Raw genomic sequence first — 144,179 nt, forward strand, 5'->3', positions numbered from 1 at the left:
AAATAAAACCCGCTATTGTCCTTGAAGGGAACACTGCAAGGCTGCTGGTTCTGTTCTTTCAAGCAGACTGATAGTTTTTTGTCCTATTGTGTCAGTTCATGGTTGCTGAATGTATTCTAAAACATCTCAATTACCTTCTATTTTACAGACATTTTTATTAGATCTATAATCTCATGCCTCATATCCTCAGAGTGTCCTCGGTGTTCTGCCATTGCTAAACAATTATCAGGAGGATGTATTTTCTCCCTGATGGATTCTAAGCTTTTCTTCCAGAGGCTAGATTTTATTGCAGATTTTATGTCAGGACAGCAGAGGCTCATTGTTTCTTCTTAATTGTTCCCACTAGAAGTCAAAAACATAAATACAGAAAGAAAAGCTGGAGTGATAATCCAGGCAAGAAAGAGAGCAGGTTTTGATGTCCAATATTCTCATAAAAATTCATTTCATGTTCCCGCTGACCTCCTTCTTGTTGATTCATGGCAGATAAACAGAACATCTCTCTCTTTTTTCCTCTGTTATGATGCATCAGAGAGGCCAGGCTCATCTCTTATACAGCCTCTTTACTGCAGAGTTACAGGCTACGGGACGGGAGATAGTTTTGCAAGCTTTCATATTTTGGCTGCTTTTTCTGCCCATGCCTATTACATTGTCCTCTTCATATACTGAAAGACGTCACCCACCATAGGTGGTCTTAACCACTCAAAAGATCACAGATGAAAAATCATGTTAATGCCGTCCCCAGAATATGATACTTCAGATCTGTCTGTTGTGCTCTGCATTTTCCGCAGCAAAAGAACACAGGAATATATTCCCAGCTTTCAGATAAAGGTCTCAGATTCATTAATTATCTTGCTAATTAATATTAAGTCTAACCTTCCATTTCAGCCTTCACTTTCTATTCTTCTTAAGACTGTACTTGAAAATGGGGATCCTGAAAATATGGCAGGAAAAAATTTTCTTTCCTCCAGTCATCTCAGTAGCAGTGTCACAGATATATGAGACTTCTTAGAACCATTGCACAATATTTCATTCACATAGTGGGCATTTTCAAATAGATATTTTAAGGAATACATGTATTAATGAATTAAATGGACAGCATGTGAAGGAATTGGGCTAGATTTCTCAGTTTCAGTGTTTGGGAGATGTCCTACCACCTGGCTGCTACGAAGTAGCCAACTTGCCAAGACTACAGACTGCTGACACACTTTGGGATCAACGGAGAAGATGGAGAACCTGGAAGACAACAACAGTTTGAGAAATTAAATGGCAAGACTATCACAACAGACTTTCTTAACATAATTCCAGTGGGTCCTTAGTCAAGCACGTAAGAGAGTAGTGTTAGGTTTTTTACTAAAAGGTTAATCACTACAATGTTTGGGCTTTTTTTATTTTGGTGAAAAAATGATGGGTTTCTGTCTGCAAAAGTCCCACAGTTTGAGGCTATTGCTACCAAGTTTATTTCATTTATTGATTCTGTCATTCTGAATGCCTTCTTCCCCATGCATTTGACACGCACTTGAAATACCACTACGAAAGAAATGCACACGAATTCAAGCCAGCACCCTTTTGCACAAATATATTATCTTCAGAAGCTCCTAGGTTATTTTGGAGCCAAGGCAATTTTTAAAAATGCCACTCAGGAATGAGAGGGTGGAGCGATATCCCTCCGGGGGAACGCCACGGGCAGTTGGGCTCACTCCCATCCTCTCCCATCCCAACGCGGTGCCCGTTGAGCCGATGTCTGCACGGTGCAAAGCCGTTAACGGGCAGGATGCAGAGTCTTTCCCACCAGCCATAGAAAGAGGCTTTTAGCTACTTTAGCTACTTTTAGGGTGCATGGGAAAAGTTGGGCCAGCTCCTCCGTTAACCACCTTTTTCCCCAGTAAAACACTGAGAGGCTTCATTCTTGCCAGGTAACAAATTTGAGAAGGAGATAAATAGTCACGGTCAATAGTAAAATATTTCATGATTCAAATTCACGGGGGGTTTTTGCCGGGGCTCTCTGTGCTCTGCTCCATCCTGCAGAGCACCTCCTGTGCCTTCTCGCCACAGTAACAGACAGAGAGGCTTTTAGGTGGTTCTGTTGGGTTTTGTTCTCCCTTTATTTTCTTTTAATATTGTGCGAGGGGCAGAACCAACCTTGTGATAACTGATAATTGTCTGCAGAAGGTGCAGATTATCATTTAGACTGCGTGTCTCTATTTTTTGCTGTGCTTCAGTAGACTACCTTGGGCAGGAACGGTAGGGCGATACTTGCCATACAATGGTGAGGGAAAAGGAACCATGAAGCGAGAAGAGAGGATTTAATAGATCTATTCAGTAAATGAGGAGCCCACGGGCACCACCAGCCGTCACCGTCCCTGCCCACCCTCCCGGGGCTCGGCTCACCCTGCCCACCCCACGGCAGCCCCCCAGGGCCGTCAGCCCCTGCCCCAGCGATGCTGCGGCAGGTCCGGGCTCCAGCTCCTCACAGCCCTGCCCTGTCCATCCTGGTCCCAACCCCAGGGTGGTCCATGATGCCGGGGACAGGCTATCCCGGTGCCCCCCGGCTGCCCCCCTGCTCTGGTCCCCCCGGGTGCCCAGGCAGCAGCAGCTTTGCTCCTTCACTGGGAGCTGTGGGAGCTGTGGGGCACGGTGCTCGGAAGGACTTCTGGGTTAAAAACTGAGAACGCCAGACGTGGGCTGTTAGGAAAAATGGAGATGTTCATAAGAAACTAAGCATATGGCTACTAGGTCTGTATTACATTTCATTTCACCTTCATGGAATTACCCCCTCTCCCTCGGAGACTGACAGGGACTGGGTTAGTGTTACACAGGGGAGCTCACATCTACGCAACAGCCAGAATATTCTCAGTTGCAATATGCCGACCTGCAACTTCACAGATGAAATTGATTATTTTTGCTGTCAGCCCCCTCCCGCTCTATTAAAATTCAATTTTGTGGTGCAACATTCCCTACGGACATGTTTTGTCATTCGTTTCCTAGACATGCTGGAAGCATGCGTGTGCTTCTAGCAAATGCTGAAACCTAAGAGAAATAGCTTATAAATTAGCAGCAGCAGGTTATAGTATAATAAACTGCTTACTTTTTTGTTACCATATACTGTGTGACCATTTGTAACAGCTTCAGAGCCTGGCTATATACTTGTCTATTAAATACCATTCTGTGTGCCAAACCTTTTAGTTCCACTGTATTAAAGTGCAAGTGAGCCTTTTTTCTTTTTTTTTTAGGACTGCTAAAAGCATCAGCAGTAAATGAAGCCCAAGGTGACCAAGGTCCTGATCCTGCAAGTTCCCAAGGGTTGCCACTTCCCATTACCTTCAAGACGTGCAGTTAGAGCGCTCTGAAATCTCTCAAGTGGTGGCACTTTTGAGAACAGGGGCTGAAAGAGTCTTAAACTTTGCAGCAATTCAAGGGAAGTCTGCCTCATCATGCTGTAGGAATCATCAACGCTATTTTGAATGTGTTAACCTCAGCATATGAAGGGAGATAACAGTCAGTGCATTGAAAATGTCTTAGCATCTAGAGACGGGGTTTTTTTCAGAACAGAATCACGAAGGAGGGTTAAATCATCCACCTGCTTCTGGAATTCTCTACATCGCCCGTGTTTTGTGATGTTTCTGATCAGGCTTGGTTTTTTGATTTTCACCTGCAAGCTCAGAAGGGCAGACTTGGAATAGCGCATCTGTAGATTTCCATCCTCTCCTAACCCAGATCTTTGCACAGCAGATTAGAGCTGCATAACAGGGCTGTCAGCTTTAATGTGACAGCTCAGTTCTCCTGCATTTATTCTAAAAACTGTGCCACTGGTTCATTTCCTACAGCTCCCAGACTTGATTATACTAGCTATACACCTTCTATATATTTCAATGTCGTTAGTGATTCCCAAGCACACCATCTAAACACACAACTTTCTGAACCCCAGTTGTCTTTCTTAAAAGGATTAAAATTTCATCACGCAGCATAACGTTTAACATCTTGTACTGAATATTAGTGATGCATGTTTGAGTTTGCAGTTCAGACTGGCCATTTTCACCCAAGCCTCCTGACTGTTTGCTATATTTTACTTACTTTATTATTTTAAAGCCTAATTGTGGGGATTATTTCTTCATTTAGTAGCTTCAGTGTTCTGGCAGTCATTACATGAATCTAATAAAGGAAATCCAAGCCAAAAACCATGTCAGCTGTATCAGTGGGTCAGTAAAAGAGATTGCTGCTTCCAATGTATCCTTGCTTAGTCAAGGGCAGATAACCGTTGGTGCTACCACTCTTTCCTCTTGAAGCACAGCCTAGTTTATATCAGAACCTATGGATAGAGTACTTGCCTGTGTGCAACCATTATCAATTCATCATAAATTCAGCAAAAACCTAAATAAGATGGTAATTCATGCAACGTTTTCCGCCACAATTTTGAAGCTTATCATGGGTGGTGTTGGCTTATTTTGCCTGTCCTTAATTCCAATAATACAATAAAACTAAAAGACCTGCATGGCATGCTTTAAGTACTTCAAACAGTCAAATAATTATTTTCTACCAAAAAAAAACCCACCATAGAGAAAAAAAAATCTCCCATGAAAAGCAAGAGGCCAGCCCCAAAGTGGTCAGGCAGTTGGACTGGATGATCGTTGTAGGTCCCTTCCAACTCTTCTCTTCTCTTCTCTTCTCTTCTCTTCTCTTCTCTTCTCTTCTCTTCTCTTCTCTTCTCTTCTCTTCTCTTCTCTTCTCTTTTCTCTTCTCAATATCAGAAGCTTTCTGGTTTAATATTTTATTTTCTTTCTTACTACTTTTGAGAAAAGTTTCCTTGTTTTATATTTTGTTCCTGTGCTATTCCTATTTTTCTCCTCTTACATGAATGCAAACAACCTTTCATGCTCGGTGAACGAGCAGGTCCATCTCTGGCAATATGCTGCCCCTGACAATGGTCTCTAAATGTCCACTATCATGACCATAGTAACTACAGTTCCTGAAGAGGGTTATAATACAAAAGTATACTATGATCATGCTATTTATAAGAGTGTCTTATTATTGTATGTTTGGACATCACCTTAATTACTGAAAATTATTTGAATTCAGCTAGCAAATTTTTGTTTATAATGGGGAAGGGTGTTAGTCTATCATGCTCCTCTGAGCTTGATATAGAACTGAGCAGGGAAAATATTTACATCATTTGATATAAAGTATGAAAAAAAATTCATTTATTGGCTTTCATCCAAAGATGGTAACTTAAACTCCTAACTGTGATTTTTTCCCCTTATTTTATCATTCAACCCGCTTCAACTTCAATTCTGAGGAGGCATTATTTCCATAAAAGGACACCACAGTTGAATATTTATTGCTTCATTCTCATCAATATCTTTTTAAAGTAGTGGAATGACTATTAATTTTATTTTATTGGTTTTCATTTTGGCAGTGAGTTTCTAACTCAGCAGCTGCCTATGTTTCAAAAATCCATTTTTGGACATGTTCTGCACCTTCTCCAAAGGCAGCTGGAATAATCAGCCCAACGGATGCAAAGAGAGGTCTGGGAGAACAAATGGACAATGAAAACAAAAATAGGAAAAAAAAAAAGTTCATAAAGTGTAATCCAGTCTTCAGTTTCAAGTCTGTTCATCTTCCCTTACAAATATGGAGCATAATCCAATATCAGCTGGGGTACAGGGCTGCACCACAGTAGTCCCAGGTTTCCCCAAAAAATGAGCACAGGCGGACGTGTTAGCAGAACAAACTGGTACATATGGCATGTTCCTGGATGTGCTAATGAAAGAGCTATAGGGGAAAACTCAAAGGGGTCTAACAGACTCAGATAAGTTAAAGAATGTTTTAGCAGACCCATTAGATATATTCAGTCTAAGTAGTGAGAACACGAAGTAATAGCAACTTTGACTCTAATGAACAAAGAAAGAAGAGATGGTGCTTTGACATTAAAGATAGCAGCAAAGCCATCCCTGAGTATGATATGGTATCAAGAGCAGATATTCAGAACACGATGAGTGGGAAATAGATATGCATCATCTTAAAGGGACAAAAGTGGGCATAAAAAGTCAAGTTAGATAAATCCATTCATTTTCTGTACCTTCAACTCTACGAATCAATGCAGATATTTGTCAGCATGTGGAATTGCATCAGGAAAGGTAATCACCTAGGGAAATAATATCATAGAATCATAGAATGGGTTGGGTTGGGAGGACCTTAAAGACCATCTAGTTCCCACTCCCCTGCCACGGGCAGGGACACCTTCCACTAGACCGGGTTGCTCCAAGCCCCATCCAACCTGGCCTTGAACACTGCCAGGGATGGGGCAGCCACAGCTTCTCTGGGCAACCTGTGCCAGTGTCTCACCACCCTCACAGGGAAGAACTTCTTGCTCACATCTAAGCTACACTCCCTGTTAAAGAGTCCCTCCCCATCTTTCCTGTAGCCCCCCTTTAGGTACTGGCAGGCTGCTCTAAGGTCTCCCCAGAGTCTTCTCTTCTCCAGGCTGAACAACCCCAACGCTCTCAGCTTGTCTTCATAGGAGAGGTGCTCAGACTCCTGATCATCTTCATGACCCTCCTCTGGACTCGCTCCAACAGGTTCATGTCTTTTCTTTGTTGGGGGCTCCAGAGCTTTTGAAATCCCAATATTAATTAAGCCATTTAGGATTCCACAAGTACAACTTTTTTTTTTTTTTTTTTTTTTTTTAATACATGTTTAGCATCTTGCAGTTTGTCACTGTTTTCTATATATGTTTATTTCATCAGCATTATATTTTAATAACTTTATGGGAAAAGCTCCCTGCACTTAATTTAATGTAAAGATTTGGGGTCCAATTGCCCTGTGGAAAACTACCTGTAGAAAAGGCTCCCTTTGAATTAAATGGGTGACATCTTTCACCACTGCAAGGGCATTTCCAGCTTCCAATGGCCAAATGGAGAGTTTGTTCACCCTAGGAAAGTGAGGGTGAAATAGCACAAATATATTATTTTTCTGATGCTTCCTATCAAACATCATTATTGGGCCTCTTTTAAGACTTGCAGCCTCCTGAAGTGTTTCCATGGGAGCAATAGGCTGTGTAGGGAAAGAGCAGAATTCCTTGGGCAGATTCATCCTGTTCCATACTAATAGTCCTGCAAAACACCTATCATCTGTAGACCAGTAGACAATATTATGGATTACCATCCCATCAAAAGAAGCTTGCCCCCCCGCAATTTACTCAGGAGGAGTGGGGAAGAAGGTGGTTTTCCCTTTTAGTACCCCTGTCCATGCTGCGTACACTCCAAATTACAGCGGTTGAGGGAGCACCTAGACATCAGATAATAGTTCAGCTGGGATTTCTCCACCATTTTTTGACCTGTTCTAGGAGGATCGCTGACACTGTATGGTATCTAAAGCTGCCTGGTATGATATACAGCAGTATTTGAGAAATAGTAAGGGATGGTCTAAATAGACACTGTGTCTGACATTCCTCTTTTCACAACAATGTAAATCAAGATGACCACCACTGAAATTCAGAAACATATCACCATAAAACTGGTGTAAGAGCACTGTCAGGCTCTCTGACACGATCCATGGAAGCAAACTGCCTAATGTAGCTACTGTGGCTATTCCTCTTCACCGGCTGTGCAAGAAGAGGAGCTTGACCATGCTCAGTAGTGAGGGCACTCACGGCACCCACTTCTCTCTGGTACCACCAGCGCTGACTGACGTGCGGTGGCACATTACACCGTCACACAGTCAAGTTGCTCCTGTCCCCAGCCACCCCGGCTGACAGATGCTGCCACCTCCGAGTAAGGACACCCGATCCCCTCATGAATCTTCTCATGAACCTCCAACTCCGAGTAAGGACACCCGATCCCCTCGTGAATCCTCTCATGAACCTCCAACTCCGAGTAAGGACACCCGATCCCCTCGTGAATCCTCTCATGAACCTCCAACTCCGAGTAAGGACACCCGATCCCCTCGTGAATCCTCTCATGAACCTCCAACTCCGAGTAAGGACACCCGATCCCCTCGTGAATCCTCTCATGAACCTCCAACTCCGAGTAAGGACACCCGATCCCCTCGTGAATCCTCTCATGAACCTCCAACTCCGAGTAAGGACACCCGATCCCCTCGTGAATCCTCTCCTGAACCTCCATGGCTTCCAGCCCAGGAGGCTGAAGACTCACATTACGTTAGAAGAGTGGTTCTGGATCTGACCCACAGTTCTGATGAGATCCGATGGCTCTCAAGAGCACGAGGCCAATGGTTGGGAGCAAACCCAGGTTTAGTCCCTTGGGTTTTATTCATATCCACAAAACTGTCAGAGCCCTGAAATATTATCACAGAAGCAGTGACTGCAGCTACAGGAGGCCAAATTCACTATCTTTGTTTTCTGGTATCAATCCTGCATATTTAATATTCTCCCAATGCGCTTGCTTTGAGAGCATTTTCAGCTGGATTATATTTTTAAAGACAAATTCCATGGAGCTGTTTGGGCAGAATGACACAAAATAAACTACCCTCATTTTCCCACCAACTGTAGCTTTCACTGAGGATAAATGACTTGGATTGTCCTTATAAAAAATAGTTCTAGTTTGACTTTAGGTATCATCCCCTGCCCAGTGTAGGGGAGGAGCTGTTTGTCATCAGTTTAAAGATTTTCCTCTGAGTTGTTATACTGTGCATGTTGGGGCATCACAGCCTATCTTAACCATAAGAAGGTATGAAAGGAAACCCAGTAATGGTGTCATGATCCTGTCTCAGCTACAGTCATATACAAAAGAGACACCTCTCTTCAAAAAGAAAAATGGTCATACCAGCATAGTTTTTTTCTCCACAGTTTTGTTCACATTGGATGGAAAAAGGTCATTTGTTATTGAAAGTGGCTCACTAGTTTCACCTGTATTCTCCCTCTGGTTGTTTCCTGTTATGCTGAGACAAGACCTAATGAATAAGGTCCTAAAAATGCTGAGGGCATACAGCATGGGATTGAATTAAATTTCATTTCATTAATTTCATTAAAATGAAATTACTGAAGCAAGTTTCACTGTTGCTGCTAGGCTCGCCCTCCGACAGCCAAACCAGAAATGAGAGACATTGATGGAAGTGCAGTATGAGGTGGGCTGTCGTAGCTTAGGGAGTGAGCTTCGACCAGGCAGATGTTAGGACAGCGAAAAGATGCTGGCCCTCACAGAGAAGAAACACCTACACAGCCTGTAAAGAAGTGTATGTTTCTGAGCCCAGCACATTCTTAAACACTCAGGAATATGGTAAAGCTGCAGTCCTTTGCCCTGCAGAGCCGTGTTATGGAAATGCTGCCAAGAACCAGAAGCAGGAACAGACTGGAGGGGAGGCCACCTGGGGGGGGGGCTGTACCCACAGGATTTCAGTCACCCGAACTGGTCCAAACTGTGTGAGAACCGGGTGCTCTCCATCTAGGAGTGAGTGCAGAGAGGAAGCATAGACTTGGATAAACCCAAGCAGAATATATGTTTGTTTTCGTATACACATCTAGATGGATGGATGTCATTTCCAATACAGAAAATGCAAGGCTCAAACAGTAATGCGATTCGAAAATGCAGTGTAGATAGCGAATAATAAAGATAATTACTCATTCTGATCATAGCCCATCTGCAGACTTATTCAGAACAGGAACATGACACGGCTTCCCCAGATATTTTAGCCCCTGACAGTGAAGCTGTTTTTTTGAGTGACTGTGCAAGGGAAAATTTCAGAGAGGCCTCAGTATGGTGGCAAATCCATCTCATGATGTATTAATTAGAATAGGATGTATGAAAAGTATGCATGAAAAGTGAAAGACAAACACAGGTCCTTTAAAGATATTCACCCTTGTAGGCTTGGGTAGGGTATTTTTTACTTAGCACCTATTTTTGAACTGAGACATTCCAGTATTTTCACCTTAAGTTTTGGCCTACCATGAGTGCAAATACTTAGTTTTAATTACAGTATTTTAATATTTTACCTTTGCAACCTTTTCATTGCAAAGGTAAACATTTTTTCTTTAATTGCATTTTTAGTTAAGTGATGACACCATAATACAAAACTACTACTAAGACATGTATGTTAAATGTTTTTTATTTCACTGTCACATTTCACAGTTTGGTGGAAGACAGAAGCTAAAATAGCTGCACAGTCATCCCTAGTACTGAACTGTGTGTATGGATGTGTATTCTATAAATATGCCTTGTCTCTGCCAAAGGTGGTTTTTTTCATTAAAAAAGGTAAAATTCATGCTGCAGAATAAGGAATCATAAGACTTCGTGCTACTTACTTCCTTCCCAGTTAAGCTGTATTTTAGCTCACTTGCAAATTAAAAGGTGTTTAGACCTTGTGTCCATTTTCAGTGATTAATGTAAAGCAAAACAAAGGGAAGAAAATCTGTTCATCTGTGGTGTTGGTGAATTGTGTTTTCCTTAAGTCAGACTAGAATCTAAAATCACTTTCCAGTGCACGCCATGTTTAGCCAATATTACAAACCTGTCCCTATTGCGTGCCTGGTAAGTAGCACTGGATAAAACCTCTTTGGTCAATATGGAAAACACTTCACACATCAGCTATTGACCATTCAGTGCAACCATGCAGAAGAGCATTTTCTGCCATTGATCAACGATAATTCCTGGCATTTACGAGGCATCTTTAATCTGAAAGCCTTAAATTGCTCTGCAACGATAATAAATTCTCAGAGTACCCCTCTGAATTAGATGACATCGTGTTTGATTTACAAACGAGCAAAGTAAAACGTAGAGGAGTAAGATAACTGTTCAAGGTCAGATAGTGAATTTTTGGCAGAGTCCAGAAAAACATCTAACCTTGCAGCCTTTTAGATCTGTGGAAAACAGGTGCAAACTTTGCTACTGAAGCAGATTGTTAGGTTTGTATCTGCTGTTCAATACTCTGCACAGATGTTAACCTGCCTGTAATGACAATGTAGGAAGATAGGAAGATAGTGAAGAACCATGTTTCCAAGCCATCGTATTACAGATTAGAGGAGGACAGGGAATGCTTGACGTGTGGAAGATTTTTTTAACTTCTGAATCACCACTAGCTTTTGAAGGAAGAGCTCTAATTCAGAGACATCTTAGCTCATTTCTGTATTCTAGTTCTGCTGTTACTTGGTGGTAAAAGGGACACTTCGTTCTGAAGAAGGATATAATAGGCGGCACATGAACTATGTACACACACGGGGCCTCAAGTTTAATGGCAAAAATTCTCTGTACGGATGTCTCTGAGAACAGAACTGGTTTCAAAATGTGTAGACCTGTGAAGAACGGGGTATAAATACCCCAACAGATGTCAGGGTATGCATTTACAATCCAGTTCAGAGCCAGGGGACAAAGCATAGATTCTTTAGACTTGGAAGGAAAAATAATCTGCATAGTAAAAATACTATAAAGATTTTTGGTTATTTTATCTCCCATACTTTTATTATAGATACAAGTGAAGAACTGTCGTGACTGATAGGATTTCTATTTCTGGGGTTTGCAGGGGGTTGAAAACCCTCTTCTTCAGGCAAATCAGATTGCAAATTACATCTAAGCCCTGGTACATTTAATAATATACAGAGTTAAAAAAAGATCCTCTCCTGTATACTCTGTGTCTTGTTCTGCTCTTTTAGCACTTCAGTACCTCATGGTTTCAGGTCTGTGCTTTTAGACCTGTTTCACACCCCCGATTTGTAAACTCTATGTCATTCTTTTTCTTGACAATTTAAAAATCAAATATATTTATACAGCAAAAAGATATTTATGGTTTAACATTTTAATACTGCCGTAGTCAGATTTTATTAGTGCTTCTCTGTTACATTTTGTGTGAGATAGGAGAGAGTAATGAAGAGAATATCATTCTGGGGTTTTAGGCTTATGAGCTTAATGTATTATGCTACAACAAAATGTATTACCTAAAGGTCCCTTTCTCACAAAGGCAAATGAGAGCACCATAGATACAACAACATAAAGCAGCAGTCAAGCCAGTGATAACATTCTGTAATTGCACAAACATTTTTTTATAAAAATGTAATTTATAAAAAAAAAGTTTGAAATAAAGAGCTTTAGGACTCCTAATCTTGGCTGTATGCGTATTACACAGCTTGTAAGAACAGAAATGACAAACCAAACGGAACCAAACCTATTATCCCGCACGATGCAACGTGACCCCCGAAACCCGCAGCAGGCCGCTTGGCCATCTGGACAGCGTGTGTGACGGGATGCAAGGAGTCACCGGTTCAGCTGGGTACGAGCGGTTGGAAGGAATCCCTTCCAGACGCCCTCACAACTGTTAGGGGGTTTCAAACACCCTCGCAGCTGAGAGCAAAAACCTTGTACAGACGCTCTTGGTTTCTTCCCATGCTTTTTAAGTAGGCATGAAGGTAACTTCCAGAGAAAACTGGACAGACATTACGTCGCCTAGAAGCAAATCAACATTAAACGTACGGGGGAGCTCTCCTTTTACTCTCATTCCAAATTATCATGAACTTTATTAAGCCGAAACCTCAATTGTACTAAACACTCCTCTCAGGAGCGCTGGTACCTCCAAAAAGCGACATGCTCCTCCAGCCACCTAACCTGCAGGCAAAATAACGTGCGTTCCCCTCGGGGGGCGCCTGCCCGCCTCGGAGCGGCCCTCCGGGCCCCGAGAAGCCGGCGGCTCCCTCAGGAAGGGGCCGGGGCCGTGTGGGGCCGGGCTACCCGGCTGAGGCGGGCACAGGCCGGCTGTGGGAAGCCGGGGTGGGGGGTGGGGGGCAAACGGGCCGGCAATCGGGGCGCTCTCCCCCGGAGATGAGGCAAAAGAACCCCTCGCCGGGCCAGCTGCGGCCCCGCTGCTTTCAAACCCGCCGGCGGACCCGTCAGAGCCCGTTATACCGCAGCTCCCCGGCATCGCTCCTACCGAAGCCCGCCGGGCACCGGGCGGGACCCGAGCGGGCTCCGACGCCCTGAGGCGCTGAGGGGGCGGCCGGAGGGCGGAGGAGCCTGGCCCCGCCCCTCAGCCGCCTCGCCCCGCCCACCTCCCCTCAGCCGCTCCGCCGTTGCGCGGGGGGGGGGACGGGGACGGACGACGCCAGGGCGGGGTGCGCGCGCCAGAGCGGGGCGTGAGGGGAGAGGGAGAAGGGGGAAGGAAAGGGAGGGGGGGGGGGCGGTGGCGGCGGCGGCGGCGGCGGCGGGCGCGCGCGCGCATTACCCGGCATGCAGCGGGCGGCGGGCTCGCAACCAAGATGGCGGCGCCTCTGGAGGAGTACGAGAAAGAAGCGGGTTGCGTCCCTATCTTGCACCCGGAGGTGAGGGTTAACTCGCCGGGCGGCGGCGGTGGTGGTGGGGCGCGGTCAAGACGGTGCCCAGCCGGGGGAGGGCGGGGTGGTGCGTGTGTGTGTGTGTGTGAGCGGGCGGGGTGCGCGGAGGGCGGGAGGTGCGCCGCCGCCCCCCCGCTGCCGGCCTGGGTGTGCGCGGCGGCGGTGAGGAGGAGGAGGAGGAGGAGGAGGGCAGGGGCCTCCGGCGGCCTTCCCGTGTCCTTCTTCCCGGTGGTGGTGGTGGTCCCGCCCGGCACCGGATCGGGGGCTGAGGCAGGCGGGGGGGCGGCTGCGGCCCGGCAGCCCCGGGGGGTGGAAGCGGTTCGGGAGGAGGAGGAGGAAGAATAAATGTTTTCCTCTTGCGTTTTGCTGGTGCTGGCCCGCAGGTCGGGCCTGGTCCGATCCAGCCCGGCGCTGCCTGGGTGGCCTGGGGTTTTATTTTGGAAGGGAAAAGGTCCGTGTGTCCCGCGGGGTGGGCCGGGCGGTGGGAGGAGTGTTTACAGGTAACACGTAGAGGTCGACTGGTGTCGTGTTTTTACTTTTCTGGTGTGCCACCCGCCTCCGTCAACAGCATGCGTGCGTTCTCGAGGACTAGTATGATTGTTTTGAAATGTATTTTAAAAACAGTTTAGAAAACCTTTTACATGCGGACTTGTCACCTGATACATGAAGGGTTGTGAGAACTGATTTTGCAGCCTACGAAAAAGACTAGTGCGTATGCCAGGCTCCAGTTTTTGCTAAACAGATGGCACTCTTTTTCCTTAAACAACATCTTAAAGACACTTTTAGTTTTCTTGGTGACTGAAGAGGCTTTATAGGCCTCTATATGAGATTGTGTATGCTACCCACTCTTCTCCACCTCTCCAAACTGTGCTCACTTATGACTTTAAAATAGACCTGTCTTTTCTGAAGGTTAAGTAGTGAAGCAATGCACCCCAAACAAGTGTCTTGATTTTTTTGTTTTGTTTTTGTTTTTCTGAGTGATGTGCAAAGACTGATGCTACATGTTAATTCAGACTAACTGGAGAAGTACCCTCATTTGCAGCGTCTGATGTTTTTTCAGAAGTGACGGAAGTTTTCCGTAACGATCCAGACTGTTGGATGTTGATGTTCTTTGAAAGAAAATGTTCTTAACTTGTGGAAACTTTAGATGGGCAGTCTAAAACTATAAAGTGGAATAAAAAGCATCTACATACTGTTAGAAAACCATTGCATTTTAAAGATTGAAAATTAGTATTTGTTAAATCAACTTTGAGTAATTACTATATAGCGAACAAAAATGTCTTAATTTAAATTGGTGATTTTCACTAGTTAAGCAATCTGGTGGAATTTTATACTGGTCCTTTGGTGTATGAAGTTGAACATGTGTACAAAAGGAAGGAAGTTAATTTGTGTGCTGTAACACCAACCTGAATCTTTTCATATGCAATAAATATCACTTGTCTAACTAGTCTTGAGGGTATTTTATTTGATTTTTCTGAAAATGCTGAGTATCTGACTATGTCTTATTCACAGGGTAGTATTTACATGGATTTCAGTGGGTGTTCCCTTAGTCCATAAAATCCCTTTGTGCAGACAAGCTTTAAGAGAGAAGGATGTTTTTAATGTTGGTGGTGAGACTGGCAGTTTAAAAGAGTATTTCTCGAGAGTCTGTTGAAAGCTTGAGGATTCCGTACTGTAGCAGAGCTGTATTGTCACAGACCTGCCCACTGAACAATGTAGTGCATCTGTGTACAGTAATTTTTGAAGGTCAGGGAGCTTAATACTTGGTGATTTCCACTTTTTAAGAAAATAGCACCATGTCCTTATGTAAATAGTGATGTTGGAGCATATAGTCAGTTCTTACATTTGTATACCTATGAAACTGATGCTTTTTATAGGACTGTCAAAATCTTTCCCAGTTTCTTATGTTTCATGCTACTGTTATCTATCATGCATCTTTTTTAGATATTTTTTTATGCGCCTTTTTTAAAAAAAATAAGACTTTTGCTTCTTGCCGGGTTTTGGGTTTTGGGTTTTTTTTTGACTAATTTGGATTACTTCTAAAGTTTTTTGAGGGGCTTTTTGTTAGGGGAGTGTTTGTTTTTATATGGGCTCTATGGCTTTGCATTTTGCCATGAGATATTATGAACACAGTATTAAAGTTGTAGGAAAGATGGTCTTGGGAATAGCAAAAAATTGGTTAAATACTGGAGTGCTGGAAGATCTATTCATTTGTGAAAGGCTCAAAGTGATTCGAGTAATTTTGATAAGAAGAGGTAGAAACACTGCTGAAAATGTGAATGCTCTAGGAAATTGATGATGGGACTGCTTTTGGTGGGTTTTGTGTGGTATCTTGCTGACTGAGTTCATGGACCTCCCTCCCTCCCATGTGAAAGCAAGCCAAACATGTAATAGATTCTTGTTTCAAAGGATATTTATTCTTCTTAACACAAATTCAGTTTAGTGTAACAGTGTAGATCCCACAGTTTTCTACTAGGATTGTTCTAAGATCACTAGTGGAACAGCAAAGCATATAAATATCATTTTAGTGGTGAAGTTCATCAAATAACATCAATTGCTCATGTAATACTCATAGAATTATCTTATAGTATATGATAAATGGATGAAGAACTGCTGGCTAATTGATATACCTTGGGAATAGCTGCTAGAGAGAATTATTCCTGAATGTCATTGTTCCTGAAAGTCTTAAGAGGCGTTAATCTACTAGACTTGAGACTTTTTTCATGAATGATTTGGAAGTAGTAACAAAATTGTCATTAATAAAACGTGCAGATGAACAAGATGGATAGGTACTCAGCAGGGAGGACAGAACAACTGTACAAAACCATCCAGAATTCATGTGAAATTATGCTAGTAAAACAAAGTGCACCTCAGTGCAGCCATATTCGAAGTAATGCATTGATGATAAGGAACATAGGCATGGGATTGTATCCTGAAATTTATTGACTGGTAGGATATGAATATGAACAAGCAGTTCAGCAGAAGCTCCCAATGTAATGGTTTGATAAAAAAAGTAATGTATTCCTTGATTTATTTATTTTTTTTTTAAAGGTGGCTTACTGATTAGGAACAAGGAGATGATTTTTGGCTGAGGATGTGGTAATACTAACGATGAAATTTTGTCTTTAAAAGTCATTGTTAAACAATGAAGACTGGAAAAGAGTTAAGAATTATTTTAATAATGCCTTACAGTGAAAAGCTGGAAAAAACGCTGTTCACATTACCAGAAATAGTGAAAAGCGCCTTTTTTCCCCCATGTAAATACTTTCTTACTGAGATGCGGTGCTTCAGTTATGATTCAGTTCATACTTAACAAGATACAGTGGCTGGAAAGTGAAGCTGAATGAGATCAAATTGAAAGGCACAAGTGGTAAACGGTGAGGGTGAGTAATCATTGTAACAAAGAAAGGAGGGCAATGGTGGATTATCCAGCTCTTGATGTCTTCAGCTTGAGTTTGGATGTCTTTCTAGAGAGCAAATGCAAGCTTTTGAATTCTGCAAATGGATAACTGGGTGGCGTTTCACACTGGTGAATACAGAGGAGAGTAGACTGTGTTGGGGTGACTCTGATTCTGTGAGTGATATACCACCTCTTTCATATACATGAATTTTTCAGCAGTGTCGTGGTTTAACTCCAGCCAGCAACTAAGTACCACGCAGCCGCTCACTCACTTCCCCCATCCAGTGGGATGGGGGAGGAACTCGGGGGAAAAAAGGTAAAACTTCTGGGTTGAGATAAGAACGATTTAATAGAGCAGAAAAGAAGAAATTATAATGATAATGATAACACTAATAAAATGACAACAGTAGTAATAAAAGGATTGGAAGGTACAAATGATGCACAGGGCAATAGCTCACCACCCGCCGACCGACACCCCGCCAGTCCCTGAGCAGCGATTCCCTGCGCCCCCCCCCCCCTTCCCAGTTCCTAAACTAGATGGGACGTCACATGGTATGGAATACACCGTTGGCCAGTTTGGGTCAGGTGCCTTGGTTGTGTCCTGTGCCAACTTCTTGTGCCCTGGCTGGGCATGAGAAGCTGAAAAATCCTTGACTATAGTCTAAACACTACTGAGCAACAACTGAAAACATCAGTGTTATCAACATTCTTCGCATGCTGAACTCAAAACATAGCACTGTACCAGCTACTAGGAAGACAGTTAACTCTATCCCAGCTGAAACCAGGACAAGCAGGATTGTGAAGTGCATGGATGACCAAAGAAAGGGAGTTCTGTGGGTGCAGATCTCAGAGTGGACGTGGCGTTGGCTGCCCTACAGTGTGTGGTGTGGTAGCTCCATTATAAGAGATGCAGAGCACCCTAGGATGGCACAGTAACACTGGGCTGAGTAGTCCCTGCTTGTTTGTTTCCTTCTTGCAACCTTCAGGTTTCTGGTGACAGTTACAATGGCAAGCTCTGCTGCTATTTGTACAGTGTAACCCTAAGTGTGGGAATGCTACTCATACTGTTTGTATTTGTTATCCTCTGACTAAATGATTTTAATAGGCCTTCTGGCTTTAAATTCCTTGGATCTTCTAAACAAGAACAACTTCCTGGCTCTTCTGTGGTAGGTGATGATAGGCTTGGATATTTATTCTGAAATCCACGAACGGAAGGGGAGGGAAGCTTTAGGAAATGGATTTTGTTTGTATTGCTTCTTTTTGTTTGGAAAATATTCTTGGTGTGTGGCCTAATATGGCCTGAACTGCCGAAGGTATTTCAGCTTTTCAGGGCTGCATCTCTTCCTAAATTGTAAGAACCATTACTGGGGAGGAAGATCTGTTTCATTACCGCTATGTGTGTGTTCACCAGTGTCATTAGGTGTTTGAGAGAGATGGAAGTTATTGGTTATTGCAGATCTCTTTTGGTATTAGAAAAGTCTCGGCTGTGAAAGATGGGGTGTCTTTATTTTTGGCTTACTCTGAAGTCAGAGAAAAATCTTTCTGCAAAGTTGGAAGAAAATTTTAAAGAGTTACATGCTCTGGCAAGAATTATCCCAGCTGGAAGCCTTCGTTTTTATCTTTGTTCCTTTCCCTGTGGTTCAATTTGTAACTACCTGGGAAGTTAGAAGCACGATATCTCCTTGTATTCCTTGGTGACGGTATGAAGAAAATAGGTAAACTTATCGTAGATAGCTTTGACTCTAATTTCTTCTGTTTAAAATATCAGTGAAAGGCCTAATTTTACAGCCTGACTGTGGGATTCTGTTGATATTGTTGGGGTTGTAGTGGCATGCAGATTGTTCTTAATTGTCCTGTAAAGGTATGGGACTTACTCTGTAGTTTAGTTGGGATCACTCCAGGGGCTAAGCTTATATTTGTGAGCTCATTCAAAGATCAGTTATTGTTTACTGTATTACTTAAAAAGGAGGACAGAACCATGAAGTCTCAGACAAATTAGCGTGCTCGATATTGAAGGTTTGAGTCTTGCTTCATGTATCATGGTTAGCTTCATAGTTTGAAGCCAGAGGGGACTGCAGATCTAATCCAACGTTCTAATGCAGGCGTTGAGGGTTTTTTAATGAACTAGTTCTTTTTATAGCCAGGATACTATTTGTAAAAAAGAAAATAAAGTCCTACAGTAACAGATAATGTTGTATAGCTGGGAAAGTTGCCCCCAAGTTTAATTAGTCTGTTTAAGACTTAAACCTGTTTCTAGTCTGAATTTAATTTGTTTCTGCTCGTTACATCTTGAGAGAGACCTATCCACATACCCATCTGTCTGTATTTATTTGATATGCTGATGATTATCAGATCCCTACACTGGTGTTATGGTCTGCAGTCCCACTGACCCTTTTGAGTCTCTCATTAAGACGTATTCTTTCAGTGTTTTCATGCCATTGCTCTGAGTGCAATAGCTGTTGTAGTAGTGAGCGTGAGAGCAGAGCACTATTGTAGTAGTCACACCAGGGCCAGTTGGGGTAGTAAAGCAACTTCTACATTCCTACTCGGCGTTCCCTATTGTACTGGTTTTGTTGTGAACTGTATCTCACTGGAAGCTTGTGTCCAGATGTCTACCCACCTCCAAGTCTTTTCAATGCTTTCTGGATAGTTTCCAGGATGGGTCTTCAATTTAGATATGACTTTGCTTTTGCTGGGATTTAAAAAACCTTATTCTGGCCTGTCTCAACCTTCCCAAGTAATATAAGCTACACTGTATCAGAAATGGAGTATTATTTATCCCTCTTTCTCTTCCCACTATATAACTTACCTCTAACTGTTGTTTACTCCTAGGTTGCAGACTACCATGGAACAGGGTGGGGTCAAAATACAAGCTCTGTAGGATGCTTAGTGTCCTCCCTCAGTAGTATTTTCATATTAACACTCCCCCGAGGTTTTAAAAATGTGAACTACTGAAAAGAGCAAGAGCCTTTTTTTGGCTAGCCTAGTCCTTAATTAGGACAGTATGTGTAATAGTCATAAAATGAATCATAAGAGTAAAGCTTGTTCATCTCTAGTTTTTAATGTGTGCAAGACAGACCACATTAACTTCCTTTATATTCTAATTTCTTAATCAAAATATCAGACAATACTAAATCATCAAACACTTTGGACATTAACTGTGTTTGACCATTACTTCTTTATCGACTTGAAGTGCTGGGTTTATTTTTCTGTGAAGCCATGGTACTTAGCAGTACTAGTCTTCGCTTTTTTGTTAATTCTATATCAAGCCTAGAAAAGCCAGCAATAACTTAAAATGGTAAACAGTATTTACATCTTTTGGTCTATATGGTTGACCTAAACAACCTGTACTTTAAAGAAGTTTAATGATACTTGTTGTTTTATTAGAAAGCATTTTATCATGGCAACAGGATATGATTCAAATTTTCTGGCTTTTTCCTTCCCTGTTTTTGTTCTGTGCTTACTGAACATCTTCAGATTTTGTGGGTTTGTTTTTATTGACAGTTCTATCATTCTTACTTTGTAATCTTGACAACTTTTGTCTATTTCTTGTGTTGTTAGGATGCTGCTTGCCCTTCTATGGATAGGGATGTCTTGTATTGTTTTGCTTGCCTTTCAATCTTCCATATTTTTCTGATTTGTCACGCTCATTGTCAATGCTTCTCTTGCCATTTTTACAAGATTATTTTTTTTTACAGTTGTTCTCACTTCCCTTGTAAACTATACGGTTTTTCACCACTGACCTTTTCTCAGTGGTAACTTTGTGGCTTCTCGAGCATCTAGTAAAACACTTAAAAATAGATTTCAACTATTTACAGTTTTTCTTCTACATATTTTCTTCTGATTTGGACAGTAACTGATTTTTAACTTTCTGGAACAGGCCCTCTTAAAGCATCAGTGATAAATGTCTGATTTGACCTAAATTTGTGTTGACTCTGTTTGCCTTTACTTGTTAAGCACAGACTTTATTTCTCTCAGATTTCACAGAACTTTAGTCTTTGAACACCATTTGTTTCACTGTGTTTACTTGTTTGCTCAGGAAAGTAATGGGACATTATAAATGTGGAAGAGGGTTACATTTTAACTTTGCAGAATCCAGTTCATGGAATTAGAGGAAAATGTTTGTTTGCTGTTTGCTTGAAAAGTTGGTAATATTGTCATTGATACTGACATGTTTAGAGTAATTGGTATTTCGGCATGCATACTGTTCTCTGCTGCTTTTCAAAGACAATAGGAGAAAAAGATTTGTCTTTCGTAGCATCCCTGAAGTTGAGAGAAACACTGGGGTCTGTTACAAATGAGACTGTAGAGCAAAGTTGAAAGCTTTTTCTGAAGTCAGAGGGAGTCTGTCTGAATTGAACCCTCAGGCCTGTCATGCCTAGTACATGGTGTAACATTAGACTACAATTTGTCTTGTGCAATTTTGAAATCTAGTAGTTTCTTCCTACGCTTGTAGGATGCCCTGAGGTCCTTAGAAGTGTTTCCTTGCTTGTCTCTGTGAGGGGGGAGCTACCAAAAATGGAGGGTAGTGGGAATGCTGTGGTCAGAGCTTGGAAGGCTGCTCAAGACCAGGGGTAGATGAAGAGGACTCAATAGTGAGGGAGCACAGTAGCAAGAGAAGGGAGGACATCAAAGTGTGCTTTGTATTTATATTTGCACTTGTATTGCTGGCTTTGAAGGATGTGGTTTTGCAACTGAGTTTAAGTGTGTTTTAAGCTTAAGTTTAAGCTCGTTCTGGTGGAACCCAGACACAGCCCCTTACCCTCCCAGGGGTTAGCTCTTGCAATTGAGTGGCAAGTAGGTGAATTGGGATACTTCTTTCTGAGTCTGTGACCTGATCTAACTGAAACTATTACTGCTCTGTTGTGAGAACTGGTAATAGGTAGTGGTGAATGTGAAGCCAGGACTTTTAGTGCAACCATGCCTTCTGATGGCAGGGCAATTTTAGCTTGAGGAAGTCGATTGTGAAACCTACCTTTAAACACTTCCAGCTGCATGCATCTGCCAGTGATGCTTGGTCCCAGGATGAGCCAGTTCAGGGAAGTAAATCAGTAGAAAATTCGTCCCCCACAAAAAAAATTGTGAATATTGTGAATAACTTTATGCCAGTTCACTAAACCTACTCATTGTAGGATAAAGTGCACTATAGTACTGACAGAAGGTAGAGAGTGAGCTGGTGTGACCACTTTGGAAGGTTAGGAGTTGGACAGAGTGTGACTCTTCTTAACTGTCAGACCACAGATTTACTAAGCTGTCTCTCATATGCTACAGAAAATTGACTTTTGGCATGACTAGAAGCACGTTTCATGCATTTCCTCATTGTGATAGATGAACCAGCCTGTGTTTATCATAAGTGGGTATGGGTTTGCTTAGTTGACTATTGATTTGAAGCTCCATTTGCTGGTTCAAGGTTGTGGTGGGAATGGTGAATTGAACTTTTCTACAAGGACTGAGTGCAACTTGTACTAACTTTTCTTTCAGTATGTGCCAGGGAGACAAGAGGGTCCATAGCTAGACTGACTGCTCATTCTGCCATGTGCACTTGCCAGTGCTCCAATTCTTGATTTAATTTTTTCACTGTTCCTCAGAGACGAGTTAGCTATAAACTCACTAAACAGCATAATTTACGTTTGAGTGTGGCTTTGGCAAATACTTGCTGAATAAAGCAGAACCTTCAGTATGCTTTTTTTTAATATGTGATGTTACCAGGCTTAAAAATTGAATGAAAAATCTAGATCTTTGAAAAAGAATTTTCAGACTATCCTTTTCTGGGAATTTTAAAAAAAGAGTTGTTTTTTATCCTCCATGTAGTTGAAGATCAGGATTGAGCTAGATACATACTTTGGTGTATTTTTGAAGTTTAGCACTTTAAAAGAGTGAAATGCAGAATTGGTTTTAAGTTACTCTCATGATGACTGACTACTAATGCTAGTTCTCAGGGATTTATTTTTTTTTTTATGTTGGGAGGTCTGGAAGCTCATATACTCAGAGACCTAGACCAGTTTAAATCACTTGGGGGGGAAAAATAGTTTTATTTCTGTTGAAATCTAAGATTTTGGCTGAGAACACAATGCAACACACCTTGAAAAGAAAGCCAAAAAAGATGTATGTATACGTTAATGTAAGTTGCTCACTAAACCAAAACTTTAAAGTAAGCTCTAAACCATAGTATTTTAAGCTTTTAAATTTTTTAACCTTTACAAATGCTAGTAAACTCAGCTGTTTTAAATAGCACTTGCTAGCGATGCTATGTGTGCAAATACAAGGCTTTCTAAAAAGCTGCCTTGTGAAGCTATTACTTCCTAAAGCATAACACTGTTCAATTTAGGAGCATCTGTAAGTAAATGACTAGAAAGCAGTCAATTGGTTATGGACACTTGCTTTGTAGAAACAAAACTTGCTCCTTACCAGCTGTGCCTTAAATCACATGATCTTTGACCTCTGCATAGAGTGGTTGGATTAAACGCTCTAGTTGAGCATCTCTAACTTGTTGTTACGTAAAAAATCAGATCTACATTGGAGAGTATACGGGATTATTCTCTCTGTGTGATGGCTGACTTGCTTGTGGGTGGAACTCTGTATCAGCAAAAGGACTACTTTATTGTGTTTGAGATGAGGCTTTTCTCAATCTATTTCACTGCATTGTCAACTTAAACTGTAACTTCCTTTAAAAAAACGCAATAGAGTATTAGGTACGTTTTTTTTCTCATTGTGTGTGCATTCTATCATTAGCTTCTTCAAGGGTTTTCATAAATGCATCTTTTCTATTGGTGTGTCAAGAAACTGCAAATAGGCCAAAAATTTAGGAGGGAAACCAAACAAACTTCAGAGGATGCTGTCAAATATGAAAAGTAATGGAAACTAGTGACAGGATTGGCATTGAGTGGAAGGGTTTTTTTGTCATGTCATACTCATTTTGTGTAATTTAATGCCATAGTAGGGGTCAGGGAGAATCCTGGCATAAATTGTAAGGGTCTAAGTAAGGCGAGGCTGATAGTATATATTTGCAAGCCAAGCACTGAACTGGTTTTTTTGATATATAATATGACCAGTTAAGATTGGGGGGGCTGGAAGTGGGTGTTGCGCATGGGTTTTTTTGTGAAGAATGTAATCTGGTTTCGGTGGAAGTTTTCTAGCATTTGTTAGTTAAACTGAAGGTGTATATCCATCATCCTGGTTCAGACAATCTAACAGCTTGTAGGCTGCTGAAGGCTCTGGCTCCTCAAACTGATGAACCTATCCAGCCCTGCAGAATTCTTTTTTTTTTTTTTTTTTTTTTTTTACTGTCTGGGACTTCATGTGAATATGAGAAGGATCAGACTGCTCCTACTTAATGACAGTCAACAGTCAGATTAGCTGTTACTTGTTTCACCCTAAATTTTGCTGCTGTTTCTAGAGAAGAAAAAAGCTGTTGCTCTTATGACTTTTGTAAAGAATTAAATGCGATTCTTTCTGGAGTGAAGACATGATCACTTTAGCCTCTGTTTCTGTGACTTTTTGTGTTGCAGAATTAGGTGATGGAGCAGGGACAGGGAAGTTATAAACTTTAAAAGAGGAACTTGCATTAAAAATGTTAAATACTGCTGGTATTTATTTTAGGAATGCTATAAGTTGGTTTGCTTGTACTTATTTTGTGAACTTTTTTCTATTAATGCTAGTGCATGAGTGGCTAGTTTTTATGTGTATATAAACTAATGTGGGTGTTTCTAATATGCAAACTACTATAAATAAATCTGTCTGTATAGATTCTTGCACTTTTAAAAAAGTAGGAGGAAAACTGGGAAAGCTTACTAAAAAGCACCATATTCTAACAAATGAAGAAGAGAGAAATTGAACACAAATACAGGGGAAGGAATTCTTTAATATTAACCTCCAATAGTCCCTGTTAAATATAGCACACATACGTGAGGATTATTTTATTGTTTAGCTTCCCTTAAATAGTTGCAGTCACTTGCAATTTTATCAGGATTCTTTCAACTGCAGCCAGATATGGAAATAGTATAGTCATCAATAAAAGAAGAGTATTGTGACTTCTTCTGTTTTCGTTAAGAAACAAAGGCAATAGTATGCAATGTTTTATGGAAGGTAATGCTTTTATTTCTACATTTTTATTTTAGAACTTGTTAGTATTTTCTCATTAAGTGTCAATTATCTTGGTTATCATTCAGAATTTGAGTGTCTGACTTTCATCGTGGTATTGTTTCCTTGCAGCAATATTGCATAACGTTAAAGGAAAAGCAGTCCTAGCCATCTGTTAATGCCTACCAGAGCCATGTGTAGCAGCTGTAAGCAGCAGTATTTTCCTCCCTTCCTTATGTCCAAGCAGGCATATTGACCTACTCATATCCTCCTGCTATATATAATTGCAAATTATGAAATTGCTATCTCGGAAGAATTCAGTCTTGGTCATCTTACTCTTTCATGCATAACTTCTTAATTTTTTTCCATTAATACTGTTCTCAGAATTCTTAAGCTTATTTCATTTTGGCTTTTTTTATTGGAAAAGATTAAAAGATTTGAGTACTGAGGGGAAATGAGCATAACTTGTGCATTTGGTTATGAGAACTGTTTGGGAATGCTGGTATTGTTAGTGCTCAATCTTAGGAGCTGTGCTTGCTTTTTTTCCCCTCTTCTCTGTACTTCTTCCTTTTTCCTTTGGAGTTATTTTTCATATTTTGCTTTATCTTCCATTTCCCTGTCTCATTGGTCCTGTTTTCCAGAGGAGGTTCCCTTTTCTACTGTGTTGTTTCTTTTTTCCAAAACACCTTTTTTTAGCCTTATTTTCACACTTGTGAGTTTTTTCCTATGCTGCATTACTTACGCATCTGTGCAAGCAATCTGCATGTTTTGTGACTAATGAGTAATGACGAACTAGTCACAGATGCATATGAGTGATTAGGGCACTGTCAAAGGGTAGTCACTGAAGTGGGAAGCTCATCTAGAAAGAGTTACTACCCCTGGCAGTAATTGGGGAACCAAATTTGATTTATAAAAAAAAGTAAAATCCATCTCTCTTGCAACCTTTTAAGCCAACCAACTCCATCGGTTTCTAGAAGTAGCATAATTTTCTTCATTCTGTCAGCCTAACTTCCTTGAATATTTAAAAGCTGGAGTGTGTTGTTCCATGATTACTTAGTCAAATTAACAATTGGCAGCTGCCAAAATGTTCCTGCTACCTTCTCTTTACCTGCTTTCCATCTACCAGTGGCTCTGGAGCCTGTCTTTTCACAGCAGAAATGGATTCAACTTGCTGTCCTAGTAAAAGAATCAGGTTTTTCTGTTTCTTGTTTAATTTCTGCGCCCCCCCCCCCCCCCCCCCCCCCCCCCGTTGCTGAATTCAGTGGGCTTACTGTGACCACAGCTCTGAGTACTAAAGCTAGCTTGAGTTAGAGAGCAGGAGCATGGAGCCAAGAGCAGTGGGGGAGAGTGGGCAGGGAAATGACCTTTCTCTTTTAGCAATGGTAAACTGCTAATTTGGCTCAAGTCATGCTTGGAAATGGCTCCTTGAAATGCGATGAGGTAGAAATTTAGTGTTTGCAACCTGCTTATTGTAAATCAGTGAAATCAGTCCTCTGCTCTACTACCTTCTATTTAGTTTTCCTGACTTTCAGCTGGGGAGGAACCATTGTCAGTAGAGATCAAAATATCAAAAAATAAATGTGTTAGGATTTCAGTTACTTTTTCGTCTTTGAATTAGCTATTAGTGATTGTCAACAGTGGATCATCATTGTAAAATTAAATTTTCCTGGAATAAATATTTTCATCATAAAAGGAAAAATATTTTTAACACTTAGGAATGCTGCTGAAGCCATTTGTGAATGTGGTACATGTTCTAGGCTCAAAAAGTTATGTTGTTACTTTATTGTCAATCTGTTGTATGTTTTAAAAAATCATAGTAGTTTCAAGAATTTTAACTATTTTCCTAGAGTTTGTGTGAGGGTATATGAATTTAGGGGAGATGGATTCTTTCCTATTTTAGGTGAGACCTTAGAAGCCAAATCGTGACACCTGGTAATACACGAAGTTCTGTGAAAGGCATGATGTAAACATGATAAATCATTATTTTTCACTTTTTTTATGCTTATTCCTGTTCCCTTAATAGTGGTGGGCAAGTAATCTCGATCACTATAGGATTTTTAAGCAGAGCTTTCTCTTCTGTCCAACAGGTTGGAGGAAGTAATCTGTATTTTGTGTGTTTTAATCTTCTGTTAAACTCCAAAAATAGATGCTGCCTGAACATTGTACGTGGGATTTCTTTCTAGCTTAGCTGCTGATGCAGAATGACTGCCATCGGGCAAACCACCCCTGATGTAACACCAGTGTAGTTGGTCCTCAGGGGGCTGAGCAGGATGTGTGATCCCAGGGTGCAGGCAGCTTTGTTCAGGTAGTGTGTGCTGCTGACTTAGAGCCAGGTCTGTACGTAGTATGGCAGCGTTTGATGGTTGTGGCTGCATTGAAACCATTATATTTGGTAGCAATGCTTATAGAGAGAGATTGTGTTTAATATCCACAGCTTTGTAAATAGCAGTCTTTTAAATTGCTATGCTAAACATTTAAAAATATAAAACTTGCCAAAGAAGGTGGTGGAAAGGTTAAGAGTTTGCTAGTTCTTAAGCTTTGGCATGGTTTTGTTTAAAGCCACGTCTTTTACATAGCTTATAATGGGTGAGTATGTGCAAGCATGCATCGGCTCATGAAGAGTTTTGGTGTCTATACAAGTTTTATTAAGTGACTGGCTTAAAATCCTTGCATATTTAGGCTTGTTTTTTTCGCTTTTAAAGGTTGGGTTGTCTTACTACTGAGTCCTTGTTGCAAACTTAATAGTTTAAATATACTGTTGCAGTCCTTGAGACAGAAGAATTACTTACCATAATGGTATTTGAATATCTTGTCTACTTTCAGGTTATGCTTGCAACAATGTAGTGTAGTCAAGTGAAAAAATCACCGTACTCTGTTTTTCTGATTTTTACTTTCCAAGTAACTAGAGACACATGACAGAACTTGAGCACTGGCTGGATAGATATAAAAAAGAATTTGTTTAGTCTTTTCTCATTTGAGCAACAGATGCTTCAGAAAACATTTATTTGTCTGTACTGCAGTATTAGAAATTATGGTTTTTAATTAAAGATTTTTTTTTTCCTTTAAAAGGGACATAATTTGAACTTGGTGAGTTTTAAGAATGGGCTTTTGGGTTTCAGTGCTGTGCATTGAATAACTAAGAAGAGCTTTGCCAGTCAGTTTTAAGTGACTGTATTGACAGGACCAAATACGTGTCAGGTGTGAGGTTGTACTAGTTTGGCTGAAGTAATTTGAAATCCGATAACTTATATTTTTTTCCATTGGTGTATATCTAGCCTCTGTAAAAGGAGAGGTAGTTAGCAGTTGAGTTGTGTTGACTAGATATGGTATATCACAAGCCAGGACATCTGTGAAGGTTAATTGTGTTGAATACAACAATTTTAGTTTCCTGCAAAGTTGATGTTTAATTGAACAAGTAGGCTTTGTAAGCAGAGACATAAATAACCAAACTGTTCTCTGAAATGCGTAGGGCTGATGGGGACTGCAAAATCAAAAGCTGAAGGTTCAAAGAAGGTGTTTGTTAGCTGTGTTCAGTAGACTCTGAGATAACATCTTGAGCAGATATGTTTTGGATTCACTTGTAGGTCTTATAATGGTCTCTTACTTCAGGCTATCAGCTATTTTCTGTTTACTGGTAAGTTGCCCAGCTAGAATGGTGTAGACCCATACATGTATAGATTCTCTTACTGTTAGTCTTTCATTATTTCTTTCTAAATCATTCTTTCTACCATAGCTAGGAGAAATTACTTTTCTGCATTTATAGGGCTGTGCCCTAGCCCTGTACAGGATTTTCAGAACTCTGAAAAAAATTCTTTAGGGTTGAAGAGGCTCTTTTCTGTTCCTAGCTGCTGCGTTGCCTCTCTTAAATTTTGCCTTGTCAGCCAAGCATAGTGTGTAACAGCATTGTTTGCGGTGACTTGGTCCAAATTGCCTATGACCAGCTGAAACAAGTATTACTGTGACTCACAAAATCCAGGTTCTCTTTTATCTTGATTCCTGGCAGCTTGTTGACTTAGGAACCCAAAAGTTACTCTGCAGATCAGTCATAAGCCAGGCACTTACAATGCCAGGTAAGAGTTATGGCATCAATAGTAGCCAGCATGCTACTATGAGCCAACAGGCAACTGTCAAGTTGCATAGATAATGCTAAGTGATAAATTTTGACTCTAAGCTTGGGAATCTCTGTCTAGGCTGCAGAGAACTAACTGTATTGGGTGGGGTTTCAGATTTGATGTGCTTTCCTGGCATTTGTCTTAAATTATTTACTTCCAAAATGGGTGGTATTTGCATCTTCTTTTCAGGCAAATGCAAAGTCATCCTTTTCTCACAGTTCACACTGTGGTTAGAAGACTCTGTTTTATGATGATGGAGGCTGTGATGTTCATATACCTTTCAGGATTTTAGGGCTTGTTTCAGCTGTTCTTAAATGTAAAATATAAACTCAGCTCTCTTAGTAAATTAGGAAACATAGGGTTCACTTTAAGTTTATATTTGTTGTGAGTCTTTATATTAAACAAATGGATTGTAACTGCTAATGTAGGTACTGGGGGAAAAGAGAGAACTGTTTCTTGTTAACTCATTTTGTGTCAGGCAGTCATACTTGCCATCACCTCAAATCTAACTTCTTAATCGCTTTGGCTATTTTTGCATTAATATAACAATTTGAAAGTGTCATCATAAAAAGAGTAGTTCAGAGACACTATCAGTACAAAAGGAGATTCAAAATTATATATTTTTTAAAAGTTAAGGGTCCCGTTATTACCTTCAAGTCCTTAGTAAAAGTAGTAGATAAGCTGTAAGAGGAGCTAAGGAATATAATCTCTCACTTTTTTGAATTTACATGGTTAATAGTTAATGCTTAAGATTTTGCTGTATTCCCATAAACCTTTTTATGAAAGCATTAGTGTCATAAGGCTGAGGTTTCATGGTCACTTTAGGCTGACATAAATTTACACTGCTTGTAAATGGGCAGCTCTCTTGACTGGCCAGTGTGAGCTCAAGGGAACAGAAGCCTGGTTTGTGTGCTTGAAGTGGTCGGGAAAATGCAGCTTAAGAGAAATAGTATTCCCTGGTAAAGTAACATCTGCCTGAAAAATAACCCAGGTTTCTCAGTTTGCTTTTAATAATTGTTAGATAATAAGAGAAACTTCTTCTAGCAGCTGTGGAAGGCACCTCATCAAGCTGCTCTATCCAGGACAGTGAATTTCTTTTGTTCTGGCCTCTGCCTACTTATCCTTTAGTTTTTCAGGGTCTGAACATTATGATTTGATATGTAAAATCCTGCTGCAATTGTGTGGTGTAATAATAGGTAAACAGGGATGGTATAAATCCTGCTTTTTTTCTAATATGATGGAAAAGAGAAAATCATGTGGGACGAAATAATGAATTTAGCTTTCTCTTGTATTTTTACTTTATTTGAAATTGTAATGTTCTGTGGTATCTTTTTCTGCATCTTTATTCTAGATAACAGTCTGGCTTATCTAGTAGCTGGGGAGAGAAAAGGTTTGGTTAAGCTGTTGCCACCTTCAAGTACGAAGTGAAGCTGTGTTTCTGGATAGTAAGAGAATTGGTTGTAACATGTGATTTGGATGACAGCAGATGCCCTGTTACGCTTTTAGGTTGTCTCTCCTGTAGAGGTGGCAAGAGAGCAATTTTCCTGCTGGGCTGGCAATCCTTAATGGGTTAATCTAGTTAGTTTTTCAGGCTTAGAAAGAAAAATTGAATGCCACAAAATAACATTGTGGTCAAGAAAAGATGTACTCTGATCATTTGGGTACTGTGTGAAATTAAAAAAATTCTTTTTCTGAAGAACAGTCTATGCAAAAGAACAAATCTATTTTGAAAATGAAGACTTTTACTGCACTGGTTTTCAGTGTTACTATGTTCTGGTTTTAAAGCTATAAACACCTGACTTTTAAGAAAGATATTTTTTTTAATGTACAAAATATCATAAGTGTTCTAACTATATAAATGACTATATTAATTTAGTACTACAACATGTATTTAATGCAGTAGAATTTCTCCTAATTTGATTTTTTTTTCCTGTCTGAAATAGGTACATTGTATGTACCAAATACAAACATGCTCAACTGAAGTTACTTGGTTTTGAAATTAACACAGAGTTTTGGGATTTGCAACTAGACTACCTTCTTGATAGTTTACTCCGAGGTTATAACTGGTATAAGCTTTTAGACTTACGCTTAAGTGGCACTTCAATATGTTGAAATCTGGAAATAGATATTTAAAACGTGGTTTTCAGACTTAAGTTGTCTTTATCTCTTTTAGAGAGATAAAAATGCACGTAATAATTTTAGGGTAGAAACACATTTAAAATAACTTTAATGAGAAAAATTTGTAATGACTGATTTGATTACTAGCATCCAGTTATTGGGGAAGACATTGTGTTTATACAGCTGAGATGAGTAAGCCCCAGATTAAGAGAGTCAAAGGGCAGTTTACTTACCTGCCTGCAAGCTCAGTATTTAAACTCCCATTGCAGTCCACAGAGAGCTTGTTAATGTTGTTGCAGGAAGCTAGAAAACACTTTGGCTGACTAGCCACAACTGGACACAGTAAGAAGTTACTTCTCACTGTGACCAACAGCTCCTTTTGCAGAAATTATTGCACAGCTGAGAGAACATGAGAAATGGGGAGAGCTGCTCATCTCGGCAATAGGAAGTCTCCCTGGCCCTAACATGTCTCTTAGTCACTTGAGCTAGCAGGGCAACATGTGCCTCTTGGGAGAGAAGGTGGTGGGGTTAGGTGTAATCCTTGTTGTATTATCATGGTTGTCTTGACTCAGGATGTCTTTATTAAAAAAAATAAAAATATCTAGTATATTAACGACAAGGTTGATCACTCATTTTAATAACTGAGTGGAAGTTAGAATCTTAATTAAACACCTTTCATAAGGTGTTTAAAAGTGTTTCCAGGTACGGATTAAAGAAACAAAATTTCTGCTCATGAAACTTTGTTGGGGAAAACTGAGTAAAAGTGAAAAACACATTTTAATAAAATCAATTGAAATGCGTTTTTAGAATTGTTAGAGAGCTTCTTCTGTGTTTCACTGTTGCAGTTCTCACTTTTTTATGCGGCTGTGCTGAATTGCATGGTTGATTCACAGAGGCAATCAGCTACAGTACTTGTAACAAATTGAAAATTGTCTGGAAGTTGTATAAAATACATTGTTCAATTTCAGCTTGCTGACCTGACTTTCACATGCATGCAGTTTGTAAAGAAAAATGGTATGTTGCTGAGCTAGTGATCTGTCAATACAGTGTTTTAATATAAATTCCACCAAGGAAAGCATTAAGGGTTGAAGTGTTGCCCTTCATCAAAAGAATTAAGTTTGTAGGGAGCTGTATCTGGTGAAGAGCATGTCGTGGTCATGCCATTTGTTTCTGAGACCCATTGGTTAAACATAGATAGATCACCTATGAAGATGGGACTGGAGTTGAAGAATCAATAAAGTGTCAGTAGGTTCTAATAATTGGTATTAATCATTCCCAATTATTTTTTTTCTAGAAGGTATTTGACTATGCTATTTGAAGTATAACATTTATTTGTAGTAGCAGAGTGAGACTTTGTCAGTTCATGGCCGATAGCTTTTTTTAGCTATGCCATGTTGCATTTATAAAAAAAAAAAAAAAAACCAACAAAAAAATGCCGTAACTTTTTGTTAATATTCTATAAAAATACCCCAGTGTAGGATTTGGCAGAACTCTGTTATTTTAAGTGGTGGTTTTTTGGAAGGTGTTTGGAATCTATACCAGGGAATACAGTGGTCTGCTTTGCAAAATGTAGAAATGGGGCCAGTCAGCTAACCACCCTCAGATTTAGGTAGCTTTATAGTATATTGAACTGAGTACTGTTTTTAGTTTTGCTTATATAATTTTTTTTTCTGAGAAACTTTAGTAATGCTGATTCTGGTGTTCTAATAGCAAGTTTGTCTTTTTTTAGGAAATAAAGCCTCAAAGCCATTACAACCATGGATACAGTGAATCTCTTGGACGGAAAAGCCACATTGATGATTACAGCACTTGGGACATTGTGAAAGCCACACAGTAAGTTTATTTTTGAGTGTTAGATTTTTCTGTGTCTGTATTAGTTAAAAACCAGTAAAATAGTTTTTTTATTTGCATAAAGGAGGTGAACTGTATTTGTAAGTACAGCAGTGGAAGATTTCAGAAGTGAACTCTACAAAATTACTGTTAAGACAAATTTTTGACCATTGTATGAAAATGTGGGAGGAATTATGCTAAGTTGTAAATATAGGTGGTTGCTGGACAGATTGCTGGAAGAGAAGGTACAGTTTTCTTCCAGCTGGTACTGATGTTTATTTTCTGTAGGTGATGATTAAGAGGTAAGTGGGCAACACTGATAAGCAAACATGAGGGTTTCCTTCGTTTGTTGACATAATTTATAGGTTAGAAGGAATGTGTCTCTGTAACTTCCTTCATTGTCTCTGATTCTGCAGTTTCAGTGCTGCTATGAAATGGAGTTTATTGCTGAGAAAGGACTGTAGGAGTAAACTGTGCAAACTTAATAATTGCATTCTTAATGCAGATGAATTACATAAATTTGTCTTCCACACAGTCCTATGGCACATACTAACTCACAAGACTTTCTGAAGAATTGTCATGAAATTCCTTTTATCTTGCTATTTTTTACCATTCAGAAACCATGACCACTGGCACTTTTCTTCAGTGAGCTGAGATGATAGTTTTGTAAGATGGTTTTTTTTCTTGTATTGTTAATTTGAATGCTTAAGCTATTATGTATCTTGCTGAGCTATTGCCATTTTTTTCCTAAAAGGCATTTCCTCCAGCTGAAAGCAGCTTTGCGGCTCTGCATGTGACACAGGCCCCATTTAGGTTTAGGAAGTATGTACTTCCCTTCACTTCTTGTTTTAGGTTCTCAGGAGTTTAACTTCCTGAAATAGATGTTGACTGACTCTGCAATTGTTGCCCTAAGTACTTTAATAGTAATACTAAAACCTATAATCCTCATATTAGGGCATTTTTAGAAATGAAAATATTGGCATAGCATCAAACTAGCTGCTGCTTAAAAGCACGGAAATATGACAGAAGTGGTTTTACAAGTTATCTGCTTCCATTCTTAGACGCTTATTGCATGTTTGAAACCCTAAAACACATTTGTTCCTGTTAGCCCTCAAATTTAGGCTGATCTGTGCTTTCAACTGAGTTGTTATAATTCCCTTCTGGTCTCCTCAAATAAGAATCGACAAGGCTGTGAGTTATCTGTCGTGTTACTTCGCAGTCATGGTGAGAGGTGACTTACAGAGAGGATGGAATCTCACCAGAGAGGACTGCAGTTTTGTATCATAGCCCTAATGGTTAATATCACAGGCAGGGGGGACTTTCAGTGTGGGTATATGATCAAGTTGTGGTATCCAGGTAGCACCTCCCTGACTAGAGGGAGAACTCGCCTTTATTTTAAGTATTTACTAGGATTTGAAGGCCATGTTATATAAAACAGCTGTCTTAATTTTCAGAGATTTTTCCCTTTAAGGCAGAAAATAAACCACCAAATATCATAAGGCTTGCAATAAAATAAATAATGCTGCTAATATATTAATTTGGTGTTGTTAAAAATATATACAGTTCCTATTAAAAGGATGTAGTTATTCACTTTTGTAGAAACATAGCCTTTTATATATAAGAAAAATAGGTGATCTTATCCTCTACCGCTTGTCCTCAAAAACCAGTAATCATTTAGATTAAAATATCTGCTGACTTTGGTTACTTTTTAGTTCAGTGCTAATGTAAGATGCCACAAAAAGTTCTGTGAAAAAGGGCTACTCTGTCTCCTAGCATTCCCCTCCCCAAGCAGTTCAGTAAGTTCAAGCAAAACATTACAAAACAGAATAAGAATTATTTTCAGTTTCTTAGTTTTTGAGTGGTTTTTTCCAAGACCAGACATGTAGCATTCAGCATGTCATTGGCAGCACAGGTTTTTTTCAGAACACTTCAAAACTTACCCAAGAGAATATAACAGGTTTTTGTGTGATAAAGTCAAATGGTAGCTGGGTGCTTACCATTAGTTAAATGAAATTCTCTTGGTCTTGAGAAAGGTCTGATAGCTATCATAATAATGAGGTTGTGTATCTTCCTCTGTTTAAAAAAAAAAAAGTCAAACTGATCTGTCATCCAAAATGGTTTGGCATTTTGTGTAAGACCACTTAAATTGCAGGCTTCTTGACAAGTAGAAGGTGCGTTTTGCGGTAGCATAGAACTGTTTGCTATTAAATTTGTGATACTGCAAGCAGGAATCGGTTAGTCAAATCATGTAAGTAGCTAGTCAGTCATTTAATTTTTTTCATAATGATTGTTATTCTTACAGTACTTGATGTGCTGCATTATTAAAGTTTCTCCTGTGAAAGTAACTAGTTATATTATTGTTGCAACATACATGAAAATGGGGAACATAATTCCTTAAACTTTGAAGATGATGATGAAAAATGGGGTGAAGAGGTTTCAAACTCATCTACATTTCATATATGCTGTTTGACTGTAGAATTCTATTTTAAGATGTTGAGTTTATTGGCACATGATTACAGAGAAATAAAACAATGTCAGTAAAATAATGCATTTGCTTTTATGTTTTTCAGCAAGGGAAAATAAGAGCTTGCAAGCTCCACACATTTTTCCAGAAGTATTTGTTTGTTGTTTCATGTCTTGTTGAACTGTTTGTGTGCTTTATCATCTTAGTCTGTAGTTTGGACACTTATTAAATTAAGATGTTCATACACTATGAGCTACAAATCTAATAACCTCTTGCAATCAAGTTAAGACTTTGTATAGAAAAGAGCAGTTCAGCTGATGTTCTCATTGCAAAGGGTTTATCAGTATTTGTATTTTTTCCCTGTTATGTTCCTGATAAATTCTCCCACAGACATGGGGGCCTAGTCATGCTTTATACCAAAAATAGTCTCTCTCTGTGTTTATTTTGCAGAAACTTGTGCTGGACTGAAAATGATAGTGTTTGGGTTTAATATCTATTGTTATAAAGAACACTTTTCACTGGCTTTTTTATAAACATATCCAAGGGCATCTAGGTAGTGTTAAAAGTCGTAGTGTCTTAGCCCTTCATCTTGCAGGTGTTAAAATATATATGTAATCTCTTGGCATCTTGTATTCAGTTATAGCAAAATTGTTTCGTTCATAAAAGGTTTCCACTATGTTTCTGAAAGCAGAAGCAGGCTGCTCATATATTGGAAAATCTGTTGTCAAAGCCGTAGTAAAAAAATCATCTATTCTTGCCTTTGCTATTGCAATGGAAGAACATTGCATACTATAGAAGTACTTCACTTGTAACTGCATAGAAAGTCTTTGAATTCATCTGCCTCTATAGAATCAGAGGGTAGGCTGTGAACTGTTTTTGTTCCTATGTGATATCATTCAGTGCTCTCACTGGAGCTGCAAAGGAATGGAGTCTTGGAAAAAAAGTTGTGATTTAAAAGTGAAATTTAATGGAGATACGTTGGGTATGTTTATTTCTATCTCTTCTGGCACCAGTAGCCCTGTGTCATCCAAGGCTGGAGTTATAACTTTGAATATGATGTCTTGGGAAGGGTACTGTGTTAACATAATAACTTCAAGTTGCTGGCTTTGTTTTGGTTTAAATCTTTTAAGCCATGAAACTAAGGAAGGCAGCTACTGTTCACAGGTAGAGAGGTAGGAGGACAAAATCTGAGACATTAATCCTTGTGTCGTGTTTTTCAGTTCTGCGGAGAGTGAATAGGCACCTTCTGCTTGTAGTGAACTTCAGCAAATTCCAGCTATGCTGAAAGTATCTTAAATAACCATTATGAACATGGGTATTAAATATTAATGATCTTAACAAGTGCTTTTGTGACATCTAGAAGATTGATTCCTTGTGCTCAAATGTTACAATTTCATTATCGCAAGATTAACTTTTCTGTTAGTTTTTATTCACTGAGATAATTCAAAATGAAGTCATGTGTGTTGTGAAATAGTGAAGCACGAAATATGAAATATGCTGAGTCCTGCTCTGGAAAAAATTGTTGGATACATTTGAGAATATGCTTTTTTCCTCGCTATTTCTCATCTTTCATAGGGTGACTGATAAGAAAAAAAATAGGATACATATGGAATAATTCAAATTGGTGAGGGTTGGTCAAAGTGACAATTACTCCTGGCTTATTTGCAGGAGACGATGGGCAGACGGTGACACAGGTACACATTCTTTATGCCTGGTTGTTTGTGCCCATGGAGTTTGATTATATTGCTGAAAGTGAAATGTATCTGAAATTCACATGGAAGGGTGGGATTTTTTTAACCACACTAGCAATATAGCCACAACTGTCTAGACAATTTGAGGCTTTGGAACATATGCAAGAGCTGGATTTCTCTTGTCTCTCAACATCACTGTTAACAATTCATTAAGCAGCTCTTGAGTTATCCCTTCACTCTTGAAAACAAAACTAGCTCTTCAACAGAAAAAAACATGAGAACGTATGTATGAAAGGCTTTGTTACTATTTAACCACTATCATTCATGGGAATGAGTCTTCAAAAGATCAAAAAGATTGTTTTTTGACTAATTGCATTTCCAGCTTTCCAGCAGCTTTGATTGGAGTTACAATGATGGCAAGATGAGGGAGTGAGCTCCTGGCTTACCTACTGTTTGTTGGCATGGCGATGTGCTCACTGAAGAGAGTTTCCTTCCTAGTATTGTGGCCAAATTTTGTGTTAATCATGCAGCAAAGCTGGCAGTGTCTATTTCCAAGAGTCGATGTGCTTGCAGACAAAAGATTAAAAAATGGACTACATATTTAAAATGCAAAAGGCTTCTAGGATACTCTTCTCAAAAGTATTAAATTCAGAATATCTTTAAACTGCAATGACAAAATGTTACATGTTAGTTACCAAAATGCCTTAGAGACTGATAGTGAAATGAGCTTGCACAATGGTCTTTTTGCCCTGCAATAACCAGTCCCATTTCTTTCAGAACAAGGCAAGCTCAATAGTATGCTTTAATTGTACTCCATATTGATGTTTACAGCATCACCCTCTAGAATTGACCCAGATGCTGAAAATTTGTTAGGTTAATACCTCAGTCTCTTCTGAGGATTTGAATCTTTTCTCCATTCCTCTTTCCTGAAGGGCATAGAGCCCTTTATAACAATATTATAAGTACATTTATGCTGAGTGTCTGAAATAGGTGGCTTCCTCATTTTGTAATCGAGCTGTGTCATGGACCTTTGGAGAAGGCAAGGTGAAGTCAGCTGCAGCAAATTGATGCCTGTAGGTAGTATGTGAGACAAGAATGCTGCATTTCTAGGACAGAGCTCAAGAAACCATGACTGCATCAGATTCAGTGCTATATTTAATAGTAGAGAGCCTGCTGTTTTCCAGGAAGAGGAGCAAATTGTTGTAAATTTGTAACCTTTTTTGCCAGGCAGATTTTGTCTGTCTAGATCCTTAGGTCCTCTTGTGACAATTTAATAAATTGAAGTGTTATTAAATTATACCTTGTGTGTTACATCTTTTTTAATCAGTTATGATTGAGTTTAAGATACCAAAATAAGTTGCTAGGAACAGACAAACTCATGGTGACTTAAATTGCTATATACCTCATTCTCAGTGTAGTTTTTGGAATGTGTTTTGTTTTCCTGGGAAGGCTCTTCTGATGTATTGCAGAATTTCACGATTCGTTTTGTGGTGAAGTGGTAGGAAGTACCTGTGACTTGCAGTTTGCCCTCCAGTGGAGAGGAGGGGAAGTCTATGATGGGAAGCCTTGAGGAGGAATCCATTCCTACTACTCCTTGTTTATCTGAACCTATACAGTAGTCTTTGCCCAGGGCCTCACAGTAGTGTATGGGCAGATTCTGGAGGGTGGTATTTGTAGACATCAGTGGAGTGTAATTAGAGCATCCCATCAGGGCTTCTGCAGGGGTATTGGCGACAGCATTCTGCCTCAACAGGCTGCAGAATTGATCCACATGCTGCTTGCCACAGCTCTCCTTCATTTTCATATCTCTTGAGCAAAGTTCTTCAGAAAGCAGTGTCACATTTTCTGTAAGACTAGAGATTTGCTTTAAATAAAAAAAAACCCCAAACATCAAAACCTCGAAGAACAAACACCCCCCTGCCACACCCTTCCAAAGACTGTGACAGTGCTGCTTGGTTATACCTATCTTGGTAGCATAGTCTAACAAAAACTTGGCTAGGTATCAGAATTTACTTTCAAGGAGGTTCATTCTGTGTCGTGTATTTAACTGATAGGGCACTCATCTAAATCATTTGTACAGTTTACCATAGGTGACCAATAGTAATGTTGTGGTTTAACCCTGGTAGGCAGCTGAGCCCCATGCAGCTGCTCGCTTGCTCCCTTCCAGTGTGATGGGAAAATGAATCAGAAGGGTAAAAGCGAGAACTCATGGGTTGAGATAAAGATAGTTTAATAGGGAAAGCAAAAGCTGCCGCAAACACAAGCAAGGCAAAACAAGGAATTCATTCACTGCTTCCCATCAGCAGGCAGGTGTTCAGCCATCTCCAGGGCAGCAAGACACCATCGTGTGTAATGCTGACTTGGAAAGACAAATGCCATAATGCCAAATTTCCTCCTCCATCCCCCAGCTTTTATTGCTGAGCACAGTGTTATGTGAAATGGGATATCTCTTTTGATCAGTTGGGGTCAGCTGTCCCAGTTGAGTCTGCTCTCATCTTCTTCCCCACTCCCAGCCTACTTCCTGGTGGGGCAGCATGAGAAACAGAAAAGACCTTGATGCTGTGGAAGCACTGCTCAGCAGTAGCTAAAATATTGGTGTGTTATCAAAAGTGTTTTGCTCACAAATCCAAAACGTAGCCTCATAGGAGCTACTATTGAGAAAATTAACTTGATCCAGCCAAAACCGGTACATGTAAGGAAAATCCTAATCCACTGCACAAAAGGTTTACGTGATTGCCTCTTACACTTCATAGAAGTTAGTGTTCTTGTGTTCTTTGTATCATTCTAATAATTTAGAATATTTTATTAATATAATTCCTGCTTGTTGTGTAGTACTGCTTATTTAAGCAGGATGAGAGTCAGCTAAACTCCGCCATAGGCAGTACAGTTTTTTTAGCTGGTGATAGTTATACCTAATAGCGGGGCTTTAGGTGAATTTCTTGCATTATGGCTTCAGTTAGTTGTCTAAATGAAGGCAGCAGGTTTGTCTATGGTAGGAAGGGTTGTCATAACAGTTGACTGGAGTAGAACAGCTTGTCAACAAAAGGGTGTTTTGTGATTCTATATGAATCACGTCCCAGGTTATCTCCAGATGTTGTAATGTGCTAGCGTGATGTACTGCAGTAAGATTAGAATTTGCTGCCTTGCTTTCAGCAGTCTTTCTTTCCCCCATCTCTTCTACTGTCTCTTCTCACTCCTTGTTCTTGGCTGACCTGCCTTTAGTAGTTGTAACCTGTTTCAGTGGCCCTTTCAGCTGGGACGGTGGAAAATCAGGAATGGTATGTGTTTAGCCATTTGAGCGAGCGCTCGTCAGGCCACACTGCTGATCTAGACTGGGACTTGGAGATAGTGTGCCTCAAGATTGGCCAGACTCAGAATCTTTATCAGTTTTCCTGGCAGATATGTGTGTCTGAATATGTCTCTCGTCTAGCTGGTTGCATATTTTTAAGTCTTCATAAACCAAACTGCTTTTCTCCCCTGCTGCCCCCAGCTGATTAAAAACAAAGCTTTGTCATCGAGATTGTTCATGACTGCTGCTTTTTTACTCAGTCTGAGGGACCAAATTCTACAGGCTTGTTGCAAATTGGTATGTATTGCATGCAATAGTCTTTGTTTTGATCTTTTGTGAAGATTATAGATATGACAGCAATTTCTAGCATTTTTCATAATTTCTAGCGCAACTTCCCCAGGAAATTGACAACAACATAATGTAAGTAGGCTTTTGTGTCTAGTACATCTTTTTTAATAGTGTCCAACTAATTTATGTGCTTCAAACCTGTGGTAGGCTGGGAGAGCATTCCTGAGGTTTGTTGACTGGAATCATTTGAGGCTTCACTATGGGAGCGCTGTCCAGATTGAAGAACCATTGAAGTATATGAAAAAAAAAAGTAAGAATGGTAACTACCCCAGAAAAAAAGGTCTCTGCATCAGTTACGTAAGCTGATCAAGTGGAGCAAAAGCGCCTTAAGTTGTCTAAGGCTGTCTCTTCTGCAGAAAGTAGAACAGAGAAGCAGCATAAGAAAAACTTACTTAGAGTCCAACTTTGAGAGACTGTTAAAATTCTGCTCTAGCAGAAGTTGGATGTCAGAAGGCATTGATCTTGACTTCAAGGTGTGCCCGCATATCAGTCTCCTCTTGAGACTTGGGAAATCCCTATGGGTTGTACACATATTGAGATGTAATCTTTACTTGCCTTTCTGCATTGCTTTTATTGCCACTAAAAATAGGTGGTAAACCAGTGTAAGTATCAAGACAAATACTGTTTAATGGTGGAGTTAGTCCTACATTAGATGCCTAAGTGATGTTTATGCTTCCTGATTTGTTTCAACTTTCAAAATATATGTAGGTTTTTTTTTTTTCAAATGAAGATAGCTCACATTTAAGAGTCATCTTTAATGAAAGAATTAATTTCATATTGAAGATACTGTCAAATCAGTTGGCTAAGCTCTTTTGGTTGTCAAGAGACGGAAAGGAAGGAGAACAGAGGTGTGAGAAACAAATGTAGTGGAGTTCCTGGGAAGAGTTTTATTTATACTTGGTATACTACTGATTGATATTTTGCCTTGCTCTGCTGTATGGTTTGCTGTGGAGATAAGTTTTCCATAAAATCTTGAATTGATTAGCATGACTTCTGCCAGTGGAAACTTGTTGCAAGAGATCTGTAGTCATACAGAAACAGAAAGTAAAGTTTCTTCTTAATTCCTCTTCCATTTAAACTTTTGTATTGTGACTGTAAGTCTGGTGTTTGCCAAATGCATTTTTATCTGAGGTAACAGCTTTGAAAAAATTTTGTTGTCTTCTTCAAGGTATGGAATATATGAACGATGTAGAGAGTTGGTGGAAGCAGGTTATGATGTACGACAACCAGACAAAGAAAACGTAACACTTCTCCACTGGGCTGCAATCAACAACAGGATAGATCTGGTGAAGTATGTATTGCATACACTTTGTTAAACATAAACTAATCATGTCCTTAAAAATGTTGATTTTTTTTTTTTTTTTAAGGTGTTAAATAATCTTAAGTCTCTTAAAATCTCAGTTTTTGGTCTTGAAATTTGGGGGGGGGGGGGAAGTTAGAAGACATAATTTGCATTTTGGCAGCAATGTTTTGGTGACAGTTAACAGAAATAAAACCTGCTATATGTCCAGAAGTCAAGCTCAGACTCTCCTCAGATGAGATAAACCTGTGGAACAGCCATTCAGCCGTGTATGCAGTTTCTTTATAGTATGGTATACTTGTTGAAATACCAAATTTCTTTTTTGAGGGGGGGAAGTTTGATGCTAGATGGTAGTGAATGTTTTTGAATAAGCAAGATTAATATGATGCAAGGGGCAATTCCTACTTCATTCAGCATTTCAAGGAGTTCTAACTTAAATAACTTCTTTGTATTTTAAAAACACAGCTGTTACAAAAGGTAACACTGCAGCACGTCTCCTTGCAAGTAATAAAAAAATCTTTAATAATGGGAGCTGTGGGGTTTTTTGCTTTTCAGTTTATAAAATCTGGAGCATAATACTTGGGACTAGGTTTTAAAACCTATTATAATCTTTCAGCACACGGATAGCTTAAATCCTGAAGGGATAATTCTTAGTACTTGCTGTTCTCAAACACGAGTGTGTAGAGAACATGTTTTTTTTTTTCTCTACCAGTAACAAAACAATGAATTAAGTACATGCAATTAAATCTAAATACACAAAATATTATTGAATCAGCAGGTTTCTAGAACATTTGACATAAACTGCACGTCTTCAATCAGTCCACTTTTCAAAACTGTTCTTTCTAATGTGTGTACTTACACACAAAAACAAATGCAAAACATCTTTATTTGAGCACCTTCCCCCCATGTATGTCCATCACCAGCACCTTTCTTGGACCAGATTTTGAGTTTCTTGAAGATCTCAGGTTCATGTTTCTCATCCTGTATTTAAAGGTCTTTGAGTTCTGATGCAATTCTCTTAAAAGAAGGTTAAATAGATAAAGATAGGTATATAGATAAAGATTTAGATCTTATGAGAAGGACTTTGGGGTCCTGGTGGACAGGAAGCTGACTGTGAAGCAGCAATGCAGCCTTGTGGCAAAAGGGTCAATGGTATACTGGGCCTCATTAAGAAAAGTATTGCCAGCATGTTGATGGAGGTGATCCTTCCTCTCTACTCAACTGTTGCAGCTGGACATCTGTGTGAAGTTCTGGGTTCCCCTTTGCAAGAAAGATATGAACTTACTGGGGAGAGTCCAGTACAGCATCGCAAAGATGATTAAGGGACTGGCACATCTGACATGAGGCGGGGAGAGCTTGGACTACTTAGCCTACAGAAGAGAAGGCTTATCTTGTCAATTTATACAAGATCCTCCTTGAGGATCTTATCAATGTATTTAAGTACCTGAGATACCTGGTAATAGATAATACCTGGAATCTTATCAATGTATGTAAATACCTGATGGGATTGAGTAAAGGAGACAGAGCCAGACTTTTCTCGGTAGTGCAGAGGGCACAAATTAAAACACATGAAATTCCATCTGAACATCAGGAAACACTTATTTTACTGTGTGGGTGACTGACAACTGGCACAGGTTGCTCAGAGAGGTTATGAACTCTCCACCCGTGAAGATATTCAAAAACCCACTGGACATGATCCTAGGCAACATGATCTAGATGCTTTGATCGGAGATGGTTAGACTAGATACATCTCCAAAAGTCCCTTCCAAACTAAACTATTCTGTGAAGTAACTCAGTGTTTCTGAAAAAAAATTTTATTATATGCAATAGATAGTACAACAGGTTTTATGTCTTTGTTGTGGGTAGAAGTTTCTCATGGAAATCATAATTGTGCATTTGGTATCTTCCTTTCATTATAAGGTAGGTAACCAATGTGCTTTCTGGCACACTGAAAGAGAGCCTCTTGCAAAAGTGATGCAGGACCCTGGTTTACCTAAATAATGTTTTTTGTGAGAGTACATTTTAGACTCTATTGTTTTCTTTCTTTTCATTCCATTTTCCCTCTGGGTTGCGCTGAGTCTTTATGGCTAGCATCTTACAGCTTGCTGTGAAACAGCTGAAATGCATAAAATTTTTCAGATAGCTGTTTTTCTTTAAGAAAAGTACAGCATCTAAAAGCAGTTGTTATATTTTGAGCTCACTTTTTATCCATCTTGAATGCATAATGAATTATGTGCAATGAATTGTTCATGTTTTGAGCTGTTGGAAGACATATTTGTATTTCAGATATTCCATCTCATTTGGTATGTCTTTATAAGGTCTGCAAATGAGTGGCATTGAGACAACTATCATTGTTTAAAAACATCAGTATGTCATGAGGCATTTGAAAACATAGGCCTATATTGTGGATGTTTCTTTATTAACTTATGTATAGTTCCTGTATTAGCTTCTCAGTGCAGTGAATCTACCTCTGTAATACTTGATTATGACTTAATGCTTTAGTTCACTAGCATTTTATATATTCTACAGCTTTTTTCTAAAAAAACCCCTAAAACAACAAAACCAAAACAAACAAAAAAGTCACTGCCCCAGGATATTTGTTTGGGGACCTTCTGCCATTCACAGAGTAAAACTGGGCCAAATTTAAATTCCCCATGAGTCCTCTTTTGAAGCTAAATTTGTGAAAGAAGTACTTTAACATGTGAGTATTTTGTGCTGTATTTTACCATTTTTTTCATCTTCCAAGTGTGTTGCTAACAATTTCCTGCTTTAGCAATTATATTGGACACAGAGGTGGTTCAAAATCAAAATGTCAGATTCAGATAGATGGAATTCTGTGCTTAAATCTCTATCTGAATTTCCAGTTAGTTCTTTATTATATATTAGGGAGATCTCTCCACCTATATTTGAGTGCTGGAAACTTTTTCTGAGAATTTTAAATCAACATAACTTCAGTTGTATCAGCCATATCTCTTTCAAGTTATTTTAGTGTGAGTCCTGACAATTCTTCCTTTTTCCTCAACAGTATGTCAAAGGTCTTGTCCCTTCTTGATGCATCTCTACCACTGTGACATACTGCATTGCATTTTTTTCCTTCTGTCTACTAGAGTGCATGTGACTACTAATGTGTTTAACTGTATTTAAAATCCATTCCTCCTGATGCAGTTCTTACACTTCAAGTTCCTTTGTCTTTAGGGGGTCTTTATTTATTTTACTTTATATCACCCAGCATATTGTGTGCTCTCTCACTCTCTCTTTTGTGAGACACTGGTTTATTCTATTTCCTTAGAATGAGATTGTTCTGTGTTTTTTCTTTCTGTTTGATGGGCATATCTTTCCCCAAGTCTCTGCTGTTCATGCCCATTCTGTGCAATGGATAATTTCATTAAATATGTTAGCTAGTAAGCTTGATGTCACAGAGTCTAAGTGTAAATGGTCTGCTCTCATGATACCAGATCTCAGTGTCATGCTTACTGGGTATTGATTATATAAGGTCTTCCCAATGAAGTAGGTTAGCAGCTCATCTGTGAAGAGTGCAGGCTTATAATTAGACTTATTTTTAGTATTTCCTCATCCTGTCTATTGTGAGACTTGAGATTCAGTGTAGATAACAGTGAAACCCATTGATATTTTATAAGGAAAATTACGGAACTGTTTATTATTTCTGTAGGATCAGGGATAAGTGTTAGACATCCACAACGTAATTCTTTTTTCATCATGACACTGATCTATTGGTCTCTCCAACTCAATTTTGTAAAAATGCAGAAATTTGCCATATCTCTACAGTTACCTACTGCCAGCATTTCCCCATTCCCTGTGTCAAACTTTCTCCAGACAAGGATTTCTCTTCTACTTTTCCTCCTTCTAGCAACAGTGACTGTGTGCACTTCGATCCCACAAGCATTGAATGCTAGCTGGGGCAGTTTTCAAATGCCTGGCAAAGACTTAGTGATCCTAATGTGGAAATGAGTGGCAGTATTTTCTTCCTAAGGCAACCTCTTATCAGATCGGCTTGCTTTGAATGGAAGTAGATTGCTCAAATAGGACTTGCACACCAGGCACCTTCTAGCATGGAAGCTTAGAGGACTCACTGAAAGTAGAATCGCCCAGTTTGTCCTTTTTCCAGGGACGTTCTTAACATGCACAAAATTCCTTCTGCAAGGTCTACCTAGGCAAGGAGATTAAGTTCTCAGTCTGGTTTTGCAGAGAAATCTGGCCATTTACTTGTACTGAAACTGAAATGCAGTGATAATTCTCAACTTAGCCTAAGAACACGCTTAAGGAAACATAAAACATTATATTTCAATGTGCCATCTGGCAGGAGATCACCGCCTTGTCTTTTCTGAGTTGTCAAACTGCAAGTTCTTCCTTCTAAATAAAATGTACTAACCAGTAAGCAGTGCTGCTGCTCAGTAGAATCTGAATATATTGTGTTTCTGCGGGGACCAGTGTTTGAACGAAGACAATCTGTTTAATGTTCACCTCCCCATGAGTGGCTGTCACTTCAGTGAGATGGATCCAAGCTTTGACTGTGAATTTCTCTGTGCTGTCTTTCATCTAGACAAGATTTCCTTGGGAACTCCTTCCCAAGGGGGACTAAATAGCTTCTCAGTGTCTTTTTCAAATTTGTTCTTTGGTAGCTGATACTTTGCTTCACAACAAAAAAATTGTTGTCGTCCCTTTACCTTATATATACCTTGTCTTTTCACCTACATGGGACCAAGACTTTCACAAAATCTCTTTGGTTTTCCCATTGAGAAATCCCAAAGCTTAACTGTGGCAGAGATGTTGCATTTCTGTTCCTTTGGTGTTGGAGACCAGTGGAGTGGACTGTCCTGCATCAGTCGGAGCAGATCTTGTTTGTCAGTTTGTATGACTTTGGAAAGTCTGCTGAAATACTTCATTGTGTCTGATGGCTCAAAGCAACTGTATAAAGGACTTTTTCCTTTAGATGTTTTTAGTGTGGACGTGTACAGCTAATGCATTTTTCAGTTTCTGTTCCTAATGGTAACTTTTGGGCTGTTTTTGAAGTTTCACTCTAAATCAACAAGCACTAAAGAAATAGAAGGCAGTTAGTTACAGTAATGTTTTTCAAATTGTTCTGTTTGTTGCCCTTCTTCTTGTGATGTCATGAAACACTTCAAGGAAATTGAGGTGCCAGAAACTCAGTGCTGAGGATTTGAAGGACAGTTTGTGTGGGTGGGAGAGCAGCATTCATATATACATGACAAGTATTTTGAAAGCAAAAAGTCTGTAGGCACAGGTACTCGAAATGTGCAAGCAGTTAGGAATCTATAGCTAGATAGTACTTTTCAAAGGTCTGTCAGTAATAATTTTTTTTATTGGCTTACACACTAGCGAATGAAGAACTAGAAGCCTTCTGGGAAGGCCTGTTTTTTAAAAAACATTAATTTCTTTATAAGGTGTGCATTTTCTTTCACAAAGGAAAAGTAATATTGCCAGTTCAGTATCCCATATAAAACAGCAAGGAAAACAGTTCACAGAAATGGTACAAATGACTATGGATATGAATTGCTGCGATTAAATAAGGGTAACTTGTTTTGTTCCTACAGGTAGCTTGTCTTTTTATAACTGTTCTTGAGGGAAAACTAATTTCTAGCCCATCATTTAGAATTTTTTTTAAAATACTCAGATGTGTTTGTCCTTTGATTAGTAACAATTGAGAAGTATGTAAAAATCTTAGTACTTGGCTAAATGCATAACTTAAGCACGAGCTCTTGGAACAGTGACTTCAGCAGGGCCATTCCAGTGATAATACATGCTGCAAGTTGAATTGTATATAATTTTGCCATTTAGCCAAAATTCTCTAAATATGGTGGTCTTCTAGCAGCATATTATTTTACCATTAATTCTGTATTCTTTTTAATGCAGGAACCCCTAAATATTTCAGAAGAATCCATTTGATTAAATACTTCTGAGGTAGCGCAGTTTGTACTAATATAGATAGCAATTATTCTGTTTTACCTTAGAACCAAACTAGGAAATAGTGGCATGTTTAAAACACAGTAGGAAGCATCCCTACTCTCCCAGCCCACACCAGAAAGGCAAAAAATTGAATGTATATGTTATGACCTCTAAAAAGGAAGGCAAGGAAAGGTTCTGGTCTTCTGGTCTGTAACTGCCTGTTTTGTATAACATCAAACATGCTTACTGTGTGTCCTTTGTAGTTAACCAAGGCAAGCAATAATGTTTACTATTTCTGTTATTCCAGATACTATATATCAAAAGGGGCTATCGTTGATCAGCTTGGAGGAGATTTAAATTCTACTCCACTTCACTGGGCAACAAGGTGGGGAAAAGTCTTCTGGAATTTTCTTTTCCTGTGTTTTTTTTGCTTAATTTGGAATCTGCTACTGACTGATTTATGAAATTGCTGTATTTTATGGCAATACTTTGTACAAGAATTAATTCAGTCATTGGTAACTGAGCACACTGTGAATGTGGTATGATTGAGCTACAGGAGCTTTCAGCATATAGTTCAGTTTCTGTCTTACCTCTTTCTGATGTAGAGGAAGATGATTGCTATGATAGGAAAAGGAGTAAAGTAGAATTAGAGTCTATAGTCACCTTGGTTTACTCTTACTTTGAAGATCTTATTTTTGTCAGTCTTCTGAAGTTCAGCAACATTTGTGCAGATGGGGCTTGGGATGATTTTGTGTGACGTTGTCCTTGCAGTGTTCTATTACATGTGTGGATTTTTTTAAAGATGCACTTAAAATCAGATTTATGCTGTGGAAGATGCTCCGAGAATGGCGAATGGCTGGGAAAATTGAAGAGAGCCTTTGAGAAGTAGCTGCTCCTTCAGACAACTGCCTAGAAATAGGCATGAATGGAACACTGTCCATATTAATGTTTTAAACTGTAGACTGCAAAAGGAGACTTAGAAAATCAGCTTTTAGAACATTTAATGGATCAAAATAGTTTGTTTACTGAAGATGAGTTGCTTGTTAGCATCCCTTAAAGATTTGTAGCTTGTATATTTCTTTTTGTTACAGATCACACTCTTAAGTTCTGTGTTAATAGCACAAAAGCTTGATTGAATTTCCTGGTGTTGATAGCTGTAATCTGTTGTTCTGTGAAGCATTGTCTGAAGCTGCTTCTGACAGATTGAGAAGGTCTTTTTGCTCCTGTCAGAAACTGCGTACTGACAGTTAGGCACCCTATCTACAAGAAGGATGTGCCTATGCTCATTGTGCCAAAAAGATGCTTAAGCTTTTAATGTAGAGTAGAGGAAGTGTAGACCTTCAGTTTTCCTTTTTTTTTTCTATTTTTATTTCAGTGCTGTTTTTAATAGTAGAAAGATAAACCATATGCCCCACAAAAAGTGAGAGTATATAGCCAGTCTGGCATCTCTTAAAATAGCAGGTTTCATGTGTGGATTGGAAGAAGTCACAGTAGACTAGATTTCTAAACTAGTAACTTGGGTTTTGTTGTTGACTGGCTTTTTGCTATACGACATGCTTAAGCGAATTGCATGGGATGAGTGCATTGGCTGCACAGAATTTGATCGTATGAATGAGTTTGCTTACTCAGTTGCAGAATCAGGTCATGACAATTGTTGTTTTCAAAGTATGAGTCAAAGTGTGGAAGCTTTGGTAGTGTGATTAACTGCTAAACATATTTGTTGTATTCAAATATTCACATTTTAATATTTTTTCTTTATATAGTTATTCAGTTTGTTTTTTGTGTTTTGTTACATTTAGACAGGGTCACTTATCCATGGTTGTACAGCTGATGAAATATGGGGCAGATCCGTCGCTAATTGATGGAGAAGGATGTAGCTGTATTCATTTGGCTGCCCAGTTTGGACATACTTCGATTGTTGCTTACCTGATAGCAAAGGGACAGGTAAATTTTAAGTAATGTCATATTTAAATATAATCTACTCCAAATAAAAATAATTCAGATTCTTCTATTGTAGATTACAGTATTGATGTGCCACCTGCTAACTTAATTTTCTCTAACGGTAGTCTGAATACTTTGGCTTTAATTCATACCTGCCTAGTGTAGTATATGGAAATTTCAGCAGTTATTCTTTTACTGTTCTTTATTTCTAATGAATTTAATCTTTAAATGTTAAGAGTGACAATGATAGCAAATATTTAGAATTCTCCACAGAATCATCAGGTTATACATGGGTAAAGAATCTAATGACAAAGAGCTGTCATAGGTAATCTTTTTTACACCTCAGTCCACAACTTTTATTTATTGCTGTTACTAATTACATACATGTGTAAATAAAAAAAACCCAAACCAACCCAAAACCTTCTTGCTAGCCTCTTGCATTACTACTGGATCTGTAAAGTGTATATATAGCATGTGTATTCATTACTGTTCTCATTGTCTCCCATCCTTCATTCTGTATGACCAAAAACATGTTCACCTTTTTGCTACTCACGCTGCATTATAATTTGTAGATTTACTCAGCCACAGATATGTGCCTGAAGCACAAATTTGACTTGCTTTGTAAACCATATAGACAAGTCAAAGCCCGCTTCTCATTTTTACAGTCTTGCTAATGCTGTTCACGCACCTGTATTCTGGTTATTCTTTCAAATAGCAAGTGGGATATGATCCAATCAATGGTCAGGTAGAATATGACTATGACATCAGTGCGTTTGGTCTGTGTAAAACAAATACTAAATTTACTGCAGAAAATGGTTTGTGTCTACACATGTAAAAAAACTGCTCCATGCAGTATTCTGTTTTTATCTGAGAACTGTTTGTTAAAGCAGTATTTAGTGTATGAAGGAGTAAGCTAGGCACAAGAAGAGGCTGATCAGATATAATTGTGATTTTGTAAAAGAGAATGATTGAAGAGAAATACCTTTTCATCAGGAACAAGTTTTGTATTTTGTTCACAAATTACGTGTAATTGTATGTGGATTTTATGTTACTAGAAAAATCTTGCAGCTGTTACGCAAGTGTGAACTTGTTTAAAGCATAGCATTAATGAAATATAAATGGCCTTTAAAATGTTCTACTATGAGTATGAAATCTCCCTGTAAATGTTTGTCTTCATGTTTATATACACAGACTTGTCCTATTTATCTGAGCATGTAATACTTCAGTCCAAAAGAAGCTGTGCGTCTTTCCATGTGTACATACATAAATGCACAAAACTTGCTTTAAAATTTAAAACTTATTGTCTTGGAAACAGCTCTGCTTATCAATAGCTTTTTAAAAGGATGATTTTTATTAAATCACCTAAATGTTACCAAGTGTGCTTTTGGCATCTGTTCTGTGCTGTAAGTTCAAATTACTTTTAACAGTAATTTTTGGAAGCACTTCAAAAAGTTCAACTTTAAAATTATGTACTGATTTGTACGTTTAAAATATAGTATGTTTAAAATACAGTAATATCAACAGCATTGTAATAACAATCCCTAAACTTATAGTTCTCTAGCCATACTACGTACAACTACAGAAGCTACATGGTTTCTCTAGAATCTATGGGAAATACATGGTTTTACTTTTTATTCTTCTTTAATGAGTATATATGAGGTCATTAATCCCTTTTTTACTTTGTACCTCCTTTGTGATGCCATGATTTTGGTTGGAAACTTGAACTGCTTTTGCTTATGTGGGCTTAGCCTATATACTACTTGCAAATTGTTTTTACCTATTGTCTTTACACAGATGAGGTTCTCTTATACCCAAAGAGTAGGCTTGTCCTTAGGTTCAGAACCTAATTGTAGTATGTGTGGTAAATGACAACTAAATGAATGTCAAAATACAGGTCAGTGTAGGCTGTTGTGCTTTGTTAGTTCCGATCCTTATGCCATTGTGGAGCTGCATGATCAGAGGAGAGCTAGCTTTCAAAACTGTGTAGAGAACTGACAGGTAGATTAAGAAGTTGCTCCTGATTGCTTCTTCTCCCTTTTTGAGACAGAGCTGGAACCTAACTTCAGTGTTGCTGCTTCGCTCTCTTCCTGGGCTGCAGCAGCCAACGGTAAAATTTCTAATCTGAGGCTCGAGTCCAGTCCTCTAGCTACTGGAGTGCAGGGTAGGGGAAGAACTCTTGGCCAGATGCCCTCTGACCTTGGTTGGAAGTGAACCCACTTTCATGCCAGCAAGTGCTACTCGGCCAAGAGGCAGCAGTGGCTGATAGCAGTTGCTTTTTATTTAGTCATGTCTCTTACTGAGTTTTGAGAGATGAATACCTGACTGTATCATAACTTGCTCGTGTTTATGTCAGTAGGTTGCCTGGGTCAAAATCAAGCCTGGGACAAGCACACGATCTAAATATAATCAGATAGCAAGTAACAGAATCTGTAGCACAGTTCAAGTTTGGGTAAGATCATTATTATAAAAAAAATGCAAGAAGAAACCCAAACCTGAAAAGAGCTTGAAGGCATTTAATAATATTCAAAATTGGTACTTGTACTACTTGACTGCTTGACGCTGTGCTTACACTACTTAAAAAAGCCAAAGACATATCAGGGCCTAGCATACACAAACATGTCGCCCCGTAATAAGATATGGATATGGTATATCGGATGGTTGAATAATGTGTTCTCATCCTGTGGCATGTGTGAGAACTTACTTCAATCACAGGTAATGAGTGACTATAAAGCTGCTAGTAGGGTAAAATCACATTGTAAGAAATATTCTGGAGCTAAAATCATAGTTTAGCTATTTCATACTCATAGTTTAACTATCACTTTCATAGTTTATCACTTATTCATTGAGTATGTTTTTTTATTTATTCTCAAGAGTTGCAATTTTATGTGTCAACTAATGTCCCCAGCTATATAAGGGCCGCCTTCTGGGCTATGGTGTAGGAGTAGTTGGCATCTAGGTGGAGAGATGCCACTGTGGTACGAGCAGCCTTGGTTGCTTTGGTGCTGCAGCCCGTGAGCAGTCCTCCTAAGCACTGCTACTGTTGGTGCTGTGGATCATATTCTCTGCTGGGCTCAGGACACTGAACCAAGTCTTTATTTCCTAGACTCAACCTGCAGCACGTTACTTACAGAATTATAAGTCTGGTTGTGTTTCTTCCTCATGATTGTCAGAACTGATTCTGCATTTGATGGACTAGAGTATTTCAGAATAGAGTTTTTGTTGTTTGAAAGAACAAGGTAGGTTCAGTTCTGTGTGTTACCTTGCTTGATGAGCTGCCTGTCAATCCACACTTGCTTCATTCTGCAAGAATCCTACAAAATTTCTGCTTCCAGTGGATAACTAGCACATGTCCTAAATTAGGAAATGTTTTCAGCCTTAAATCCTCCTTCCTGATAAATCTTTTTTACTATATGCTTTTAAATATGTCATTTCTTTAGAAACCCCTTTCCCTGGGCAGCAGTCCATGTGAAAGAGATCTTTTCCTTATGGAGAACAGAATTCTGAACAAGGGTGTGATGAGTCTTTCTATGAAGGTCTGTGTTTTGCGAAACAACCAGTAATGTTTCTAAAGAGGATCAAATTCCTGGTCCCTTTCTGTGCAATTTAATGCACTTCTAAGTGGAATCTCTTGATGCTTTTTGTGCTTTTGAAAAGGCCGTATTGTATCACAGTAGTGGTTTGCCCATTGCTTGTTAAATGTCCTGGTAAACCTAAATGCTGTACTGATCTTTAGCTGCTATTCAGAATCCTACCTTGTCAGCTATATTGCTTTCAGAAAGTACTGTTAAGTAGCAGAATAGTTGCTACAGCTCCTTTACATGCAGGAAGCTCTTTCTCCCCTCTATTTTCACCTTTCCAAAGCTTTTTGTGGAATCTTGTATTAGTGTCCTAGGATTAAGTCTGGTTATCTTTGCATATGCAAAGCTGTTCTCTTTTGGAACCAGAGTTGTTCTATTTCAGAAACAAGTGAAAAATTTGCCTGTTGTAATTCACAGAGTTCACACTCGAATACATACAGATGGTAGCAGTATGTACAATTTTTGATCCTTATGTTCACTTATTGTTGAAATCTTTGGTTCTTGCAGTACTCTTACTGTGCCTAACAGCATAGATACACACCTTCATGAGCATTATCAGATTGACCTGTCACTGAATGTCAAACAAGAAATTAATGCTAAAATGCCTGTTGGTGCACACCAGAACAGAAGAACAGTCTCCTAATACATACCTGTTGCTGAAAGTTTGCTTTTTTTGCCTCAGCCCTTTGGTAAAAAGCAGCAACAGACATAACTCCTTTGTGAAATATCCCACTCATCGTGTGGTTGTGGTAATGATCTGGCAAAATAACAAAGAATTTTTGATGAGAAGTTTGTTAGAGCATGTGTCTGCTATCCACAACTATGTCATCTTTGTTGGGTCTGTATAACAGTATGTAAGTCAATCTTAGTTGCTTTGCCTCTTGTTAAAGTTTCTTTGAAAAGGGATCTGCCTCAGCCCACGATGTAGCTTAATATGAGCAATAGCAGTAGCCTGACTAGGTAATTTATGTGCAGGGAATAGTCTGGAGCTCATGGCTGCTTTTTTTTCCTCTTTTTTTCTTTTTCCTTTAGCTGAGTGTCACTTTGTGTGCAAAGTGTACTTTTGATTTGTCAGGTGGAATCACTGAAGGAATCGTTTTACTTACGTCCAGGCAATCAAGTCCCTGCTGTCACGAAGAATTGCTTTTCTATATGAAATCTAAAGATGAAGGAGTGATTGTTCATGTTACAGTAATTTGTACAATCTTTGTACAATCTTCAAAATATGTTGTTCACACAGTGGGACCTGTGAATCAAAGTCGTGCTTCTCAAGGATGAATGAACTTGAGGTTAGGCTGCAGTTCTAATTTCCTTCACGACCTCAACAACGGGAGGTTAAAAGGAGTGTCAATGGTTGCAAAGTCCTAGTAGGCTCAAAAGGATCTAATCTACACAAGTACTGTGGGCAAACAGGCTTGGATCCTGGTGTCAATGCATGTAACTCTTTTCTGAACAAACAATACAATAAAGTTCTCTTTCCTCTCCATCAACTGTTTTTTAAATTTTGGCTTTTTTCTTCTTTTAATTAAACAACAGAGTAAAACCTCAGAAATGTCAAGTTACCTGCAGGCTAGAGATGCTTTAAAAGCAATTATTTGGAAGAACTAAATTGGATTTTCTGGAAAATTTTTGCCTGGGTCAGGCTAGCACCTCTGTGAGTGGATCCCAGGCTGCTGGGCATTTGGCAGACTACTGAAGCAGAGAAGAAAGTTCTGGGAGTGATAAAGCAACTTTTTGGGTTTCTGTCAGTAGTTTCTGTAGCAAAAAAACTATTGAAACACTTTCAACCTAATTTTCCTAGTGAGGACTGAGTGGAGTAGCATAGGTGATACTGACATAGCTCTATTGCCTCCTAAGGAAAACTGTTCAGGTCAGTTAGCTTAGAGTAATTTTGTTAGTGGTCTGTGGAACTTACCCAAATGTGCTGAGAATCTAATCTGCCTCGATGTATTTAGGGAATTACCAACTCCTGTGTTAGTGAGGCAGGGATCTATAACATGAAAAAATTCTGGAGGGATTAGATCCTTTCTGATGGATCTAAGAGAATTGTCTGGATGGTGCTGTTTTGTCATTCTGTGGCTATGTTCTGTTAAATGTAAATTTTTTTTTTATTTATTTTTAGCTATCATTTTAGCCACCACTTGATTATAAATCAGTTTTGCTTCTGGGTAGGTTGTTTTTATTAATGGCTTTTGTTTAAACTTAAAAATTTTTTGGCATCCATTAACTTGCTATCCAGATGTGTAAATACCTTTGGAACTGAGTGAACTAAGGCAGATTGCTTTGCAAGTGGAAGAATAGATGCAGCTGGCATTCAGTAGGATGTAGGATTCAGGCTATGTTATTTATATTAATTTATCAAGTATTTTATTAAACATTGGTGCATTATTTTAGTTTTCTTCTGCTTTTTAGTGCAATAGTATACCATCTCTATATATCTTTTATGTTGAAGATTAATAGTAAGATAGAAATGAATAGTCTTACAGAATGACTGTTCCCTAGTTTCCAAAATAGATTGGAATGGTTATATTTTTGCAATGGTGGTGTTAATGTTTGTTTCCATTTTTTAAATACTACTTTATTATGTACTGAAAGCTTGCCAGCTTTTTTCCAATTCAGTTGGTTAGTCTGAAAATACTGCTTCTCATTGCAAACCTTGTATCTACTAGATCTTGAGCCTGATTACTTATGTCACCAGCTTTTTTTTTCTTTTCCTTTTTTAGGATGTAGATATGATGGATCAAAATGGAATGACACCTTTAATGTGGGCAGCTTACAGAACGCATAGGTAATATCTCACTGCAGTTTTGACTTTCTGTTGATGTTAACTAAGCAGCATATAGTAGTGACTGGTTTTGATGTTTTGAAAGTTTTTTCTCATTTAACTTGTCAGTGTTCTTTACACAGTTGCCACTTTATCTTTCTTCATTTATGATTGTTGTGCGTTAACCCCAGTAAGCAGCTCAGCCCCATGCAGCCACTTGCTCACTCCTGCCCAGCAGGATGGGGAGGAGGAGAGTCAGGAGGGTAGTAAAAGTGAGAAAACTCATGGGTTGAGATAAAGACAGTTTAATAGATAAAGCAAAAGCCATGCACCCAAGCAAAGGAAAGTAAGGAATTCATTCACTGCTTCCCATCGGCAGGCAGGTGTTCAGCCATTTCCAGGACAGCAGGGCTCCATCCCCTCTAACGGTTACTTGGGAAGGCAGATGCCATAACTCCAAATGTCCTTCCTTCCTCCTCCTTTCCCCCAGCTTTTATTGCCTATCATGCCATTATCTGGTGCGGAATTTCTTTTTGGTCAGTTGGGGTCAGCCGCAGGACAGCGTGAGAAATGGAAAAGGCCTTGATGCTGTGTAAGCACTGCTCAGCTGTAGCTGGAACACAGGTGTGTTATCAACACCATTTTGGTCACAAATCCAAAACGCAGCACCATAGGAGTTACTATGAAGAAGATTAACTTGATCCCAGCCAAAATCAGTACAATGACCTCTTCAAGAGAGAGGAGGATATGCAGAAGTACTCACTAATATGAACTTCTAGTTTACAAAGTAAATCTTCCTATGGGGATGACTGGGAAAAGTTGGTGTAAAATAACACTCCTCCAAAGAGCAAATTTGTCTGAATTAGATTCCTGCTCGGAGGAGCCTATTTCCATTGATTGTTGAGAGGAACATAGACTAGCTTTAACGAATACCTACCATTACGAGCATTATCATCCTATTTTATTTTCATCTTTTGGAATATAAAGTGGAAATACAACATGTTTTGAACTTTGATTATTATCTGCCAAGTATATAATCATGTGCATGCTTTTACAAATCTGTTAATACTGTTAGGTTTTGGAAAACGTGAAAATAGAATTGTATAATAAATGTTTCATGGCATCCCAGAACAAGCTGTCTTACTGAGCTCCTTTAAAAGTCAACAGAATTGTGGTTGCTGTTTGGGGCAAAAGAAGTTGAGCCATTCATAATCATGGGCAAAAAATGTCACTTTGCTACTACATAGTGTCGCTGATCAATGGTCTTTGTAGAAATTGAACTCATTAACAGTTAAGTTGGTATGTATTTGAGTTCATCTTCTGTAGATCTAACAAGAATTTTCTTTTCTAGTGTGGATCCAACCCGATTACTACTTACATTTAATGTTTCTGTTAATCTTGGAGACAAATATCACAAAAACACAGCATTGCATTGGGCTGTGCTAGCAGGAAATACTACAGTTATTAGCCTTCTATTAGAAGCTGGAGCTAATGTTGATGCTCAAAATATAAAGGTAAACACTTGGTCTGTTTTTATTGTAAGTGGTTTGAGGCAGAAATAATAGAGCCTATGATAAATCTCAAGAATAGATTATTGTGGTGGGTATGGTGGGATCATGAAGATGAAGCAAAAGCCATGCCATTAATATTTAATATGGGAATCAGTTTTTCTTAGCAGTGGTGCATAACCACTAAATCTGCACCTTCAAAAGCACTCATGTAAATAAATTACCAACGGTTATGTGCAAATATATATGGGAGTGGGGTGTGCAATTAGACCGCCTGTGTGAAGACCTGTGCATTTGGATGCAAAATTGGAAATATGACTGGATGTCTTCTACTTAAGTTCTGGGGTGACTGTCTGTCTGTTGGAGTGAGAAGTGAGACATTTCTGTCCTCTTCCAGAGAGATGATAGATGCTCTAGTATATCTCCCAGTGGCAGTAAGGAAGTTGAAGGCCTAAAAATACCAGTAGGAATAAAATACGAAAATGGGCTCTTTTTTGCATCAGAACTTTAAGCTGCCTGATTATTCTCCCAGAACCTCTTAACAATGAAGCTAGGTTCAGCAGTAACAGAACCCCTCTCTAGCATATGTTAGGCCTGCCAAGCAGCTGTTCGAATGTTTGCCACAGCCTTGGAGTCTGTAAGAGCTTCTCCAGGAGTGGGAGGTGCACCTAGTGAATGTGGGTTTGTCCTTTGCCTCCAGACTATTCTATATATCAAATTAGGTGCACTTTACCACCCAAGATGTTTCTTCTGTGGTGTCAGAGAAGTCACTTTTAGAAAAAGAATTCTCTGCTCAAGTTCTCTGCAACTATTTGTATTTTCCATTTATATGAGTGTTACAGGTGGAGTGGTTACATTGGAAAATACAGCTGTAAATCTACATTTTATAAATATTTAATACTTAATTAAATTTATTTGACCTTTTACCATTTTTCCTACTGATTAAGATGGCCAGGGCCTATTTTGCTTGGCCACAAGTGATAGAAATATGCTAAAAAAATTAAAATATATATATATATACACTTCCATTTTCTTGAACAGCACGGAACAGCCTTTTTAAGGGTGCAGTCAAATTTTGCTAGTCGCTTTCTTGGTCCTACATCCACAACAGAATATCAGAAATACTGATGATCATGAATGAAAACTCATTAGAAAACTCACATGGCTTTTCACGTGTTTAAAACAAATCAACTAGCCTCTTGCATGTGCTGGTGTGAATATATAATAATTATTCCTGGTCTGTAAGGTCAGTCGTGTGGATGAATTATGCTTCTAGTATCGCTTCTTGTAAACGGTTGAAAAGCTTTTTTCTATGCCACCTAGTGTTAAAAATTAAAGTATTTTTGTGGAAAAAAAAATCAGTGTGTTATACCCTGCTTCCCTTGGCAGACTGATTAGTGTGATTAGAGTTTTCAAGTCATCACCTTACCTATATTTCTGAACTCTTATGAAATCCACAATAAAAGCTCATATGTTTGGCCTAATGAAAAAGTATCTGCTAGCCTGAAGCAGTTCATGGTCTCTCCTTCTTTATTGACAGACAGCAGCAGTCAGTAGAAAAAGAGGGTTTTGAACCTGCTGGATCATGATATCTTTCCAGTCATGCCAGAAGACGTGTGCTTGGTTTCATTAACCACTGCCTGCCTTCTGCAGTGGAGCCTAAGTTTCTTGTATGCCATCCCAAGTTTCTAGGATCTTCAGAGGATCAAAATCATTTTAGCAGTGGCAATTTTGCCATCCTGCCAGTGGCTTTGTAACAGATGCTGATTTGGGTGATAGTAAACATACAGGAAACATAAGAATTTGGTTGATTTTTTTTTTTTATAGGTATATAGAAACTCAGTTTTGTGCTTCTCCTTTGACTGTTCAGCAAAAAAATTTTCTTTGAGCCAAAACCTGCTGGTTAAGTGTCTGGCTCATGTTTCTTCAGAAATAACAGGAATTGTGAAAGGCTCCTTTCTTGATGCAGTCACTTCCAGATTTCTGCAGCACTATCTAGTGAGGTCCTTTTCTCAGATAGCCCATGGAATTGACCAAGAACGGTGGTAAGACAGCTCAGGTTAAAGAAATATATTGGCTGAAAGCCATTCATCTTTTTCAAATTACGAAGTGGCTGAAACATTAGGTGCGAGCTTTGACCTTGTTACCAGCTCTCGGCAGTCTGTGTTAGAAATGCGCATGCTGCTGGCTGCCTAGGTTCGGAACAAATTGGAACCAGCCATATCAGTAAGGTGCTCTTTTTACTTTGCATGACAGTTTGAGAAGTATATGAACAATAGCACTCTTATTCTAGAATAAATCTTGATACAAGCAGTGGGTTTTGTCCTGGTTTGTGTTATTTGTCCTCTTTATATTATATTGTACAAGAAAATAATGCTTTTCTTTTGGTAGTAAGATACTTTCTTTTTCCTTATTGAGAACTGGATTACAGTTGGAGTTGGAAGCTGCTTTTTAGTAGTCAAAATAAAGTGGTTTTTTTGTTTGGTGTGGTTTTTTTTTTTTTTTTTTTTTTTTTTTTTTTTTGTTAAGGAAATTACCTTGCCATACCAGTAGACAGATTGGGCAGATGAGGGATGAGGACAGGATTTCACAGAGTCATCTTATCACTGGGGGGTCAGGGGGGGAACCTTTAAATTTTATTTAAATATGAGGAGAATCTCCTTTTTTCTAGAGTGATAGAGACCTAAAAGAGCTTTTATGGTTTAAGGAAGATTTTTATTTTTTTAAATCTGTTAACAAATCATTGAATGAACTGTAGATGTAGTTTCTTGATTATGCAGTATATCTGTAGGCTTGTCTGTGGAAGTCTACATGTAAAGTTCCCTATGGTAATTACTCTTCAGATTATTCTTTCTATCTAAACACTTTGAATATATACTACTGAAGCCTTATCGCTTGCTGGCAAACTAAGTGTGTTACTAGATTAAGTTCCCTGATTATTTTTTTTTCTTTCTAAGCAAATCGGCTATCCATCACCCCTGTGAATATAAGGAAAATATTAAAATGGCCAGATGATGAGAAGCATAGTCAAAGACTTCTTTAAAGCTCCCTCAATCTTTTTATCTAGGCAGTTCCTAGGTGTCTCATGGCCCTCTAGTGGAAGGGATGCTCAGCTGGACCCCAAGACAACTTCAGGATTTACTTGGGAGATCAACTCCCAGAGGGGATTGCTTGTCCACAGGTAATCTTTACAGTCGAGATATATAAGGTGATATTAAAACAGCATCATCTCTGGAGTTTTCCAGATATTAGCAATTCAAGATGCTATTAAATTTGTGATGAAGCAGGCACCGTAGTTTGATTTCAGGCATTTCTGTTGAGGATGGAGTTAACTTAATCTGTTTCTTAAACATCTGGCTAAACAATTTTGAATCCAAGTTAAGTCAAAAGGTTATTCTTTTTTTAACTGATTTTGCTAGTTAAACTTCTCGCACAGGAGTGCAAGATCCTGTTAAGCGGCAAAAAGCTTCACTTCATAATCTGTAGTCTGTGCGATCTAGTCTCCTTTAAGAGGTTTGGAGCAAGATTTCAAAGGCAAAACTGACAGTTAAGTACTCAATTCCCATTGTCTTTCTATGGGATATAGGTAGCTAACTGTACTCTTTAATCTTTGAAATCTCTTCTGTCTATAGTAATTATTGCCCTTTCTGGGTAATTTCAGTTTCTGGTACCTGTCTCACTTTTTTTTTAGGAGGGGGCCGAGCGATGGAGGATTCAGCCATTTTTCAAGCCTCCATGAATGGTTTGTTTAGGAGGGGAGTTAACTCCAGTAGAAGAGAGGAGGAGTCAAATGCAAAACTGAAGCTGGAGGTACCTGCAATTGGTTGTCTCTTGCCTCCTCTATAATTTTAGACCCAGTCAATAACTTTCACTTAGCTCTCTTCCTAAATGTTTAGAAAGCAATAAAATCAAATCAGTTTGGCAGGCACCTTTGGCCCCTGTATCCCTCTTTCTTTTGCTTTGTCTGTCAGTCCTCTCTGAAAGTAGGGAAAGAGAAAGCATGGACCGTTGCTGGCTTAGCAGCCAAAGTATATGAAGCACAAGCTAAGCATAAAAGCTCAGAGTTTTGGAATAAGTTGGACATGAGCAATCAGTTTATTCTTTCCTGTTTTCTTCCTAGGACTTCCATAACTGAGATTAATATAAGAACATTAAGCTTGTGGAAAAAGTTCCTTATAGAAACGTTCCATGATATTAGTAACTTCGGTCTGCCAAAAAGGCAAAGGATTATCTGACAAGTCAGGCTTTAGACTGGGAGAGTTTCCATGATCCAGTGGGTCACAAGTTCTTATTCTTTGCTTGATTTCTGCTGCCTGTCAATAGCTGAGGGGGAAGCACAGTCTTTCATTTACAGACTAGTAGACTGTGTAGAACAGTGAAATGTAGATGTGTTATGCCAAAGGCAACAATTATTGCTATGTCAGGACATACATATTGTCAGGATCACACATTTAATATTCTACTACTTGTCCACGCATGTATAGTTATGAGAGAGTGAAAAAGACGAAAAGGAATGAATGATGTTTGGTGTCAAGTAAGCTGCAGAGCAAAAAGTATGCAAGAGCGTAGCTTAATCTGATCTAAAATGTATTATTTTTACCTGCCAATATTCTGTTTCAAAAGTGCTCTGAATGCATTTTATTTTTAAATTGGATGTTTCCCACTTTTATACTCTTGGCAGGGAGAATCACCACTTGATCTAGCAAAACAGAGGAAAAACGTTTGGATGATCAATCACCTACAGGAAGCAAGACAGGCAAAGGGATATGACAGTCCATCCTTTCTGAGAAAACTAAAAGCTGATAAGGTAAGTAGTAGTATAACACGTAAATCAATATTACTGCTGCTGTTGGTTTGGGGGCCTGTGTGTTTGTTTAAGGTAAGCAGTTCAGTACTGTGGTTTCCCCATGTTTCAGTTTTGGGAAAAGCCTTTTTGTTATGACAAAAGTAATTGCAAAAGAAAAAAAATAAAAATCTTTGTCCAAGGCAGGAGGAGAGAAAACCCTAAGCCTCCACACAATTACCTTTAGCTTTTGTTCTAACTAAATGTCAGGAAAGTACCAAGTGGTCTGGTATTGTTGGGGATAGCCGAGACTTTCACAAAGCTGAATCTCAAGTGTCTCAGGAAAGAAGCATTTTAGATATCCTGAACTCTGATCTCCTCTCTAATTATGCAGTGTTTTGAGTTGAATGAAAGCAGCAGTCAATCTTGGCAGTATGATGTAATATATGAATCTCTAATGTGGAGGCCTTTTTCTTCTCAGGTTATTACTTAACACTGTAGATAGGAGGAGACAAGAAATGAGGGTATAAAGGGTAACGTGTTGCTCTAGCATGAAGACCTGTCTACCTGCCTATAGTTTGAGAACTTGCATAGAGTTAATATTTTCTTATCATGCAGAGTGTTGTGCTGGATATTAAGTATTGCTATCACTGATTTCTTATAACTTCTTGATTTAAAGATACATTGCATCTTGATGATTAAAGCACTGTGCTTTAATCTTGTGGTAATATAATAATGCAGTGATTATTGACTTTAAGTGATTTGTGCATTGTGTTATGTGTACATGTGCATTGTGACTGTGCTTTGAATATCTGGAAAGGATTCAGTGTCTTAATCAGGAATTGTACCCACATAGTATAAGACAATAAAAGGTTCTGTCTTCATAGATGCTTCAGTATGACTTTGTTCCATAATTTCAGTCTTTAAAGTTCACTGAGATTGCCATGTGCTGTGTAGTAGTTTATACACTTAAATTCTTAAAAATTGTATACACTTAGATTCTTAAAAAAGAGGTACTGTTGCCTTTATTCTGGATTAACAGTAAAGTCTCTAAAAGGCAGTTCTTTTAAAAACAAATAAAATTATTGATTTGTTATAAAATTTTAGTAGGATTCTTTCTTGTCCATATATTGGAGATATGTAAAAATAGGAAACAACAAAAATTTATGAGGATTCCTCCCCCTATGCCAAGCTTCCTGAAAATTTATTTAAGTTTTTGTGACTGTCCTATTTATTGTAGAATATTATTATACAACCTGTTCCTAAAAACAGAATCACTTACTGATATTTGTTTCTATATAGGAATTCCGTCAGAAGGTGATGCTGGGAACTCCTTTCCTAGTAATTTGGCTGGTTGGGTTTATAGCAGACCTAGACATTGATTCTTGGCTCATTAAAGGGCTGATGTATGGTGGCGTTTGGGCTATGGTGCAGTTTCTTTCAAAGTAAGTGTTTTACTAGGATGCTGTCTGTTTAGTGTGTGCACAAGTGTTTTATTGGCATCTTTATTGGATAAGTAATCTTAACTTTCTTATTTTTTGCGTTGGTTTTTTGACATGCGACATTTATTTTTTGTTGGAATTTTTTTTATTACTATTTCTGGGAAAGATCTTGTGGAACTTTAGCTCTTGTAATGCTCTGTTTTCTTGCAAATAGCCATGGAATTGCCTTGGGTGAATACCACTGAGGTAATAGAAGCTAAGAGCAGAACAGAAGTTCAGTCATTCTCCAGAGGAGGGTGCTGAATGTCTGTCTACAGTAATCAGCATGAATTTTGAAGAAAACAGTCAAGGAAAAAGTTACTAGAAAAAAATAGAAAAAAATGCATGTATGAGTTTGCTTTTAAAACCAATTTTATTTAGAATTTAAATACCCAAAGGCATCTGAAGAGATTTTTAGAGATAAATGAAGTTAGAGTCAGGTTTTATAGCTTCTGTTGTTGTGGAAATGGGTGACTAAAGAAAAAGGCTGCTTTCTAATAATGTTTTTCATTTGTTACCTGATCATAAAGGATTTTAGTTGTGATTCTGATTGCTTTAATTATCTGTAAATGCATGTGCATATACACACACAGGCATGCCTCAACAGATTTTCAAGATCTGTAGACTACTTCATCTATGCTTTGCTTTTCATTGTCATGTGTGGCGTGTATAGAAGGACTTACTATTTCATACTTAGGAGCATTCTGCTTTTCTGGTATTGAATGTCATGCTTATTAGAAACAGTTGCTGCTTCTTCCTTTCCTTTTAAAGAGGAAAAGAAAATACATCTGTTCTGTAAAGCAAGTTCATAGAATCTTAGTGAACTTAGTACACCAGGAAGGGGGTGAGGGGGCATCAAGCTGTTATCTCTCCAGGATCTTCAAGATGATCTGTTTAGTCTCTTTGTCATCTCTGCGGCTGTGAAATTTGCTGACCTCCTCCTACAAATAATTTATTTGGCAATGCAGATTCTCAGCCATGCCTCCTGCATGAAGCAAGGGCAAGATTTCTTCAAGTTTCTCAAGATCTACGTTCTGTCAAGTTTTACATTTTTACCTGCCTGACATGTATTCAGGATTAACATTCTTACTTTCTCTTATCCTTTGCTTAATGTTTAGTATAAATACTTTGAAGTGTTTTTCACAAAGCCCAGGTTTGAATGAATCTTTCGCTATTATTCTAGTAGGATTTCCTTTCCCTGTTGGATTTTTAGCTAATCTGCCTAGCTGTATTTTCCTCCCTACTCCTTTCACACACACAAAAAATGCGCAAAAATCACTGAAAGATTACTGCTGAGTAACTACTGTGTGTCCAAGTGTATATTCACTTATTAGTCACCATCGTAGCTCATTTTCCTTATAGGATTTTCTCAAAAGGCCTAAGAAACTTCCATTAGAGAAGAGACAGTTACTGCAAGGGAGTAAAGGAGTGAAATGGAAACTACTCAGTGCACACGTGTTTGTCTGTGGCAGACCTGAGGGCACCACCAGGACAAAAAGCAAGATGCATCAATGTAAGGAAGTTTAGGCAGATGATGGAAGAAGTTTTATTTCAGGGAGTTTAGCAGTTCAGTGTGATCTTTGATATGTTTAGCAATTTTTTTCTTGAATATGGAGTAACCTAGACACTCACCTAGTTTGTCTCCACTATGATCAACTGTATTCAGAACAGTCTTTGAAATGCGAGAGTATAAGAAAGTGAAAATAACTCTGGTGGCTTAATTATTTTTTTTTAATTAAAGTAGCAGCATTCTATCTTAGAACTTGGCAAATCTAGTGATGTTGGAAGTAAATTAATCTGGGTTTTCTTCCGAATTTCTATTGGCAAAAGATTCAAGAATCTAAAATATTTCAAGTATGTAGGCTGATAACACCAAGGTCTCCTAAGACTTTTTTTCTTACTGAAGTAATTTTAATGTGTAATTTTCATTGCATGGGTTTCCAAAATATCTTTAGCACTGAAATCTCATAACTAAATGTAGTTTGCAACCACTGTATATGTAGGCTAGGAATCTGACAGGTTTCCAAGTGCTTTCGCAGTGTTGTTTTAGCATGAGTATTTACTCATTCTACCTTTTTTGTCCAGTTCTTGACATTCACTTCAAAAGCAAATGTATAAATTTAGTTAAATAATTTTCAGTCATGACCCGTCACCTGGACAGGTTGAAGATGGGAATTTCTCATGAACTTTGAAGGTAAAAGAGAGGAAAATGTTTATATGGTTTGTTTTGCAATATCCCATATAGTACGTATTTTAACAGGAAGTGTTTTTCAGAAGCAATAGCTCAGGATTTACATTTTATAAGTCAAAACTTATCATGTGACATTGCTCCTACTTTACAGGTCATTCTTTGATCACTCCATGCACAGTGCACTGCCTCTTGGAATATACTTGGCAACAAAATTCTGGATGTACGTGACGTGGTTCTTCTGGTTTTGGAATGATATCCTTTTTTTGTGTCCAGCAATAAGTAATCCTTTTCCATGTTAGTAGTATGAGTTAATACCTAGATATATCCTATATATAAGAGTAAGTAAATGAATTAAAATTTTAAAATGGCTATCTCTATTAAACATTGCTTCCTATATTGATGGTAATTATTTTACCACTTTAAAAATGTGCACTCTATTGCTTTGCTTCAGTATGTGAAAGATTTTCCTCAAAATTGGCTTACAGTAGTCTGCAAAACTTCCTGTGCTTTACCAGTTTAAGTGGGGGAAATGTAAGCAACTCTATAAAATATACTCTGGCTGTGAGGTGACAAAGTGTAATTGACTGCATTTTTACACGCTGCTTTTCTGCAAAGCAGTAGGTAATTTCATGGTATATACTAATTTCAATGGAATTAGCTTTATAGTTAGTTCTTCCTAAAGATTTGCAAATTCCATTTCGTACAGACTTTAGATACATTTGTTAACTGTGTTTTCAGTTTTCGAAGATGTATGTATTAACAACACTAGATTATAGAGATTCAGCATATGCCCATCTTTTTATGTTTTTTACGGTCTGCCTAGATAGGAACTTTTTGTACTCACAGGAGTAGAAAATGATTGAGTACACTGAAGAATGTCAGTTCCCCACCTTAAGGAAATATATTCAAATTTTTAAACAACTTCCTTGGGTATTGTAATTACAATAACCAAGAAACAAAAATGAGATTTAATGTTTTATTAAATAATACAGTTCTTACAGTTGTAAATACTTGAAGTGAACTTAATATTTGTGATGGATTTTGGCTTGGCTTTTCTAGAAACTGGTTTTCTTTTCCTCCTCAAAGGAATTACCATGAAATAGGATAGTAGCAGTGCAACCCTTTTATCATCTTGTTAATATGTTCTCCAACCTTAGCTAAATGAGACTCGCATTTTTGGAATGGGAACAGAGAGGAGACCCTGCTTCCATGCTGCCCTTGGTTTCTGTGCTGACTGTATTTGCAAAGGTGCTGCTGTGAATAATAGCAGTCCCATGTGACTGGAGATGATTGCTACTTCACGTTTAAAAAACTAAAAATGAAAATCTAGTAGCTGTTAAGTTAAAAAAAAAAAAAAAAGTAATTTTATTCAGTATTAGCATGACTATGTCTTGAAATAGTTATTTAGAAATGCTGGTCCTGCTACCAGTCTCTCTGGCCTGATATTCTATGTTTTTACTCAATTAAAATTACTAGTAACTGCAGAATGAGGAAAGCGAGTGCAAAATGAATATGAAAAACATTTTAAAAAGCAGTAGTTAAAAATGGAGGTATACTTTTTCAGGTTTTATGGAATGGAGTAGAACTGTCTAAATATGTCATGCCTCTAGAGTGAAGTTGCTTTCCTCTTCTTGTTAAGAAAACCTGACTTTTGGCAAATAGTAAAATACAAGTTTCTGAGGCAATTATAACTACACCATCTCACTTCTGAATCTCATCTCTCCACACCCTGTAGGGTTTCTTTAGAAACTCGCGTTTGCTAATGCTACTACATGTTTTGGGTTGCAAATGTTGAGCTACAGTGAAATGCTTTCTTGTGCTAACATAACATCAACTTGAACCAAATCTAAGAATGTGTGCGACTTTAAATCAAATCCTTGACCGTATTAAAATGGCTGCACAGACAACACAACTTGATGATGGTAGAAAGCTGTCCCTTCAGGCTGGCAAATTGTGAGATTTTTATCCTAAGCCTTGTATTTTCTTCATATTTGTACCAACGTGCCTAGATTTTTATTTGTTAGCCATTCTGATTAATGTAACTTGAGTTTGGGGTTTTTTTGGTCACGGAATAATGTTCCTTGCCCACTAGAAGTAGTCACCATAGACAATTAATTACCCTAATAAATTCTGACTTCAGAATGTCAGTAAAATACTGTACTGCTTTTGTAATTTAAGGTAGGTGCCTCAAAACCTTTGCAACAGTCTTTTTGTACACAGAAGTAGTAGTCTAAAAACTTTCGTTCCTAATTGCTTTCATTAGAGCTGACACAATTCTCTGACAAGCAGTTTTAGAGACTTAGTGCTTGAGGCCATCTTCCTTTAATTGGTGATTTTTAATTGGAAGTCTTTGTAATAAGATTCCAAATTCATTCTTCTTCTGGAAAATTGCCCTGTAGCTTTATTGGAAAAAAGAAATTGCATGCCTGCTCTATTTTTATGGCATGAGGCACAGCATTGTGGTTGGAGAAAGGATTCTTGTATTTTTACAGCTTTATATGATTACTTACAGCAGACCAAAGTACTACTTTATAGTCTGTAACGTTCAAGTGATAAAACCTATCCTGGTAGTTTTCACAAGTTCTGACCATCTTTTGCTCAGGAAAATGTTTCTAACCTTAAACAACTATCACAAATTGCCTTACTGGAACTTTGTATTACAAATAATTTAAAGGTCTTAATTGCTGCAATTATTACTTTAATATTTGGGTGTTTGGTAAGAATATTCTTTTCTTGTAGATATGTTGAAGGTGTCTGGAAGATCATCAGGTCTTCTGGGTTTAGTCCTAATGAGACAGAAAAGGGCAGTTGAAACAATGTATCATAAAGAACAAACAAAACCAAAGATTAATAGTGTGTTTTCTTGAATTTCAGGGTGGTCACATGACAAATAAGCCTATAAATGCTAAGGCTTAATGATGTGTCTTCTAAAAGACCAATCTTGAAAGTAAATTCAAACAGTTTAGATGAATCTAGTGTACTGAATTTTTGTAAATATTTCCATTCTACTGGATTTTTCTCAGCACCTTCTGAGTCTGCTATATTTGTTAAAATAGAAATCCTATTCCTGCTGGGAATGAGGAAGTTATATCCACAAATACACAGATCATGTGAGTCTGTAGTGCTATGCTTTCCTGCCACTGTTTTGCTGCTATTTTGCTGCTTCCCTTTAACTGTATTTTGCCCATAACAAAGGATAGTTATGTCTTGCTCTGTTAGTGTATTCTAATCTTCTACTTTTTGCAGAGTAGGGGGAAAAGAACCCTCAAAAATCCTACACACTAAATCACTATATTTTAATTTAGTTTTATTTTTAAAAGAAAAAAAAAGCATTTAAAAGTAGCTTTAATAACTTGAGACTAGAATTTCACGTTTCATTCTTTTTCATTAGCACTTATAGGTAGAACATTCTCCTGTGTCCTGTAAAAGTTCAGGGCACATGCACTGAGTTCATATCTCACTTGTTCACGCAGCGTTTTCAGTTCCAGCTGAACAAATAGTGTCTGTTATGTCAGAAGGTTCTTATACTGCTCTGTTTTTCTAAGATGTCAGGGTTTGCTGTAACCCAAAATGTTCGCAGGCAGGTTTTTTGGTTCTACCACTTCCATTTGGTGCAAATGGGAGTGTGCAGTTTTTGTTAATTAAACTTCTTTGGTAGAGCATACTACTTGCAATGCTGAGATGATATAAGCCAATTTATAATTTTTAAAATAATTTATCATTGACTAATATGGTATTGATTATCTTATTTCAAATATATTTCATGTATTGATGGGTTTTAGATGAAAGAAAACAAACACTTCATACTTTTTCAATTAGGGATCATTTTAAAAACTGGGCATAAGAGAATTCGTGATGATTTTTCATGCTTTCACAAAGCTGTTAAAATAGCATAGTGTTTTAAAAACTGTAACAAGCCAACTGGTACAGTTAAGCAGTTAAAACAAAAAAACCCACCTATTCATATTACCAAAATTAGCTTCAGGAAAACAGCAAAAAGCCTTGCATGCAGGAAGAAATGCAGCTGTTCTTTTCCTTGCATGCAGCCATGTTTCTAGAGGAACCAAAGACTCAAACAATCCAAACCCGAGACCCAGCTATCCAGAACTTCTAAATTAAAATTTAAAGAAAAAAAAAAATCTGGGGTGGGGGAGATGGCAGTGAATGAATTGTTTTTACAAGCTAAGGGGTTTTTTTAATGTTAGAAAGTAGAGGTAGAGAGCTTTTGCAGAGCTTCAGTTGATTAAAAATGGTTTTGTCTAATAAATGCCTAGACAAATGAGTCTTCTTCTGTAACTGCTGTTATCTGCCTGAACTCTTGGCTCCAGATGTGCAGCTGTTATGAATTGGCAGGTTCATTAGCATGTATTGATCTTTGACAGCTTACAGTGGCTGCAGATTTTTCTCTTTAGGAGCAAAGGACTTTGTTACTGGATTTGTAGTTAGTGGAAGGGAGCATCTTGATATATAATGTGCATTTTTTACTTAGTTTCAGACTCTTGTATGTTGTATTGCTGTGATAGCAGGAAGCTGCATGTGTTTGTACCCTTTTAAATAGTCTGCAGTTTGGTTTGAAAAATTAGCTTATCACATGTTTACCTCACTTATGGGTTGTGGGGTGCTTGTTGGCTTTTAATTTTCTTTTTAATGAGTTGGTCTTTTTGGTTCCAAGTGGTTTCCTGGAATAATTTTCAGCCTGTTGTACTTTTTTTAATAATTAAAGGATATTGATTAGGACTAAAAGTAGGAAGTGTTACACGGGTGTTTCTGCTTTGTCGCTCACAATGAAAACTGGGGAAACTTCATAAAAGGCAGCAAATTGGTGACAGGGCAGAAGGTGAATGCCAGCTATATCATGCATTTTGCAGCCTTTAATACGGTAACATATTTTTCCTTGCGTAGTTGTAATGGAGGATGTTAGGACAAAACGAGGCACTCTCTCTGGAGAACTGATTTCCTACTCCGTAGCTAATGCAAACCTACAAAGGTTTCTGGCCTATGGAGAGATTTGAGAGCTGTCTGTGATACAAGTTGCTAAGATCTCTTTGGAAGTAAACTTCAAAGGGGAGTTCAACATAACTTGAGATACCTCTCGTGTGGACATCCATATCTAAGTTAGTTGTTTAAGCTCTCTTTGTAGCCAGTGGAGAGATATAAGCCACTTGGAGGGCACTGCTCCTCTGACTTAATTTAAATATCTTGATACTGAACAGAGATTGGATGTGCCTTTTTCTTTTCTGCTGTGTATGAAGGCACACTGAGTGATTTAAGGTAGGTGAGATGAATCCCACAGTTGGAGTTGTTTACATAATATGCCAGAAATATCCCGGAGAAGACAATTCTAACTTCCCTTTCTCCTTAAAAGTCATGTTGGTTTTCATCCATTGTCCTCAGTTTTGCTTAAAACTTATGAGAAATGGGGTTTTGAAGATACTAATGAAAAATACTGCTGACTTAGTCTTTCTCCATTAACATCGTTACTGTTCTACTTTCTCGTGTAGTCTCCTGACATCTCCCATCCTCAGCACAGAAGTCTCTTACCTGCCACCGTTTATACCGCCAGTGTTGCACTCATCTGACACCACCATGATAAAAGGAAAGGCAAAACTTAGACTTTGTGGGGAGTCTCTTATGCTCTCTCTGTATTTTGTGAAGTAAAATGGGGGAAGGGTAAGTTCCGAAAAAGGACGGCTTCTTTATCACACAGGTTGTCCAAATTTTAGTCAGTAAAAAAACAATTCCAAAACTTTAAGGTTATAAAACCCCTTCTACTGGATAGAAAATAAATTCTTTCCCCCCTATCTTCAACAGTCTAGACATGACGTATAGTAATTAGGGATAGGTCATATGATTTTTTTTCAGTTGTACCTTTATTGTACAGATGTCTGATTAAGGTATTTTTAATGAAAAAACAGTTTTCACTGTTGTGGCAAAACCCCCAGTGATACTTTTAGTATTCTAAAGAAAATGTAATCTCTCTGTAGCTGTATAAGTAAGTTGAACCAGCTTATACTTGGCAGCAGGTAGTTTTAGAAAAAAAAAATAGGAAGAAATTAGATTGTGTAAATATTAAAGTCAGGACTCATCATCTGTAATGTATCAAATAGAACTGTGAGTGTTTAGGTTATAGTATAGCTGGTGGGTTTTTTTCCCTATTATAAACTTGCTGGAAACAGCTTGTTAGAGGAAAGATTAATTAGCCTTTAGTGAGTTAATACTAATATTCTATTGTATAAGGTACATGATTAAAAATTTTAACTTAACTTGCCAATATTTTTAAATTAGAAATTCACAGCCCATTCCTCCCCCCAACAGAAGGAAAACAAAAGTTATTTGGGATACACTTCACGTGAACAATGAGGCTTTGTTAGTATTTCAGAAGTCAAAAAGAGGCCTTACTTGTATTTATTCATATTTCAGGGTTCTTTCACATCACAAGAGCAGTGGAGAAGTTACTCTATAGAAATTGTGTGTGTTTTCATTTAATATTTGCTTGTAGCTGTACCAGGTAGTTATCAGTGGTTTATGTAATTTTTTTCTTAATACTGCTTAATGCCTTTAACAAACATTTTTTCCAATAGGATATACTTGTAGATATATAGCAGAACATACTTGAGCATCTGTTCTAATTTCAAAATCAGATTTTTTCAAAGCATTGAAAACAATGGCTTTTTATTGTTGTCTTTAAAGTGTTACATACCAGTTCACTACAGATGGCCACATAATGCTTGTTTTTAAGTCTTATATTCAGGGTTTTTGAATGTAAACACACAATATACAAAACTTATATACAGTAGAAGTTCTAATGACTACGCTTGAGTAATAAGTGTCCTTTTTGCCTGGATAATGCTGTAGAGGCTTCTGCCACCACAGCTTTGTCAAATATGGCATGTCCTTACAGTTATGACTGACAGCTGACAGGTATCTTTAGTCAGGTTGGTCAAGTCTTTTGTAGGTTTATCAGAGTAAATAATTTTCTGCTTTTTGTGGTAGTGGCTTGTCTGAAGTATTTGGTTTTTCAAATTGTTTTCAATCGGTGAAGAAATGTCAAGTGTTGTAAGACTAGGCATGTTATATGGCAAGTCATTCAACACAGGAAATATATTTTAAAACTAATGGTTGTTTTCTGTCTTTATATGGTAATTGATTTTATAAGCACTTCCAGAGAATACTAAACCCTGTGGTTTTGTAAGTATTAGATGTATTACTATGTTAAAAATAACTTTGATGTAAAATATGGGTATTGCCTTATAATAGGACCAGGTTTCAGACAGTACCTTTCTTGGAGATAAGTGTTGGGACATGATTGCCATGCACCAATGGTTGTTGCAGCACAATTCCTTCTATGGCTAGAAACAGTTCTGTCTGTGATCTAATGGGAATGTCAAGCCACTGAAGGCATAGGCAGTCAAATGTCTATCTCATAAATAGAGCTCTGAAATGTTTATTTTGAAAACAGGAAATACTTTTAAGAAGATAAATTTCATGGAATTTTATTTATTTAAAAGGGAAAATAATTACAAAAACTGAACTATCGTTATTCATTCTTTAGAAGGATAAGTGCCTTAGAAATGCATCATGGAGAACGACATTTAAAAAAGTAAATTTTCAAGTTTAAGCAATAGAAAATACTGAGTACTAAGCTGGTTCTTACAGCAGCGCTGAATTTTGTTAATTTCAGAATACAGTGACTCAAGGGCATTTTAAAAATTAAATTTATTCAAATTTTATTTCAGAATTATCAGTGGGTGTTTTCAAGAGGAAAATTTGGCTTTAAACTTCAGATTCCTTAACTTTAAACACATCTCAATTTTTTCTTTATACATCTTCCATTCCTCGCTAATAGCATTGCACTTTTCTACAATTTTGGAAAATCCTGGAAATCTGATCCAGGAATCATCAAAGCCACGGAAGAACAAAAGAAAAAGGTAAAGCCAAGAGCTATGTGAAACTTGTTCTTCAGCAGCCTTCCACCAGTTGGTCAGAGTAGTTTGCTGTTCAGTACATGAAATTTCAATAAATTGTTGTATAACAAAAGGTCTAAAATACTGAAAAGTCTTGTCTTCCAGGTTTCTTTTTTTTTCTTTGCATTTGGAATATATATTCAACTCTTGCTGGTCCAAAGTTGCATTTTGGTCTTTTTGAGTAATAAAATAAAATTGTAACTTAAATTTTCAAGATAAAAAGTTTAAAAAGCGGTTGGGTGAAAATGAAAATGTGAAGTTTCAGAGTTTTGCCTTACTGAAACAAATAAGCCATTGTGGAGAAAGTGTTACTTAATTTGATTTTATACAAACCTCCCAGACTTTTAAGCACCTCCAATTTTCCTTACTTTTACATCTAAAAGTATTAGACTGACAAACATTTTTGAGGCTAAAACAACTAAAAACCCTGGCAATCTGGGGTGTGCTTTTGTTTTGGTATAAATGTTAGAGAAAATATGGATGATCTAATGATACCTTTCTGAGATGTTATGACACTTTTATTAGCACTTCTGTTTTCTATTAAGTGCATTGTTCTTAGCAGCCAAACTGAGCATTGAATATGCCAAAATTATACAAGCAGCAGAAGCATTTTGTTTGTTTCCTTTTGGGTAAGTTTCCTAGAAGCTCACATCCTTGAGCTTCTACTTCACAGTCATTTGTGGAAACACCTTTGTGGATGGATCGACATCAGACCACTTGGAATTATGGCCGTGGGTAGGAATGGACATGTAATAGCCTTTGAAAGGATGGTTGCAATAGCTTAAACGATTTTTGTATTATCCGATAGGTTATAACTGAATTGTTAGTCAATGCGCAGATTTACTCTGCAAATTCCCTTTCTATTATTGCAAATTTGCCAAAGTAAATTCCAGACTAAATTCTCTTCCTTCAACTGGACTAAATTAAATAGAATCGTCAGCAACTGCACTTTGTTTTGGATTCAGCAAATTGCACAAATATGCAATTTATTTGATCTGCTTGCTTAAGTAGCTAAGCGTGGTTACAAAAGCCTGGCTGAACTGGATAGGAATTGTAAAATGCAACGTCTTCAGGCAGATGCATATGGCTGTGAATGTTTTGGACTTCTTACATTGCAGCTACCCAAATTGTGAAATGATCTCTTATGAGGGGTATAAACCACCTTAGGGTGTGTGTCTTACCTTCATGCAATGTAGTGCTTTCTCACATTTTCATAATTTGTCTCCAGACGTTTAATGTTGAGTTAACCTTTAGCTTTGGAATAAGCAACCAAAAAAATTCTTTTAATTCCAGAAGACCAAGTTAAGTATGTTTGGAATTGCATAGTAAGCAACAATTTCAGATGTTTATCCTTCTGATATGTCATGTCCTTTCTTCTCTGTTACAAAATAACCCAAGTCACTCTTAAAATAAGTAAATAAAAAATAAATAAAATTTTCGAATAGTTCGAAACCATAGAAAATAGACCCAAGGTTTACAAAGCACAGCAATGTGGCTCTAACTTGAGTACTCCTGGGTCTCTATGTTATAAGCTCTGATGAGTTGTATTTAAGTGATTTATCTGCTGCTGTTCAATTCTGTTCTCCTGAGCTTTGGGATCTTGCCTGTGGACAATACTGAACTCCAGTGTTGAGCATCACACCATGCACATTCCTTGGTGCATCCTTTCGTTAGTCTGTAGCGTAGTGTGTACTCCCACTGAAATCAGAGGGACTATGTATGAAATTGTCCAAAAGGCATTGTATGAAATTGTTTAAGTTAACAAAAGCCGCACCAGCAGCATTGAAATCACGGTAGATACATCTAATTGGGTTTTTTGCTTTTTGTTCATCTGGTTTATTTACAAAAGTTACTCTTGTGAGGGAGGCCCTTTAATTTTCAGTCCTGTAGTGGGAAATGTTAGAGCAGTGAGGGATGGCAGAGGGTGATGAGAAAGGGATGTTGAGTACTGAAGTTGGCAAGCTGCAAGAGAGACATGGAGGGGCTTGTGAATGGCAGTGGGTGGTTGGAGAGGGGATCGGAAGGGTTGCAGTGGTAAAGGCAAAAATACTGGGCCAATAGCAAATGGAAATACAACAAGCAAGGAGAAAAGAATAGTCCAACTTTCAGGGCTTAGAAGTGTTAGAAAACTGTGAAGACTCTTCCTCATTTACCAGAGATCAGCAGGGAAGGCATCAAGACACTGATTTACCCCTGGACTGTTGACTGTAGCTTTTACTGGTTACTTTGAGGAAAAGTTTCCATAAATTTTTCCAAACCAGTTATTAAGTGTAGTATTTTGGAGGAAAACTTCTGCGGCTTCGGTCAAGATGCCCACCTTAGTGGTCATCGTCTAATTAAGGTAGTTATGTTTATATTACTGTGATGAGAAAATAGTTGTAAGGACTATTTTATTGCTTCTGCAGTTAGAAACCGCTTTGATGTGAATGATATACGTGGTTTGAAAGGGAACAGATTAATCTATTTGCCATTAGGCTATTTATGCAGAGTGAGCTCCTTCTGGTTCAAGGAAGAATATTCTGGAAAAAAATGTTTTCATGATATTTTCCATATGTTGCAGATGTCATTTAAGGCTCACATGGCATGATTTCAGCTGCTGAATTTTAAAAATTGTTGGAAACCATTTAATGGAGTAATAGGTTCCTTCTATTCCAACAATGTAGTGGGTAGTGAAGGAGTGTACAAAATAAAAAAGGAAATACATAATTTAGTGTGAATGTATAGGCATGCTTAACAGATTCCTACTTGTGTATCACTTGACCCATAAGTATAGCATTATTTGTAAGAGGAGGTTTGGTTTGCATTATTTCTTTTCATTCTCGAAGCTTCAACATCTGAGGAAAGAGGTGAATATAGATTTAAAGGTTTTGATGGGATACCTCTGGAAGGAAAGTCTGGGTTTTAGACTGGCTGATCCTGCTAGCTAGTTTTATTTATGTTCCTGTTTGGAAATTCAGCTGCGTTAATTTTAATAAGTTTAACAACAGGTTAGTCAAACTGATGTTAATCACTGCGTAGGTGTATCAAAATTAATATAAGCTTGCCTTTTCTCTAAACCTAGATAGACTAGGAATAAGTATAAGCTAGAATTAATTTAGAAGTAAATGTGCATATTTGTTTAATAAAGTAGGTTTAAAATCAGTTTCAGCAGAATTTAAATTGTTCCTGTGTGTGGAAAGTACCTGAGATGAATAGCGTTCACAACCCTGGATCTGAAAAGAAGCTGTTATGATGGTTGTCAGCATTTGTTTATATACTAAATTCTAATTTCTTTCTCTTCTTTTCTTTTCTCTTTTTTTCTGCAGACGATAGTAGAACTTGCAGAGACAGGAAGTCTGGACCTCAGTATATTCTGCAGTACCTGCTTGGTAGTGTATTTTTTAATCAATTGCAGCACTGGTTTGTTTTGTTTTGTTTTCTAATGCTAGGCCAAAATTAGATGTTCCCATACTGAACGCTTTTTTGGCCTTAATAATGCAGTTTCAAGGGCAGGGTTTATTTGTAATCCTTAATTTAAGCAGTGTTTTCAATAAATAATATATCTGTAATGTATCTGTACACAGAATCCCCTGCAACAATAAGAGGAAGACAAAAATGATCACTGTGGAAATAAATTGCCAGTGTCAAAATCCAAGTATCCAATATACCTACCAAGATGGTTGGTTGTATACCTAACAAGTTATGAAAATCACAGATGACTTCCCATCACCTCTGTAACTCACAGTAAAGTTACATGATGCTTCCAGTAAAAAATTTCTTTCAAAATTCAAGTGTATTTCTCAGTTTGGTAGTAATCAGGGCAGGGGGGAAATCTTAGTTTTTATAAAGCTTGCCAAATTGCAAGCAAATACTTTTCTTGGACTAGTTAATACTTAGTTTTACCACAGAAAATTTAAAAGGAAATAACTGCTTAAGGGGGAAAAAAAAAAAAAGTAACCATAGTAAGTGCAATGCATTTCTTTTTAAGAAAGTTAACTAGTAAGTATAAAATTATCAGGTTTATCAGTGTTACACTGTAATGCTCTGACCTGTGTATAACACGAATGATGTTAATATTCCCAAAATTTAATCTGGAAAATTATGTACAGATGTGGCACCTTAAAAATTATGTGTGTGTATGCATATGTATCTCAGAACAGTTTAATAGCAGTTCTTTATTCCCATTTTATATTTCTTTCAAAACATAAACTTTTAAAAATTGTTGGGAGTAATTTAGCATTTTAAGTCCCACTGAGTTCCACTTGTTGAGTCTATTCTTGTCTTTAGAAAATAAGCTGGAAGAGTTTATGTTGGAGCTCAGTTATGAACGTTACTGACAGAATTGTGGAACTCAAACTCTTTCTCTATTTTCTTTGTTAAAAAGCTGGAATTAAACTGGTTGCTATATAAAGCTCAATAGCTGGAGGTGATGGGAGAACTTTGTATGGAAAAAAATCCTTTATATAACAAAAATAGCGTGAAAGTGATTTCAATGTGGTTGTATAGAAGTTTGTATTAAATAGTGTATAGATGAAGCTTAATAGCTAAGATTGCTTTAAAAATTAGCATCAAGTTTGAAGTTCTCTAAGGGGTTAACAATATCACAATCAATTAAATGTAAATTGAGGGGTATTTTTCTATTTATGATAAGTCAGGGTTTTTTGCTCTTCTAAACAAATGTTAATAACTGTTACAGATACGGAAGCCAGTGAGGTCCAAGCACTGTGGTGTATGCAATCGGTGTATAGCGAAGTTTGATCACCACTGCCCGTGGGTGGGTAACTGTGTAGGTGAGTCATTTGCTAAAATACCATGTTGTCTTAACAGATAAAGAAGGGAAAAGCTTCTGAAGTTGACCCTGGGTATTTTGCAGGGTTTTTTCTGTTCTCATTTCATGGTGAAAGTGACTTGGCTTCTGCCAAAGTCTGAGAAAAACTGTTAAGGTCCTTTGGTAGAAGGAAAAACATTTTCAATATTGAGCTTAATATTTTTTCTACATGTGATTCTCTGCATTATTCTCACTTTTATTGTCTGTTATATACCCATCCTCAAAATTGTTCTGTGTCTAATTCAGTTTCCTCTATATTTATTTTTATTAACATAAACTCTAGTAATTAACAGATGCAAAGCTTAACTCCTTTTTAAAGTCTGCAGAAAAGGCATGTACCAATTCCACAGCCGACTGTTTTCCTTTACATAAGACAAAAATTTTCATCTTTACCAATAATTTTTGGTAATATAATGGGAAAGTACACGATTCAAAAATGTCATGATTATAGCAGTTAGATACAGAATGACTTCCTATTGAGGTATTCTTCTCTTTTTGACCCCCCAGGTAGTCATTTATTCTCCCCAGTGATGATGAAAGGAACAGCTATAGAACAGGAATAAAGTCTCTAACTGCCACTATTCCCTGTCATACATTTTGAGAAACTTATTTGAAAGCCATTATTATTCAGGGAGCAGTGAAGGCTTCACAGCTAGGAAATGAGTGCAGCTTGCTTCGCTAGTTTATTTTTTTAGGACACAAGCAGAGGTAACTTTAGTCTTGGGGAGCAGTTAGGACCTGGATTCATTGACAGCTGGCAGCCAATAAATGCTTCATTGTAGTCCTTCCAAATATATATAATAACGGATAGTTGCAGTAGTTTGGTCTAATGATCAAGAGTAGTAACATAGTGAATGCTGGTATTTGAGTTGTAATAGAACATCACTGAAGTCTCCTGAGGTGGACTTAAATCAGTCCATTCTACTTTGTATTTCCTACTGGTGTTACTACCTGAGGCACTTTTGATTTATATTTTAGATGTTTTACAATGAACAACTGAGACATTTTCAATTACAACAGGCCTAGGGGCATAGGCTCAGGTTTTGGCGTGTGTTTAGTGACAGTTTGTTTTGCAAGAGTGCTGAGGAGTACTTGTCCATGGGACAGAAAGAATCCAGTATTTTAATCAGTAACTGGAAAAGCATAAGAAACAAGTGGGGGAGGAAAGACCTTCATTTGTGTGTAATAAGAGAGCATGTGAGTAATGGGATTAAGTTAGGTGAAGGAAAAGTTTTTTAAAAAACAATGGTGATGGAAAAGCAGAATCCTCCTACTGGTGGTGGTGGTCTTGTACAGACTGGGATAACTGCAGGTAAAAGTAAACATTAGGACACTTGATAGTATCTGGGAGAAAAGCACTAGAAATCACACTATGGGAACAGCCCTGAACTGGAGGGAGTGATGGTCTAAATGACCTTATATGGCTTCTCTGTCTCTCTCAGATTGGTACGTGGTGACTGAGCATAGGATTACAAAACAGAATCCGTTCTTAAAACAGCATTCGTGGTATGTTTGCCAAAAAGGGAAACATGAATCACGCCTTTCTGGAAAGGTGGAATTTGGAAATGTTTTATGTAGGCTTCATTTGAATGTGTTAGAAGGATAAGACTTTTACTAAAGATAGGACTGAGAAATATTGTAAGAGTGTGTACAGACACTCCAAAATAAATCCTTTGGTGATACAACTTGATGCAGAAAGAGATTGAGAGAATATTTTTACCATTCTGAAGAGGCTGACAAAAAGTGCAGACCACTTGGAAAATAAATAAATAGGCAATAGGGGCAAATTATTTTCATCATACCTGCAAAATTTTATTTAAAATTATAGTGAGCGAGTCTCTAAAGGTGATTATGCTTTTCTTTGTAATGGAGTATCAAAATAGCATTATGTTTTTTACAGTTGATAGTTTGAAAATGAATAATAACAGGTTTTATGACACTTGTAGTTACTTTTCAAAATCAAACTGCAGATTTGCAAGAGAAATTTAGTTTTCAAGTAATAGCATGAACGGAGCTAGAGCCAAATTTTAAACCGTTCTGTCACATGGGTCATGATGACGTTGTACTGAATTATTGTTCTGATAGCAGTGACTCAGAAGGTAGGTCTTGTGTATATGAGAAACTATTTTATGGTTTAGAATAATGATCACTTTTTCCCCCCACTAAAGATTCTTCTCCAAGGAGCTAACAGTAGGAAAAATTCAGAAATGAACAAATAGTCTAAATCATGAGATATAACTCCATGTTATTACTTATGTATAATATAAGCACAACCATATAAAAGAAATTAGCGATAATTCTTACAGCATTGTTTTAACTGTGGAGGATAACTGACTGTGTTCCTGCCAGTCCAGGGTGAAACTGTAGAAATAGTGCTGTGTTTTGTCCAGCCTTATTTAAGATACAGAAGAAAGGCAGTTTCTCAACTTCCTTTCTCCAAAGTCTTTTTTTAACTGTGACCAAGATTGTACCTGTGTCATCGTTTTAAATGCTACCTGTATGTTTTTTACTAAATACAGAGAGATTTCCTGTTAAGCGGAATTTGGTTTAGTATCATTGAAGATTCCGCTGAAAGAAGCATCTCATCCTCTCAGATGGACCTCTAGGTCACCATTTAACTTCCATTTTTTAAAAAAACGTATTATTTGAAACTTACCAATTCTGAAATTTAGAATACAAATGAAAGTGATTGATACGCTTAGGGACATTACCAACACTGTTCCTTGTATGCTCTTAGGTGATTGAAGGCAGTGTTACAACCTATTTTATGTCTGAAGGAACTTGTTTGATTTTCAGGGAAATGTCTTGTGTTTAGTCGAGCTTGTGTTGTATGTGTATTTTTCCTCATCACTTATTTATATAGTTTTCAGTTCACTTGCTAAAAGCACTTGATTATTTTCTGCCTCCAGAGGATGCTCTTGTGTTAGCAGGCAAAATATTTGACATAATGAAGAAGTAAATGCTGTGCTGGTAGATGATGACAGCCAAACCTTTTGTAGCCTGTTATCATCTCTGTGGGTTTAGTTTACAGCCTAGAGCTGTTGGAAGGTTGCAACAGTGGACATACTTTACAAACAGAAGGAAGGCCAAGTACTTCAGGATTATGATGTACTCGCATAAGAGGCATCTTTTTAGCTTAATTAATATTAAAAATAGATCAGTCTTTTAGTAACTGAATTCTCTTGCATTTAAGTTCTGTCTTAAGCAGAATGGGTTTTATCCCATTTATTACTTTAGCCAGGTTGTTAGTCCTCATCTGTTCAGTTACATGTATTTGTTTTACAAGTTCTATTAGATATTTTATTTTTAGCTAGCTTCATCAAGCAGGTTTACAACTAAGCTGTGAGTTAGCTTATTATCAAGGGAGGTTGTATATTCATATTTCTGTTTCTTTTAAGAATGTGAACTCTGCAGTCTGACGATTTTTTAATGGAATTTGAAAAATATTTATTGATGTGTGATTCCCGGCTGTTCAGGGCTCTGCAACAGCTGTCACCAACATTGTTCTAAATATTGTCTATCAATAATTTTATTAGCTCATGAAAGATGTTACAAATGAAATGCATTTGTGTGAATTGCAGCTGTAATGCGACAGAAATTGAAGAAAATAAAACATTGCTTAGTTTGAGAAGTAAAAAAAAAATTGTAGTAAACCAGCTAATTTCACTGTCTTGAAGTTTTATTGGCTTAATATTGGAGAGTAATGTTTCTCTATACAATAATAAGCAGCACTTTAAGCAAGCAATTAAACTTTCTGGTGTAGTGTTGTCATCTGAAAGTGTAGTAATTTGGTCCCTGTTGTTGTGCAACTTCAGGAGCAGGAAACCATCGCTATTTTATGGGATACCTGTTCTTCCTGCTCTTTATGATCTGCTGGATGATTTATGGATGTATCTCTTGTGAGTAAATATGTGGGTTTGGCTTTTTTTAATTGCTTGTAAATACTTTGTTTATCTCCTGGTATGGATTTTTACAGATTTCTCCCTTATCTGAGTTTTAGATATTTTTAATCTGGACTTGAACTGCATTTTATTAATTGACTATATTGGGTATTTTAAGTTAGAAGATTTATGTTTTTTCTTGTCCTAGATTTATTTTTTTTTTTTCATCACAGCCAGGTATCTGCATATGTCATGTATTCAAGGAGTTGGGAAAGGAAGAGAGAGCAAGTAAAACTGCTTTAGCACACTGTCATTTTCTTATTTAATTTAATACATTCTAATGTGGGCATTATGTTGATGTATAGTAAACATCTTAAATCTTCTGTATGGTTTTTGACACTGTTTTTTCTCTAGATTGGGGTTTCCACTGTGAGACAAGTTATGCAAAGGATGGATTTTGGACCTATATTACACAGATTGCTACCTGTTCTCCATGGATGTTTTGGATGTTTCTGAACAGTGTTTTTCACTTCATGTGGGTGGCTGTGTTACTCATGTGTCAGATGTATCAGGTATGGAAGAGCACTTCATTTGTAATGCTGAGTCTTGGGAGTGACATGAGAATATCAGATAGTTCTGTCACTTAAATTTTAATGTTCATTATGCAAGACCAAGTGCTTAGTCTCTCAGCCACGCTGGAGGAGGCAGGCATCTGTTGTCTCTGGATATTAGGCATCATTCACTTCTCATTCACTTGTGCTTTTTTTTTTTTTTTTTTGCAAGAGGTTAAAATACCTACTTTCTGCTTTCCATTCTTAGAATGGCAAAAACATAAAATAGACGAGGGAAAGGCAATAAAGACTAATAGAGGATAAGATCTGTGGGTCAAACTTGCAGTAATGCACTGTGTCATTAGCAGAAAGAGGATGGTAGCAGTAATTTTTTACGCTGCTTCAGTGTCATTTGAGATCGCATTACTGTACTGTAATCTGACCAAACCCAAGTTTTTCTTTCTCATTTTTAAGGAAAGACAAGTCATACTGAAAACCTTTAAGTATGACTTGAAAGTCTTTCAGTATGACTTGTCATTAAAGAACCGTGAAACTTACCAATTTAATCTTTCCAGAGAACCTGGAAATAAAAATAATCTTCTAAGGCTTAGGTGAAACTTTTCAGGAAATTTAAGTTTTGTCCTCCTTTCTCTACAATATTCATTTACAACCTATATCAATTTCAAAATCTTTTATTTGTGAGCGAGAGCCATTCAGTCTTACAGAGGTCTTTCCTGTCCAAGAAAAATGAGCAGAGGTAACTACTTGTTTTTCAGGTGGCTTTCAAAGCGGTCTAACCCACCAGACTTCTAGCACAATAAGCATGTGACTTTCCAGAGAGCCTTCCATCATGCTTATATCATGATCCACTAAGTTCCCCATTGAGGATTCCTATTAATACGATCTGTGTGTAGAAGAATCTTTGGATTATGGCACTTGGAAAAATACATCTCACAGTATTTTGTATCATTAGTGTAATTAAGCAAAATAATTCTAGCATTTGACTTCCTTAATAATCCTGGAAAAATGAAAACTGAACACACAGTCATAGTACTAAGTTTCCTAAGAGTTTTACTCATTGAAAACTTAAGATTATTCTTGGCAAATCTCTTTGGAGTTTGCCATAATAATGAAATTGATAAAGATATTGTCTCAATTGCTTCTTTTGGTTTGCAACTGCATAGCCCCTACTCTTGCTGCTTTTTTTTTTCCCTCTCCATCATAAAGTTTGGACTTGCCCTTCTTAATGAACTGACCAGAGTTGTTGTCGAATCACTACTTACTATCTTAGAAAAATAATTTAGAACCTTTACTTCCTACTTCAAAAATTGGCCGTTGAGAGCCCATTTGTATACATAGCTGTGAAACTTCACTGGGTTTCATGGAGGCAAAGAAAATGCTGAGATATTAAGCGCATCCAAATGGGGCAAGTCAGCCCAAACTCACCTTTTAAAATGTTCTTGCTTTTGTAATGTGCAGCAGAGTTGACTTTATATTTCACTAGGAGTGTAGTATAAGGCTGCTAAGGGAGCTCTCATTTTTGTTTCTGATTACATCACATTACAGTAAACTCCAGTTCTACATAAGATACCCTTTTAGGCTAATGTAGTTGGAAAGCTTTTACAGAAAATGGTAGCCGTTGGGCCAAATGATTCTGTAAAAAAGAAAAAACACGAGCAACATGAACAAAAAACCCCTCTTTTTTCTGGTCATCTTTTGTCTTGCAGACAGAAAAGTTATGTTACTGCAACAAATTTATAGATGGGGGAAAAAATATTACTGGAGCTATAAACAGAATGTCAGGAGGGGAAGAAAGTCATTCAAATGCTGTGTAAAGTAACTCCTGAATCTGTTACTTACAGTACACTTCAGCTGACAATATAGTAATGGCATCTCTTTCTTATGAGCTAAGTTGTCACAGTTTATTCAGTGATCATGATTTATTTCTGATCACTTGCAAAATTAAACCTTTTGCACAATCTGGTACAGCTGTTGTGTGGTGTTTTATGTTGGGACCTGCTATTTTCCCCAGACAAAAACTCCTTCAAAAGAAGGAATATAACACAGTAAATTTGGTCCTCTTTCTTTCAGTCTAGCTCATGCAGGGCTTGTTTGCCTGTTTTTACATGAGCTAAATGGCTCACTCTTTTTCCTGTCTTCAGATATCTTGCTTGGGTATCACGACAAATGAAAGAATGAATGCAAGAAGATACAAGCACTTTAAAGTTACAACCACATCTATTGAAAGCCCATTCAAGTAAGTTTTAAAATGTAAACTTATTTCTATTTGTGTAGCCTTGCATATGTTTGAATTGTGCAGCTTGATGAAACAGAACATAGCTAAATACTTTTAGCGTATTTTCACTACTTGGAATGCTGAATCTGTCAGCTATTTTTACAGTAACACATTCTGTCCAGTTAAAGGAAGTGATAAACGTTTTGTAGTGACTCTAGACAGGGATGCTTAAGCACAGAAAAGAATGCTTTCCAGCAGTGGTCATATTTTGCTGTAGAGTTTATGGGGAAATAAATATCCTTTTTATAAATCAGATGCCCAAACCAGAGGTAATTGCTATCACATGGTGCTGATGTTGACCTGGATCTTCACTTCTACACCAGGCACTTTCTCCCGATTGGTATTTAATGTGCTGTTCAATTTGCTCTGTGCAGTAGCTCCCCTTGCCCTCTTTACTGTGAGAAAAGAGGCAGCGCTTGCTGCTTGGGAGGAAGAGCATGGACAAAGCTACTTGTGGGGAAGGGAGCAGGATGTCCCAGGAACTGAAGTGGGTGTTGCAGTAGGTAAAGTGGGTGGTATCAGTATGTAAAGGGTAGGTCGGGATTCTGGTTTCTGTAGTGATAAGGCTGCAAGCTGAAAGAGGAGGGCTCAGGGATGTTATAGCACTGGAATTGGAATACGGTGGCATGGAGCAGCTTGTGGAGCCAAAGCAGGAAATAAATGAAGACGTGAGGCTGGTATGTTGGTGGGGTGAGGGCACTTTACAAGAAAGGAGCAGGGAAAGGGCAGAAGCATGTCTCATCCTGCTGCATATGCTGTGTCTCCTGTGGGAGCTGCTGCTCTTTCAGGTGACACCCAGGGGAACAGGAGATAGGAGTTATTGTTGCAGTTTGATTTTTGTGCTAGAAGAGAAATATGTGTGATCTTTTTTTAATATCTCTCCATACAAAACTTCTAGTGAGAAGCAGACAAACATCTCTGTACGGTTGCATTCTTCCTACAGATTAGAGTTACACCAAAACCAGATAATTATTTTGCCTGAAGAACGCAGGGTGGTGCACAGGATAGGGGAAAAAACTACTGGTTTTATCCCTAAATTAATGAAACGTTCACAAACCATTTTCACTGAAATAGCTGCTATTATAAAAATGATTCCTGAAAATAACACCAGATGTATAAAATAACTGACTTGACATCATCTGTCAGATGAAGCATTGACATCAAGTCGTTGTCATCTCATTGTTGCTTAGACCTGTTCTTGCATATATCGTAACATGAGCTTCTCTTCCAGAAAACCGTGATCTATTCAGCCCATGTGTAATTAAGATTTTTAAAAAAACAGCTTGTTGGAATTTTGATGTAGGTGTCTTAAATATTTCACAATTAATTGATTCAGCAGCAGAAAGCACTTGAATAGTTCATTTAATTCAGATAATGCTTTCTTAATTTTGTGTTGTCTAGGGACTTAATTGATCCTAGACCTGCAGCTGGTGAACAAGTATGTATGACAGAAATAGATGTTAATAAAAATGTAAATTATTCCAGGAAGACATTCACTTCATGATGTTTTGTCTTGCATCCATCTGTACAATGTAACTTTCCTCTTAGAAAGGGATCTGAATTACCATGCTATGCTACATGATGGTGCACTGCCAAGAACATGTTATGTTTCTCCATACAGTTTTGGTAGATAGTGGAAGAAAGTTAGTGTCTTGCTTCTGTCCACGGTGACTACCTGGTGGTCTACTGGTGACTACTACGTGTTTCAGAACTTGCTCGTCAGCAAGCGCTAAGACAATTCTTAACTGCATTAGTTTTCTACAGTTAAGAACTTAAAGGGTGAAGAATCGAATTTGTAGGTAGACAAAAAATGTTGTACTTTGTTAGATGAGCTATGATATTGCTTACTAACATGCGTGTTTGTTTTGTTTTTAGCCACGGATGCATAAGGAACATTATAGACTTCTTTGAATTCAGATGCTGTGGTCTTTTTCGGCCCGTTATCGTGGACTGGACAAGGCAGTATACAATAGAATATGACCAAACTTCAGGATCAGGCTACCAGCTAGTGTAGCACCACCTTCATCCTGTGAGCATATCATATCTGAGTGGTGCCTGAAAAATTTTCTCTCTCTCTCGAATCCGCATCCCTTGAAGAGTAGCATGCTATGTGTAGGGCTGATGATGAATCATAAGGTACCTTCTCTTCATCAGAATTTTATTAACAAAAGTGAAAATGGACAGAATAAACTGCCAAACCTGATAAGGAAGAGGAGGAAGATCAAAAAGGGATTTTAACAGTTCTTAACATGAGAATTACTCGCAACAGCATATTCACAGTATTTGTTGTTGGGTTTTTTATTTAAGGTCTTTCACAATGGAGCATGAGATTATTGAAGTATTGACATAAGTAGTTACATTGTGCTGAGCAGAAGAATTTATTTCCCAATATGAATAATTCCACTGAAACAAGAGTCTAGAATATAAAACTAAATTTCATGATGCAGAGTTCACTGATCGCTATGTTGTAGATCCTGTAATGTGATTTTTTAATACAGATTTTCTGTAGTATTATGTGCATTGAAAAAATGTGCTTTTCAATACTGTTACAAACATCATGTGGTGGGAATCCCCTGTAACGTGTTAAGTTATAGCAGTAGGGCATGTCGGATAATGTTGAGAAAAAAATACGTTGCCCACGTTTTTTGGTGATTTTTTTTTTTTGCCACCAGCTAGTGGTACAACTAAATACTTGTAATAACCCTGTTCTGAGATTATGTAGTCTGAAATTGCGCAAATAAGGAAAGCTCTTCTGTCAAAGTTCAAGCCCTGCTTAAATGCATGATAGACCTGTAAAACTAGATTACAGTATATAATGTTTGGAAAAAACGTGGAAAAAAATCATTATCTTTGAAGTAATTGTATAAGCAACTTACAAACTAGCAATGTTTTAACATTAGGTTTGGTCCTCATACAGTACAGTGTAGTGTAATTGGAGACACGTTGGAAGAGAAATTGCATGGGGGAAACCACAGATGTGAAAACAAAAATCTCAATTATAAAAAGACAAGATAGTTTTAAATTGAATGCAACTGCAGAAGAACCCAGAGTTTTCTGAAATGCTTATTTTCTTTGGATGTAAAATAATGGAAACCAAACTTATAAAAAAACATTAAAAATTGAAAAATCCCCATAACAGCACGCGCACACAGAAAATGTAACGCAGCGTTCTGAAGATGATGGTGTATTGGCACGTGAAAATCACTCTTAAGTTCTTTTTTTTAAGTTCTCATGCTACAGATATGTTTGGAAGGTAAGGAATGATCTGAAATTGCATTCCAAAGGGGCTTTTCTTGAATGTGATGCACTGATTTTTGTTATGGTGTTTTCTTATACTCATAGTGAATTGTTCACTGCTTCCTTAACTATTGTTTACAGAGAGACTGAGAATCAGGTTAGTTCTCTTCTAAGTGCTGTAGCAACCCAGTGGTTCGAGAAACCTGTGAGGGGAGTTTGGGGAGGGACCTGAAAGCAGATGTCTGAGACCAGTGTAAAGAATGTGTATCTGTATATAAATAATTTATCAAATAGTTTTCTCTCTGTGAGTGTGTGTTTAGTGTATTTAAAGCTGCTCATTTTCATTTTATTCAACCAAAAAAAGTGTAGGAAGATATCTAATGAGCTTTTAGTGATGTTCAATATTGCTGTTAATAGGCATTATGCCCTGCAAATTCACTGCATGTTTGATGCTTGGCAAAATTAGCGTTTTCTGTAATATGCAGATTACAGGTAATAAAGCAATCTAGTGGTATTCCCGGCCCTTGCCTTAGTAAGAGGAGCAGTGAAACTGTAAATAGTTGATGTTCAGTATTTGCAAGTAAACATTTTTTCTGTAGTTGTTCATTGATCTCAAGACACACAGTTTGCAAGTACCAGATATCAGGATTTACAGAAGTACAGCATTAGAGTACTTGAATGTTTAATACTGGAAAAATCAACATCGTCTTGGACACAGTTTTAATGGGAGAGGTTTGGGTGTAGGGGTGACAAGAAGCTTTTGCTATTTTTGTCAGACAAAATTTGTAATCCTAATGAAGACACATTATATTTCAGTGAAAACAGTTGATATCAGTTATTCATAATTTTTTTCTAATCGGAAAAAAGCTTGAAGACTTTACAATATTTTTATTTTAATCACCAGTAATGTTCTGCATATTTGTTCATTTTGGGGTTTTTGTTTTTGTTTTTCCACATTGGGGGTCGGTTGACTTGAAGAACTTCAATCCACTTTATTAAATATTGCCTACCACCAGAAGAGCAGTTCAGTACGTGATACAAGTTTTGGGTTTAGTTGCCCAGTAGCATTAACTGCCATGAATTGTGTCATGCAGTCCCTGTCAAAAAACGTCTGCAAAAGAAGAGGTGATCTTTGGTAGTACGTAGTGAGTTCTGCACTATTTACTTGTTAATAGCTCTCTGGTGACAGTTTTGTGGAGACCTGCAGAATTTGAGCAATAGTAGGTAGTTGTGAAAATTAGCTTGCATATATGGATTTGGGATGTATGAAGTTTCCAGTGCAAAATGTAACTTGTCTTGAGTAACGCTGAATTGTTTGATGTGAAATCATAAAATCAAGCAGGGGGGAGCCAACTATGCAGCATTTTTCTGTCAAGTTATCAAACTTAAAATTCACTTGTTGAACCAAAACTGCATTGCTTCTGAAACTTAACAAAGCTGATCCAGACCAACAGCAGATCAGACCAACTTAATCTGACATAGGTAGAATAAATGGGAATTTTGTCTTGGCCCTAAACATGTGCTGTTTCTTTGCAGGTTTCTGTATTCTTTGATGTCCACCAGATTTTTTTCAATTAATGTGTAAAACAGCATCACTACATTTTAAGCTATGGATTTTTTTGTATATTCTTTATTTATAACTGTGCCAAGTATTATTTTAATACTGTTGAGATCTTGATGTATTACATTGTGAACAAAAGAAATCTGTAAAATGTTTAATAAATTAGCTCTCCTTACATAAATTAAATCTGTTAAATTTTGTAAGTTATTAATCAAATAAATATTGACTCTTAGATGCAGTGTTTGTCTTGACTTGGGATGTGATTTCACAGTGTTATTTCTGTCCAATTTCAGAAGCTGTACCATGAGAAAATAGCTGCTGTCTTGTACCTTATTTTAGTAAAGTCTTTCCAGAAAGATTTACGGGTGTCTTAAAGATAGCACGCACCCAGTTCTGTGCTGATGTGAGATCCTATGAACTACTACATTGGATTTTGGTAAAGTACACCTTTGTACTACCAATTAGAGCTAGGATTCACTAATTAGATAGTGAAGCATGCTGGCAAAGTAACATTTCTTAAGGGAAAATTTCTACTAGGAAACGTTTCAGGTGGCCAAGTGTACGTATTGAATGACATCTGAGATATTCTAAGTGTAAAGAAGACATCCACATAGGGCTAGGAGGTATGACCAAGATGTGTGCTTCTAGGTGGCACTTGCAGGAGATGGAATACCTTGGCTCTTCTGGTCCGTGCTAAAGGTTAGATTTAGAGTAGAAACAAGGTAACCATCCAAGTTGGAAATTAATCAGGATATTTATAACCAGCAATTTGTATTAAAGTATAAGGCTAGGACTTAAGAGCATACCTGGTGGGGATAAAAAAGTCTCTGTTTTCTGCTGGGTGTGGGTTCAATATTGACGTTGATTGAGAACTGTTGGTGCTGCCCTGCCCTTCCCGAAGCAATGGTTCTAGAGAGGCTGGACCCAAGCTCACCTCTGCTGACCACCCTTTGACTTGTCTGGTGAAGATCAGGGAAGGTACTTTCTTTTTCAAAAAAGACGACATTCTGTGCTGAAGATCTCCATCAGAGACCTGCAGTGCTCTTGGGAGGTATGAGTGGGTTCCTGATGACTTGAAAGCTGGTTACTGGGTTTGTTTTATTTGGGAAGAAGCCTGCCCTCTGCGCCCTCATTATGGGTTGATTAGAGTTTACTCCCTCTCGCCTCCCATGAGCTGCCTGTAAGTCAAATTGGATTTTTTTGCTGCGAAAGCAATGTCAACTTGTGAACAGTTGCATTTGGATGTTATCCACCTTAGGCTACTGAATGGAGATCAGTAAAAACTGTACTTTCTAATTCCAGGTTGAATTTATTTGCAGTATCTTGCAGACTTAGTGCTGTATCTTACAAACTTAGTGCCATATTCACATTGCCTCCAATCCTACACACTTCTTCAGATCTCCAGATCATGAAGTCATAGTACTTTTGAGAACTGATCTCTCCTGGAATTAGGGCTTCAAACTGAGACTAACTCAAAGCATTCCTCCAGCCTGGGCTGAGATTTTATTCATCAGTGCTTTACTGCAGCTGAAAAGTTGACAGTAACCAATTGAAAGCACTTCAGTGTAGGGTATTCATTTCTCTTGACAGGTATATTGTCTTTGTGTTTACAAGTTTTCTTTTTTCCCTTCACTTCTTTGTTTTTCTGTTGTTAAATAAGTTGTTGGGATATAGAGCTGTACGGAGCTGTGAGTTACTGCTCAGACTCCCTCCAGGAAATGAAAGGAAAGCCCTTGATTTTTAGCAGTTTAAATCACTTCTAGAGTTCATTTTTTTAAGAATTGAAAGCTGCTTTTTTTTTTTTTAATAGGTAAATGAACAATCTGTTAGGTGCCTGTTTTTGCCAGCATAAATCTCACCTGCCAGCTCTTCTGATGTGGTGGGTTTAGATCTCCTACAGTAGCTACATCAACTAGCGGGGAGTAGTTTCATCTGCTCAGTAGTGTGTTGAGAGCATTATTTTGGTTTCTGTCTGTTGACAGTGCCACTTGTCATTGTAAAATGCCTTTCCTGAGGAGAGGAAGCACTTCCATCAGGTAACAAGGCTATGGAAAGGGGATGTTGTCATTGTCTTCATGGCCTCAGCTGATGGGGCGTGGGTACTGCTGCTCAGTTAGAGCTGTCCTTGCTTGGGTTGGAAGAGTCAGAGGGGATCAACCCTTCCTGCACAACTGTCCAGCTGGCAAAGGAGAAAAGTGGGGGGTTTATGGTTTTTTTAGGAGAAGAATACTAGGATCATCAGTGTGAGTAGCAGGACCAAAGGTTTCTGCCCAGGTTTCCTGGGCTGTGCCATTGCTTTCTGTCTCGTTCCCACCTGAAATGTGTGCTGCTTCTGCCTTACTGTTGTCTTTTTCAGTTGTAATCTTTCCCTCTCTGTGAACTGTACAGGCTCTTGGCTCACATTTTGAGCCGGTTGTCTGTTCTTCCTCCTATCCAAATTGTTTCTTTGTAACCCGTACAAAATGCTCTTTGTGTATTACTTTGACTAGTGTGCATTTTTCTAATTAGGCTTTTGGCTTGCACTGCTTCACTGCCTCAGACCGCAGTCGTAGATCTTGCTTGAAACTCTGCCTTAGACTGTGCTGACACAATTGCTTACCACTTTATTGCAGCCTTCCCAGTCTAGAATGTGCCTCCATAAATTCGCTCCGTGAAGGTTTTTTTCCCCAAAAAAGTATCGGCGCCTGCTTCCCAACCCAGACAGACTTTCAGACCTCCTCTTTTCTTTAACTAACTCCTGTTGGGCACAATGAGAGTTGAAGCTGAACTTCCCCCTCCACCCCAGAACACCAGGTGGGTTGTAGCCGCTGGGATGAAGCTCGTGCCTCCCCACGGCTGTGGTTGGCCTCTAGTGAAGCCCTTACTGTGCGATCGCATGTCCTTCACTGCAGAGATGCTCCTACAACCCCCTGTTACCTTCTGGAGCTCAACCATGCTCCTCAGAGGCATGGTTTCTGCTTTTAAGAGGTGTCGATGCCCAGATCTCATGTGCTGCCTCCTTACAGGAGGCAAGAGGAAGCCCTTAGCTTTGCAAAAGGAGTTTGGCTGAGGAGCCTGAGCACACCAGTGAAGGTCTGCTTCAGGTGCTCAAGAAACTTAGGACTAGCTTTAAAAAAAAAAAAAATAAAAAAAAATTGCCAAGCTGCTCATAGTAAATGCTGGTTACTTGCAGAAAAATAAGGCAAGTTTCCTTAAAGTGGGTGATTTTTGCATAACTGTTTTAGGCTTAAGTACCTCCTCCTCACGTAAGCTGCGGTGGGGGGCTGGTCCTGGTTCTCATGTTGAGGTGACAACTCCCCTTTGCTTCCCAAGAAGTGCAGTTGCAGGTGCTGTCAGCTCAGGCCTTGCAGGCTTGTGTTGGGTGCTCCTCCAGCCCCTAAAAGAAGCCAAGCTCTTCTGTGAGCATTCCACTCACGATCTGGCTAAGGCCAAATTGTCTCCTAATTGTAGACCCTTATTAGCAGCAGTTCCTGAAGAGTTACAGCAGCAGACTTAAGGCCCCTGGCTATTATGGCTTTCACCCAACTGGTAGATCTACACTGCATTTGACGTGTTTAATTGCCATTACTCCTTGCCCCTCAACTTGAGTTCAGGTCACGTTCTCCATCAGCGTGTTTGAAGACAGAATTTTATTCTGCTCTTGTTGCACTGCAGCTACCTTGTCAGATGCTGTCCTCAAGAGGCTGAAACCCTCCGCCAACTTCAGGCACTTAAGCATCCTCGCACCTCCAAGAAAAGCTCAAAAGCTGCTCTTAAACCTGAGTTTGGTGTGATTGATAGGCCACAGCTTGGTCAACGGCTGTGTAGGATGGTACTACTGTGCAGAAGGTGTGCTTTACCAAAACAGCTGCAGATTAAAGCCTGTGCATTACACCCCCTCAACACCACAGCAGGTCCAATCCCACAAAATAAACATTACAGGAAAAAAGGGCTGTTTTCCAGGCACTAGATCCTAGGGCAGAGGCAGGTGGCCATTTAGGCACACAGCTACTTCTCGCCTGTCACTTCCAGAGCTGTGGCACTGCAGCGTGCTGGATTAAGATTTACTACTTCAGTGCAGCGAGCAGCTAGTTGCCTTGCACTCACATATAATGGTGTGATACTGGAGGACAGTCATTCACCTCTGAAGGCCATGACCAGTGCGATGTATGTCCAGCTTTTAGTCACACTTGGTCCGCACCAAGTCTATAGCATCATCTCTCCAACCCTGAATTACCGCAACACCACTCCCCTTCCTTACTTTTATTGCTGACAAAGCACATAACACTTGGCTTTAGGATATATCAACAAGCAAAGGTTTATTGAATTGATATTCAGTATTAAAAGTGTTACAGTATGATACACAAAGCAAGGAAAAAGCAGTGCTTTTTGTTCTTTGAAAAAGAACGAATTGTCTGCTGAACATATGCCCAAGCACTACAGTAACTAGTGTCTGTTTCACAGTAGTTAGTAACATTTAGGAAATGCTCCCGTTTCTTGTAGCAGGATCTCAGCAGAGCTGTAAGGGGGTTTGAGCCATCCGTCCCCCTCACTGGGCATGAACGAGGGCACCTGCTCCCTGGCCGTACCCAAATCCCTTGGGGCCGAAGTTCTTTGCGTAACAGCCTGCAGGAAAGATGAACATGTAGTAAGTAGCTGAGGCTTCTGGCTCGTTAATTAAGAACACCACTGTCTAGGCTAAGCCCCTCAGCCCCTTCCCATTAGTCAGTAGAACACCCCCCCCAAAAAGCAATGCTGAAAACCTTTTTGTTAAGCTGCTAACGGCCATGACTGAACTCAATAGCCGTGGCCGTTCCATCCATGCAGCTCCCAACCTACTCTGTGAAAGCAATTCGTACGTTGGCTCTGTGGCTAGGTATCCGTTAAGACATGCTGTCACCAAACCATGGGGTGGCTCAAGTTTATATCCACGATAGCATGCAAGAACTCAGGGCAGGATGCTTGCTGCCTTGTTTCCTTACTCTGATCTGCTCTCCGACCCAGGCTGCTGCTGCATTTCTCAGGATGTAATGTTTTACCTGATGCAGTTGTAAGCTACATCAGCACCTTCAGTAACATTTCTTTCATTTCTCACCTCTATTCCTATGACTTACAGAGCACTTCCATCTTGACAGCAGCCTGAAAGTTTCTTACTCCAGGAATACATTCAGCATCTACCCTTATAACACGTTACCTTGAACCATAAACAAATGATCTTTGTTTCTTTCCTCACCTTTACAATAGATTTCTCCCTCTTTTTCAGTTAGGGTTGTAGATTCTAGGCTTTTTCCACACTTGGCACATCGGAAGCAGTTTTTGTGCCATGGCTGGGGAGGAAAAAAAAGATAGTTTAAATACACAGAATGCCTGAGTTGGTAAAAAAAATAAAAATGCATTAATTGGAGATGCCTGCATCAGTATTGTTTATAGATGACTGGTGCAATAAAAACCAGTTCAAGTGCACCAGTAGCAGACGAGAGCATCTGCATTTCTGCACATGGCCCAAAGCCCCAAATTCCACACAGCGTTCTGCTCAGGGCAGCATTTTGAGAGGTTTGTGCTTGCTCTAATCAATTCGGAGCAGATCTTGGCTCTCTGTAGCGAGTCACACAGCTGGCAGACTGACACACAGTTTTACATGGTATTTTCAGAGAACATCCCCTTTCTGCTGAAACACTCAGCCTCTGTTGTAAGCCGCACACTGCAAGACTGTTCCCTCTTCTGGGGGCAAAGCGCTCCTGTGGTCCGCTTCAAGTCTCTGGCACGGGACGACATTGAAACTTCACCTCTGAAATCCAAGGCGAGCACTCATCACCCTGCATTTCAAGTGCTTTTTGTTCAATTAAGTTGATGGATTTGACTATTTCCCATGCGAAGAAATGCAATTTTAAGGCAACTCTGCCCCGCAGTTGGTGCCCTACTGGAACCCACACAACATACTTTGCTCACTTTAAAGTCCGCATAGCGGGTACTAAACAGCACACGCAGTTCCTTACCTTCCCAGCTCCTATTACTTTCTCTGCCGCATAAACAGAATCACCACACCTAGAGCATTTCTCTGCCCCTCCGAACTTCTGAGCGAACTTTGAAGTGTTTGGATTTGTTGTGGGTCGGTGGGGAGAGGGTGTGCTGGAAAGAAACGGGACATTCATTGTCTTTACTTTTTTACTGAATGACTTCTTGCTCTTCCTAACATCACTAACTGAGCAGCATCCAACGCAGCACACAGAATACAGCACTTTTGCAAAACTGGAGAAGTAAGTTACCAGCAAGGCTATCCAGTTATACTTAGTAGGGAAAAAAAAACCACCCAGAAACACACACACACATACACACACAAAAAAAAAAAAAAAAAAGAAAAAAAGAGAAGGGCCATGGTTCCAAGGATAAAAAGAAGCTACTGTAAAAGCTAGTTTTCTGAGGAACCTTCATCTTTTCACTTCTCTGGAAATGCTAAATTCTGTATCAGGACATGGATTTATCAGATAGTAAGCTACAAATAATTCAGTTAAATTCCTGTCCATTGATCATAATCTGGAACCTAAACTGATCACTGAACCTGGCTGGAGGGCATACATCATATAAATGTCAAGCAATAACTTGGGAACTCGCACGAAGCAAGTTGTGAGGCGTACCTCAGCTTCTTTCCACATGCTTTGCTTTACAGCAAGAACTTAATCAGACTAGGAACATTTGCTATTTAAGAGGCCTGTTGGTTTTGGCTATAATTAAGCACAAATGGTTCTTCATTTCCCAGTTAAAAATTCATTCTTCTTGTGGGCCCAGATTCACAGCTCTCCAAATCCATCCCTGCCAGAACCTGTTGAACGTTTGCATCTGCAGCTTATTGAGGAGAGCGACTCGGGACCCACAGCCACCTCTGCAGCAGCTCCGTAATCCAGTCCCTACGGCTGGCGCACAGGGGTAGCGCATCTTCCCCTGCACTAACCCCTGCCCATATGGTGCCGACTCACACAGTCGCCAGCGGAGGCTTTGTGCGCTGCAGGTTAAATGCCCTGCGTTTGGTTATACCGGGGTATTTTGCAGCATTTCTATTCCAGGCAACGTGAACTAACCAAAATCCAGCCTGAAAGACTCCTCCGAAAACAGTCCCGAAGGACAAGGGTCCCCCCCCTCCCCGCCAGCTCGGTTCACTCACCTCTCGGGCTTGATGCCGAGTCTCTCTCCCCTGTCCATGTTCAGCGTGCCTGCCCCTTGGCCATATCCGTAACCTTTCGGGCCGTACTTTTTTCCATAGCAAGATTTGCAGTAAACTTCAGCATCATGAATCGCTACAGTCGTGCTGTCCAAGTTTTTCCGGCAGACCACTAGAAGAAAGAAAAGTTAAACTGCCTTAAGGGACCATTCCCATCAGCACATGTACTAAGCCAAAAACCGAGTGAGAAGTGATGTTATGGGTTTCCTTGTCCACAATTCTTCCTGTTAGGCTGTGGGACCACCAGAGATTAGAGGAAGCAAGTTGTCATTTGAATTAGTGAATTATGCTTAGCCCTATAAAGGGCTCTATTCCCTCCCACCTCTTCATGACCGTGACATTTAAAGCCTGGAAACTTGCTGTGGTTTGATGAATGAGGCTGCTCAGAAACCCAGATAGCGCAGTCAGCAGTTTCCCTTGACAGATGCCATACAGCATGAAGCGAAAGGCTATCGGTGCAGAAGAGCCCCTGTCCTGCCCTTTTGGCCAGGGTGGGGCTGGGAAAAAAACCCCAACAAACCCACAAACCCTTCAAGACTCTCTCCCCCCCCCACCTCAGTACTGGTTTGGGGCAGAGTCGGGACTGTTTCACAGCTGTCACCGGAGGGGCTGCGCTTCTCCGGCATTCCCACATTGTCCTTCAGCACAACGCCAGCACGCTGCTCAAGGTTACGGTAGAAGGCAGAACTATTTCCTTCTTAAACCTTCTTTTGTATCCCAACTGGCATGCTCTTTCCATCTGCAGCAGCATTATGCCCATGATAAAGAATTTGGGGAGGAAAAAAAAAAAAAAAAGCCTTATGAATTTTTTGTTTAAAAAGAATTTTAAAGTCTTCAAAATACAGGGTGACCTTTGCTTATGGCATTCATTAGCTCCAAAGTTCTTTTTATAAGACACAAATATCCAATAAGTAAATCAACCAATGCACGTTTGTTAAGTCTACAGGCTTTAACCCCAACAGAACTATGCACTAAGGAAAAGCAAATACTCGGACACACTAGAGCCATTGTTTGACTGTAAGTTCCAGGTTTCTTTTAATAGAAACTCCCATAAAAGGCTGAAAACGAGGCAGCCGAGACATCTAATCTTTTTTTGTGACTGCTGTAGAGCTAAGGGAAAGGAGCGTAGGTGTGCTGAGGCTCACATGCCAGCGCAGCGCACTGACATTACGCTGCAGACTAAGAGCGAGCTAGTTGGAGGGGGCCGGTTGTAACCGTGCCTTCTACGGAGAGGGCTAAACCCTAGCTCTGCCCGTAGGTACTGAACACCGGCAAGTGGGACAAAACAGTACCTCGTGTATGTAATAAGGTAAAATTCTCCGATTCAGACAGACAGGCTGCCTGTTTGCAAAGTAGGAGCCTCCGATTCACAGTGACCCTTTGTTCCCTTCGTCTAAGCAGAGGTCTTTTCAGCAGAGAAAGCGATTTTCAATGCCTCGCTGGGCTTGTTGGTTGGACTGGAAAATAATGCTTTGGACTCCTTTCATCTGAAATAAGCCACAGGCCCCTGTGCCAAGAAAGTCTAGGCTTTTGGCTCTGCTAAAGCATCGACGACTCGGCCGTGCTCAGGCACGCCGGCGTCCCGGTCCACGCAGGACTTCGGGGCTGGGGTTTGAGAACCGTTCCCTCAGCCGCTGCTGGCCCTGGGACCACCGGGAGAGGTCCAGCTGAGCTCGGATCAGTGGAAAAGGGGCTCTGCCACCCGGCTTTCTCCTCTGCAGGGGAAATACTTAAGCCAGGTTTCCATCCCAAAGACCCCTTAGACTCCGGAGAAGGCAAACGGAGGAGAAAAGCACGATGTGCTCCGCTTTGGGAGGTACATCCCGCCCCTCCCACGTGGGATAACATCCCCCCAGGGGCCAAGCTCTCCCTTCGGCACCTCCAGGCTCAGAAACCACGCGGGGAAGCGGGAGTCAAGCCCAACGCGTGATGGACAAACCCACCTCTGGCCGCTGCCGTCCCCGCCCCGTGCATCACGGGCGCCAGCCGGGTCCACGTCTCCCGTGGACCAGCACCTTGCTGTTGTGACCCCCCCCTCCCCACCAGCTATGCCAGGTGAGGTTTTGGAGGGGAGCGGGAGGGCAATACTCACTGCAGAGGAAGCAGCACCGGTGGAAGCTCCTCCCGTCACACTGCACCTCCTCGGCGTGGTAGACGGTGCGGCCGCAGGCACCGCATTTGTTGCCGCCTCCCCAGTTGGGCATGGTGGTTCTACGGGAGGGGAGAGGTTTGTTAACGGCAGCGTCCTCCACCACCCCGGCTCGAGGACAGTTGGGGTTACAGGCTCCTTTCAACCAGGTCTGCGAAGGTCGTCTATCGGAGAGCAAGCCGGCGATTTCGCCGACTGGTTAAAAAAAAGCGACCTTCCGCCGCGTGAGAAGTTTTTGTGTTCGGATCAACTTCTCTCAGCCCTTCAGATCCCAGACCGGACTTAAAGGCTTAGGCGGGCTCTCTACGGCTATTTGTAAAAGCAGATGGACTGGCAAGGGGAACAGAGAAGGCTGCTGCCGCACAGCAAGAAACACAGAGACACGGTCTTCACGAGACGTGTCCTCCTGTCCCTGCCCGGGGTTTTGAAAGTTACATAAATTAGATATGCACAAATTACAGTTTCACGCACAAGGGCTTTACTGTACCTTGAGTGAACACCCCCCCCAGATGGATGTAATTTCAGTTTCTATGCTTCATTAACGCTGGGCCTCTCGTCTGATGGAAGCAAACCAATTGTGCCAACAACAGCATTTTGTTTTACTGCAGGGCCCATCATCTGGGATGCAGAACAAGCCAAAGTTCACCTCACCGGAGAGCCACTTATTAGGGCTGGAGGAATATTCTGCACTCCTTTGAGATCACGCCTGCACTTCAAAGAAGTTTAAGGGGGATTATTTTGGGGGGACTCCACTGCTATTATGAACTGCACCTTAACCAGACAGGTATATGAACCAAACCCAACTGCTCGAGGAGCCACAGCTGCTTTAAAATAAAGCAAAACTCCCTTTTATGCATTACTTGCAATGGATGCTCAGAAGGCTAGCAGGGAGGGACAGGCATCATCACCCACCGTGCCAAACTCCAGCCTTGGGAAGAGTCTCCTCCGTTAAGCCAGAAGCAGCGACTGTCCCATCTCAAGCCGAGCTGCCTCCTCCCCAGTGCTCACGCTGTCCCCACCAGCAGTTCCCACCCAGTTCGAACTGGGAGCTCCTCCTGCTCCTCCCATTAACTGCCCTGGGTTAAAGCACCAAGCAGAGCGCTGCCAGCCACCTTTGGCTCTTCTGGGGCTTTCCTCCTCCTGCCACCACCCCCAGCTAACACAGCAGGGTTTGTTGAAGTCTCCCAGTCATCACCCACCTGCCCTCGGCTCGCATTAATGCTGGTTTGCTCCCCTGCGGCTCATCACCAGAAGACCACCCCTCGTAAGCGCGGAGGTCAACGGCAGCCAGAGCGAGGGTTATCGATTCGGTGAGTTTAACCCAACGGAGCTGCTCAGGCCTCATCGCATCCCCCTGCTCCTTACTGACCCTCGTTCCAGAGAGGGTTTCTGGCTGAGGACCACGGGTTTGCCCCCTGGAAGGCTGGAGGGCACCTCCTGCCACCCTACCCCCCCCCCCCCCCAGCAGCACCATTCCCTCCCAGCAGGCTCCCCGCAGCAGCACTGTGATACAGGTCAGCCATCAGGGAGAGAAGGAAGAAAGGAATTTGTCGGGAGCTTCCAACTTCTTTCGGCACAACTCACCTTCAGTCACCCTCGGAAGCTCTCCCACGTCGGCCAGACAGGGAGAAGGGACACGCGACCGCATCCCCACGCAACACCCACGACCTGCTGCCCTCAGCTTTGCCGCTCATCCCTCCGAGCCAGAAGCAAGGACTACCAACCTCCACTTGTCCCCCCGGCCAACAGAGAGGAACTGGCAGCGCTGCCGTGACACCGGGAACCAGAGATGAGCGCTCGGCTTCCAGATCCCCCTTCTCTAAGAGCCCTCGGTGCAGAGCGAGGGGTCTCACGGGCGCCCGGCTGCTGCCTCGCGCTCCCCAGGCAAGATAGAGCAGACCCGCAGTTTTGGCTAAGCCGGAATTAATTGACCCATCTTGCTATTGCTGCTAGAACAAGCCTCCTGCCCAAGCAGCCTGACCAGTAGTTCAGCAGTTTTAGGGACGCAGGGAAGGTTGTGCGGTTCCCGAGTGAAACATGCCACCGAGTCGGGCTGCTACAAGACCTTTGCCCAAGACAAGCAGCCAGCCATTCGTGGCATGTGGGAAAATAAGATTAGTTTATTAACCTAAATTGGGGCATCTTAGGTACATTCCTAAGCAAAAGCTTAGGAAACTTCCTCGGAGTGGCTGAGCAGTGCCATTTGCACACTGACACTAATTACTGAGATAGCCCTTTGTTTAATACTTCCACAGGATTAGCACCATTACCGCTCCATGGTTTAGCACTAATACCCTGACCGAGCTCATAAAATTAGTTTTATGACATTTCCCACTTTGCTTTTGTCATTCTTGGCACAACTGTAGAGTCTAAAAATTAAGATTCCATTTCTTTTATTCAAGTGCTTGGCTGTGCTACCGCACAGCAGCTGACATCAATCATGGCAAAGAGCGTCCTTAGTTAAAGGGAATATAGCCTGCACAAAGCTTTGGAAAAGGAATGCATGGACTGGAAAAAAAAAAAAAGGGAAAAGAGATTCCTTTCCACTTTGTATGCTTTCCAAAACATAAACGGTATTTGGTACAAGAACTACTTCTGCCTTTTCCCCTCAGCATCCCCACGCTTATGTTCTTTTGGGCATTTACATGAGTCCAATTATTTTAATCATTTTGTTAATTATTTAGTTTCCGTGCACACTAGAGCTGAGGATCCGGATTTGCCCCAGATTTCCCACATAATATTGGGCAACACAGGGTGCAGCTACACTCCTCCTTCCCAAGGGAGACAAAGTATTAGACGATCTGGCAACCATTAGCTGACTCAAACCTTCTGATAAGGGCTCTGAGGATTCATGAAATGAAAAGCAAAAAGGAACTGAAGTCAGTACTTCAAGGTGACCTTGGCCTCTTCCACAGACGATATTTCCATTTTTCCTCCCCATAACATTCTCATGACGGCTCGCGTGGGAAGAACGGCAATATTTCTCCAGTTACCCAACAGCAAGGGCTGCCCCGAGGCAGCGGTGCCCGGGAGGCACCCAAGGGGAAAAGGGCTGATGACTGGAAGAAGCTCCGTGCGTGGGAGGACAGCGTACATGCCTGTACTCCTGCCCACCAGCCGCTCTCCCAGCGCCGCCCTGGAGCTTCGTGCTGCCCAGGTCTCCTTTGAGAGCCCCACAAGTAGCAGATTCAGACTTCCAGTCCTGCCTTAAGCCTTCCCTGCTCCCTCAAGACTTTTTGGCTAGTTGAGGCAGGCCTTCGGGGAGCTCAAGAGCAGTAATTAAACATCCAGATGATCTCACTACCAGTACCAACCACTCCGACTGCAGGTTTGTTGGCAGCTAATAAGAAAATCCTGACTTCTGCTAAGCTTGTAGCCAGTCAAGAGGGGAGCACGTTATTCAGCTAGCGTTCCCCAAAACACCACCACCGAGCCACAGCAACTTGCAAAAGCCCTTTCCAACCCATTTCTTAACAGCAGGTTTAACTACAAGAAACCTAAACCAGCCCCAAGACAGCCCCCTTAGGAATTTCAGGCTGTCCAGTGATCCTGGATCGCTTTTTTTCACCGATCCATCAGAGAAGCCAAGTGCGTTGCAGCCCGGTTTAACACAGCAAGAAAAGCAACATCGGGCAAACCCGGCTGATTCCCCGCCGTTCACCCCCCCGCCTCGGTCGGTCGGTCGGTCGGTCGGTCCGTCCGTCCGTCCGTCCGTCCCACACTCACCTCCTCTCTCCCTCTCCTCCCGCCGCGTCTCCCACCCGGCGCGGCCCCGCAGACTGGTTTTTTTTAAAGAACCGTGGGCGGAGCCATGGCGGCCACGCCCCAGCCCCGCCCCGGCCCCGCCCCAGCGAGCAGCAGCGCTTTCACCGCTTCTCCCCCCCACACCCCGGCTTCATCCCCGGGACGTGCCCCCATCCCTGCTGGAGTCAGGCCGGGACCGGGGGGAGCCGTGTGCCCCCCCCCACCCCCCCCGTGTCCGTGAAGCTCCGTGACACTTTTTGGGACACCCAGTGTGAGGGAGTGAAGGGGGGTGACCCCGCTACAGGCACCCCGAGGGTGGTATCCCGAAAGAGGTAACCCCACGCGGCTCTCTGACAGCACCCCAACCTGTGTTTTTACCCAGCTTTAGGATTTTTCTTTAAGTTTTAAACTGCTTCACCGTCCGCGTTCCGCCAGGAGCAGAGGGAAGGAAGGAAGGAAGGTGCGTAGGGCTCAGTGAAAGGGTTAAAGCCCCAAGGACAAGGGGATGCTGTAACTAAAGCTATTTTTCCTCCTGTTCCCTGAGAAGATAACGACCTTAAGCCCCTTTTTTCAGATAAATTAGCAGGTGCCCAGGCACACGGGGAGGAATCGGCACCCCAGCTCCCCACCGAACCGTTGCTCCAGCGTGGGCTAATTAGGAAGTTTGCACAAAAGGCCAGCAATTAGGCCTCTCCACGCCAGCCAGTCCATGCTGTAGAAAACAGCTCAGCGCCTGAGCTGCTTTTCAGAAGCGGCCCCGTCTCCCCAGTCCACAGGGCCGTCATACGCTGGCTGGATCGGGTCGAGATCACGCACAGGGCTCCTGCGTGCTTAGAGGGAGATGGAGGTTTATCTCCTCCGCTTTATTAATCAAACACCAAATCAGCCACTCATTACCCCTACGAGTGCCAGGTTGCTCTGTTTCAGCACAGGAATGACTTTTTCCAGCCGGGTGGAGGCAGCTCTTTACAAAACCTCCGGCACAAGCACCGTACGGCGCGATGGCAGCCACGGCTCGCTGAGGTTTTTTTCCTTCCCATTTATTATTTCTTTTTTTTTCACTTGCAATGGATTGTGAATGACCAGATTTTGCGCGATTTATGCACATCTCACAGCTCTGCTCCCTAAGCAAAGCCAGTCCGGGTTCCCGTGCAACAAGGTGGCGTTCGCTCTAAGACCAAGAGTCTGACCTCAAGCACGATAGCAAAAATTCTAGTCTAGGTTTTGAGGGAAGGGAGCACAACAAGAAGCAGAAGTATTAGCAACTGTTGTTTCACGACTTGGAGGTTACATGAAGGGAGAGGATCTCTCCAAGGCAGACAAATAAGAGGCGTGTGAGTCAGAGCAGGCTGACTCCATTTATTGCGTGAAATGCCTGTGCTCTCCTGTCCAACCTGTCCTGCTCCCAGCCCTGCTGGAACCGCATGTGATCATGCTAAGTTATTTACCGAGTCTCCTCAGGTAGCCTCCAAAGCTATTAGGTTTTCCCTTTTGAGAACATTTCCTACAGACTATAAAAAATAAACAGCAGAGATCCCAAAGGGAGGAGAGGAGCGCCGCACTTCTAGCGAGGTCTGACTGTACTCAAAGAAAGGAAATTCTCGTTGTGACTAAGGGGCCGTGCTGGGATGAAATAAAACACTCTCCGACAGTGAGGTACTGCTGAGTGAGCTAGAAGACAGTCTGACATCCAAGAATTAATTTTCTCATGGCTAATATTTAGTCAGTCTGTCCGAAGCAGAGTAACTATGAGGGACAGACATAAATGTCAGTAAGTCCATTACTGTGGGAACAATAGTAAGGAATACATTGCTGCGACGCTCGGGAATAATACCTTGTAATGATGGAAAACAAAAGCAAGAATGAAAACTTTCACCACATACTTCATTTCTATTGATAAGGACTATTTCTATCAATATATTTTATAAATACCAGTATGCATATATATATTTATTATCTATAAATACACACTTATTTTATGTATAAACGTACATACTCTTATCTCCTCAGCAGATGTCTTCTTCTCTGTCTCTGTCTGTCCTGAGGGCATAGCTCAGAATTTTTTAAAGATAAAGCCTGCATCCGACCCTGCCGCATTCCTCCTTGCTGTCCTGCACTCTTCACCCTGTTACCTTGAGCATCCCTCCCACTGCCTGAGCAGCCCCACTGCCCCTTCACCCTCCTCACCATCCTCCTGACACCACCCCATCCTTCCCCGTGCTCCTGCCTGACACCTGCCATAAATTCCTCTTTCCAACTCGCTTGCCCCAAAACTCAGACGTTGCCTCTTTGTTCTCGCTGGCCTGGCGAGGAGTTCCCACCTCACCGCCACACCAGGTCCCTGCGGGCACCTGGGCTCCTGCAGCCTGCCGGCTTTTTGACTGGTTTCTGCCATTTTGAGCTCAGCAGCTTATGATTAGGACAGTTTATTTCTGAGAAACAGCATTAACAGCTCCCGTCCATTTCCCCCGCTGATTCGAGAGCTCTGCGCGCGGGGAGCTGTGCCTCGGTTCCCTTCTGCTTCCTTGGCCGTGTGAAAGCCCGCAGGCTCTACGCGAAACCAGTTCTCCCTTCACTTGTAGAATTGACCCCAAGCACGTTTATCACCTTGGAACAAAATTGTCAAGGTTTTAGCTACGCCATAATTTCATGTAAAAGTTGTTTTCCGTGTTTCAGGGAGCCGAGCAAATCATCAGCTTGTCTGACCTAGTTACTTCTCAAAAGACTTGTCACACATCAGTGTCCTCAGGCCTTTTACAGCCACTAAATACCTTCCACTCACCTGGGATTATCTTATCCTCGTTTGATCTTGTAAGCATGGTCCCACATGTCTGCTTACGGCAGAGTCAATCTGCTTGCTCTGCTGGTAATCCTTGCTATTCTTTTATGAAAGTTTATTCTAGATAGTCCAGATTTTACTTTGCAGGGGGTTTAGTCATATTCTGACATGATTTTTCTCAGACTTACTTTCATCCAAATAGTGCTACTACTGATAGAGCTCCCTTAATTATGTTCTTGAAAGAGCATCATTTAGCTAATTTTCCTATTACGAAAGATGGTTTAAAGCTAGCATGAGAGCTTTTCATTTACCAGCCATTGAGGTTAGCCGCCTTGCAGTGGTTCCCGTTGGTACCTTGCTTAATTTCTCACTGGGCAACCCTCAAACTTGCCCCTAGTAAAAGCAATTTTCAAGTGAGCTGTATGCCATATCAGCTAGTGAAAAATTCATTCATGCCCAGAGTTACCCAGGTTTGCCCTAGCCTAGAAGGGAATATGTGTTTAGCTAATTTCCTTATCTAAACATTCATGCATCTCAAGAGTGCTATACATTTGTTCTACTGTAAATATAACAATGATAAATCAGTGGAGTTTGCACAGATTAATGAAAATGCAGCAGACGGTTCTAGAGTTTACCAGAGCTTTGATTTTTTTTTCAATCAGCTATTCAAATCCAAAGTACAGATCCTGGAGACATTCAGTATGAGAAGGCTGTGCTTTCCAAGCTCACCGATTTCTTTATCATTAGTCATATTGATAAATTATTTTACCTCTGGGAAATTTTAATTCTCGGATAAAGTTAATTACAAAATCCTCATTTGCCTAGTGACTACAAGAAGTAGCTATTTGGGTGTCCAATAAACAACATGATGTAAGGTAGCATAATTTTAAGAAAACTATAAGTATTTTCATCTTTTCTAACCTACATCTTTATATCAGTGATGCTTCTCAATATAGAAAACAATAGTCGGATTTGTGACCCTATTGGGAATCTCTCCAGATCTTTCTTTTTATAGAGCATTCATTTTTAATACTATACCTCATGATATTTGATTCCCAAGATGTAGGGACTGCTAATGAAGAGCTCTCTGCTATCAGATTTTTAAAACTAAGAAATAAAGAAGATTTAAACTTTTAATTTGGACAATTTGCTTTGTTCTAAGTCATGGCCAAGGGAGATGTATTTGCTTCAGCACAGGTCCTCAAAGGTATTAGGCTTTTGCAGCATCCCAGGTGTTTCCCACACTGAGGAATTCTCGATCCCGCCTTAAGCGCTGAAACATCTAATATTACTCACAAGAAGGGCTGCAGAGGGAGATGGAGCGTCGCCCGGATACGTCACTGCTGGGGTTAGCTCTACCACATACCCCAATAAGATTTGTAGCGGTACGAGGTCAGTAAATCACCCGGATTCCTCCTGAGCAGGGCAGCACGGTTGTGCAAGACGTGCCACGCTTTGCCACGCTCCATCCTCCATCCCTGGGGACGGCCGTGACCCTGTGCTCGGGGTCTGGGCTGATGGGAGAGGCGGGCACCGCTCGCTCTTTGGGATGCTGACGGAATTCCCCTTCTCTGGAGGTTAGGGCTGGAAAGGTCCTGCCTGGGAACAGCAGCCGAGCCGTTTTCCCATCCTCGCCGGTTCAGTCGTCCGGCAGTGGGATGCAGAGGAGGCAGGGCGCTGGGCATCGACCGCACGGTCCCCTCCCCTTGCTGGTTATCCAGGTTATTTCTCCCAGTATAAAAGTGCCACGGGGAGAGGCTGAGAGGGAGCCGTCCGCCGTATCCGACGGCCTCCTGGCAGCCAGGGCTGTCTCCCACCGCACGAGAGGCTGCGGCTCAAACCCCCGCTGCAGCCCGAGGAATTAAACCCGGTTTTCATGCAGCCGATGCTGCAAATAACAAGTGGTTGGGGAGGTGGAGACGTGCGAGCCCTCTCGTGCCCCGACCGTGCCTCAGCGGGACCGAGGGGCAGAGCAATATCTGTCTTCCAGGGTCCCACTTTTCTGTGGGTTTTGCTTTAGGGGCTCTGAGCACAAACGGAGGCGGCTGTGGAGCTGCCCACTGTTGGAAGAGTGGGTGCTAGCGGGATTTTAAGGAGCCAGAGCGGTGGGGTTTGACTCAGAGGCTCTCAGACCCCTCTCCAGCTGCGGAAAGTTTTCTGGACCCAGCGTGTTCCTGGTCGCTCAGGGAGATGGGTCCGGACTCCTGCAGAGAGCTCCCACTCATTCCCAGGGTCTTGCACGCAACGCTTCAGCCTCTTGTGAGGTTTATCTAAACCCCGTAAAGATGAGAGAAATGCACGGTTTGCATCTGATCCTAAATACATTTAGTGAGGTAAAGCACAGTGTTGATGTTATCAGGCGACGGCACTGTGAAAACCCAGCAAAACATCGAAGTTACTACATTCACGTTCTGAGGTTTTGAGCGGAGGTTTCTGGAAAGCTTAGCAAAACATGAGCTCTATTTCAGATGCCAGCTCAGCAGAATACTAATACCTGGACTAGTAATGATGTCACCTCCCTGGCAGGAGGCATTAATTTAGGCTGAAAGTATTGATTTCTTTAGTAAAGCTCGATTTATTCACTCACAAGGCCAGATTATCCCTCGCATCGTGCCACGGAAAAACCTGCAGGCAAGAGCTTCAGTAATCTCAGCCGCGTAGAAGCTCTGTCGCTGACTGACAGGATTTCATCGGCGCAGGACAAAATTCGAGGACCCACACAGCTTGTTCCAATAATACCGTTACTGATTTTTGAGGAGCGCAGGGAAATGTGTTTAATATTAGATAGCAGGCACAGAGGGGATAGCAAGGTGAAATGGTCTGACTCTGCTGTTTGCGGAAAGCTTCCCAGCTCCACCAGGCTGCTAAGGGAGTTACTGGGAAGACACTGCCCGGATAGCAGATGGCAGCCTTGCTAAATGCATAACTTCAAAAAGCAGCGGTTGGGCTGAAAAAGGAGCCCTTGTGATTCTTTTTTCCCCCCAACAGCCCCTTTCCCAGTAATGGTTGGGACCCTCAACCCTTTTCCACCGCCCCAGCGCTGCTGCGTGTAGCTTCTTGCCCTGATAAGAAGAAGAAGCTCAAAGGCGAGTCGTGCCAGGGCAGGACGGCGAAGGTGCCGTTCCCTGCCCGCCTGCCAAGCAGCACCGCTTCGGGCTCCCTTACATCACTCTGCGAGCAACCTTCGTCAGAGCCGCTGCCAGTCGTGGGCCAGGGCTCCCTGCTGGCTCTTGTGAGAAAGAAGAGGGTGGATGGTTTCCAGGTTGCATCGTGTTGCCGTCGCATGAAGTTCTCTGCATCCTTACGTCAAAGGAAAAGCATTTCAGACTCCACAGAAACAGCTAGAGGGCGGTCAGCCCTACTGGTCAACCCAGTAAAGCCAAGCAACGTGCCGATGCCTGCTGGAAACCATTGCTGTAAAACGTGTCTTTGGTGTCCCTCCCCGCTGCAGCGCAACATGGTAAGATGCAGTGATGCCTCTCCTTTCCCAGGCTGGGAACAGTCAGATCTAGGGAGAGGGAGTGGAAGTTTTGGCAGGAAACCTACCCAGCCTCAAGGGGAATAAGCTGCTGAGTGTGGTTGGGCTGCATGTCTCCTTGCAGCCAGCAGTGTTTTAATTACCCTGACTGTCTGCAGAGGGGCTCGGTGGGGTTGCATATTGCTCCTGTTCTCATCCGAACAAAAAAAATGAGCATCGGACGCCTACTTTGCGACTGACTGTAATGCCAATGACAAACACGTGTCACTGGGGAGTGTTTGAGCATGCTGCGAAATCTCTTTTTTCCGGCAGTAGAAAAGGAAAGGATAGGTATACCTCACCCGACGTTGAGTCTCATGGTGGCAGAAAGACAGCACTCTCCATAAACATGATTATGCTTCATTAACAGCCCATTGAAGGGGAATAGGTGGCACCGGGCATCTATCAGCGGTGCTTCTAAGACTGGATGTGGCGGCAGCAACAAGAGCCAGCCATAAGCTGCAGCCCACCTCTGTTTCCTTTGCCTGGAAACTAAGCAACTGCAGCAGACTCGGACCAAAAAGCAAGGGTGTCCTGGCTGCAGGCAGCTTGCCGAGGAAGATCCGTGGCTGAGAGCTCTTCCCACCCTGCAAAGCTCCTGTTTTGGTACGTAGCAGTTGTCAGTCTGACCCCCTGCAACGAACCGGCGGCAGCACTGCGTCCGTGCGGTGGGTTTTTTCCAGTGGATACTGGCCACAGGTGAGGCAGCGTTAGCTCCTGCCACTGACGTGACTTTCCGTTAGCTCCGGACGGACCCGTTCCTGTCTCTGACCTGTCCCTGGTGTGCAGGATTCACGGCGGCAGCTGGGTGATACAACAGTAACACCTCACGTCTGCATTTTCCCATGAGTTTTGGGAAGAACTGAAGCTGAACTGCTCACCTAAGTGCCATCTGAGGAAGAATGAATACCTCATGAGTTAAATCAGATAATGCTGATTATTAATTAATACAGTTATCATCACTGGTTGGAGTATTTTAATTACCTCTATCACTCAATAATTATTTGAACCAGTAAAACCATATAACAATAGTACCATGGAAACGCTGATTACACGCAGGGGCTTCAGCGAGGAGACGATGTCAAGACTGAGAGCTCGTAGATGTCTCTGTGATTGTATTAATACTGCAGTGCATTTGCATTTGCAAATGTAGCCATTGTAGTGCACAGTGAGTTCCCGATGTGAGCTGCCCAGCAGAAACCGCTGGTCTCGGATGCTTCCTTCCACCATCAGCAGAAATATCCATCAGCCAGCGCTGGCACCGGTGCTCCCCATGTCCCTTGGCCCCACTGCTCTTTCCTATTCCCATCCCTGTCTGTGCTCCGACCCTCTCGTTGGCCACAGCATTAATCAGGGTGCACAACGGTTCCCAGTTAAAACTAACTGTGCAAAAATCATTTGTAGCGGCAATGCTGGCTTCGGCTGATCGTATAACTCCACCAGCAGCAACACATCATTGTAAGGCACTCTGCTTTTCCGTGGTTTCTTTGGATAGCAATTTATGACCTCCTTCCACACACCGCGAGTGAAAACAAGCTGTGCTTGAGAGGATCACGTTGGCTAGCTATTGCACATCACAGAGTTTTGGCACTGATCCCTTTTTCTTGGCACGAATACAGAAGCACTAGGAGGCTACAGGGTGTGAGAACCTCTTCTGTGTGGTGCTGATGGTCAGCTTTTAGCGCTTGGCTTATTCATTATCTTTAATGCTGCATTCAAATTATGACGGCCATCGCCACATAACGTGCACTCTGTAACGGCACACGCACCGTCCTGTAAGATAGAGCCGTGCCTGTAAAACACAGATCTCTCTTGCTGAGAAATATAAGCATAAAAAAGCAATGCAAGAGCCAAAAAGATTCCTACAGATATTTTATCACTCAGAAAGGAAGATCCAGCTTTAACAAAAGTGAAATTCCATGGTCAGGAAAAAGCCCAAACGGGTTACAGTATTCTCGTTAATTGGATTACAAATATCACCTTTGGAATACATTTAAAAATCAATTATTCTTTTCTCTTTGTTGTGCTGTCAGTTTGTTTTTCACACTTCATTAAGCAAGGCAATGAAACAAGGCTGTTGTGCTTCTTATTCATTCTGCTTTGTGTTCAAAGTCAGTTTATCTCTCTAGTTGTTGGGCAACAGTAAACTGTTTTCTTTTCTAGCACAGATGAGATAGCTATCTGCACAAACTTTAAAAATGAGCAAATTGCCATCGTCTTCCACAGGGTCATTTCTGGTCTTCCTTCGGATGAGGATTTTTCCATACAATTAATTAAAAGATACATTGCACCATAAAAAGAGATAGCATATATAGAGGTCAGAAAGACAGCCTGCTTAACCCAAAAGTTGATATTGGAGAAGACATACAAACAGAGGCTGAAGGGGAGGTGACCGAGATTTATCATCTAAAAGGTAAGGATTAAACAAGGATTTAAAAAAAAAAAAAGATTCTGGAGGTTGTTTTCTAGGGGTAAATGTGGAGACTGTGACAGGCAGAAGAGAAAACGTGAAGCTTGGAGTGAGAAAAGGAAGCAAAGAGAGCAAAAAGGGTAAATGTGTAAATGGGGGGAAAAAAGATGAGTGGTAATAAGGGAAACTGGAACAGAGATAAGTAGGAAGATAATACGCAAGGTCCCAGTGGAAAAGGTCTCTGGATGAGGACAAAGAACCACTATTTAATGCTGTTTGAGACATGAAGACTGAACAAAGGAGACAGACAGTCATCAGCGTGAGAGAGGATTTAGTAAGAGGTGGAAAAAAAATTATTTTAAAATTCAGAAGTTTATTAACTTCAAACTGGCTACTAGATGCAGAAATATGTGTATTTTCTGTATTTCTTGCAAGTCATAGTACTGCTTGTACAGTAAGATTTTTCTTTGATTTTTTTTTTGTCCTAAGATTTATTTTCCTGTACCAGTCCAGATGTTCCAAAGCTTTAACAAACAATATATTAATTGAGATTTTAGGAGTTAATGGTGATTATTCCTTACCACCAAAAAGCTATTCCGCTAACACAAAATAATTTGTACTTTTTTTTTTTCAGGACTGATTTTCAAGTCAGAAATGTATATAGACACATATACCTGTATGTACGTATGTAAGTATACATATCTCCATAGTGATGTCTGTGTCATTTTTGATCCTTGGTTACACATATTATTATTTACTCTCTATTATTTGTTCTGTACATTCGAGCTCTGTGCAAGTACATACCAAGAGTACACTAAGAGTAGGTGAACCCCTCATCTAGCCAAGGCTGAGGTCAAATCAGGAGCCCACTAATGACAGCTAAAAGAGGCCAGTGGGTTTCGGTAAGGTCTGGACGGGTTTTCGCTCCTTTTCCTTGGCCTTCTTCCCCCACCTGTAAAGTGAGGATAACAGCAGCCAACGCTGCGGGCAATAAGTTTTAACTACGGAGAGCCGTGTCGCCATCTCAGCTGGTTGCAGCCGTAATCCTCCCACCAGTTGAAGGTCAACACGCGAGTCTGAAGATGAAATGCTAGGCGTTACTGTTATGGTAATGTGATGTCATTTAACAAGCAGCCTTCTGTCTGTCTCTCTTTCACCATACGTGGTTTAAGTCTTGTTCCTGCAGCGAGCCACGTCAGTATTTCCAACAGCAAAGTCTCAGCACGACTCAGGCCAAACCTCCACAGAAACAGAAATGGAGCAGAAGCGCAACGAGCACTGAAAAATTTCAGCAGGTATCGCAGCATTAAAAAGCCTTTGTATTAGTTTTGCATACCAAAATCTAACCTTTGTGTTTGCTTTACAACACAAATAGAAGAGTTTTGTCTCCAGCCTGTGGTTATTTGCTATGAACCAGGCCTTTTAAAGGACCCTTGACATTGTACGCGTCCTTCCAAAACCAGCTTTTAATGTCCTAAGAATAATTACGTGGGCCTGAAATTCACAACTAAAATTTGTTTTGATTTACTTACATGTAATTGTTGTCATGCAACCAGATACTGTTTTCAATTTGACATTATGTTCCCAGCAAAAAGGTTAACAGGAATCGAAAGTAATTAGCTCTTCTAAAAAGCAGTCATTTTATGCAAAACAGAAGAGGATTTTTTTTTTTTAAATTGCAAGAGATGTAAGCTAAAATAAATCTGCTTTGGAAGTTAGCACAATTTTTACTGTTCGATGATACTTTCAACGGTCTTCTCTAAACGTTAGAGAAGGGAATGGGGCGATTCCATTGCCTGCGGCACATTTGGAATCTGGTGCCAAAACCAGTAGGGAAATCAGCAGAGAAATGATGATTTAACCATTGGGTGAGACAGTTGTTAATAATTACACGTTCAGGATAACGAATGCTGGTAGTTTCCACCAGCCTGCAGCTGTTTTGCCTTCAGGGAGGACTTGCCAAATTCAGGGCACGCAGCAGAAGACCTCTCATGCACAGATTGCCTCCTCTCTCACAACACTCGGGTTGCTCTTACCCATTTGGTATTTCGGAAAATGTTCTCAAAGTGCTGGTGCGCTTCAGAAGTACAGCTCTTGTTTGAAGAGATGACAGGCAGGCTGGTTAGACACCAAATCAGCTTTCGGTCATGCAGATGAGACACCAAATCCCATTAACTGTAGGGTACCTGGACACCTTGGAGGCTTGGAGGTGTCGGAAATTTCTACCAGTTTCTTTTCTTGCTTCCAGCCCACCGGTTCACAGCTGGGCAATACATTTTCCAGCCTGTTTGCCCACATTTCGTTCATTGTGCTGGTAGCTCAGGAGCGGGATTGAACGTGCTCAAGCAAACTCTATGCCAGCTCAGTGAGGCTTTCCCCACTGAGGATGGAGACCCTGCACTTCCATGTGGATGTTTGGGCCACGGGGATCAGCACATCATCAAGCCCTTGTTGTTTGAAATGAACTTTTATAATCGGGGAAACGATGGGTTGCCCAGTCCTGCGAGAGGAGAACGTTGACCGTTGTTGCTCCAGACTTGTACAACCAAACACAGTCCTTCTCGAGTGCGGGAAGTCAGTGATCCTTGGAGTTGTTTATTTTAGCTTCTGGAACTTCATATGCTATTCAAATCTGTGTAAATGTAATCCTTTCCTGATCGTCTCAGTAATGTGTACGGAAGTAGTTTCTGAGGGTTGCTTGTTTGCATATACAAACACTTCCTGATAATCGTTTTGCTCTCATTGCCTCCCCACTCCTTCTGCTCTCGCTGTACGGAAAATGCAGGACATACCATGTTGCCTAATCCTTTATTTTCCCCTTTGCCCGACAGCCTTTTCACTACCTCCACCCCGAAAGCCTTATCTGGCTTATTTCACTCCTCCTTGCCTGAGAGCAGCCTACAAGTAGGTACAGAATGCACACACGTACGCAGACACAAGCACACGTGTATACACAAATGTATTATTTTCACGTGGACTGGGAGGACAACATGGTTTACGTCGTCTCACATCTATTGCCCTGACCTTTTCAGATAACTCATGTCAAGTTCCAGTGTTGTTTTACTTTGTCTTAGCAGCATGTTTGCAGTTGACTTTATATAGTATTTCACAGTTTGATTCTTTTCTCCCTAGTTCAACTATACCTCAGGGAAGAAATGTTGGAAAAATAAATAAATATGAAAGAAAATTATTGTGCAATATACCACTCTAATGTTAGAATTTCACTGTGTTATAAATAATTTCATGTATAGATGAGGAACAGACTTTTGATTTACTACTGTCTGTCTGAATTAGTCATATATGGTAAATTTCTGTAAAGGGGTCGTATTTGACCGAAGGTGTCTGTTATTGTTGGCATTAAGTGATATGCTTTCCAGAACTGCTAGACTACTCGTGGCACTGGACCAGTTTGTTATTTTGGGAGTAGATAAAGTCTTTGTTTAGCCTTCTGGCACTCAGCGTAGCTCTTAAAAATGGTTTTCTTTGTTTTGCTTTAGGTTTTCTGTTGCTCTTAAATCTGCTCCATTCTATGGGGTTTTGTCACAGGAGACAAGAGGCCTGAGTATTAGGTGTACTCTTTCTTGGATGTCTTCCCAGAAGGCTTAATTTCAGGTGGGTGGGAGGGGGACACGTGCGGATAATGTACCATATTGTACTTGGAGGTTGCAGTGTCAGCACTCCTGCATTCGTCTAAGACCAGCAGCTGTCACTGTTGCTGATGTTCACTAGGTGTCAGATACGATTTTTATATTATACCATAGCACCTGGAGAAGGTAAGTCTTATTTTTTCCCACGTGTAAGTGTTACCTCATTGTGTACAACTTGGAGTCAAATCCAGTGGAGGACTCGGACAGTTAAAGGAGAAACATGTTTATACCTGACTGCAAAGCTTCCTCGGTTCCCGATTTTAAGGTTCCTGGACCTGCATGTTTACGCAGACCCAGAGCTGCCCCAGCTCTTGCATGGATGTCACCTCGGGGCGTGGAGGATGCCAGGATCCTAAGGGAACCTAAACAAAATGTCCCTGCCCCACAGCCATCGCCCCGCTTAGTACACAGGCAGGATTGTTCTCTCGCAGAAATACCATTGCCAGCTTCCCTGAAGGCAACTTGTGGTGCTATTGCGAGCGATAACCTTGCAATTAGGGCAGTCGACAAGTCTGGGAAACCCGGATTTAGTACTCTTCCCAGGCGGAGGGGACACCAGCGGTCCCGAAGGACTGTCCCCCTCGCCGGGCTCCAAGCTGCCCCCCGAGAGTGGGGCTGCCACGTGTGGGTGCAGAAGAGGGGGATTGCTGTTGGGGCAAGGGGTTATCCGTCCTGCTCTTCTTTCTGCTCAGATCTGCTTTAGTTCATCACTCAGGGACTGCTCCCTGTAAGAGCACGGTTACCCAGGCGAACAGGGAGCCCAGGGCTTCCCCGTCAGCGGTGTTTGGCCCTGGGGCAGGACAGACAGACAGCTCCTCCATCCCCTTTCCCCCATGAACTTGCTCTGCGGGACCAGGAGTGCCCCAGCCTGGGCTGGCCCATTTCCTTGGGTACCGACCAGAAAAGTGAGACTTTGCGCCCTAGGAGTCCTGAGCAAGGGCTCTGACCGGTTACTGTCACCCATCCCTTCCAGCTGTGGTGGGAAAGAAAAGCTGCTCCGTTCTCCTATGCCCTGTGTTGGGGCATCCTGGTTTCAGCTGGGATGGAGTTAATTGTCTTCCATGGGGACAAAGGAAGGGATGCCCCTGTGGTGCACTAGGCTGAAGGCTGCTTTTTCCCTCCTGGTTTCTACCTCTCTGTAGTAACTCACCGAGTGCATGAGCTGGGCAGGGCTCTGCCTGCTCGGTGTTTACCGAGGCACCTTGTATGCACCGTATGTACAACTTCAGTGCCGAGCCGTAGGTGTCCCAGTATCCGTGCTGGTCCCAGGTCTGTGGGCTTGATCCCAGCTGAGGCTTTCATCCTGTTACCCCAGCTGGGACGGACCCTTGTGCACCTTGGGAGGTCGGTGGGCTCCACTGACCGACAGTCTGGAGCAGTTTGCTGGATTCAGGCTCCCTACTGACAGTGTTTTTATTGAAGGGGTTCCCAAGAACGTTTTTTGTTTGGTCAGGGCTGAAGTAAGCTCCCTGGTAAAATGCACACTTAAGGGCATACCTTAAGTCCCATCAGCTTGAAAGAATCTTAAGTAGGTTCCCCTTAGCAGCTTTGCAGAACGGGGCTGTGACCTCAGGACCTGATTTCGCAGCCCCTGCTCAGGCATCGGTGTCGGTGGGATGAACAGGCTGGTGTTCCACACCATGGCTCAGGTCTTGGAGCAGAGTGAGGGTTTCAGGCTTCTTCATGGGAGACATGACCACCCGTTTGGATGTACAGCACAGAAATGCCACTGTGCTGCCTTTCTGTACCCTCCTGCCATGGCATGCTTTCTAGGCAATTCAGCAGCGATGGTAGACTTAGAACATTTATGCATTTGAGACTCATAAGATATCTTGCCCTCCCCAGCCTCTTGAACTGAAGCACTTCCATATTTTCTCAAAGCACTTTTTAAAACAACAATCAATGAAAACGTCTGCAGGAATCCAGTTTTCCAGGAGACGGCTCCTCATTCATCTTGAGTACCAAGTTATGCTGCAAAAGGCCCAACTCAGCAAACACAAACCCACAAATTTGCCTTAAGTCCCAAGGGAGCCTCGCCGAGTACAATTCTGGCTTGCGTTAGCATGCGTTTGAAGACTCTGAACACAGAGACCTGATGTCGGAAATATTTATGACGGTTTAACAGCATTTGTTTGGAAATGGCACTCCAGCAGCACGCGGATCCCGCTCCAGCCCTCAGGCGAGCAGCAACTGGGTGTCGCTGGTGCCCTGTGCTGCAGGTGCTCTGATAACAAAAGCTTAAATCATTTTGAGAGGGATGAGGAAGAGCGTGAGCTCTGCATTTCTGCTGTGGATTAAAATATGTTTCAGCAAAAGGTAAATTTTTATCCAACCTGTGCCCGCTCTGTACAATTTAGATGGCTAAATATCAGCTTGCGGTGTTGCTTAAAATGTAGGGCTGTACTAGGTAGTCCTTCATCAGTGGTTGCTTGAGGCTTAGGCATCTGGGTCTCCTGAAATCTCAGCTGAAGGAGCTGATGTGGGTAGTGCCACGGCACGGGTACCCGCAGTACCCCCACGTCCCCGTGCTCCTGAGGCACGGGCTTCTGACTTTCCCCCCTTTTTGGGGGCCCTGAGAGGGAGGACATGCTCCACCATCCTCGGGTATCACTCCTTGATCCTGGAGTCAAGGGGCAGGCTGGCGAGCAGCGTGTTGATGAGGGTGGAGAGGTCCATGTGTAGCCAATTCCTGGCCAGATCCTGAAGTCCTCACGCTATTATTTGCTCCGACAGGCTGTTAACGTCAGAGGGTTTGTCTGTACAAAGTCTGTACAGAACGAAAGCATCGGCATTTGATGTCTCATAGTGAGAGAGGGAGCTGTAAAGCTCTACAAAAGAATGTGCTTTAAAAAAGAATACGCTTTAAAAAACAATTTGGAGGGCAAAAGGGGGGTGAGGAGTTGGACAGGAAGGCAGGTCTGTTGCTCTATAGCTAGAACGGGTTTTAACACAGACGAGCATTGAGGGTACAAGAAGGCTCAGCTGCTTTTTGATTCAGTGTTTTGGCCAACTCGTTGCTTTGCTTGTTTTTGGGTGAGTGGCTGTAATGGCTTGTTTCCACGGTCATCGTTGGCTCATCAGTTTTACTCAATTCTTCAGCATTTTCAAAGGGCCCAATTAAGGCCACGTCCTTGAACTTCATCATTAGGGACAGTGCTCGTTTTGTGCACTCCAGTTGCACGCCAAATCTGGAGCGGCTGTCCCATGTCTGGGGACTTGTGTGCAGCTTCCTTTTGTGGAACTGGGATTTCTCCTGTCTGTAGAAGAAAAGTTTTCTACCTGACTTGAATTTCCCCAGGCCTAGAACGGTACCCAAGAGGAAACTGGAACCTGTGTTTCTTTTATCTTAAATAGATCTTCACAAACATCTGCCATAAAGGGGGCTTTGAATTACTGGGAGCAGGGGCAAACGGCATCCCACCGGGAGCACTCTGTAGTGCATGGGAACATTCTGTAATGCATAGGATTTGGATCTTAATTTGAGGTTTAGCCGAAAGAAAGGTGTCAAAATATTGATCTTTCCAAATTGTATGGAGCATGTGTTAGAGCTGGCTGCTGAGATTTTACTTCAGCCTGCATCAGGATTGCTGATACAAGTCACTAATATAAATATTACTAAAAGGTTCATTTTTCTCCTTTAGTGTGGCTGCTAGTGCTCTGAAGTTTTCAGTTTCAAATTTTTTTCCTGAATACTACTTACAAAACCCACAAATTAAATAGGTTGCCTTTTTGGATATATATATATATTTTAGTGTGGTCAGTGATGTTTATTGAACAAAGCTACAGCCTGGGTCAAAGTCCTGCCAGATTGCAAGTGTGCATTCTTTATACCTTTTAACAGAAAACTAATGTTGAAGGAATATAGCTACTGCCCTACAGTACCTGACAATGGATGCATTCTCTGACTTGAAGATTTCCTAGCATCTTATTTTTGTAGGGAAATGAAACTTATTACGTTTTTCAGATTGGATGAGAGACATATGGACATTTTCGTCTTTGCTCTGCCTATAAACATTACTCCTCAGGAAGTTAGGATCAAGAACCAGAAATGTTGCTTCATTTCTGCTTTGTTTCTTAATGAATTAAACAAGTTATTTTCTCTTGTCCTGGGCTCTGGCAGACCTGAAATGCAGGAACGATGGATGTGGTAATGGCTGTTTTTCAGTAACAGATTCCTTCTCTCTTTTTTCCTTTTCCCAGCTCACCTATTTGTTTCAAGTATATCTATCCATTTCTCTAAGTACTTTTAAGTAGGTTTAATTGCAAATACTGAAAAGTTCTCTGTTTCCAGACAGTTTCATAGCTAGGAATGGAAATCCACATTGGCCCAAGTTATGCTATCCAAGCAGTAATTATACTTCTGCTACAGCAGATCACTTCATTAGCAATGTTTTAAACAAATAAGTAACCAAAGTGATAAATGCCATCCTTTCACAATTTTTCTCGGAGAGGGCAATTAAAAAAAGACTAGATACATTTATTTTCAATTCAGTACTCATCTGGGGTCAGTTCTGAGTTATGGAGAGGCTGGATCCTACTTGTGTCTCTGCTACCTACCTCAGCAAGTCACCTCAGCCTAAAGCACTGGGGGTTCTCTCACATTAATATGTTGATATATGCCCAGGACCATACGTACCTTCCCCACGTGCTATGTAGGAACACCCTGTGGTGAATAAACATCAGTCCAAGCATTCCCATCAGATGCAATCATCGACAGAACTGGTTTAGGAGGAGGCAATGAACTTGGGCTTCCCTTTACATCCGTGAAGCAAGCTTTTGCCTCTGGAAACTGGAACAAGAAGCCCATTTGCCAGTAGATTTCCATGTTGAATAAATGAGTGCAGGAGAGAAGGGAAAGTAAGTACAACAGCAGATGTAGGTAAGGGGTTTATAGCCCAGAAGGAGCAATGAAAGTTTTAGGATGTGGACATTTTTCCCCACTGCAGTGTTATGACCCTCATATATTGTGAAAAGGAAGATGATTACACCGTAGCTGTGTTTTACTAGAATGTTATAAAATGGATGGGATGGTATCTTTCAAGGAGACTATCAAATGATTCAGTAGCATGGATAACTAACCACGGATTTCTCTGCATGACAAGACCAAGTCGTAATAACAGCTTGGGAACGATGATGCTATATTTTTCCATTAAAGAAAGTTTTATTTCTGGAACCTTGACAGATTTTTAAAGTAACGTAGACTTTTCTTACCGCTGAAGCCCACATCTTTATTACAAAGCCAAACTGTTCTCTCTGAAACCACATTATGCATGTTGTAACAGTACTCTCCCACAGACGATGAACACTTAGAACATATTTTTCCATGTGAATCATCCATTCACTTAAAAATAAATTCTCTTATTAAATACAACCATGTGACAAGTTTTGTAGGTTTGTATTCCATCTCTCCTTTTCATTAGACTATTAACATTTTATTGCTGTTTCAAGTAATTTTCTGATGATTGCATCATTTTTCCTCTTTACCGCTCCCCCCTCACCATTTTCTTTTCAATGTAACATAAAGCAGTTTCCATCTTCACTTTGTTGCAAGCACACCTAAGTAAAATAAATGACCAAGAACAGATCCTGCAGTGGGATGAATGTAAATAGATCTGTAGGGCTCCTTGAAACCAGTGGTCACCCAGCTGCACATAAAGTTGCCTGTCTGCGTTTCTCTGCTAGATAAAGCTCTTAAAGAGAAACAAAGCCATCATTACGATCCCCGACACTGTTCACTGAAGAAAACAGAGTCTCTGCAATTTTTTATACTTTCTTTCCAAACTAGAAGGTCAGGAGGGAGCATGAAAAGCATTTATTGTTGTTGTAAGGCTGGCACTTTGAGTGAGCAACCATCACCAGATGCTGAAGTTTGCCACTGGTAATATGGCTTTTCATGGGTATTATCTGTCCATTTCACAGCCCCAGATAAAAGATAAACAAGATCCCAAGTTCCAGGAGTGATTAGTTTTGATAATTGTTCTGCTGCTTGCTTTGTGCAATTTACTTCTATAAATACACACCAGGGGAATCATTTGTCTCGTGTATCGTGGCACAGTAATTTCCTATATAATTTCATCCAATTGCTGCAGGAGCTCATTTGAGCAATTGTTAATTAATCATTAACTTCTGTAGCAATGATTGCTAATCAAGATTTCCATGCTGTCTTTTTAATTTCTGAAGGTTAATCATTAATCAAATTAGTAACATTTTTTGTTATTTGAGGAAAAGAAACAGCATGCATCCCATCCATTCAAAGGAACTGTTAGCAACATCTTTGCCTTTAAAATCATTGCACGCCTTCACTCTGGCTGTTGTAAAAGTCAGAGGCTTTTCTGCTGCATAAATTACTTGAAAATATTTTGCAGTTTAAATTAACAATGCTTTTCTGTTGTTCATGCTACTGACAATTATGCTGTTAGGAACAACCGTGATAGTGACACTGCTCCAACTATTTCCCTCATGGTTAATCTTCTTTGCCTCATACCTCATGGCTTTGAAAAAAAAAACCCAGCTATTTGTGATACTTTTAACGCCACCTTTTTCTCAATGAGGTAGCTAATAATAATCTGTTTTTCTATTAGTGTACCCTTATGGCCCATCAGCAGCATGCTTGTAGATGAGGTAGATGTCGCTGCATCAGGACTTTGGGCAGCTCTGCAATAGAGGAACACGTAATTCTGATTTTTCTCTCACACCGCAGTGATTTTGCAGTGTCCCCTTGGAAAAAGGAGAGTGGCACAGCCCCTGGACGACACGCAGAGGGAAACCTTCCCTTAGGAAGAAAGGCCAGCCAGATGTCTCTGCTCTCCTCCCTCCACACCTTTACCTGCCATCCTTGAAGCTGCCGTGCTCACAGCGGGGTGTTTGGAAGCACGGGGAGCACGACGACGACAGGCTCCCTAAAATCCTGGCTCCCGGCTCAGCTCCAACACCCTGGCCTCAGGCAAGCAACTCCCATCTATGTGCCTTTACTCCCGCCCGAAAAAAGGGAGCAACAATTAACTCAGAGGGCTGTGACGTACTTGAACAAGAAAAGAGCAGCATATTTGAACGGCACCTCCATCCATCCTACCTCTGCGATGCCCGAGCCAGCCCCAGGACCTGCCACGCTGGTGCTGTGCTTATCAGGGTGTGATCCACCAGCCTCGGGATGGAGAGATTAGCCGCTCCCCTCGCTGCATTTACTGAGATAAACTGCTCGCACACTCTCCTCGTAGGGAGCTAAAGATTAAGGTTGGCAAGTCAAGTCCCTTGACGGTGAAAATGCTATTCAACGGCGCTGACTTTTTATCACCGCTGCTTGCCGCACAAATACTCGCTGTTACATTTATTATTAAAACATATTTCCCATAGAGCTGCAGATTGCGAGGCTATGAATAGTATCAGGCTGAAATCAGGGTGATCTTATTTCAAGGAATTCCAGAGGAATGAACAATAATTTGCCACTAATTGCAAAGAAGCTTTGATAAAAACTCTGAACAGATTCCCAACAGCGCATATTTTCCAAAGCCCGCCTGGTAATTTTCAATAAAACCCAAGAACAATATGACCATTAACTCCTATGTTAAATGTCATCCAGATTTGTTCATGTCATTCTTCACTGCACTGCATCTTTTCTATGCGTGTTTTCAGAATTTATGGTGTGTGGCCACATTTGGGCTCGCTCAGCTGCACGTCCATGGAAAAACATTAGATGAAGGTCAAATGAAGCCCACAAGGCATCAATGATTACCTTTCCCATCTGACTCTTCTTTAAAAAGTACGAAAGTTATCTTCTAGCTCGTGGCTTCATTTGTAGGCAGATTGCATCGGCACAAACCCCTTCCCACGTAAAGGTTTAAGTCTCTGCAGCAGATATTTTCTTGCAAGGGACAAGGTCATGAGCAGCGATAGCGTTTGGACTGGGTGGTGAGGGGCACAGTGATGGTTTGTGGCAACGTCTGCAGCGCTGGGCACGTCCACCCCTTCCTCGGTGAGTCCGATGGAGAAGGAGAAGGCGATGTCCGACCCCTGACTGTGCAGCTTGGAATGGGGCAGGATTCTGCTCGTGCCCTGGCAAGGTCCATCGCTGCGTTAGGAGGTTATCGGTGGAGGTCTGACTCAAGACCGCTGTGGTCTATGGAGACTTCCACTGACCTACCAAGATTTTCTCTTTGTGCCAGGGCATGCTAAATAACATGATATGCTTGTTGAAAAAAACAACAAAAAACAAGTCAACAACTTTTTCATGCTTGGCTAGTGCTGCTCATGTTGTTTGATGGCTGTGAATGTTCAGAAAGTTATCAGCTATTTGTGAGGTTATGCTGAAGGCTTCCTAATTGTAACTAACAATACTGGTTCATTATGGTGAGCACTTATACAAGGCACAGGTTGCTTTTGCTTAATTTTGTTGCCATTTAAAGTTCCAATAGTAGTAATCAATACCAGATGACTTAAGTTACCAGCCAAACAAGAAGACTGGTGGATGGTTGAAACAATTTGTAATACCGTGTGGGAAAGTTGATTGTTCAAATTATTCAGCAAATATTGCAAATTCACAGACAATTAGAAAGTCTTTTGAATATTTGGTCATCATGAAAGATCTATGTCTATACAGAATATTATTTCAAATTAATATTTCAACTGGCTCATGTTTAATTTATTCTGTGTAGCTGGCCTGGTTTTGTCCTGTTGACAGAGGAAGTAACAAATGTATGAATGTGCTCTGATTTCCCAATTCCCTATTTAATAAAATATATTAAAAAATTAAGAACAAGCTTTAAGGCACATCCCGCTGCATAGCTAGTTCTCTTAAGAAGATGATACGCCATCCCAGTCCTAGCTGTGCTGGGATCCCAGCTGCCAGTTGCTGAAAGGCTGGGATCTCCCCTCACGTATGCGCAAGTCATTAAAAAATATAATTGTTGATATTTTAAGTTGCCTAAATTAGGAGATGTCCTGATACTGCCTAACTGGGAGATGTGCATGATATTCATTAAGCAAAAATCCATTGCTGACATAAAGCCACAGAAAGAAATGCAACTAACTCTGACGACCTAGAAAGGCCTTCAGTACAAGAGTTCTTATTTCAAAATAAAAATAACATCAGCTATTATCTTTTTGTGTTTAAATGCCAAAAAATAGTGCAAATGAGATTCTTTCGTGATGCATTGTACTTGCTAACCATGTAGGGAAGGGGTTTCTTTCTGTGCTCTGCTTTAAGGTGTCCTCTCCACCTCGTGACTTTGGTGTGGCCACCACTCAGTCCAGCAATATGTCGGACTGAAAGCAGCAAAGAGAAACTTTGAATGTTTGAGTCTCTTTCTTATAATTGAAATGCACTCTGATTTGAAATGCTGAGCAATGTCAGGTACTGATGTATTTTTGCTCAAAAATAACTTGTCATGCAGTGAAGCCTCCTCAAGAACTTTTGTATGGAAGAAAATGGCTTGTACCCAAACAAAGTCCTGACACTTAGCTGGGACGTGTTGACCTAACTTTTCTATGGATGAGAACATGACCGGGTATAGCAGCAGGCTATACCAAGAGAGGACAGGAGTTTTCCCTCTACATTAAGTCACAGAAGCCAGTTTTTGGGCTACAGCTGAAGAGCCAGGGTGTCTCTCTTATTTCTGAAAGCTTCTGACCAGATGAACGTGCTGGATTTCACTGTGCACTTGAACATTCAATTAAATGATATCTCAAGTTTCCTAAAATACCTGAAAAATCTGCTGTGGACACTCTCCACATATTTGATCAAAGATGTGTAGCTTACCCCTCGGACCAGGCAAGCTAAAGACCGAATGTTTGAAAACTAGTGCAAATGTTAGCAACTGGTCTTTTTTAATAGACAATCCATTATAGATGCAATTCCAGGGTCAGGCACAAAGTAACGACAGCACAAGTAGGAGTGTCAGACAAGCTCTGGCAAGTCTGTGGGGCTGAGAGAGACAGGGCATGTGCCTCAGTTTCCCCTGTTCGCATTACAGCCTGTTCGTAGACTCTGCCATTGAGGTACTTATAGAACTGGAGTGGTCAAAGTGCAATTACATATCGCTATTTGTCAACTTTAGTCTAATAATAGGAAAAAAACAACCAAACAAAAATGTATAATAAAAATCACGATTAAGCAAAAACCTGGTTTTCATCCAGACAAATTCCAAATCTACATCTGAATTGTCCTATAGAAAACAAGCAACCCAGAAAATGCTTATCCTTTCAAATATTTATGCTAAAAAACCATGGATAGCTATAGTATCTTCATTTTTGCTAATTTATGTCCTTTTGTGGAATAAGACATTTTTAAATGACTCCCTTCTGACAACTTTATAGAAGAGCTATAATTTCTCTCTTCCTCGCTGTGCTTTGCAAAGTCACATTACACAGCAACATTCAAAGCATGGATAGAATTTGACAGTACTTCATACAAAATGTACTTTTCAAGAACAGAAATAATAAATGCTCAGGAAATTGCTATTTTTTCTGTTATTGTCCATTAAATCCATGGAAAGGGAAAAAATACACTGCAAAGCTGCTGAAAGATCCACCAGCCCGATCCGTTTTTTAAACACAGAAGAAACTTGAGGAAACTTCAGTGACATGATTTCTGCAAGTAGGAAATATTGAAACCAAGGAAATTTCATTTGGAAAGCACTAATATAATTTGTAACTTTATTTATACTTTGCCTTCTATTCTGCAAATAAGCTTTCCGTATTTTTGTCCTACTATTAGGTGTTCCATTTCAGGCCAGGCAGATGTTGTAAAGCCAAAACCTCAGCTGTCATTAGATTTATGAATCAGTTTTGCTACAATAAGGAGCTCTAAAAGAAGTGAAGCAATCTGATACTTCTGCTATAGGAAACAAATATTCTTCCATATACTCAAAAGCGTATTTTGGGGGTTGTTTAATGATAATACTCTGTTCTTTTCCTGATTTGCATATTTTGGCCCTTCTGAATGCCCTTCATCTTCCAATTCCTGATTTACATATTTTGGCCCTTCTGAATGCCCTTCGTCTTCCAATTAGTTTCCCCATTACATGTATAATTAAAGACAAATCAGATTATGGTGATTAGCATATATTATAAACCATTTTACTAATTTCTGAGGGCATATTCCTACAAGGGATAACATAGAAATTAGAAGGCTAATTAGGCCAAATTACCTTTGCTAATGAATCTAAGCAGTAGTTAAATCCTCTAACAAAAGAGACATTTTTGTGCTTCGGAGGTTGAAGGTGTGATTCTCAGGAACCAACATAAGGAATAAATCCGTGGAGTTTCAAGAAGCCTGACAAAGGGCCTAGCTCCCGAACACCTGAACTAATTCTCTGAAAATCTGCTGCCATCGGGTCTAACTGCCGTTAGTAGAAGTCTGAGGGGCGAAGAAATACCTCTCCGGGAACTACAGCTCTTCCCACTGTTCCTGGGGCTCACGGGGAGAAAGAAGGAGGCTTGGGGAGCGAATGCCAAATTTTGCATGCGGTGTGAGGGTCTGGTCAGGCAAGAAGGACGTCACGCTGCCAGCGGGGTGGGTGAAGGCAGGGTATGGGGCCACGTGTTGCCCCCAGGCTATCGCCCAGACAAGGAGACTTGGCCCTGCGCTGGACGGGGAGTTGATGGAGGGTGATGGCCAAAGCGTCAAAGGCAGAAACCTGCGGTGGAGCGATGCCCTGTGCCTGTCTGTCCGTGTCGTGAGTGCAGTGGTCCTCTTCTTTATTCAGCAAGAATGTATACTGAATTCGGGAGCCAAGCATCTCTAGGTGTTGAAGCACGAGCCCGGGGCTCAGGAGACCCGGTGTGATTTGCAGTCACGGAATGGGTACGCGGCGTTTGAGGGCTGGTTCGTCCCAAACAACCTTTACGTGCATTTGAGTTCTTGACTCTCCTTTGAATTAGGATCCAAAATACCTCTGAGGGCTCTGATCTCAGTACCCCTGTCCTAGAGTCCCCTATCTGTAAGTGGGAAAAAAATGGCACTTTCTCCTTCAGATATGCCAAGTATGCTGAAGAGGGAGGAGTGGTTCAACGATAGACATGAAAGGTCATAAAAGTACCTAAAATTCACCAAATAAGAACTGCCAGAGCTATTGCAGGCCCAGTCCTTCCCCAGGCTCAGACTCGTAATGAAGTGGCACTATTTACTAGAGGCTCCCTTTCCCTCCAGTTCTCCACTGGGATAGATACCTGTGCTCGGCCTGGAACAGAGTGCTTCTTCCCCTCGTTCTTCATTGGGATGTATATTTGGAATATCACCGTCAAACTGTTCCTGTTTAACAGCTCTATTTTCCGATGCCAATTAACTGCTGAAACTTTCAGCCTCTGAGCTGAGGCTTTCCAGACTACGTTTCTGCCCGGGATTAATTTCATTTAAATGTGTAAGTAACAAAGCGCAGCTATTCTTGTAGACAGGGAAAATATTCTCCCTTCATCTGAAGGAAAAAAGAAGAAAGCGATAGATAGTTTTGAACAGCTTCGGTGTTGAAATGGGTGGGAGCAAGAAAAGACTGAAACACTATAGGAAAATAGTCCTTGGAGAAGCAACGAGCCTTTTGGTGTTCCAGTGAAGCTAGCCAAGGTTTGGGGATGATAGTTTCCATATGCACAAGTGGTTTGCACAACAATTTCCCCGTATTCTACATAAAATGAGGCAGTGCTGTGATATTGTTCTTTGTACGCACTAAAATACCTCCCTAGCTGGTGAGGTGGGCTGTACCTCCATCGCTCCGCAACAAGTGAGGGTATGGGAGGAGTGAACTCGTAGAAGGGAACAAGCTTTAATGTGCAAAGATGTCCATTGGAGGTGATGGGTTTTGATCTCTCCAACAGCTGGGTAGCTTTTTTTCTTAAAAAAATAGGACTAGACCTCCTACTGCAGCCACTGAGCATGTGTGTATGTGTGTGTAGGCTGCTCTTAAATAAAACTTGGCTTAGCTAACTCCAGCCTATGGGCATCAAGCTGTCAAGATCGAGGCAGTATACAGTAACAGAGAAAATGAACTATATGTTTCAAGAGGAGTATTTATGGACTTAGAAACTGAAAGATCTGCAGAGAATAGAACTAGGTGAAAGAGGTAAAAGGATTTCTGGAGGAACTGAGGCATTTAAGAGGCTTGTAGCTGTTTTTCAAGTCTATCTCTAGTACAAGGGTGGCGGTGTTTGCAGACCATGGTCTCTCTTCAAAGGATTTAGCAATCTTAATGGGGCTAGTAGTAAACTGCTGCTTAATAAAAGAAGCAGTTTTCAATGAGTGTCTCTGGCAAAACAGTCTTGACTTGGGGAATTTTCCTTCATTTAATTTTTTGGCAAATTAACATAAGATTTTAATACTGATTTGGATATCGAGGAAAAGAAGACGACTAAACAAACACTTAGGGAAATAATACCTTTCGTCCCCATTCCCCAGACTCAGCTTAAGCCAGACACCTCCTGAGCCTCAGCTTCCCTTGTTTTCACCTTGTTTTCACCCTCAGTCCCTCCCAGCTCCTCCGGTAAGGCGATGGGCAGCGCTGGATGGTGGGTCTGTGCGTAACGGTTTCTTTCAACTGCTCCACCCTTCTTACTTGTTTTCCTCTGTCCACCAAGCCCCAGCATGGGTCACGCATGACCACGATCCCTCTGAGATACCTCCTCTGGCACAGAGCAGCTCCTCCCAAAAGTGCATCTCCAGCCACGTCCCCAGCAATGTCCTCCCACGTCTCCTCTGCCTCCTTTCAGGTATCTCCCACCCCTCTGTCTCCTCCTGTGTCTCCTGTCCCTTTCCTTAACCATGCTGGAGGCAGGCGCTGGGGATGCCCGGGTGGCTGGGGCTCTGTTTCATGCCCCATACAATGAAAGAAATCATGAAACCTGGTGAGACAATGGTGAGTAAGAACCAATTTTCCTAGAGGACAGGGTGGCCCAGGGTCCTACCGGCAGCTGAGCAAGCCACAGGCACCTCTGCATTAGGGAGACCTTGGGGTGCTGGCAGCTGGGGGGTGCTGCCATGGGGGGAAGAACAAGGTACCAAACGTGAGAAGTAGGTGCAGAAGAAATGGAAAGGAGGTCAGAGCTGAGCGTGCGAGTTACTCGGCCGTGGTTTGGAAAGCGGAGGCAACATCCCTGGAGCACAGCGAGCCGTGTGTCCGGGAGAGGGGTGAGCACCTCTGCCCAAAAAGTGAGCCGAGGAGGGCTCAGGCTGGCAGTCCGGGAGCCTGCGGGAAGACATCCAAGCCTGGGAGGACTTGGCGGGGGGGGCTGTAGGTTATATTACACCCTTCCTTTAAGCATTTCCTTTTGGCTAGCTCAGGTTTCTGCCTCTTACCCTTCAACACTGGCGTAGTCAAGGACTGTAAATCCCTCTCTGGGAGGCAGCCAGCTGAAAGCTGGTCACCGCTGCAGCAGCTCTCTTTGTGGCTTTAGGTCTGTTTGCCTGTTCAAAAGGCAGCTCTGCTCCACGTACGGTGGCCCACACGTCTAGCTTTTGTGGAAAAAAAGCTAAATCCCAGTCAGAATTAAGTGAACGTTGTTATGCGTGCTATTGCCGGGCAGGGATTAAGGGGCTATCAAAAAAGAAAAAGCTGAGGGATTCCTGAGGATGTAGAGCAACATTTCCTTAAGTACCTTATTGTCTTATATCCTGAGCATTAAATGGATGGGTTCCCTTCCATTTTCCCTAGCCATTGTTGCCATTCAGGACCTGTGCTTCCTCTTCAACACAAGGTCTTCCTACAGGCTTGTACAACACTTTGTGTGCTGGTGCCTGTGAGCTTGGTGGTAGCTCTTCAGCAATGACATGAAACAGTCACAAATCACGGCTCAGGCTGACTCCCCAAGCAGCTCTCACCGCTTTCCCGCGCTGGGTGTAAAGCCTTGCCACCAAAGTTACCCTCTCCACTTGGAGAAGACCTACGCTGAAGCCTGGTCTGGCCAGCATGAGTGGAGCAGGTAGAGACCTTCTGACGCATGTAGTCCCCAACCTTTGCCTACGCCTGCCTGACTGTGCCGGGGTTGCCGTTGTTTGATCGATCTCTCTCTTTGTCCTTGTCCTCTCAGGTGGACACCCCTCAGAGGGGTGTCCTTGAACCTGAGATAACTGGACTTGTTCACACTGATTGTCCATAACCATCACCGCACCACGTATTTCATCTTGTTACGGCATTTGCTTAACCTCAGGAAGGTTTTCTGTTAAGACAAGCCCTAGGAGATAACCTGATTAAGCTCAAGTGAGTGTCATGTTTATTGCCTTGGGAAGAAAGGTTTCCTGCAACATAACACGCAACAACTTATAACACTTTACTTTCTTGCGGCACTTACAGAATATGTAAGTGCAAAGAATTGCAGCCAAATATGGAATTCAAGACACAATGAACTTTAATTGATTTTCTGGAAGAATTTATCATGGGGGAATCAGTGGGAGGTGAGAAGCAGAGCTTGTCCCTGTATTTCATTTTCCTTAGCTGTGTGTGACAGTAGCTGTCTCTCAGCATGATTCTTTCTCGTAAGCATGCTCAGATGCAGCTGGAAGCTGGCTAGACTGTGAAGGATGGTGCCAAACCTCTATTGTTTGGCTGAGGATGGGTATTTTGGAGTGGTTTTGCTTTAAAAACAACTATCCTTCAAACTTTCTGTTCTCTCTGAGGTCCAGGAAAAGTTCCCAGTGAGGCTGGAATCATGGGAAAGGTAGCGATGTAAGGGGTGTAAATCTACCATTACTCTGAGATAATTTCTTTAGGCTGAGAGGTGAAAAAACTCAGAAGCATTTCCATGCCTGGGTAAGTATTACCAGTGAGCCATTGCTAGAACATCATGCTCCAGGACAGACCTTTCACCAAAGAGCAGACAGACGTTGCTGGTTGCATACGATCGCAGCCGGCTGAGAGCTCCGGCTAGGCTTACACTAGAAATGTTGGCTGCAACAGGAATGTTGGCTGGGGTAGAGGCATGTGTTTTAATACAGAAGATCCGTGCCAGCAGCAGCCGTAGCGTAGATGCAGTCATGCTAACAAAAAGTGCTCTTGCCAGCACAGCATATACAAAGTATAACAGCAACAGAGGCTCCCCTTCCAGCTCTTGGCATCTACTTGGGGAATTGAACTAGAAGCATCTGCTGTTCCTGCGCAAGCTGAAGAGCTGAGGTCTTGGAGGCAGCGTTATCCTCTCCGGACTGGGCATAACACGCCTGCCAGGGGATGGTGGCTGTTGCCGCCGTTCTGAGCGCAGCCCCAGAAATCACTGGTTCCCACTGGTGGAGCAGGTTACACCTTCAAACAGGGACAGGCTTTGGGTGCAGAGGGAGCTGGTTCCTCCCGTGCACTGGGGATTGCACGGCATCTGGTCTCCAAAAGCTCAACTCAGGGCTAACCCCCGTTATTGATAAGTTCTTATAAAAATCCTGCTAAGAGCAGTAAATCTTGCTAAACAGCCACTTGGCAAAAATCACGACCAGCTGGGTCAAGGAGGCTGAGCTGACTGGTACCGGCAATTTCTTCAAACTGAGCCCCCTTAAGGCCCTGCAAAATGCACCCACATCGATGTGTTCCTGGAGCTAGGAGAGTGCGAAAGTCGAAAGGGTCTCAGGAAGATGAGATTTCAGCCTTGCTTGGGAACGAGATACCCTGTAACAACGGCTTACCCTGTTAGATGCTAGCGGGTGCCAGTGGGAGGGAATTTACCTTCGCTAGACAAATGTAAATTCCAGTGAGGAGATTAAACTTGTAAGAGTCTTACGGAAAATAAACATCCTGGTTAAGGAGAGAGGCTGGAGTACCAGCGCTAAGTATAACCATTGGGTACTTAGACCTCAGACAGCAAAGAGCGTTAATGGATAACTTGATACCCAAAGTGCTGAAGAAAACCTTAAAAGTCCATTTGAAAGGGGGGCACAGAAACTCTCTGTGTGTGTAAGATAAGGAAGGAGGCCAACAAACACAGCTCTGTTGAAGGCACTGGGTGTGATTTAAGAGGCAGGAAGAAAATACGAAGAGCTGTTAAGGCTGCCGGAGACCCTGCCTCCAAGGGTAATGGGAGACTGATTTTCCCGACCTGAGGTGCCGGATACAAGCAAGAGAAAAAGGAGTTTATTTAGACAGTATCAGAAAACAGAAGCAGCCAAATATAGAGCTGAATTCATTCTACCCATGGAGGTAGAGTGTGTTTGTTTAGATAACAAACAGATTATGTTATTAAAAAATGGTATGTTTTAAAAGTGGTTCCATGTCTTAGCATCCAGGATGAAAGCTGAGAAACTTTTCTAGCTCCTGAACTTCTGAAGAGCATCTAGGTGAGCTCACAGAGGGGATTTCAATGATCCACACATTTGTCGGAAGGGCAAAGTGGTATTGTGCAGGCAGTTCAGGCAGATCCTAGACTGCACTGGTATTGTGCAGGCAATTCAGGCAGATCCTAGACTGCTGGTGACACTTTGTAATGTAAATTGTGAAACTGTCCATCCGGGCGAAGCTCTCTTGATGTGTTGTTCACAGGAAGGGAAGAATTGGGGTCAAATGGGGCTGCGGTTTCAGCTGCAGTGACCACAGAAGGGTTGAGTTCAGGATCCAGAGGAGATTTGGGAATGTGGGTGGTAGAGTTAGGACTGGAGCTTAGGAGAGTGCACTTCAGCTCAGTGAGGAATTTGCTAAGTAGAATCCCATGGAAAGTGTCAAGAATGGGAAGAAGGCTGATTTTCAAAGAAAAAATAGAGAGAGCTCAGGAACAAACCATCATGCTGTGCAGGAAGACTGGGTGTTGCAGCAGAAGGCCAGCATGGTGAAGTGGGGAGTTGTATTGGGTTTGTTGGTGAACACAACAGGAGTTCCGTGATGAACTACAACACAAAAAAGGAGCATAACAGGTGCTAATAGAAGCGCAGGCAGCAAAGGAGTTGTATGAAACCATTGTTTGCGTACGTACATACAAAATCGGGAAGGTCAAAGCCCTGGAGCTGATCTGAGTGAGGGATCTTAAGGATACCAAGAATCCTACAGGTACACTAGTTGCAAAAGTGCATGCGGGTCTCTCGGAGGAGACAAATCAGTGTTGGACGATATGAAAAAGCTGAGAAACTCAGATAACTTTTTTTGCTTTGACTTTCACAAGCAAAACCTGCTCTCAGACCGCTGTGCATATCAGCACAATTTGGAGACTGGAGGGACAGGCAACAGTGGGGGAACAACACAGTAGGTACTGCCTGGAGAACATGGATGTATTCAGATCTATGGGGCTGGATAAGATTTTCCCAAGAGTGCTGAAAGAACTGGCTTATGTGATTTCATAGCGTGCTGCCTGTTCTCTCTGACAAATCATGGTGATTGGGAGAGGTCTGTGACAATGGGAAAAAACCACTAGCAGTAAGTCCTTAAGAAGAGAAAAAGGGACGACCCGGGGAACTTCCCTGTGTGAAGGCCAGCCAGCTTCACTTTGATACCTGAAAAGATCATGGCATGTGTCTTCATGCAACCCTTTCACAGACATGTGATGGGTAAGAAGGTAATCGGATATAGCCAACATGGATTGCCTTCTACAACAGTATGACTGTCTGTATGGAAAAGGCGAGAGCCATGAATGCAACACACCTTGACTTTAGTAATGATTTTGTTGCCATCACCCTCAGTGTTCTCATTTGGAAGCTGAAGAAATATGGGCTGGAGAAACAAACTGCTAGGTGGACTGAAGAGCAGCTGAACCTCTGGGCTCAAAGAGTGGCTCGCATCTGGTTGGAGGTCATTTATGAGAGGAGTACTGCAGGGGTTGTTTAACATCATCATCAACAACGTGACTGACAACACCGAATGAACCATCAGCAAATTTATAGAAGATATTTAATTAGATGAAGTGGCTGACAAGTGGCAGAGCTGAAATCCAAAAGACCTTTGCTAAACATGAGGACTAGGCCAACCTAAACAGCTTGAATGGCTTAACAAGGAAAAATGCAAAGTTTTGCGCCTGTGATAGAATAACCCCATGCATCAGCACAGGCTGGGAAGTGACTGGCTAGCAGTAGCCCTGCTAAAAAAGCCCTGGGTGTTTATGGTGGGTGGTACTGGCAGGACATTCTCACTGCAAATAGGGCAACTCATACACTGGGCTACATTAGGAAGACCTCATGTAGCTCTCCATTAGGAAGAGCCTTGAGATGGCAACAGTCCTGATTTGAGCAGGAGGTTGGAGTAGATGACCTCTCAATGTATATTCCAACCTGCATTTCTGTGATCCTATAACTTCACCCTCAACAGCAGCTTAGTCTCTGAATAACTTAATGGTTTTTTTCTCCCCAGAAAATATGTATGAAACACTCTACCAGTCTATGTATGTATCAGTGTGAACTCACGACAGTATAATTTTCCATACAGAGTCATCTCCCTCCCCAGGCAAGAACACTTACCGTGAAATCATAAGGTGGGCAGAAGGTTATGAATGCGATGTGTGAAAGTTGGGAGTGTGGTCAGTTACCCTCCTACCCTGCCTATCTCTGGCTGGCTTCAAACTATTTGCTTTATAGCTTAGTAAAGTGATGCTGGTTGTTATGAAGCTTGATAGCTGGGAGGGACTGGGTAATTGTCCTTTCTTGTTTTCATTACTGGCCTGTATAACTGCAGTTAATAAAAGCAATGATTTCTTAAAATGCACTCTGTGTATTGCAGCTGTCCTCAGGCAAGAGGACAACATGTCTGGCTAAACACTCAGCCTTCAGAGCAATAACAGAAAGTCTGGTATTTTCCTCCGAATCATGTAAGAGGAGAAAGCAGCACATCCCTTGCTTGAGGTCAGGGTTTTGAAATTATATTCTCTGTCTTTGCCCCATTCCTGGAAACATTCAAGGTCAGGTTGGGTGGGTCTTTGAGCAACCTGACCTAGCTGAAGACGTCCCTGATCATTGCAGGAGGGTTGGACTAGATGACCTTCAAAGGTCCCTTCCAACCCAAACTATTCTACGATTCTGTGATTCTACGATCTTGCTCTGTTTTCCCCAAACCCTTTTGATACACCGATCTATACGCCCACTCCCTTTCTAAATTGAAAAGGGAGTGCTTTGTGCTTTTGGGGATTAGTGACTTGAGCAGAGCCACCAGGATGAGATCAAAGGCTCGTGGGAAAATGATGAGCTAACCTTTCTCCAAGTGAAAACACAGCAGCAACCCTCCCAGGGTTCTGCTGTTGCAGTGGCATGAACACTTTCGCCCAAATTCATCCCATCGCATCATAAGCACTTAATGACGCACCTAAATTAAGAGTGTCAATGTCTTAAGCTCCCTTATTCCTGTAAACAAGGAACTCTGGAATGCAATTTAGTCCTCCTACGACCTAAATTACGCTTTCAGAGTGCCTGTCTCTCTCTGGATGCTAAGGAAGCCTTGGGTGACTAATGTAGGCACTCCAAAACTTTCTTTTTGTTTATCGGCTTGAAAACCCTGATCTAGATATTTTGTCTATGTAAAGCTTACAAGTTGTGGCTAATTCTGCTGGCTGAATAATTTTTTGTGACGAGTCAGCCCAGGACTGACACATTGCTGATATACACTACCCAGACAGTCTAGAGGATAATACAGAGGAAACAAAAGTCGTTGCCCTCAGTGACTCTGCTGTGGACAGACGGACAAGAGAGAAACTAAGGGTAAGGTCTGAACTTGAAAAATGGTTCCACAATTGAGACAGCACAGCAGCTAAATACTGTCAACATGCTGCAGCTGTCCTCCCTCTATTTTCTTCCTTCTCTTTCCTTCTTGGACGCATCAGACCTGCTGTGAGAGCAGAATGGTTTGTTGCATTGGTCTGCACGTATTGACGGGACAGACTTCCAAGATTTCAACGAGCTTCTTTGTACAGCCGTGTACAACAACTCTGACTCTGTTGCTAGCTGTTTGAAACTCTGAAACATAAATCCAGGTGGAAGAAGACCTGCCGTAGCGAACTGATAACACTTAATTGGTCTTCTTGCCTCCCTCCTCCTCCCTCTTTGACTGACGCCTTCCACCAGTCCCCCTGGATGATCCAGTCCCACTGGAGAGACAGGCAAGCATGAGCTGATGGGCTGCTCCCTGAGCCTGTGCCTCCTGTCCACTGAGCTCTTCCAGAAGGGGTGTGAGATGATGAGGGCAACATCCTTCAGCGCATCGTTTTGCATGCAGGTGCTGCTGCATGTTAACTGGGTTGAGGATAGCATTTAGCCTTTCCTTAGCCCTGTGGGATTGCCTCCTGCTAAATATTTCTTTACCAGGAGCTCATCTGGACTCCTTTTGGACCTCAGCCGCTGTGTTTGAGAAGGTCTGATTCAGCCATGTTATTTCTCAGCACCAGGTAAGACATCTCCAGACACTTCTGAAAGATGGCACTGCCTTTTTTTCTGCCTAGTCCAAGGCATGCAGTGATGTCTCCCGTTCCATTTACCACGCTCACCAGGATCTTTTCTGGACACGCTAGTTCTGCCGTACTTTGAGAGAAGTGCCTGTTGCCAAGGTATGGATGGGGGAGAAAGAAAGGAGGACTGCAGAGACAAGCTTTAGCTCTGACATCAGGAAAGGTTTTTTAAAACTGTGGCCTGGGTTCCTACCTCTTGTCTTCAGGTGCTTGAAAGAGGTGCCAAAGAACCCAGTCAATAGAGCTAATTCCAGGTGGCAGTTGGGTTTTTTTTAGCTTGCCTCAGGTACCATCAGAAGATGCCCATCTTTCTCTATTATCCACCTTCCCTGGGCCAGGGCTGGACTGTGCCGAGACTCCTGAGGTGTTAAAGAAGGTTGTCTGCATCCTGCAAATTCTCTTTCCTGCTGTGAGCCTGGAAAACACAGCTCAAGCCTCCAGAGTTGTTCCTATGAAATAAAGATGTTGGTACCCGTAAAAGATGCTGGCTTTCCTGTTCAGATGTCAAAATACACATTTGGCTTTTGTTTCATACAGCTACCCACTTGTTTGAAGTTGCGAGCACATGCTGAGTGTTAGTTTCCTTCTTTCCTTGTCTCAAAGTATACACTGCATGTCTGTATAAAAGTATCTCTAAGCGTAGGAAATCCTTCTTCCTTTCATTGTGCTTCTATTGGAGGTATCATCCATTTGTATAAACAAAAAGGCGAATTTTGAAAAAGTGGAAAATCCCAAACACTTAATTGAATTAACTCATTTTTTGCCTTTCAGTAGATTGTATTCACTTCATTTTGCAGCGTAACACTCCTGAAACTTTCTACATGTTCCTGAGGGATCCAAAGCCCCTGGGGGCTCAAGGCATCCGATTATCAGGGATGACTCGGATGGCTGTGTAAGCCTGACCACGGGCAGAGTGGGCTCCATCTCACTGGAAATCATCTGGAGGATGTAAATTATATATATATATATATATATTAAAAAAATAGAAATTCTTAGTTTATCTAGATAGAACTAAGTTGTGCAGAGATAGTTAACTGCTGCAGCACTCAGAGGAGCTCTTCTGCAGGCTGTGTGCTCTCAAGCCGTGTGGACAGCCAGCCAGGCTGTGGGGTAAGGCTGTAACTGCAGCATCTGACCTTTCAGCCACACAACACAAGAAAACCTGGAGCAGCCGTGCAGCCTCCAGCAGCCAGAGCGGGGGATCCAGCCCGGGCTAACACAGGGGACCTTGCTTGGTAGGATTGCAGCGACGGCAGCGACTGTGTAGGCAAGTGTTTCCGTCTGACTTTGAAGTGTATTTTTTTTCTTTTTCACAAATAGATAGCTATCTCGTTTCCCCGAAGAAGAACAGAGCACGGTTTACTTCCCAAGGACACCCGTGTGCCTGTGTGCAGGAAGGAAACGTCTGTGGAGGTGAGCAGGGGTGGTGAGGAGTTTTTGCTCTGCGCTGGTTTGTGGGAATTTGTTGCGAGCCACTCAAAGTTTTTATATAAAGTGAGTAGCGTGCTAATGTCCTGACGCTCAGGAATATTTCAGGGCTGAGGTTTTCCATTTGTTTTGCTTTTTGCTTGTTGTGCACGAGATGCCAAAGAAAATTAATCGGAGGGGCCATAGCTGCAGCGGCACCGAGTCCGAGTGATGGCCAGCATCCCGCCTGGAGATCGGCTCTGTGACTGGTCCGACTGGGAAGCGTGCCCAGTCTGACCAGCTGCAGGTCATTTCCAGGGGACCTGGCGGGACCTGGAAGGCATCAGCTTAGCACCCCTGCTCTGCGTGATGCCCACAGGTCGTGCAGCATTCCCAAAAGTCGGGGTCCAGGATCCTCAGCCGCTCCAGTCCCCGCGGAGAGGTTGGCACAGCCAGGGCAGCTGTGGGACAGCGGGGAGCGAGTGCCCGGCAGCCCCTCTCCCTTACTGGTACCTACCAACGGTGTTAGTGGGTCACATTCTGTGGGAGAAGGTGCAGAGGTAGTTTATAGCTGTCAGAAAGGTGGAACAGATGAAGAGCTTAGACGCCATCCACTTCGAAAGAGAAAGAAGCCAGCAAGATGTTACACAAAGCTCCTGTTTGCCTGCTGGCCGCTCGTGCTGGATCTGGAAAATCGTTTGGAAATTTCTTACGGGGGTTTAAGCAGCAGCAAACCAACAGTTGAAAAGAAATAGGTTCTGCTGCCCTCCTTATCCATTTAGACCATGATGTTGATCCAAAACGTTTACAGTGCTGAAAGGCCTATTCGAAGTGATAGGGGCTTTGAATCCCACCTGTCAAGACCGGGTCTTAACAAATGTCTCCTTGGAAATCAGGGCTATGGGCCTCATCTGGCAGTCACTGCTTTGGAAGAGCTGGGAAGATTTGTCTGTGAAAGGATGGCAGGAGGCTATTTGGTGGCATTTCTAATCCCAATTGCTATAAACTGTAATAGGATCTGTAATGCTTCAGTTGTTCGGGCGGGTGTCTTGGCAATTGCTTTCTTCTTCTTCTGGCATTTTCCCAATATTTTTTTCTTAGTAGAAATGCATATATAGGATATAATATTCTATTTTATGGAATTGGTCAGAAACTGGACAAAAAATAAATAAATCAATTAGACCAAGCAGTGACTGATCCCATTCTGAAGTAATTCCCAAATTAAAAATGTTCCTCGGCTCCCCATCACCTTCTCTCTTCTCCAAGCCTGGCAGCTCTCTTCATTCCCAGGCATTCCCTTCATTCCCAGCTTGTAATGTCTGAGATGAAACACTATCAAATATAATTCAACATATTTAGGAGACACAATCTGCCACTGTGCCGGTATCTATAATAACAGAGGTGCTTAAAAACCGCACAGAAAAGAGAACTCAATTTTTTCAAGTGTAGCACACCTACCGCTCGTAATGGCTCTGTCAAACTGAATCTCCATGCCCTACTGTTAAAAACTAGGCAGCTGGTATAGTATTCATTTCCAGAAATCTTTTTTTCTACTGTTTGAAAATGGCCTCTTACTTTACTGTGATGATTATAAAACCCACCAGAAATGTATTTTCCTGCATAGCTATTCATTCTGCCTTCATAATATAGAAAAAACAGATGGGACTCATTTTCTCTTACTAGGTCCAAACATTTCAACAAGTGCATTATTTTCCTTACCAGCCTTTGGACTCCCCACTGTTCTTAATAGGATTATTTGGATAAATAAACTCATCCAACTTTGGCCCTTTATTAATCATACACCTGAGGCAGAACATGCAGAAGTTAATGGAAAGAAAGGATGTCTGCTCTGGTAAGAAATGAGCTGATGTTGCTTTACTATGAAAAGACATAAAATTCTTCTTGCCTGAAACAAAAATTCTTTTTTTTTGGTATAAATCTCCAGTCTTATTTCTCCTGTAGTTCAACAAACACCAAAAAGTGAACAGGTTGGAACATAGTTTGGGAGGGGAAAAGAAGGAAGACATGTTTTAACCACCTTATGGTTTACAGATGTTCCAGGTATGCATATAGATGTCTTTTTTTGTTTCAGAGTTATCCCTGTACTATTTTGCCAATGTTCCAATTAATTTCTCCCCTTAAGGCTCTATCTACCTTAACTACAGTTGGAGGAAAACAGGTTACAGTCTAGCATACAGGAAAAGCAAGAGAAGAAAATCAAACAACGAAACAAAACCAGTTTCCACTATAGAGAGGAAAGGAAAGTTTTCAAAAAGTGAAACGATGAAGTAAAATAGGACGGATGTTCTGCTTTTCCTTCAGGGGTGAATGAATTGCCAATGCAAGGATGCAATGAGATACATACATCAGCGATAGATTTCAAAGACAATATTGAGATGCAGATCCTGAACAAGGGAAATTAGAAGCTAAGCAGTGCTGTAAGCATGCAGATGACAGAAGGGGTGCAGGTTGAACTCCCGTATGTCATCCTAGATGGCCTTCATCTGCTTCCCAAGCTCTGATCACCAAGGAGCTGAAGCCATAGTAAAATGTGCCAACGGGCTCTACCTACCTTTAAGATGAAATATTTTGATGCTGGGAGTGACTGCCATGACTGAGGTGCTCTGATAGGACACCCTGTGTAATGTTTCTTGTTTTCTTCTCATCATCTGGCCCTTTTGCAAAGGGATTACAGGATTATAGGCACGACGGAACTGATGCTACGATGGAGTGGAAGTAGGAGTGGGACTGAAGCATCCCCTCTACCTGACGACTGAAGGAGTAAGTGACATTGGTGTGTTGTCCCAGAGTGCAAGAAAACATGCATTGCAAACAGATGCAACAGTGGAAGAGGGCATTATCTGCTCTTTTTTTTTCCTGCTGGGCTGCCAAAAGCTCCTATTTGCTCCGATCTGCTAGTAGGGCTACTCATGAAACTCCCTTCCTTGGTTCAGTCTACTTGAGCTGAGTTAACCAATACCTACGGATGGTGGTGTTTAGACTAACAGAAGTGATTAACGAGACGTTCTCCTGAGGGGCAGGGGAGAGTGGTGATGAGTGGTTTGCAGCAAGCTAAGAGCAGTCATCTCTTCAGCTGGTGCAGCTGCGTTTGTCCTTGGTATCGGGCCCTCCTGTGAATTTGGCCTGGCGAATTTATCACCCTGTAAACGTGGAGCTGGTCCCAACTGTGAATTCGAAGAGCAGGCACATAATTTTAATGTTTTTACCAACTCCTTCAGCTAGAACTGCATTAGGATGGTTAGCTGTGTACCTGAGAAACTAGCCAGATCTGTGAAAGCAATTTTTCTCAAGCAATCCTCTTATTTTGTATATAAAGTACTCATTAAAAATAAGTCAACTTGTGGAAGAGTGTGTAGGTAATTGCACTGTACAATAATTTTGCTTTATATTAGATACTATGGGAATAAACGAAAGCAGACAGAGCAGCATATTTGACAGGTGGTAGAGGAGATGACCCTGCACAAGGTCGTTTTGTTTCTGGATGGGACATTTGTCGCAGCTGCAGTACTGTTCTGTTTTGGATGAGAAGGGTGTGCAATGTATTTTTTAATGAAATATTTAAGACACTGTTCCCAATGTGAATGTGGTCTAATGAACATTGTATAGTAACCTCTGTTAATGTTGACTGTGCCTGTGACCTTGGATAAATCATTGCATCTCTTTGTGCATATCCTCATCTATAAAATGTCTTCCTCACAGATGTGTAGTGCAGATTCATTGGTTAATATTTACAAAGTGCTTTGAAGACATGAATATGGTTATTACTTTAATGACTATGAAGTTTATGAGCTCAGAAGGCATCTTACCCTTTGCATACTACTCACCAGTTGGGGGGCTGCAGTAACCATCCCACAAATAAATGCATCATTCATATCAGTCTTTACACATAGCTGTTACCCGCTACTAAATGTCTTTATAATTCTGCATGGTCACTGGCTGTCCACTGCCTGTGAGTGCCTAATCTTTGTTAGCAATTAAGGAATATATTACATTCATTTTCACAAAAATTGTACACTAGAGATGAAGTTTTTTTGCATGTACCGGTATGATTTTTCATTCCAAGGAAATACAGGGTGATTTTTTTTCAGTCATTCCTTTATTCATATAATCTAGAGCACCTCATTTCCCAGGCAAACAGCAGAGGCCTATCTGGACCTGGGGGTGCCATTAAAATGAAATAAGATTGAAATTCATAAGTTTATTGTGTGATGAATCTCTGGAAGTCACTGGCAGGTATTGTTGTAAGTGTCTTTTCTGAGCTTCCAGATGAATATACTCAACTGATGTACCTCTGCTTCTTACACTGTACTTTAATATGCTACAGGAGATCTGTCTAGCACACTGAAGCAATAGAATTCTTGATGAGAGCTATTGAAAAAGTGTGAATGCTCATAAAAGCGTGACTAGAAATCATGTGTATTGTTGAACCTCCACTGCTGATTTCCAGCAATGAAAATGAAATCAGACTTTGTCCCCGCATTGGTTGGTAACATTTTTTTTTTTTTGGGTCTTTTTGGCAAAAGGAACTGCAGTGTCATGGAAATAAGCAGGAGCTGTCAACTCTTAGAATAGTTCAACATTACATTTATATGTTGATGTATGGTCCGTGTACTAATGATAAATAAGTGTAAATGTAAATAAGTTATTGTCCATGTCTCCATTTCCCTATGTTCTTCTGTTCTTTTGTATTGGGGTTGAAAGAGTTCATTTCCACCGTGAAGAAGGGAAGGATACGTGGAGATATGGGGAACAACAGCTGTGTGTCTGGCACGGCACGAAGTGGGCCATGAAAACCGGGATGAGGCTACTTTCCTTTACCAGGAAGGATTACCAGGAAGGAAGACCAGGAAAACCATGAGCATATATTCCCTGATGACAAGACCAACTGTGAAGCAACAGGTTTTTTGGCTTTGCTGCCATCTAGCAGAAGACAGACAGCCTGACACCCACCCACCCAGCGCGACAGAAGCAAATTAGATTCCCGAGGTAGATGGGGGATAATGCGGATTACGGTTGAGGTCTGAGCTGGCCATTCTGGCCCAAGGCCTCTGCATGTTGCTAGTTGACTGTTAAAAGGTGGCTTGGTTTTGGAAGGGCGGTTATGAGGCTGCTATTCCTCCCTGCTTGTCTTCGCTTGCCTAGTTGGAGACGTCTCCCTCAGGTGCAGAACTAGCCGAGACTCACGTCACCAGAGGAGTGGACCAGGCTGCTGCCGTCCCGCCGGTACTGTTACATTGAAGGAGATGTGTGGCAAAAATAAGGAGACTTAAAAGAATTCAGATATGTCCTCTAAAGACAGTGAGACAAGAGCCTTTTTTTTTTTCCGGGGAAAGGAAAGCACTCCTCATGGGTACAGAACACATTTAATAATAATCAGTTAATATTAACAGTCACCTTGATCTAGGTTTGGTCAAGGCTCGTGCTAAAAACCACCTTTAGCTTCTAAAGCATTTCAAGCAAGTCATTAGCTGATTCTGAGTTTATACCGCTTTATCATCTGAACGGTCTTGAACAAAGCTTAGTTACGTAATGATCATGTTAGGCTCCTAAATGAGTTTCCCTTCCTGTAATTATTAATCCTCCAGCTTTCCTCTTTCTTGCAATCTCATTTTCTCCTGCAGCGTATGTTTCTTTC

The 144,179-nt window shown here is 40.9% G+C and overlaps 2 protein-coding genes across 3 annotated transcripts; one reads left to right on the forward strand and one right to left on the reverse strand.

The window, feature by feature from the left end:
- Positions 1 to 13,143: 13,143 nt before the first annotated feature.
- On the forward strand, positions 13,144 to 89,653 carry ZDHHC17 (zinc finger DHHC-type palmitoyltransferase 17). Of its 2 annotated transcripts, XM_049792030.1 has the most exons (17): positions 13,144 to 13,252; positions 32,703 to 32,806; positions 41,764 to 41,886; positions 48,128 to 48,205; positions 49,620 to 49,764; positions 56,063 to 56,127; positions 57,455 to 57,617; positions 62,293 to 62,418; positions 63,697 to 63,839; positions 66,218 to 66,318; positions 73,870 to 73,994; positions 77,336 to 77,398; positions 78,706 to 78,799; positions 82,653 to 82,736; positions 83,133 to 83,290; positions 85,432 to 85,526; positions 87,441 to 89,653. In XM_049792030.1, exons 1-17 carry the CDS (start codon positions 13,190 to 13,192, stop codon positions 87,577 to 87,579), a joined length of 1,869 nt encoding a protein of 622 aa, XP_049647987.1. In that variant the 5' UTR covers positions 13,144 to 13,189; the 3' UTR covers positions 87,580 to 89,653. The 2 variants fall into 2 exon arrangements, with proteins under 2 accessions (XP_049647987.1, XP_049647988.1); XM_049792031.1 differs by lacking the exon at positions 82,653 to 82,736.
- A 4,982-nt stretch (positions 89,654 to 94,635) lies between these two features.
- On the reverse strand, positions 94,636 to 100,098 carry CSRP2 (cysteine and glycine rich protein 2). Its single transcript, XM_049792082.1, has 5 exons — positions 99,651 to 100,098; positions 97,502 to 97,670; positions 96,339 to 96,471; positions 95,576 to 95,669; positions 94,636 to 94,968 (listed from the first exon to the last, which is right to left on the reverse strand). The coding sequence occupies exons 1-5, from the start codon at positions 99,760 to 99,762 to the stop codon at positions 94,892 to 94,894; spliced, it is 585 nt and encodes a 194-aa protein (XP_049648039.1). The 5' UTR covers positions 99,763 to 100,098; the 3' UTR covers positions 94,636 to 94,891.
- Positions 100,099 to 144,179: the final 44,081 nt, after the last annotated feature.

This window comes from Accipiter gentilis, chromosome 34, assembly GCF_929443795.1.
Source record: "Accipiter gentilis chromosome 34, bAccGen1.1, whole genome shotgun sequence".
Lineage (NCBI taxonomy): Eukaryota > Metazoa > Chordata > Aves > Accipitriformes > Accipitridae > Astur > Astur gentilis.

Coding starts and splice junctions, on each gene's coding strand:
- ZDHHC17 (XM_049792030.1), top strand. CDS start 13,190: ATGGCGGCGCCTCTGGAGGAGTACGAGAAAGAAGCGGGTTGCGTCCCT. Junction 57,618..62,292: donor TTGATGCTCAAAATATAAAG/GTAAACACTTGG, acceptor TACTCTTGGCAG/GGAGAATCACCACTTGATCT. Junction 85,527..87,440: donor TCTATTGAAAGCCCATTCAA/GTAAGTTTTAAA, acceptor TTTTGTTTTTAG/CCACGGATGCATAAGGAACA.
- CSRP2 (XM_049792082.1), bottom strand. CDS start 99,762: ATGCCCAACTGGGGAGGCGGCAACAAATGCGGTGCCTGCGGCCGCACC. Junction 97,671..99,650: donor CCGGTGCTGCTTCCTCTGCA/GTGAGTATTGCC, acceptor TCTTTCTTCTAG/TGGTCTGCCGGAAAAACTTG. Junction 95,670..96,338: donor AAGTAATAGGAGCTGGGAAG/GTAAGGAACTGC, acceptor TTTCCTCCCCAG/CCATGGCACAAAAACTGCTT.